This window comes from Pinus tabuliformis, chromosome 3_2 (genome assembly GCF_031772625.1).
Source record: "Pinus tabuliformis cultivar Carrire ecotype Pingquan chromosome 3_2, CPIR1, whole genome shotgun sequence".
Classification (NCBI taxonomy): domain Eukaryota; kingdom Viridiplantae; phylum Streptophyta; class Pinopsida; order Pinales; family Pinaceae; genus Pinus; species Pinus tabuliformis.
Genome location: NC_142302.1, coordinates 526726391 through 526870569, shown reverse-complemented (window position 1 = coordinate 526870569; position 144179 = coordinate 526726391).

Here is a 144179-nt window from a genome sequence, read left to right as displayed (position 1 = left end):
ATGAAAATCTTGGCCAATACGTGTATTGTCTTCAATCACTTGATGGGAAGATTGACTTTCTCCCTGTCAATGACCAAGACTTAAAATAATATTTTCAATGAAAATATGGGACTGTGCCCCACAATATGTACATAGTCTTTTTTTGTTTGATGTTATCTTTTCTTTGGTTTTCTGTTGTTTTTCTAATGTGAATAAGTGTTGTTCCTTACTGTATTGTGGCTTCCAAGTGTGTGTGTGGCTGAAGTTCAAAGAGTCTTGTGATGCTGCAGCCCTTGGCCAGTCCTGCGTTTATCTTCCTTGTATTGGTTGTACTTTTTGGCTGATGAAGTTCTGAAGGAAAATACGATCCGTCCGTAAGGAGAGTTTTGGTCCAACCGTGAACCTGTGTCTAGTTTGGGAACCTCATGCTTATACTCAGTGTTCTGCTTTGGTGTTTTCAAGCTTATGCAACTAGTAGAAATGGAGAAGGGGAAAATCTAAACGATAAAACCTAAATCAGAGGTCTTTATATGATTCTATGAATGAACAACCTCTCCTACTCTCAATAAGTCAGGATTCCTCTTCTGTCCCAAAATAAATAAGTGTTGATGCACAATTCTATTTAAATAAATAAATTAAGGTGAAAGAAGAGAAAGGATTCCTACACAAAGAGGTGAAGCAGGCAACTCCACCAAGGTATTTTCCAGGCTCACTGGCAATGGATAAATGCTTGTGTTCTTGTGTGACTCTGCCGGGGTACTGTCCAGCCCTGCTAGCAGTGGAGCAACACCAGAGATGAAAACTGGACTTTGAAAATCATACGCTCGCGAGCTAAACTACCCTTCCCAATTCGAAACACTATGATCTGGCTGAATCTTGTGTTGTGTTCAACTGAGAAGGTACAAAGGAGACCATGTCTTCCCATGGGGTAAGTGGGGAAGCCAAAGTAATTTGCACGATGAATCAATACTCCCTGAAGGACCAAGGCCTTGCACTAAAAAATGAACCAAGACAAAGAAGCTGGAATTCAACCAGTGTGTCACCAAGTGTTGTAGCGGCTGCAACAACCTCCAAAATTTTGGCTTGCACTCAAATTTCAGAGCCTTCCTTGGTATTTTGATCCAGGTGGCTCTAGAGACACACAAGACAAAGAGGGCTTATGAATGCTCGAAAATCAAAGTGCTCAGAATGATTTCGACCCAGGACTAGAGCGTAGATCTCGTCGTCCTGATCACAGAGGTATGAACGGTTCATCAAACCGAGCTCGTATGCGAAAGATAGAGCTCTTCAAAGTTTGACATGACAAGGGAAAAGAGGGGCCCATAGTGTGCCACATGGCATCCCAATAAGCACGTGGGATCCACATGGCAGCCCATCAAGCATTGACACTTGGCGTTCTTTCATTAACTCCTTATTCCTGCAAAAAGACAAAAGAAACATTTTAAATACCAAATAAAAACAAAAAAAATCATTAAAATATGGTTATTATAACCATATATTAAATCATATAAAAACAAAACTAAAACATTTAATAACGAAATTCATTTATATATTAACCAGAAAAACAAAAGTTAATATATATTAAAAAATGGTTATTGAAGTTTCAACGAATTGTTAAAAAAGAAAGAAATGAGATACGGTCGTGAATTTTAAACATGAATATGGTTATAAATTGATGGTTGTTAATACACCCTGACACATATATGTTAGGCAGTGGCTGTATTAATGGGAGGTCGGTGGGTATCAAGCCTACGCCATCCACGTGGGCTAGCCCGCCACCGTGCGGCGGCCCCATGTATCACACAAAACCTTTATACACGCAACCATCCATGAATACGGCGTACCATACAACAAATCATGCGTTAAGTTTGTTAAGTGTCGGAGGCATGGGGCGGGCCGCCCAATGCGGACATGACCCTCGTTTAAAAATAAAACCCAAAACATATGCGGGTTTGGTTTTGAAATAACAATGTGTTAAAATGAGAGGGGCGGGGTTTGACCACCCTACCCCTCCTCAACTATTTACCAAATTTACCAATGCACCACAACTACCTCATTGTTAAATTCGCCGGAGGTATTTTATATAAACCTCATTTGCACAGTGCATGGGACAGATGGAGGAACCAGGAGCGGGCATGAATTTCGAGACAGAGGAGGCATAATCTTGGCATGCAGTTCAAGGCATCATTTTGTAGGAGGGGTGAAATTTCACTTTGTCAGATTTTGACAAATTTTATATGGTTTCAATACTTATCGACGCCATGAATGCAATGGCGTTGTCTGTTTCTCCATCAGAGTTCTGCATTTTTTGGTCATTTTTCAATATGTAGGTGGAACCATGATTGCTGCAGAAACAAGGAGCAAAACCATTATCCTTGCAATTTCCCCAAGGAGGTCATTTTTCTCCATGTCGGACTATAGTCAAGTTTACAGTTGTTTTTCGTGGTTTTCCGCAGGGATCACAATGGCGAAGGTAGATTCACCTTTTGAATTGAAGATTTCCAGTCCACCCATGGAGTAGAATCTTTGAGGAATCTAGGGAGAATCTAAAAGATTCCTTGAGCCCCAAATTCTCAACTTCTCAGAATTCAAAAATTGGGCAGTCGATTTTGCACTATTCGACGCTGCAAATCTGATGGTGCATTCAGATTTCTCATTCTATTTTTCAACCACTTTTCTAAGTGGAATGCAGGTGTCAACATTCATGTGTGAGCAACCATTTCCATGCGATTGATGCCGTGAGATCGATGGTCCGAGCAGCTTCAGCAGTTTGACATCCGCTTCTTCAGATGGCCCTTGGTTGTGAGGTATATGCTGTGTTCATGTACTTCTTCTTTATGCATTGTGCTGCACAGGTCCTTGCTTGATGTTTGATGTGGGATCCTGTTTCTTACTCGTTTTCATGATTCCTACTTGATGTGACGCGGAATCATCTATGTGATGTACTTGTTGTCATGATTGTCATGTTATGTTTGGAGATCCCTTTGTTTTATGTTGATAGGATACTCAGGTTTTCGTCATGCATGTTTGCATTGAGATCCCTTTTATGCCATGTTGGCGGGATGCTCATCAAGCATGAGTTTTTGTGTCATACCGATAGGAGTCTTTTGACTGAGAGTTCCTGTAGTGGAACATCTTGTGGTGCCACACTTGCGTGAGGGCATTTTCCTAGTATGATAATGACATCAATTCTTATGTACATCATTACTATTGACAACACTTAATGCAGCGACCTACATCATCTTGACACCGGGGCCCGGAGACGTAGTTCCTCATGGACGAACTCTGTTATCAATGCTTATGTTTTCATGTGTTGATGATTGTCTTGTTCCTCTTCTTTACAACATGCAGATGTATTCATTAATGTTCTTTTAAAGATGAAATTTAACACATCATGAAAGTAAAAGGTCTTGGAAGGGTCCTTCGTTACACCTGGACCTAGATCAAGTGGTATCAGAGCGGTCTTTGCGTTGATGTGAATTGCAAGTGTGAACAATGGAACGTGCAACAACAAAGGATGAAAATGCGATATACGAGACCATGCTCGAAATTTCCAAAAGAGTGGAAATCATGTATGAAACTCTACAGAAAGAGACGGAAGAAAAGCAGTGATTGCAGCTTTAGTTGCAAGCCACAGAAGAGGCCCTCGAAGAACTGAAGCAAAACAACCAAAGTCTTCAAACATATAACATTGAATTGAAGATGCGTCTACATGAAGAGAAAGAGGAGAAACATAGTTTGCTATGACAGCTGCAAGCAAAGGATGAGGCCTTGGAAAAACTGCAGCGTGACCCATGTGAGGTAAAAAGTAGTTCTCCAAATTCATGTATGTGTCCTGATGATGATTTCGCTGTTTTCGAAAATCATACCATAGGAATTGGCTCCAAACTGTTGAAGAGAATGGGGTATGAAGGAAAGGGCTTGGGCGTTAATGGCCAAGGCATTGTTAACCCCATCAAAGTAGAGGAATTACTCCGTCAGGCAGGACTTGGGTATGTCAGAAAGGAAGTTGGGAAATGCACTGAGACAACAAGCAAACCACCAACAACAGATGATGAACAACCCTCATTAGTTCTTTCCAAATCGACAGAGGAGCTAAAAGATGTTTATTTCCTTTCGGTTTCATCTTCACATAGTATGCTTTCTGTTGGAGATTTGGAGATCCCAATTACAGGGACAAACATAAGGCTCCTTACAAGGACGAGGCACGAGAAGGAAGAAAAAATTGGTGTTAATAACCAAGGCATAACTCAACCATTAGAGGTTGTGCAGAGACCTCAATTTGCAAGCTCGAGATACACTAAAGGAGAATGCTTGAAGGTGTCAGATTCTTCCGAGACATTGTCAAAATTGTCGAGGAAAGAGAATGATGGGAACACATTCCCATCATCCCATGGCAGTTTCCATTGCAGGGAAAGAGCTGAGGCAAGCTCTCATCGCCATACTTACACCAAGGACATCAAGGGAAGGTATAACCAGTTTTGACATTCGAATGTTCATTTGGATTATAATCATGTTTTTAATGATGAACGCAAAACATGGAATTGAAAAACATGTACCTTTTGTGGATTACATAACCATACATTTTCTAATTGTTGGAAAACAATGGCAGCACACAAAAGGATGAGGCGTGAAAGAGCCTCTCAACAGTAGAAAAAGAAACATGTTAAACAGATCTGGAGGAAGAAGACCTATTGCAGTCATTGCGACAGAAGTGGCCATCAAAGAGCCACTTGTTGGAGGCTGCATCCAAAGCAGTGCCTTAAAGACAAAGCGTCAGTGCATGAACCAGGTGAAGCAGTCGTTCGACAATCAAATGCGCCACAAGGAGGTGACCCATTCACCTTGATAAGTGAAAAATGGTTTCTAGACATGTTGTCATTTCATGGTCGTACTTTTGTAAATCATTTGTTGCGTTTTAAAATGTAAAAGTGATGATGTGTTTTCCATCACTTGTTCAGCAACAATGATGTCTGGTCTTATTTTGAGTTGCATTTTACACTCTGAAAGTGATGTCGTGTTTCCATCACTTGTAAAAACAATAGTGTTTGGCCTTATCTTTGTAAATCATGTGTTGCAGTGATGATGTGTTTTCCATCACTTGTTGAAGCAACAATGATATGTTGGCCTTGTTTTCATAGCAGGGGTATTGTGTCCATCTTGACGTAAACTTGACCACCGAGTATGTGTTATAAACTCGTGGCAAGTGTGGGATGCTTGGGTCATTAGTTGGTCATGTCAATCAAGCATGTAATTTGCAAAACAATGTACTACAGGTTGCAGAGGTGGTAGGTGTCGGCTCGTCGCTTAAGGCTCCAAAGAACAAAAGTGAAGGAGATGGAAGCGAGACCTTTTTAGGACGCTTGTGATGTAGACAAGGTACAAAGAAGTTGCAGATTATTTTTCATGCTTTTGGAGGACCAAAAGCTCCTCAGTGGGGAGGATTGATCCAGATGGCTCCAGAGACACACAGGACAAAGAGGGCTTATGAATGCTCGAAAATCAAAGTGCTCAGAATGATTTCGACCCAGGACGAAAGCGTAGATCTCGTCACCCTGATCGCGGAGGTGCGAACGGTTCGTCAAACTGAGCTCGTATGCGAAAGATAGAGCTCTTCAAAGTTTGACATGACAGGGGAAAAGTGGGGCCCACAGTGTGCTACGTGGCATCCCAATAAGCACGTGGGACCCATATGGTAGCCCATCAAACATTGACACTTGGCGTTCTTTCATTAACTCCTTATTCCTGCAAAAAGACAAAAGAAACATTTTAAATACCAAATAAAAACAAAAAAAAATCATTAAAATATGGTTATTATAACCATATATTAAATCATATAAAAAAAAAACTAAAACATTTAATAACCAAATTCATTTATATATTAACAAAAAAACTAAAAGTTAATATATATTAAAAAAATGGTTATTGAAGTTTCAACGAATTGTTAAAAAGTGATGGTTATTAATACACCCCAACACATATCTATTACACAACTGCCGTATTAATGGGAGGTCGGCGGGTATCGAGCTCGCGCCATCCATGTGGGCTGGCCCGCCACCGTGCGGCAGCCCCATGTATCACACAAAACCTTTATACACGCAACCATCCATGAATACGACGTACCATACAACAAATCATGCGCCAAGTTTGTTAAGTGCGGGAGGCATGGGGCGGCCCGCCCAATGCGGACCCAACCCTCATTTAAAAATAAAACCCAAAACATATGCGGGTTTGGTTTTGAAACAACAATGTGTTAAAATGAGAGGGGCGGGATTTGACCACCCAAACCCTCCTCAACTATTTACCAAATTTACCAATGCACTACAACTACTTCATTGTTAAATCTGCCGGAGGTATTTTATATAAACCTCATTTGCACAGTGCACAGGATAGATGGAAGAACTAGGAGCGGGCACAAATTTCGAGACAGAGGAGGCAGAATCTTGGCATGCAGTTCGAGGCAACATTTTGCAGGAGGGGTGAAATTTCACTTTGTCAGATTTTGACAAATTTTATATGGTTTCAACACTTCTCGATGCCACGAACGCAATGGCGCTATCTGTTTCTCCATCAGAGTTCTGCATTTTTCGGTCATTTTTCAGTATGCAAGTGGAACCATGATTGCTACAGAAACAAGGAGCGGAACCATGATCCTTGCAATTTTCCCGAGGAGATAATTTTTCTCCATGTCAGAATATAGTCAAGTTTATAGTTGTTTTTCATGGTTTTCCACAGGGATCGCAATGGCAAAGGCAGATTCACCTTTTGAATTGTAGATTTCCAGTGCACCCATGGAGTAGAATCTTTGAGGAATCTAAAAGATTCCTTGAGCCCCAGATTCTCAACTTCTCAGAATTCAAAAATTGGGCAGTCGATTTTGCACTATTCGATGCCACAAATCTGATGGTGCATTCATATTTCTCATTTTCTCATTCTATTCTTCAGCCACTTTTCTAAGTGGAATGTAGGTGTCAGCATTCATGTGCGAGCAACCATTTCCATGCGATTGATGCCGTGAGATCGATGGTCCGAGCAGCTTCAGCAGTTTGACATCCGCTTCTTCAGATGGCCCTTGGTTGTGAGGTATATGTTGTGTTCATGTACTTCTTCTTTATGCATTGTGCTACACAGGTCCTTGGTTGATGTTTGATGTGGGATCCTATTTCTTACTCGTTTTCATGATTCTTGCTTGATGTGACGTGGAATCATCTATGTGATGTACTTGTTGTCATGATTGTCATGTTATGTTTGGAGATCCTTTGTTGTATGTTGATGGGATACTTAGGTTGTCATCATGCATGTTTGCATTGAGATCCCTTTTATGCCATGTTGGCGGGATGTTCATCATGCATGAGTTTTTGTGTCATACTGATAGGAGTCTTTTGACTGAGAGTTCCTGTAGCGGAACATCTCGTGGCGCCACTCCTGCGTGAGGGAATTTTCCTAGTATGATAACAACATCACTTCTTATGTACATCATTACTATTGACAACACTTAATGCAGCGGCCTACACCATCTTGACACCGGGGCCCGGGGACGTAGTCCCTCCTGGATGAACTCCGTTATCAATGCTTATGTTTTCATGTGTTGATGATTGTCTTGTTCCTCTTCTTTAAAACATACAGATGTATTCATTAGTGTTCTTTTAAAGATGCAATTTAACACATCACGAAAGTAAAAGGTCTTGGAAGGGTCCTTCGTTACACCAATACCTGGATCATATTTCCTTTTATTGTTGCAAAAACTTGAGCTCATTTCATGAGCTTTCTTACAGTTGTTTCACCCCTTTTGCTTGTTTTATCAACTGTCGTCTGTTGGCATGTTTGATTGTTTTACCATGCTTGTGGACCTTTTCTGGCGGTTTCATACATAAAGTTTTAAGCACTATTGCACAAGTGTCGTCACGGTTGTCCTAAAGTCTATCTCAAGTGTCGCACTTGTCGCTTTCTATTCTAGGACATTCAAACAGAGGGTAATGCTTTGTATTTTTTTTCTAGAGGTCAATGTTGTAGTGCCGTCGAAGTATTCTAAGTGTGTTATCACGATTTCAAGTTCTTCACAAGTTCACTTTCTCCCGCACTTAGCCATTTCTCCGAAAATCCTCCCGACCGGGCAACTTAGTTTCACCGGACCCCGACTGAACTACGCACTACATAGTATCAGCCCTCGGTGATGCAACCTTGCTGCCTGGAACTACGCAATACAAAGTTATTGTCATCTAGGGTAGTTGCACTGCGTAATTCCAGAGTTGAGCAACCTCCCTACATCCCCAGAATTGCGCAGTAACTCCTCCTAGCCTCACCTGGACTGTGCATTTCACAAGATCAGTCCTCAAGCTTCACCCCTTGCCTGTTGGAACCCCATAATTCATAAAGAATCCAACCTGCCTTGCCAGAACTACATAAAAGTTTCCTCCAGTGTCCTTACTCAACGAGAGCTCACCGCCCTTGTTAACTGCGCAGATCTGTCTTCCAGGTCCCTTTGCTGCCCAGTCCTGCCTTGCCCCTGAAAACTGCCTAGACCTGCCTTCCAGGGTCCCATTCTGCATCAACCACTGACTGTCTCAACTGCGCAATTCTGTCTCCCAGTGGCCCCTGCACATTCCCCCCCCTTAGTGAGGATTGTGCTAAGAAGTTCCTCAGCCAAGCCTGAGTTGCTCTCTACACAGTCTTAGTGACCAAACCCTCTCCATGTCACCTAGAACTGCGTAATGCATAGTTACTGGGCCCTCTTTCCCAACCTGTCAATTGTCTCGGGCCCAGTCCATGAATAACAATTTATCATCTTAGAGTAGGGAGTTTTTCGATTGATGTCGTCCCGTCATGAGTGAATTGCAGGAACAGGTACACTGTTAGATCATGGCGAGACGATAAAGAAGGAGAAGGAGGAGAGAACATGCTAGAAGACTCACTTGCAACTGGACGGGCAAAGGAGCTTATCAAGAACAAGCAAAGGGAACACATGCATGCAACCACCTCTCAAGACCAAAGATCATTGAAGACCCCGCATCATCAAACTATGCAGAGGAGAAGAGAAAGCACATCCAAGAACACATCCATCACTCAAAAAAACAACAACTTGACATTTCCACCTCAGCAAGCTAGTCCATGTTAGCAGTGTCATGTCAAGTCGTGTCATGAGTTGTTAAAGGCCACATCACTATTATGAGCCATGTATATTGTAAATCAAATGTAATGTAAAGTGGAAGTCCAATGGACACACATGAATATGAAGAGTCATGTCAGTTGAAAAGTCATAGGAAGTTGAACAGTCATGAGGGAAGTCAAAGAGTCACAAGGGTCAAGCATCACCCCTTGGTTATATATACCCCCTCATTGTATGAGCAAAGGACTTTTCACCTTGGCTCCTCCTGCAAAGCATAGAGAGTTTCAGTCAGTTCTTTGAGGAGCAAGGAGTGGCTCCAATGTCCCACTACTAGGGCTAGTGATGTATGATGTAAATATGTGTCTTGGAACTTTTGCTTAATACAGAAGCCTCTTCAGGCCAACACGTTTCCATGCATGACTTATGGATGTTTGTAAGACTATTCTATGAGAATTTGTATTTCATGTTTGCTTTCACATGTACTAAGATAGTTGAACTATTTCGGTTGTTTTAGTGCTTATCTTGTTGGGAATGTGCTGTAATGGTTGCTAATGCTGCCTCATCCATATGGACTATTCCGTAGGATACTAGAAAAATATTTCCTTACTCATCGATTATAAGGACTGTCACATCCGTTGTGGACTACTCCATTGGATGGTAGTCAGATCTTTCCTTGTTCTTTGGCTGTAACGACTATTGCATCCACTGTGGACTATTCCCTTGGATGTTGGACAAGCCTTCTTGGTTCACGTGTGTCTCTTCCTGGGTGGCACTATTACCTCTCACTTAGAGGCTCACTTTTCTCCCCCCTTTTGCAATAAGAGAACCTAAACATAGTTACGTTTCACACTCACCTTGCTTTTTGAAGATACCATTGCAACACTCTCATGTGCTGATAGCTAGAGCCGAGGAAAATATCTAAGTATTTGGAAATAGGGCCATTATACCAGATGGGACTGCTACACCAAACAGTGTGAGGTCTAATTGGGACCTCATATGAGGGATATCGCCTAGATATTAGCAGATCCATCACCGTCAACAGAAGGATTTTTGAATAATTACACGAAAGAGAAACAATTTGAATCAACAATGGAAAAATGAAAAAGAAAAAAGAAAAAGAATTTCAGGTAGTGATTACAACCCTCATGAGAAAATGTCTCATGCTTGTTCGGTGAGGAGTCAATCTAAACCTAATAAGCAATATCTTATCACTTGTCATCACACACATTTTTTAACTTGTGATTGCCCATGGTCTATTTGTGGAAACATTTGGAAGCATGCCGTAAAGGTGGGTTGGTTGTGTTCCCGTTCAATGGCTTCAAACCAATTAATAAATCATCAAATCACAATTGATTCATACAATGGCCCTCCTAAGATAAATATAGAGGCAATATCAGATCTTAGTGAAGATGCAAACATAATCACAATGTTGATGTAAATGTTGAAGGACTTGAGTTGGAAAAAGAGGAGTTATTTGGCTACATAGACCTTCTTCGAAGCATTCCTCCTGCTACTTCGACCAAGACTGAACAATTGATTGCATGGTTAAAAAAAATGTTGGATGATGCCAACAATCTTCATATTATGGATTATGAATTCACGTGTGGGTTGGGTGCTTTTGAGTCATCTTTGAAGAGGAAGAAGAGTTTTCTGAGCCCCAAAAAGAGAAGAAAAACAAGCAAACAAAATGCATGATTGGAAATTGACTTGAATATCGCTGCAGATGAAGATGAATGGTTTGAGTTTGAACAACTCAACAAAAAAGGTTGCCCTCGCTCCAATAATGCATGGTTTTCTACGTTTGTTGTGATATATTTGTTTTCAATTTGATTTTAATATTTATTAGTGTATTACATGTATTATTATTTTGTTGAATATGTTCATGTATGTTTTATAGGTGGCTAGGCTATGTTTGATGATTTGGGAAATTTGTTCCAATTGTCAATTAAGGTCAGTAAATAACTCCATGCATTTACACTTAGTCTTTCAATACATCGATTATTTTGTATGTTTTGGAAAATAACTTTCATGGGGTTGTTCCATACTTGCATTATTCTTGCATACATTAGTGTCTAATCATGAATTTGATATCTAAATTGGAAGAAAAGCAATGGAAATGTAACAAAATTTGCAGAAAAAATGCAACGAAATTGTAACAAAACATGTAAAACATAATTTTACCAATTTTTTATAATTGTTCAACGCTAATGGTGATATATTATTGGAGAATACTATATATTACAACATCACAGATTATGCATTTGTTGACTATGATTTTCCACACCAGTGGAAATGACTGCCAACAACGGTGAGCCAGTGTGTCAACAAAGGTCAGGGAGTGAATGTTAGCAAGAACTCAACGATCACTTTGAATTTGAGGATGAAGGCAGAAGTTCATGAAGATTGTTGATAATATAATCAATATGTCCTGCTTCACCAGGATGGAGATACCTAGTTGTTTCCATAATTTCATTCCAGCATTTAGTTTTTTTTTTTTTTAGGGTATAGGACTTTTTATATATCCTTGTTGGCAGCCAGATCATTGGATAGTGAAATCTAAGACCGATCCAGTTATTCCCACATTGTTCCATGCAAATAATATAGTTAGAAACCCTTGTTAAGGCTATCTTTAAGTTTAGGTGGTTAAATGGATCTTTATTTCAGGTTTGTTTTCCTGAGGCATCCCACCTTGCTTTACATCTTTCTTGTGCGACAATCTCCAATATTTGAATTTGGTCTGTGTAATATGTAATGGTTTTCTGCCTGTTCCTGGCGATAATCTTTGCTTCCTCTGACAAATTGGACAACTCTTGTTGTTCTTTTATCACTTGTACAAGTATTTCATATTCTCCTCTAACCCACATAGTTCTCTAGGATATATATATAAGAGCTTCCACCCAATTGGCCTTATTTCTCAAATAAGATACAAAGGTTCTCAATTGGACATCCCTTGCATAATGTTTGGGATTCCATATTTTGTTAACAGACAACAAAAATATGTGTTGGTAAAATTCACAAAGCAAGTCTTTATCTAGATTCGTACAGGGCCTGTATGCTTCTATGAAACCATTTGGGTATTCAACTTGGAAAGGATTATTGTTGATAATGGCATTATTTTTAAACATCAGAAATATTTCTGCCAAGTACAAGTTATAATTGGTTGAAGGAGCCCTGCAACTAAGTACACCATCCATTAATTTTCTAAGTTGTTTCTTCTCATTCTCCATCCTAGTCACCTTCCTTTATAGCTCAACCACTGCATTTTTATGTTTTCCTTCAACTTTGTTTATATATTCTTCCCATGTCTTGCAAAGGTCATGAATTAAGTTTTCGTGCAAATGGAAAGGTATTATTTTTCCCTTATAAGAGGGTATACACATGGCTAATTTATCCTTTGGTTCCTCATCCTCTGTTTGCACAACAATGTCTTTGGTCAGTTTGATCTCTAGTTCCTGATCCTCTATTTGAACAACAATGTCTTTGGTCAGTTTGATCTCTGGTCCCTGATCCTCTATTTGCATAGCAGCATCTTTGGTCAATTTCATCTCTGGTTCTTGTTCCTCTGTTTGCACAACTGTGCCTTTGGTAAATTTCATCTCTGGTTCCCGATCCTTTGTTTTTACAACAATGTATCTGGTCAATTTATTCTCTTGTTTTTGTTCCTTTATTTGCACAGTTGTGCCTTTGTTCAATTTCATTTATGGTTCCTGATCCTGTTTTTGCACAATAATGTCATCGATCTGTTTTTTTCGAAGGGGTATATTTTCTTGGACCCCTGGAGAAGGGATATCTCTAACACCAATGGGTAGGGAGTCTACAACTTGGGCCAAGCAATTTAATCTTTCAATTTATTTATTTATTTTCCTGAGCACATATGTTAGGGTTTTAAATGTGTTTTGAAGTTGTCTATTTTTCATTTGGAGAACCCTATTCTTCCTTAACAACGAAATATACAAAGAAAGACATGAAGGGGTACTTACTATTTTAATATGATTCTTTTCCAATTCTGGTATGGTTGCTTGGTCCTTCTCATCATCCCCATACAAAATTGAAATTGAGGAAAGGCCCTTTGATCCGTACCATTCAATTACTCCTTGTATGTACTCATAGTCAGAATCAACAGAGGGAACCTTCTCAACTTGTTCTTTTGTGTCAACAAGGTGGCTGAATCCTTGTTCCATGAATCCTTGCTGCATGCATCCTTGCTCCATGACTCCTTCTTCCATCAATACATCCTATAGATGCTCTTGTGTAGCATAAGGGGAAACCTCTTCTGGTGTTTCTTCTGTAACAACAGGGAGGATTTCAGGAAGTGCAGAAACACGACCTTGCTTTGTCCTATTCTGCTTGGATTTTGGCACCATTGTCGGGCACTTCCTGTATCCTTTCAATCTTCTGGTGGTAGGTTTACTCCCCAATATTTCTAATTCTTCATCATCATCTTATTCATCTCCTTTCTGTGGGGAATTAGCAACAAAATCCTTAGAAACCCTCGTAGTTTGAACACTGGGTAACTCATTCGCCATATGGAAAGGTTCTATGGGAATTTTTTTAGCTGGGAAGTCATGGGGCAGAGTTGCAGCTGCTAGGTCATCCTATGGTGGGGTAGTAGCATTATCATGGAATGGCCTTCCAACTAGTTCATCGCAAGTTCCCCCTTCCCTTTGTAGTGCACTAACCACCAAAATTTTAATGAGGCAATGGTGGGACAAGGTTTCTAATGGCTGCTTTGATTTCTGTACCGATTGTGCCATATGATGTAGGTATTTGCAAGAAAAAAGGGACGTTAACCAATGTGCCATGATGCAAGTGGTCTAACAAACAAAGGTGATGGTGATAAACAATGACATACCTCCCTTCGCACGTGAATTTTTTTTGGACAAGGAATGCAACATCATTCCAGGGTTGTGTTAATTCCTTCCTCTCAAATATTGTGTTTATCTTCTGCAACTGTTCAACTGCCTCAAGGAATTGCCACAAAACATCAAGTTGGGGTTTTTGGGGCACATACCACTATTGTCCCGTCTAGGGTAACCTTGTCGCTTCTACAATTGCTTCTTCTGTCGCATGCACCATTGTCCCTGCTACCTCATATCTTCCCTCCCTGTAATGCATGGGAAATTATAGAGCTATGCCTTTGTCATACCCCTGCAATCTGTGAATATACTCCATCTGGTTGTCTTGTTTAAACAATGGTCTAATGTGTTGAAATTGAAATTCATGTAGCAATTCTTCGACAAGTTCTCTCCGAACTCTTGGGCCTCCCATCTTTAGTCAGAGTTCAGAGTGGCTATGGTTGTGTTTGGAAAGTGTAATAGTTTCAATGTAGGAGAACATCAAGCAATGGAAGAGTTGAGGGTATATTACTCCATATTTAATAATGTAATCATGTGGTGTCGTTTATTGCAGTGGGAATTTGGAATCAATTGTTCCTTATTGTTGTGATCATGGGAGATTCCCCTTTTATCCAGTTAGGAGTTTCCGCCACAACAATCATTGGAATGGGAGGGTGAGTTGCCGTAACCGATGCAATTGATTTCCAGCCCTGATTTGCCATCATAATAATTTAAAGTTTGTTTACGTGCAAATTTGTGGGCCCATGCACCATTACACTCACTCCTTAAATTATTTGCCTTAAAAAGTATTTGTTATAGTTAATTAGTTATCCCTAAATGCATATTATAATTTTGCAAGATTATCAAGTTAACTTCATTGATTTGCAGGTTGTTCATATTATTTTCACTATTTTGTAGGCTTAGTTGTTGTTGTTGTCATGTATGTCAGAACGTGCTTCAATTCAATTCACTTGATCTTATGGCTAAAGATGTTGATAATGGAGAAATTAACAACAATTGAATGGTTTGTTTGGTTATTTATACAATTTTGTCCCTTAAATGAGGTTGGATCTATCAATTGGAAAAATGCAAGATATCACAATTGCATTTTGCATATCACCATATGTAAAGGACAAATTAAATAATAATGATTGATATATAAGCTATCTTGGTTGGCTTGTAACCAAGGGTATCTCACATAATTTGTTATGTTAGGGGCCTCTTTAATAATTCAAGCTCTTTAGACTTGTATTAGAGACTTGTATAGATTTTAAATGTGCTAGTCCTGGATAATGAATGGATGAATGTTCCTAGAAGTTTTTTTGCATATTGCATCATTGAAACTCCATTTATTCTTGCCAGCTAAATATAAATTACTAGACTAGCTATGAAGCTACCCGTGGTGACAGTGGGACTTTGTCTGAAGCTATTGTTGTGCCCTCTAGCTTTAGCCTATTCACTATGCATGCTAGTTTGTGCAACAACTAGTTCAAAAACCCTAAGTTCCAAACCCTAGATGCAGACCCCTTGTGCACGGTGTAGGACAAAACCTTAAGTGAAAAACCCTAGGTGGAAACTCTTGCATTGTTAAAGATGTTAACGATGGGTAATGAAACCCTAACATTGCTTGCTGAAGATGAAAACCCTAGGTGCATTGAAAAGCCATTTTTAAAGCAAGCCCTCATATACACTAATGAAATCCTAAGATGACCTAAGTAATGAATGCATGAATGAAGCCCTAAATAAATATGATAAGTGCATGAAATCCTAAGCATTCATTATGACCTTACCCTAATGGATGAACAACACATGTGGAGAAACCCTAACATGAAAGATGACCTAGCAAGACAATGTCATGAAGCATATATAAGAAGCACTAACATTCTCCAAGGCATGTTAATATGATGGAAAAACCCTAGCTACAAGTTCAAAACCCTAGATTCAAAACCCTAGGTGCATTGTCTATGAGAAAACCTTATGTACAAAACCCTAGGTGCATTGTTTAAGAGAAAACCCTTGCATTGTTAAAGATGATAACCTTGGGTAATGAAACCCTAACATTTCTTGTTGAAGATGAAAACCCTAGGTTCATTAAAAATCCCTTGGTAAAGCAATCCCTAATATGCATTGATGAAACCCTAAAATGACCTAAGCAATGAATGCATGAATGAAGCACTAAATGAATATGATAAGTGCATGAAATACTAAGTATTAAAGATGCCCTTACCATAATGGATGAAGAACACCTGTGATAAAGACAATGTTAATGGATTAAGAACACATAGCATGAAAGTTTCCCTAGCAAGACAATGTGAGAAAGCATGTATAAGAAGCACTAACATTGTCCAAGGCATGTCAATATGATGGAAAAACCCTAGCTACAAGTTCAAAACCCTAGCAACAAGTTCAGAACCCTAAGTGCAAAACCCTAGGTGTAAACCCCTAGGTGCATTGTCTACAAGAAAACCCTAAGTGCAAAACCCTAGGTGCATTGTCAAGTAGAAAACCCTGAGTGAAAAACCCTAGGTGCAAACCCTTGCATTGTTAAAGATGATACCCCTAGAATTCTTCACATCTCATGAACTAGAAAAGTTTGAGAGAGAAAGAGAGTAAAGGTTCTTGGTGGAATATTTCAGTGGTTATACTTCTGTAAGGGCTATTTGCTTTTATGCAATATCCAACCGTATATAAAAATAAAGACATAAGAGCAAGGAGCAAAATTATTCACAACTCGTGAACTAGAAAATTCTAAGAGAGAAAGAGATTACCCTGTTCTATAGGAGACCTGTAGGAGACCTCCATCTGGCTTGAAAACAAGACATCTGAAAAGTCATTGAATTTTGCACTGTAATATTCCTCTGCAATTTCGAACTGTGTCTCTGAATTTTCGAATTGCGATATCTCTCTGCAACCTGGGCCATCTTAGCACACTTAAAACCTATTAAAAAATAAACCTCTTTACCCTTGGATATGCGGAATTCTGGGTGTTGGAAATTTATGATAGAGCTAATATCTGGAGCATTAAATTTTTGGAAACCTTGATTGGAAATATGAATAAGTATTGAAGGCATTCTAAGGTCTCGTTTTGTAACATCTTCTCAAATACTTTTGGAGTCCTCTCTATTTGTTAATAAAAATATTTATTTTGTTGTTCATTTTTGGGTTATGCTTAAAGTGACCTTAACTGGTAAAATAACATTTGTAAAAGAAAATATTGATTCACCCCCCACCCCTCTCAGTATTTCCAATGGTTAGACACAATTGAACTGTAATCAAAATGACACATCTCCATTGTAGTCACAATGTAATTCCATTTACTAAACTGTAATCACAATTTAATTCCATTAATAATATTGACTAGAAAATACATTCCTTACATACACATTGTGTTGAGATATCAAAAAATAAAGTGAGCTCGTATATAAAAAATAGAGCTCATATAAATACATCAAAAAGGATGGACATAATGGTTTTTTATGCTGCTACAATAACATCATAAGAAATAAGAACACCATAATAACCTTGATAACAATCACAAGAACAATGCATTCATTAACATGCCACGTATATCGATGTCTGTGAATGAAAATTGGTGGAGAACAAGTTGACTCTTCCACATATCTTGCACATCCACCTCCATTGGATGCTTCTTCACAAAGTATATCATAAACAACCCTTTGAACATTTTATGGATAAGTTATGTTAAAGCTTTGAAATTGCGAAGCAATGTTTTTTCTTGTTTGTGGAGGGGTTTCAAATTTTGACTTCTGACTTGGTAAATTCCAATCATTTGATTGGTTATCAATTCTGAATTGGTGTAAGTGACAATGTCACTTGCATCATAATTCCTTGTTGTTGTTAGCCCATCAACTAGGGAAAGATAATAAGTTTCATTGTTGGTAATTCTGCCAAGAATTTCTGTATTGTTTTGATAGACTTGACTTAGTGCTTCATCGTGAAGCACAAGTCTAATCCGCACTTGACCTTAGTTTGGATGGCACCAAACCTGAATGATCAAGGTCCACTTTTTCATCATCTGCACCACAAGAAAAAAAATGAAATATTGTTATATTTTGTTCACAGTACGTTGTAGCAAGTCATTATTGTAGTGGCGTCAATTAAGTTTTAGAGTGGCAACAAATCCCTGTTATAGTGGTTGCAACTCACTGTCACAGTGGTAAAAACTCACTGTTACAATGGTGACAACTCCCTGTTACAATGGCAACAACTCCCTGTTACAGTGGCGACAACTCACTGTTACAATGGCGACAACTCAAGAGAGGAATGGACACTTCATTATGAAGATACAAAAAAAAAAATGTTTTCATATTGTCAATCAAATCATATATCAATGGAAAATAATTTTAAAAGGTTGCAAGACATTTTAACTTCCTAAGTTTCCAAATTTGAGGCATGTTAAGAGACAAGCATCGACATTGTTAAACAATAACATCACATTTTAAAATTTGAAATGCATATCGCAAAAAAAACTCATCACCTTAAAACATTTGTTAATTGCTGTGTGCATGCCCTTATGCATCAATCACAATAGTTGTGAGGAAATCATGGTTTATTAAGTTGATCTAAGTTTATTAGTTTTACCAAGCTTACCTAAGTTTACTAGGTTGACTTAGGTTGACCTAGGTTGACATAGGTTTACTAGGTTGACTTTGGTTTTCTAGGTTGACTAGGTTGACATAGGTTGACTACGTTGACATAGGATAACTTAGGTTGATAAGATTTAGTAATTTAACTAGGTTTACTAGATTTACAAGGTTGACCTAGGTTTATTATGTTGACTTAGGTTTACTAGGTAGAACTGCGTTTACTACATTGACCTAGATTTAGTATGTTGGCCAATGTTACTAGGTTGAGCTATGTTTACTAGGTCAACCTAAGTTGACTAGGTTGACCTAGGTTTACTAGGTAGACCTATGTTTACTACTTTGACCTAGATTTATTGTGTTGACCTTGTGTTACTAGGTTGACTTGCATTTACTAAGTCGACCTAAATTTATTAGGTTGACCTAAGTTTACTAGGTAGACCTATGTTTACTACGTTGACCTAGATTTACTATGTTGACCTAGTGTTACTAGGTTGACCTACATTTACTAGGTTGACATAGGTTTATTAGGTTTACAAGTTTAATAGGTTGACTTAGGTTTACAAGGTTGACCTAGGTTTATTAGGTTTACTAGTTTGACTTATGTTTAAGGTTGATATAGGTTTACTAGGTTGATCTATGTTTACTAGATTTTCTAGGTAAGCCATAGTCAACCATGGTCAACTAGTCAACCATAATCAACGATGGTCAACTATAGTCAACCGTTGTCACCATGGTTGGTTGTTGTAAACCTTGGTTGATCACTTTCAACATGATCAAATATGAACAACCATGACAAACCATAGTCAATCATAATCTATCATAGATAACTAAAGTTTAATGTGGAGAACCATGCTCATCCATAGTCAACTAAATATTTTCCATAATAAACCCTCCTCAACCATAATTTGAGCATATTTAGCCATAGTATGGCACATTTAAATTTTAATAATTTGAATGTTGTAAATTTTTAGCCCTTATTAATGAAAAATAATTACCTTATGAAATAATCATCACTATAATAATAACAATCAAATGATAAAAAATGGACAAATTCAATTTATTTGCATTCTAGTAGAAGTTAGAACAATACTAATTTTTGTATTCTACTCGAAGTTATAATAATTTTCATTATTTTATTTTAGTGGAAGTTATAACAATATTTATTTTTGTTTTGTGGAAGGTATAATTAAATAAACATTATTAAACATGAAAAGCTAATGTTATTTTTTTTGAAACAATATATTTGACATGCAAACATTCAAGTTACAATTACTAATTATTCACTGGTTAAATTACAGATTTACAGTCAGAGTAACTATCCTTAAATTAAGAATTTGCATAATCATTCTGAGATTTTATTTTATCTTTTTTTCCTTACTATAAATATCTTTATTTGCTTTTAGAAAATAAATACAAAGAACATGTACCAAAGCAAGTAGTTGTTCATTTCAATTCCATTAATAAGTTCCTTTTTCAGTAGTAGTTTTACACTTTTCTTTTCTTGTGATGTTATTATGTTTGGAATACTCATTTTCAAATATATTAAGAAAGATAATTAATACTTGTTTTTTGGGCAAAAGTTAATAGCAAAAAGTCTAATTTGAACCAGATAAGAGAGAACATTGATGACAATTTTACTAAATGCCAGCGAGCAGGAAAATATTGTTTTATGAAGGACTTGATTATGAATATGATTGTCTATTCCCAATCTCCCCCAACTTCTAAAATTTTATTCAATTGTCACAGTTTTCGAGTATCAATTAACTTAGACCAATGTTAAATTTATTCAATTGTCACAATTTTCGAGTATTACCCTAACTAAGACAAATGTTAAATTTGTTCGGTTGTCACAGTTTTGGAGTACCAATTAATTTTGAAAAATGTTGTTTTGGATACTTACTTTCCAACCCACATCTTAATAAAAAGGTATATAATCAACCTCTTAAATTTTATTAAGTTGTCATGGTTTTTTAGTATCAAGTAATTTATATAAATGTTAACTTTTATTCAATTATCATGTTTCTACAACATCAAGTAACTTAGACAAATGTTGTTTTGGATAGTTACTTTCCATCCTATCTCTCAATTATTAGAAGAAAATTTTATATAATTTCCAAATTTTAAAGTTCACTCACTTAAAAGGATAGGTGCTAAAAACAAGTAATTGTGACCAAAGTTTCAATGTAAATTTGAAATTTCAGGTTTGTATGTCTTCCCCATACTCTTAATAATTAAATCTTTGTAGTACATGTAAGAAAACAAGTTCAAACTATGATTAGGAGATATTTTTTCAACTAATGGCTACCAATCCTTTGTAACTTTGTTCATTTTTTTGGCTAAAAACAACACACATATAGCGACAACATGAGAAAATTTGATTAAAAATATGTAACAACGGTGACAATCGAGTTGCCGCAATGGTGACTAGTGAGTTTCCGCAACGGTTTAACCATTTGGTTAACCCATTGCGACAACTAACTAGTCACCGTTGCGGCAACTCACTGAAATTTTTTTAACATAATAAGTGGCAACATAAAATGGGAGCTTAATGAAATTTGGTAGAAAATTAACTCTGTTCACTAGATACCCAAAATACGTTGCTCTGAAAATTGGCGTGGCATGCTCTAACTAACCCAAATTGTTAGAAACCCTGAAACAACATCCTACAAATTTGTTAGCATGAGCAAAAATAATGCATAAAATTTGTAAAAAAACCTAGTAAATTTACCATTGCTCATTTCTTTCCCCTCTCTGCAAATGGTAACCCTTTCATGCAAACGGGAATAATTTGTCTCTGTCTCTCTTTGAATTTTTAGAATTTTCTCTGTCTCTTACTAAATTTTCAGAAATAATTCCATCGTTGCATCGTCGATTGAACGATATGCAAACGGAAATGGGGGGAGCAAAAGGACTTAGAAGAGGAGTAAAGGACTCTGCAGGACGACGAATTTCTGAGTTGCAACCACTGAGTTGTAGAAAACACATACTGTCATTGAATTTGAAAATGGAAATGGGGCTTTTGCGGAGAGGGATAGGCGACAAAAGCAAGAAGGGGTTTGTGTTTCCATGCACGATAGATTGTGAAAATTGTCGACTCATACAATGAGTTGGTGGACCCATAAATTTCAAATTCAAAATTCAAAATTCAATTCAGCGCCTGTGCAAGTTCAAAACGCAGCCATTGAAGACCCCTGCGCGAGATAGAGGAGTTGTCCCGTCGAGTCTGGCCCTGGAAAGTGGCGAATATAACTCTCTGTGGATGGTGACGGTGATAGTGACAAAGACGAAGATGTCTATGGAGATTTGAGACAGAGCAAAGTTCGTTTTGAAGATGAGGCCCACCCCAGTTGACAGGGTGGAGGACCTCGCTGGAGGAGCCTCATCGACAGCGAGCAGGCGCGAAACACGAATGGTGTTTCGTCGCCCGTTAGCTTACTCCATTGACTTGTGAAGGAGCCTTTTTTTGGCCAATTGTAGGCATAACTTGACTAATGCTCTCTACAAATGGCCACTCCCTAGCTAGACAGTGATACCGTAAGGGGAAACTACCAACACTTAGAGATTTGGGATCGGTGAAGGTAGCTTTCCTTCACAAAAACAAACCTTAGAGAACTCTTCTACCTAATGAGCCCCAAATCTCCCCAAATTTGAGATGTTTCTCAACTAACAAAATTAACAATATGGAATTCCCTTCACTGGCCTACAATCCCTTAGTGATTTATTTGCCTATTTATTGTCATACTGGCCCAACATGCATTAATTAATGACATCCACTGCTCATCTAAGTTCCAAATCTGTCCAATGGGTAATGGGCATGTCAAATTCATTTTTAGAGAACCCAAAACATGTCAACAATGCTCCAATCAATGATTGACACGTTTTTTTCACGTATTTGTGCACCCAAAACTATATATAAGCACTTAGAACAATCATGAAAACTTCCCAATCAAAAGTGGCAGCTCTTTGCTCAAAAAATTACCACTCCATGCACATGTTTGTCTCTATGTTTCTGGGTATGGTTTGAATGAATTCATGGATTTTTGATCCACATGTTTTTTCCCATTTCCCCACACCATTCATGGCTCAACCCTTAAATTTCAAGATGGGTACTTTCCCATCCCACCCCATGAATTATGAGAGTACTACACAACCACCACTCAACCCCCATAAATGTGGAAAGTGGTTGCTTCAACTACCCATTGCTTTGTTTAATGATTTATGGTTCGATGAGAAAACATGGTAATAAAATTTTGAATTCAAATTTTGACGTAGATCATTAAGTGAAGCTTTTTTGGAAATATCATGTATGGTTAATTTATGCTAACCCCCTTACATGTTCCCACTTGTGGTATCATAGTTTGTATTAGTGTTGACATTCCTAGTCGGTTGCTTAACATTTTTTATTAGCAAATAAAATATTTACACATGCATTGTTTTTAAATTGTTCAATTTGATATGTCGCCATAAAGACATTTAAATGCAACTATAAGCAACAATGACAAAATTAGTTACAATAATTTCAGGGTTCAAACTCTCTTTAAGCTATTGGCAAAGTCTTGGAATATATTATTACAAAAGTTTTGAAACAAATAAATGAAGCACCACTACATAAGCTTGGATATATTATGTGGAAACACACTTTAGGAAATAATTTCCAACATGAATAGTTATAAAAGGTGGAAAATACTCCTAGTTGCAAAATCTTGATTATGAACATGTTTCTTTCCATTGCAAACCTTGTTTTGAAAAATGACATTTAACAAAAAATATCCCAAAAGGGCCAAGGAAAATTAATAACCACCAATTGATTAATAACATTACCTAAAAGGGCCATGGCAAGTTAAGAACATAAAGTGATTACCAAGGAAGATCCAATTGAATTGAACTACCCCATGGAAGAGAAAAAAGTGGATACAAAGGAAAATAAGGGCACACTAGGTGATTTGGAACAAACTATAGATACTTCTGCAAAAAGAAGACCCTCTATCTCAACAAGGTTCAATACAACAAGGTTTAGTGGAAGAGGAAGGTACTTTTCACTTAGCTCTGGATTTGCCTGCAAAGCCTCTTAATATGAGTTGTTATAGATTGGGCTAAGGAAGATGACATACAAGAACAATAAAAACCTGGATCAAGACAAATTAAGAGTGATAAGAATAGTGATGATGTCATAAAAAACAAACGAAGGTTGGACAATGGCTGCAAAGAAGATAAAATTTCCTTCAATAACATAGTTAATGGTGACAAAAAAGCAAGATTGTAATCCAACTTAGTCATGCAATATTTATGTCTTTTATTATGTCAACAATTTGTTAGTCTACTCATGTAAGGAATATTAGGATCAAGTTTTGTGGGCACAAGTATATTATGTATTTGAAAAATAAGGAGTTGGAAATTTTGCTTGAAATCCAAACCCATTTTAATGTGAGCCTCAACTACAATTTTCATTAAATACAAATGTTTTCCAGTTACTATTAAAAAAATGACGATTAAATTATTATAACATTTTTATGAAAATGGGTTTTGTGACACAAGATATAAAATTGACCCAAATTGAAACTTGAACATGACAACAATATGAGCAATGATGCTAGTTCTAACACTCGAGTAGATTAATTGCACTAGTTTTAATACTAGAGTAAATTCATAACATAAATATAAGATGCAAACAATGACTCTCACACATAACATAATACAAAATTGGCAAGAACTATGACATCAAAAAGAAAGTTGTAGCTCTAAAAACACATAATTTGGGTCTAAAACACCAAAATCAACTCCTAACTCATAAACTAGTTTTTCATAATCATTGTTTTCTTTTCATTGTCAAAATTGCAACTTGTTTGAAATCACAACTTTAAAAATTAGTTCTATTGCAACATAAAACTTAAAATCAACCCATGAATTCAAACATGGTGCTTCAATAATCACCCTCTTTTTTCAAGGTTGAAATTGCAACTTGTTTGAAATTATAACCTTAATAATTTATATTATTGTAATAAAAACCTTGAAATCAACACTTGAATCTAAAAGTGGTGCTCTCTTAATCACCACTTTTTTGAAATTAAAATTACTACTTTTGTGAAGCCACGGGCTTAACGACCGACAACATTACATCCAAAATATTAATTCGAACTCTTGAACCGAAAGGGGGTCTACCAAAATAAATACTTTTCTTTTTCAAGGTTAAAATTTTGACTTTGGAATAATGACCTTAACAACCTCTACCATTATAACCAAAATCTTAAAATAAAATAAAAAAGGAGTGCTACTAGAATCACCAACTTCATTTACAAGGCTAAATTTATGAGCTTTTGAATTGTTACTTTATTCACCATTGTCTTTGCAACCAAAACCTTAAAATCAACCTTTGAATTGAAAGTGGATGTTTTTTCCACTGGAAAAATCAGTAATTTTCATTAATATTAGAAAATTACATATAGTAGATGCCTTGGCATTACTGTGTTGTTCATACAAAATTCACCTCACAAGGTGTTGTATCAGAAAGTAGTTACAAAATTGTGCTGGGTACCTACATATGTCTGGCTGTTCAAGCCTAATCTCTATCACAAAAAGATCCTTTTTGTATACAAAATAGCCATAGTTCAAGACAGTTCATCATGTCAAAATAGTCTCCATTACTGTCAGTTATCGGGACTGTTGTCCCTCTATTCTCTCTGATCTATGAATGGCCTGTGGTAAAACCGGTGCTCTTCGGTTCCATTCTGCTCCACAATTAGCCATTCGCCTCTGGGAAGTGTCGAGGCTATTAAAAGTGGATGTTACAATTAACACTTTTCTTTTTTCGAAGCTCAAATTACAACATTTTTTAAATCATAACTTAAAAAGAATTAGCGTAACAAAAAATATCATAAAAGGAATATAAAAACATAAATATAATGTAAAGAGATAAAAATATGTTTGGGAGGGGCTATCTTTAGCCCCAGGGGGGACAATCTCAATACATTTGAATGGAGTCTGGGAATAATGTCCAATAATAGAGTAAAAGCATATGCACTGTTGCAAGGGATGCATGAAGCTCAAAGTATCCAAGTCAGAAAATTCATAGTTTTTGGTTATTTCGGCCTTATCATTTGGCACATGACTACCAACACTATTCTAAAAAATATCCATCTTCCTTCCATTCTCACAAGGGTCCAACAATTAAGCACTTAGTTTGAGTATTATAGTGGTACTACATTCTTCACGATCATAATGCACTAGCTGATGTAGAGGCTAATAATGTAGCTAGGAAAATTTGGGGATCCTTAACCATTAATGATAGATGTCATGCAAGGTCAATCCCATAGTCACCACCTTAAGGCATGTGTGTCTTCATTAAGAGAGAAAAATCGAACGCAATCAGTGCATGCTACTAGTATATGACTAATAATACTCGTATGATCTCTCATCTTGCTTAGCTCCCTCCTCACTCATGTTATTGGATGCACTGATATGGCTCCCATGCTTCAAAGTGGGATTATTTCATTTTCTTTAGATATTTTTGGATCTGCCATCCCTTAGCTCTTCGTAATTGCTTTAGATCTCTTTGCATTTGAATTCAAGTCTCTTGATTTTTTTGCCCCTTCCTTTTTGTTTGTAGCACTGACCTTCTCTATCTTGACTTGCGTGACCAGCACCTTTGAGGACCTCTCTTCCTTTGACATCCTTAGTAGTTTGATTTCACAATCATAGTGACATATCTCTTTCCAACAATCAAATTCTACTCCATTTTAAGTGACTCAAATGGACCCTTTAGTGACATGAAGAAATGATTAGTGCCCTTGAGAATGATCTGCAAACACACATGAATGAGAAGAGTAAGCACGAGCCTAGTGCTCAAATTGACACATATATAATATTAAGGATTTTTTGGCAACAAAAGCATACAATGGATATACTAAAAACTATGGTTTGGAAGCTATGTGAGTCATCATATGCAACTATTAGCCCCAAGTCATCACCTCCCTTAGATATGCCATTAAAAGTGCAACCGAGATTATTTGTGCAACTTCCTCTTAAGAAACAAGATAAAAATTAGCCACATTCAGTCTTGGGACTTTTTAACACAACATTCAACAATGGAGACAACTCTTCATCTTCAATAGATAATGATCCCTCTTGAATTCTCTATTTGAAGATATAGAAAATAATTCTTTTTGAACTTTCCTCCAAGTAGCAGAATCTGCTATTGTACCTACATAGACAATCTATGTAACATCCATAACTCTAGAATCATGTTATAATTTTGTAAAAGTTTAAATAAGGGATATAGGGATTTTTTCAAGCTTACATATACTATCACAACATTGTAGGAAACCATTTTTGTACTCATGTTGTAAGCTTTAGCTTCAAATTTCTTAATTAATATATAATTCCCCAATATGTTGTACTTAGAAGGACAATCTCTTTAACATCCATAATTGTATAATCATGCTACAACTTTGCAAAGGTTTAAATCATAGGACATATGGACTTATCCAAAATTATATATACTACCACATCAAGGCATGCAACCATTTTTGTACTCATGTTGTAAAATTCAATTTCAATTTTTTTAATTAATATAAAATATCTCAATAAATGTTGACATATAGATGTGCATGTGTGTGTCAAATGGGCTTATATTGGGAGCTTGAGAGGAATGACTATTATCCTCCCCACCTAGCTTCAATTCTCGCAAGTGACATGTTGGCTTATAGCATTGTTATTGTATGACCTTGAGCCTTATAAGATATCTTATACTTGCCTATATGTTAGAGAGTGAAATGCATTGTTACATGGAATATTAAAAAGAAAAAAGTTAATTATATTATCCTTACTAGCACATTGGAGAGTAAGGAGTTTTGTTACATAAAATATTAAAAAAAAGAGAGATAAAATAAGAGTAAAAGTATTGTCCCATGCCTCCCTCACTTTCTTTTAAAAATGCTTAAAAACCCAATTTCAAAAATATAAAACTTAAAAAAATGATACACGCTTATAAAATATTTCAAATTAAAATAAATTTAAAATATATAATTAAAAAATATGTATTGGATGAATAAGGAATGGCCCCCATACGCCCCTTTTGCTAGTGTGATGTTGAGAAATGGCAACAAGAAATTCTAGTTTAATTTGTCCTTTAATTAAACTGAGAATTAAAATCAAACTTGTAAATAGTTAATTAAGTTTAATTGACTTAATTAGCTTAGGAATTTCGAGTTGGAATTCTATCTGGAGTCACGTAAGTGTTCTCCTTAAAGTTTAGGGGTCTAGATTGAGTTTATTTAAGTTGTCATTAGATAACTCAGTTTGACTGAGTTATAGACAGTTAAACTAGTTCTAACTATTTGTGGAACTAGTAGAAGATTAGTAGTGAGTTGGTACACTGGTGCATCCACAGGTGCTACTCTAGCTAACTAAGGATTCCCTCATGAGAAACCCATGCATGTCAGTTCAGAGAAAGACCCAGTTGAGACTAGAGTGCAGAGACAATGTACTATCGGTTGTAGAGTGATCCGAGTTGTACAAATCATGCATGCAATAATAAGAGGACCTAGATTTGAATTGTGCAATTATGGAAGAAGGAATTCCCAATTAAATATGGGCTATTACTCACAGGGATTACGCAAGGAAATAGGGGCTCAACAGGCAACATAAATTGTCTAAATGTTGGTTAGTGCGGGTTTGTGAGGTAAAGAGTTGATCATACTTCGACGAAATTGTTCTTGTGAGAACAAGCTTTGTATTATCACTCAGATTGCTGATTAATGCAATAGATAGTTGGGGTTTTGAGTAATGGCTTTCCCAAGAGAAACAATTGTGTTATGTGTCTTTGATTATCTTCCTCTTGTCGATTATTGTTTCCATTGATTCTTGGTTTCTGTTGTTTAAAGAGTAGAGTAGATTATTGTCTTGTGTTTTAGTACATTACACAAGTTGTGAATCTACAGTAAAATCTACATGGTATTAGAGCTAGATTTGTATAAATTTTCTACATAGTATCGGAGCTGAAGACAGTATACTAGAGGAGATTTCGAAGTTTTGAGTTTTGGGTTACAAGTGAAATTCGAATTTGCAATACATATTTGTTAATGATGCTAGACCCACCAACATTCAGGGGATCTCCCCGGTATGAGGTCCCAACTAGACCTCACACCGTTTGGTGTAGGAGTCCCATCTGGTATGATGGACCAGTTGCCATTATCTTAGAGATTTGCCTTAGCTCTTGTTGTTCAACACATGAGAGTGTTATGCTTGTATCTTCAAAAAGCGAGGTGAGTATTCCTGGTGAGTGCGTAATGTAACTTTATGTCCGGGTTCTCTTACTGTAAGGGAGAGGGTAAAAGTGAGCCTCTAGATGAGAGGTAGTAGTACCACCCAAGGAGAGACACACACGAAAACAACAAGGGTCTATCCAACATCCAACGAAGTAGTCCACAACGGATGCGATAGTCGTTAAAACCAAAGTGCAAAGGAAAACACGTACACCATCTAGTAGAGTATTCCACACGGGGGTGAAGTCATTATAACCAAGAAAAACAATAATGGTCTGTCTAATGTCCTGTGGAGTAGTCCACACGGATGAGACAACAGTGATAAACAATACAACACATTTTCAATAATGTAAGTATTAAAATAACCAAAGTAGTTCAACTATATTAGTGCAGGTTAAGCGAACATGCATTACAAACGTTTAAAGAATAGTCTTACAAACGGATACAAAACATGTGTGAAAACGTAATGGCCTGAGACAAGCTTCTGAATTAAGAAAAAGTTCCAAGACACATCTGTACACCATACATCACTAGTCCCATTAGTGGGACATTGGAGCCACTCCTCGCTCCTCAAAGAACATGCTACAAATTATCAAGGCTATGTGGGAGGAGCAAAGGTCAAAAGTCCTTTGCTCATACAATGAGGGGGTATGTATAGCCAAGGGTGATGCTTAACCCTTGTGACTCTTGGACTTCCCTCATGACCGTTCAACTTACTATGAATTTTCAATTGACGCGACTCTTCAACTTCATATGTGTGTCTGTTGGACTTTCACTTTACATTACATTTGATTACAAGAAGTATGGCCCATAGTAGTGATGTAGAAAGACAACTCATGACACAACTCGACATGACACTATTGACATGTATTGGCTAACTGTGGTGTCCATGTCAAGATTATATGCTAATGAGTGATGGATGTTCTCTCAGTGTGTTATGTCTTCACTTCCTCATGGCAAAGTGTTGCAGGGTGTTCGATGGTTTTTCTCTTTGCCTGATGGTTCAGTGCATGTATCCATTTTGCTTGCTGCTCGATGTGCTTTGTATGTCTGTTCAGCTGCGAGAAAGTCTCCTAGCATGCGCTCCTTCTTCATCCCATTTGTCATCGCACCATGTTCCATCAATGTACCTGTTCCTACAATTCACTCATGATGGGATGACATCAAATCCAAAAATCTCCTAGTCTAGCATGATGCATTGTTTTTGGTTTCGGGTCCAGGTGACCGGGAGGGAGGACAAGACACTAAAACTGTGCAGAGCACAACTCAGGTCGGGATGAGGGGCTTTGGAGCACTCTCAGGAAAAACTGCGCAGAGGTCATTGGTAGGAAAAATTGCACAATCATGGACAACAATGACAACTACAAGGTGGAACCCAGTGGGGTAGAACTGCGTAGTTCTTGGGAGGAAGACAAGGTAAGGTGTCGGGAGGAACTGCTGGATAGTTCTGTACAATTTTCAGGATGAGGACTGAGCGAGTCAGTCTAGGTCCAGCTGGGAATCTGCACAGTTTCTCGGAGGGAGATAGAGCAGGGTAGCAGAGGGCACTGGCAGGCAATTCTGCGCAGTTTTCCAGAGCAAGGCATGATTGGGCTACGAGGAGTTGCTAGTCACAACTGTGTAGTTTTGAGGGACATTGCGGGACAGGTAGCAGGGGCCTTCCCATAACGACTACACAATTTCCAGAAACAATGCAGAGCGGGGCAACATAAGGTGTACTAGTCAGGACTATGCTATTTTCAGGAGCAAAGCAGAGCAAGCCAGCAGGAGGGCCTGCTAGATAGGCCTACGCAGTTTCTGGGAATAATGCAGAGCAAGGTAGTAGAGGCCTGACTCAACATGATTGCGCAATTTTTGCAGGAAGTGTAGGGAAGGTAGGTGGTTATGTCTGCGCAGTTTTGGAGAGCAATGCAACCCTGGGTCACAGTGCAATTCATATTTTTGGTAGACCAGAGGGAGGCTTGATAACTAATCTTGCGGGAAGCGCATATTGGATTGGGCTTGGAGATAATTTCTGCACAGTTCTAGGAGACAAACAACTCTCATTTCCAGGATTATGCAGTGTAGTTGCCCTGGAGGACAACCTAAAGCACTGCGTAGTTCTGGGCAGCAAATTAGAGTCACTGAGAGCCGAGAGTGCGTAGTGCAGCTTAGTCGAGGTCCGGTTGAAGGGGTTTTTTCGGTCGACATATTTTTAGGAAAAATGGCTAAGTGTGAGAGCAAGTGAACTTGTGTAGACGTGACATTGTGATCAGAAACTTAGCATGACTCAACGATAGGACACCACAAACCAACAAGACAAACATGTGCTCAATGAGACTGTCTTAAGGTTAAGAGCGACACTTGAGATAGACCTTCGAATGAATGTGATGACACTTGCGTGATAGTGCTTACAACTTTGTGTGTGAGTACGACCGATGTTCATAGAGCAAAGACAACTCATGCACACAAAGACCAACCTTCAAAATTTCCAGAACAAGATCGCAAGCATGACAAAGCAATCAACATGCCAAAAGATGACTGCTGGTCAGACAAGAAAAAGGGTGTAAAGACTCTACAAGAGCTCATGGAATGAGCTCAAGTGTTTGCAACCATTAGTGGAAAAACCAAGGAAGGCTCTGAAATTTGGATGTAGGCCAAAATTTTGGAGGGTGTTGCAGTTGCTACAACACTTGGCACACACTGGTTGAATACCAACTTCTCTGTTTTGGTTCATTTTCAGCACAGGGCCTTGGCCTTTCAGGGAGTATTGATTCGTTGTGCAGGTCACTTTGGCTTCCCCACTTACCCCATGGACAAACATGGTTCACCTTGTACCAACTCAGTCGAACATATGAAAAGATTAAGCTAGATCACAACAAAAAATTAAGCTTTTCGTGAACTGTGAAAGGGCCAATCCACAAGGATTGAAACTTCGTATGGGTTTGTCCCACTTCAAGACTAAGTCACCCACACTGAAGTTTTTGTTCCCTGCAGACTTTCTGTCAAACCATCTCTTGATACGGTTCTGGTGGAGTGAATTTTTTTCTTTTGCTTTCATCTGTTCTCCCTGTAACTTGTGCAGTGTGTTCATCCTACTTTGAACTAACAGACACGACTTGCCTTGGGATTCTTGGGACAATTGGAGAGCAGGCAAGTAGATGTTCGACGGGAGCATGGCTTCTTTTCCATATACCAGGAAGTATGGAGATGTGTTCAGAGTTTGGGTGTGACGCGGCCAACCCATAGAGCATTCACCAGAGCGAAATGCCAATTTCGTTGTTCAGAGTAAATGGTCTTTTTTATGATGTAGATAAGATTTTTATTTGTAGACTCGGTAATACCATTTCCCTGCGGGTAGTAGTTAGCTGAATTTTTTAATAGAATACAATTTTGCAATGTAAAATCATAAAGTTTTAACGAGGAAAAGTACATGGCATTGTAAAAAAAAAGTGATACAAGAATGCCAAACCTTGAGATGATGTTCTGCTGAAGGAAGATGATGACTTCTTGGTCATTCACTTATTTGAGTGGCACTGATTTTGTCCACCGTGTGAAGTAATCAGTGGCAGTTAGGATGTAGCGGTGTTGCTTTGATGAATATGGGAAAATATCCCTAATGATTTCCAAGCCCTACTGTTGGAATGGTTCGTCAACTGCAACAAGCTATAGCGGGGCTGCTAACCTTTGATTTATGTTGACGCATCGCTGACAGACCGAGCACTTGCGAGCATAAGCGTGTGCATATTTGAACAATGTGGGCCAGTAGAAACCAACTCTCATGACTTTATGCATTGTGTTACCCGCGAAGTGACCTCCGACTGGTCCGTCACACAGATAATGTAACACTCTCTCTGAATCCTGTGCTTCCAGGCACTTGAGCAAAATGCCATTGTGGTGCTTTCTGTAAAGCACTTCATGCACCAACTGGTAAGATAAGGCTTTCAGTCAGAGTGCCCTCTTTTTCTGCATAGAGAAGTGAGAGGGCATGGTGCTGTGCTCAAGGTACTGGCGCACTTCTTCGTACCAAGAGTTACCGTGTGAAGTGGGGGGTGCTCGCTCTACATTGTACATGTCAATTTCTTTCTCCCAACTGGCGAGCTCTTCTTCTTCCTCTTGCGCGTGCACTGCTTCCGCTGTTAGTCTGCAGAGACCATGACCCTTGATGGTGTGAACTGGCTTGATGTCAAGATCATACTCTTGCAGTCCTGTCATCTAGTTCGCACATCTTTCACCCAACTCTTGCTGAACAAGCAGTGATCTGACTGCTGGGTGTGGCACAAAGACTATGCAATGATTATTCAGGTAGGGTGTGAAGTGTTTCACCGCCTTATATACAGTGTATGCTTATTTTTCCATGGCAGGATAGTTGAGCTCTAGTTTCTGCAAGCTCGCGCTCATGAAGGATATGGGATGTTCATTGTTGAGCTCATTTTTTTGAGTGAGCACTACAACGAGTGAAGTGTCAGAAGAAAATGTGTAGAGCAAGAAATCTTTATTAAAATATGGGCTGTACAATGTAGGTGTTTCTAATATCATCTTCTTAATATAAGTGAACGTGTCATTTTCCTTCTTCCCCTAGCTGTAAAATACATCCTTCTTCATTATCTCTTGTATGGGTTTGACAATTTGTGCATAATCATAGATGAAATTTCTAAGGAAGTTGATCTTTCCCAGGTAGGACTGCATAGCTTTCTTGTTTACTGGATGAGGAATCTGCGTGATAGTTCGGCCTCTATCCAGATCTACCTTGATCCCACTCTTGGCAATGATGTTCCCAAGGAGGTTCCCCTCAGGGACTTCAAAGACGCTCTTCTTGGGATTCAAGGATATCCCATACTTGCGACACTACTAAAAGATCTTCTTGAGATGGCACAGGTGGTCTGACCGTTTTCTGGAAAAACACTGTTACATCATCAAGGTAGACCACCACGCTCTGTCTAATGAGCCCACTAAAAGCGATGTCCATTGCGCACTGAAAAGTTGCACCTGTGTTTACTAGCCCAAATGACATTCTTCGATAAGAGAACGTAGCCCACTTGGTACGGAAAGTTATTTTTAGTCTGTCAGGTTCTGCCACCGTTGTATCCCAAAACACCATCTAGCAGAGAAAACATTTATGCTCTAGATACTGTCTGCAAGATGTGTTCCATGGACGGCACAGGGTAATTGTCTTTTTCTGAGGCACGGTTGAGGTTATAGAAATCTACGCACAAGAAGATCTCCTCGGACTTCTTTCTCACAGGAACTAAGTTTGAAACCCATTTAGAATGACGAACTTTGTAAATGATTCGAGCATCCAACAACTTAGTCAACTCTTTTTGAATGAGGGGCTCCAATGACAAATGTACTTTCCTGAGGTTCTACTGAAACGGTTTGGCCCCTTCCTTGATTGGGATGATGTGTTGGATTATTCGCGTGTCATATGTTTTCAAGTCATTGTACGTCCACGCGAACACATCATGGTACTGTCTGAACAGGTAGACAAAGGCTTGCCACTCTTCCGGTGTGCAACACATACCGAGATTCACGAACTTCAGATCTTTGTCTGTTCCCAAATTAATCTGTTCGTGCATCAGTGTGGAACTGTGGGTTTTAGCATTCTTGGGTCCCTGGAAGCGGTTTTGCAAGTCATATAGCTTCTCAAGTGAAACCACACCCTTGGGGATGAGGTTTCCTTTACTTGCATCAACTGTGTCTTGCAGAGACTACTCGTGCTCATCTTCGTCTATCGTTGCGTCTTTGAAGACGTTAGCATTGGACATGAAATGCAGTATCTGTTCATCATCATAAAAAACACGTAAGTTAGTGATGTTATCAGGGATAGATGGCTTATACAAAATTTCAACAGAAAATCTATCCCTAAGCAGTGTTGTCATAGCAGCTGCATTTGTCAGGGAATCTGCAGCTGCATTATGCAATCTTGGTACAAAAATGATATTGAAACCTTGGAAGTTAGAGATAAGTTGCCATACCTTTTGTTGGTAATGCTTAAGACGAGGTGAAACACAATGTATGGTGTTATGTACTTGACGTACCACGATTTCTGAATCACCTACCTCTTTAAGAACAACAATGTTGAGGCTGATGGTTTTCTGTAAGCACAAAATGAGTGCTTCATATTCGGCACTCGAAATCCAAGTGGCTTGATACTAAGTGTTTCCTTTGCCTTGGGTCTATCAAAACACACACCGGCTCCAGCGACATCCTGTGTCTTGGATCCATCAAAATACAAGGTCCACATGTCATCTGTACAAGGACCACTTGCTGCGCTAGTACTACTACTACTGTTACAATGTACTGTACAGGTTTCATTTCTGTCAGTTGGGCAAGGAAGGAGACCCAACTATGTGTTTGGTGGGGTGGGGCTTGGTTGGGCAAGATAACACCCCAACTGCGTTTCCAGAAAGCAATTGTCGAACATAAGTTCTGCGAAAGCCAACAGTTCATTTTCACCATTCAAGGGAGTAACGTTATGTTTCATGTATCTTTCTGACAACACTCGAATCTAGTTGTTTCTGCCCTTGTACGGAAGCCATAAATGTGACCAGTCCATAGAAAAGTATCCTTGCAACTTGCTGGACCAGTCTCTGCTGAGTAATAATCCATATGCTTCCGGGATGTCCACAATCACAATGTTAATGCACTAGTGAACTCGTCTATTAGACGATATTCAGATGATCAAATCCCGAAGTTCACCAATGGCTACCACACATGTTCTCTCAAGTTGGATGATCTGCGCAGTACTACTACATTTAGCGTTGATCCGTTTAGAAATAAAGATTGGAATGAAATTCATTGGCGTGCAATAATTAACCAAACAGTTGTGGACATTGAAGTTAAATATTTCGAATGATAACAAAAACGGTGGGCAAAGTGAGTTTGCTTCCTCCATATGAAGCGTGTTGAGCATGGATGCAAGTGTGTCAGGAGACTTGCTTGGTCCCTTGCTGGAAGAGGCAACATTGTCTGTGGAGGTTTGCCCCAGTGCACACAAAAGAATATCCCGCTGACCCGTGATCTTGGTTAACTCATAAAGAGAGATGTTCACACGGGTCTTTTTCATGTCTTCAACAATGTTGTAATCCAGAGCAGGAAGACTCACCGAGTTGTCCGGGGGTAGACTTGTGTTCGTGTTGTCCGGTGGGCTGCTTTTGTCTTTGTTGCTCACAGACGTACTTTTAGTTGTAGCTGTCTTCTCAGACTTGCCTTGTGTTTTCTGTGTTGAGATGACCAGTGGATCCACTGTTTTGAGCAGATGTTGTCTTACTTTTTCTCTCGGTATCTCAAAAATAGTGGGGGCCCCTTGACTCCGCAAACTGTATCAATTGTTCTGCTTTGGGGCCAGACGGTCACTCAGAGGCTCCTTCTCGGTGGTTGTCTTTTGGGAAATGTTAACACATTAATACATGTTGATAGCATGCCCAGCACATGCAGCTTCATCAAATGCAACAACTTCCTCTTCATGTTCACCCTCAGGCTCAGCTTGCTCACCAGCCATAAATTGGTCAGTCAATTGTGTAGCTAGGGCGCTCATTCCTTGGTTCCATCCTTCGCAAGTCCTCTCTGAATGTCATTCGCCATGGAACTTGCAATAATGATTTGTCATGATTGCATCCATGTTGAACACAAGGTTAGAGCTCTGCGCAGTTTTGGTTGGGTGACTGCTGCTGCTCGAAGTTGAGTTCTTCTTCTGCGCAAATCTGGGAGGCCTATTGTTCACGGTTGTCTCGATTTTCTGTTGCTTGAGTTCAGAAACTTCGGTTGTCAAGGACTTGACAAGACGAGTAAGGTTTCTGATTTCACTTGCTTCCTTTTCCTTTGCCTTACGTATAATATCCTGAGACCCCCTGCTCGTGTCTTTGGAGTCCTTAGCTGGTTCGTCATCTACAATGACTCCAATAGCGTGCAGGTCTTTGTCCACATTGATTGCCTCTTAACAATTTTCCAAAAGTGTTGGTTTCACAGTTCACTTGACAAACTGCGCAATGCTGGTCGGAAGTGCAGACGTGTAGTAGTCAACTATGATGGAGTCATGAGGTTTGGAGTCTGCAGTGAACTTATTCAAGATATTGTTAAACCTCTGGTTAAAATATTTCACTTTTTCTTTCTGCTCCACCTTGAGACTAACCAACTCTTTTAACAAAATGTCGAGGGTTTTGTCTTTAGCAAACTTCTCAAGGAAAATTCTCTTGAACACCCTCTAGTTCTGAATGGAGTTGACAGGAAGGTTGTGGTACCATACAACCGCTATGCCATCCAAGGTACATGGAAACAGTCTACATGCAACATCGTCATAATGTACCTCAAGTGTCTGTAGGTGTAGGTAGAACGTGTCTAGATGATCTTCTGCATTCATTGTTATGATAGGGTCATACTTTGTTAACAACTTCTCTGTGTGTCTTGTAATCTTGTGCAAGACACCCAAGAGTGCCAATGGATCGTATGTCATCCATTCCAGATTTTGCCTAGCCATGTTGTCCTCTTCTTCGTCCTCCTCCTAGTCTTCTGAATTTGTTGTTTCATCTCCGTCTCTGCCTCGTTCGCTACCTCCGCCGGAACCTGAGCCTAAGAGTAAGATGTTATCTTCTTCTCCTTCTAGGAAAACTGGAGGTTCTTCTTCGTTTTTAACAACTTCTGCCATCTCTTCAAGAGTGGAGAGGATTACTTCTTCAATAGATGAGACTACCACTCTTGTGGGTGTAGTCTTTTGCTTCCTCTGTGAAGAGGGAAGAGTGTGTACTTCTGGAATCAGTCCAACAACTTTAGAAAACTGACGGATTATGGACGGATAACACGGATGTGATGATATGAAATTTCTTGTTCAGGTCAGGGAGGTGAGGAGTAACAAACTTCAGAGTTGCGCGTGGGAGAGAGGGATTTCGTGTTACTGCCTTGACCAAATGATAGATAAGTGGGGTTGGCAGGAAATTCAACCATAAACTACTGGTGACCCTGCTTCTAGTGTTAGAAATGTTGACGGTGCTAGACCCATCAACATCCAGGGGATATCCCTAGTATGAGGTCCTAATTAGACCTCACACCGTTTGGTGTAGGAGTTTCATCCAGTACGATGGTCTGATTGCCATTATCTTAGAGATTTGCCTTAGCTCTTGCTGTTCAACACATGACAATGTTATCCTTGTATCTTCAAAAATTGAGGTGAGTATGCTTGGTGAGTGCGTAATGTAACTTTGTGTCCGGGTTCTCTTACTGTAAGGGAGAGGGTAAAAGTGAGCCTCTAGATGAGAGGTAGTAGTACCACCCAGGGAGAGACACATGCGAAAACAACAAGGGTCTGTCCAGCATCCAGCGGAGTAGTCCACAGCGGATGCCGCAGTCGTTAAAACCAAAGTGCAAGGGAAAACACGTACACCATCCAGCGGAGTAGTCCACACGAGGGTGATGGTCGTTATAACCAAGAAAAACAAGAATGGTCTGTCTAATGTCCCGCAGAGTAGTCCACATAGACGAGACAACAATGATAAACAATACAACATATATTCAACAACGTAAGTACTAAAATAACCAAAGTAGGCCAACTATATTAGTACAGGTTAAGCGAACATGCATTACAAATTTTTAAAGAATAGTCTTACAAATGGATACAAAACATGCGTGAAAATGTGTTGGCCTAAGACAAAATTTTGAATTAAGAAAAGTTCCAAGACACATCTATACACCATACATCACTAGTCCCAGTAGTGGGACATTGGAGCCACTCCTCGCTCCTCAAAGAACAGACTATAGACTCTCAAGGCTATGTGGGAGGAGCCAAGGTGAAAAGTCCTTTGCTCATACAATGAGGGGGTATATATAGCCAATGGTGATGCTTGACCCTTATGACTCTTGGACTTCCCTCATGTCCGTTCAACTTCCTATGAATTTTCAACTGACATGACTCTTCAACTTCATATGTGTGTCCGTTGGACTTTAACTTTACATTACATTTGATTACAAAAAGTATGGCCCATAGTTGTGATGTGGCCGAGATAACTGACGACACAACTTGACATGACACTGCGGACATGTACTGGCTGATTGTGGTGTCCATGTCAAGATGCTATGCTGTTGAGTGATGGATGTGCTCTCGGTGTGTTTTGTCTACACCTCCGCATGGCAAAGTGCTGTGGGGTCTTCGATGGTCTTGGTCTTTGCTTGATGGTTTACTGCATGTATCCCTTTCGCTCACTGCTCGATGTGCTTTGTATGTCCGTTCAGCTGCAAGAAAGTCTCCTAGCATGTGCTCTTTCTTCATCCCATTCGTCATCCTGCCATGTTCCACCAATGCACTTGTTCCTACAATTCACTCATGACGGGACGACATCAAATCCAAAAATATCCTAGTCTAGCATGATGCATTGTTTTTGGTTTCGAGTCCAGGTGACCGAGAGGGAGGACAAGACACTGAAATTGCACAGAGCACAACTCAAGCTGGGATGAGGGGCTCCAGAGTACTATTGGGAAAAACTGTGCAGAGGTCACTGGGAGGAAAAATTACGCAATTAGGGACAACAGTGACAGCTGCAAGGTGGAACCCAGCTGGGCAAAACTGCACAGTTCCTGGGAGGAAGACAAGGCAGGGTGTCACAGGGAACTGCTGGATAGTTCTGCGCAATTTCCAGGATGAGCACTGAATGGGTCACTTGGGGTCCAGCTGGGAATTTGTATAGTTTCTCGGAGGGAGACAGAGCGGGGCAACACAGGGCTTTGGCAGGCAATTCTATGCAGTTTTCCAAGAGTAAGGCATGATCGGGCTGCAGGGAGTTGCTAGTCACAATTGTGCAACTTTGAGGGATAGTGCGGGGCATGCAGAAGGAGCCTTCCCATCACGACTAGGAATTTTCCAGAAATAGTGCAGAGCGGGGCAACAGAAGGTGTACCAGTCAGGACTGCGCAATTTTCAGGAGCAGAGCAGAGCAAGCGAGTAGGAGGTCTTGCCAGATAGGCCTGCACAGTTTCTAGGAATAATGCAAAGAAAGGCAGCAGAGGCCTGACTCAGCATGAATGCACAGTTTTTGCAAGCAATGTAGGGAAGACAACTTGGCATGTCTGCGCATTTTTGGAGAGCAGTGCAACCTCGGGTCACAATGCAATGTGGATTTCTGGTAGACCAAAGGGAGGCTTGATAACTAATCTTCTGGGAAACACAGATTGGATCGGGCTTGGAGACGACTTCTGCATAGTTATGGGAGACAGACAACCTTCTGACTTCCAGGATTGCGCAGTGCAGCTGCCCCAGAGGACAAATTCAAGCACTGCGTAGTTTTGGATAGCAGAGCAGGGTCACTAAGAGCTGAGACTGCGCAGTGCAGCTCAATCGGAGTTTAGTTGAAGGGGTTTGTCTGGTCGACAAATTTTCAGGAAAAATGGCTAAGTGCGAGAGCAAGTGAATTTGTGTAGACGTGACATTGTGATCAAACATTTAGCATGACTCGACGAAAAGGCACCACAAACCAACAAGACAAACATGTGTTCAATGACACTGTCTTAAGGTTAAGAGCGATAAATGCGACACTTGAGTTAGACATTCGAATGACTGTGATGACACTTGCACGACAACGCTTACAACTTTGTGTGTGAGTACGACCGATGTTCACAGAGTGAAGGCAACTCATGCACATAAAATCCAACCTTCAAAATCACCAGAACAATATCGCAAGCATGATAAAGCAATCAACATGCCAAAAGACGACCGTTGGTCGGACAAGCAAAATTGTGTAAAGACCCTACAAGAGCTCATGGAATGAGCTCGAGTGTTTGCAACCATCAGTGGAAAAACCAAGGAAGGCTCCGAAATTTGGATGGAGGCCACAATTTTGGAGGGTGTTGCAACCACTACAACAATATTTCCGGATCGACAGATGGCATTCTACAATTTGCAGCTCGAGTATGTCTTGGAAGGAAAGTTGAATTATATAGCCTGAAAGGACAAAATGGAGGTTGTGTTGGAGGATAATGGCTTGAAGGAATTTGTTGATCAAGACACTCCTAAGCCAGCAACCTCGGATGCATAAAATCTTGTTGAATGGAAAAAGTGTGTGGTGAAGGCGAGACAGATAATCCTTGAGGGAGTTCGAGACCACATTGTTTTGAGTCTCCATGGGAAGGAAACTCCGTATGCTATGTGGAAAGAATTGACGAACCTATTCCAGAACAACAATGACCATAGGAAGTTGGCACTAAAAGACAAACTTCAAAAAATGAAGATAGAGAAAGGCGAGACCATTCAAAAACACTTGACCAAGTTCATTCACTGTTGTGATGAGCTTGGGAGTGTTGGAATAACCATTGCCGAGGATGATATGGTGAGCCTAGCTCTCCTAGGACTTCCTAAGAGTTGGAATAGATATCAGGACTCTGTCAATGGGAGGGAGAAGTTGGCATATTGGGAACGACTGTGGTCGGATTTGATGCAAGAGGAGATCAAAAGGAAAACTAGAGATGGTTCCTCATCAAAGACTAATGCTGAGGAACACTGTGCCATAGCGAGTAAGGCAAGGAAAGGGAAAGGGAAGGCGTTCCTTCCAAATCAGATTCTTGCCATGGAGTTAAGAAGAAGGACATGACGAAAGTTAAGTGCTTTCATTGTCATGAGATGTGCCATTTCGCTGCAAATTGTCCACTCAAGAAGTCAAAGAAGTTGTCCTCAAGAGGAGTAGTGGGTGAGGCTTTGGCATTTTAATTCGAATTGGACTTTACTCTCATTTCATGCATGGTGTTATGAATGATGGGTAGTGTATGGTACCTTGATAGTGGAGCTTCATTCCACATGACTGGTGACAAGGAGTTGTTTAGTGACTTGGAGGAGAAAGATCTCCAGATGCATATTGAGATGGGTGACGACGGGAGGTATAGTGCTATTGGATTGGGAAAAATTACTTTTCAGAGGGAGCAAGGTGCTCTTCTCACCTTGAGGGATGTTATGTATGTACCCATATTGAAGAATAACTTAGTATCAGTCACCGTGCTTGAGGATAGAGGCTATGATGTGATCTTCTCAAAAGGAAAGGCGTTCCTTCGACACATAGCCACGGGGCAAGTAAAAAAGATAGGGATTCGAGTTAAGAATCTCTATAAGTTTGAGGTAAAGGATTGTGCTACCTTGAGCACAAAAGAAGAGAAGGTGCAAAGATGAGACATTGGCGAGTTGTGGCACAGGCGATTGGGCCACTTGCATCATGGGGCTTTGAAAATCATGTAACAGATTTCTACTGGTCTTCCCAAAGGTATGCTTGAGCAAGTTGACACATGCAATGGGTGTACTTTGGGAAAATACACTAAGGCTTCCTTTCACGATAGAGATAGTTGAGAAAAGGCGATCCTAGAGCGAGTCCACTCAGATGTGTGTGGACCATTCTCGAAAACATCCATGGCCAAACACAGGTATTATGTTATATTTGTTGATGACTTTTCTCGTAAATGTTGGATACTTTTCATGCACATGAAGGATCAAAATTTCACAAAGTTTTATGAATTTAAAGCATTGGTTGAGAAAGAGTCTAGAAAGAAGGTTAAAGATTTGAGGAGTGATAATGTTGGTGAGTATGTCTCAAATGAGTTTAAGAACTTCTATGCAACAGAAGGAATTAAACGAGAGTTGACGACACCCCATAACCCACAACAGAATGGGGTGGCCGAGAGGAAGAGCACAAGAATTGTAGGGGAAACACTGGTGATGTTGCATGATTAGGGCCTACCACTACACTTGTGGGCGAAGGCATGCAACACAACAATTTATTTGCCGAACCATAGCCCGCATCAGATTCTTTGGATGAAGACACTAGAGGAGGCTTATTCAGGTAAGAGACCAGATGTTGGTCACTTTAGGGTTTTTGGGTCATCAATATATTTCCATGTGACCAAAGATGCACAGAAGAAGCTTGAGCTAACAACATAGTTGGGGATATTTGTGTTGTACACTGATACACCTTACAATTATCGGGTGTACTTGTTGACTAGCACAATGACATTGGTTTGTAGGGATGTCAGATTCGATGAGGAAAAGGCCATGCGAGTTTCCCTTGGGAGGGAGATTGAGCTACATGCAGTTGAGGAGCCTCAGATTGATGTGGAGCAACCACATGCAGAGGATCCGGGAGTGGAGACATCCACTCAGGCAGAGTCTTCCAGAGATGGGAGAAAGCACACCAGAGAGGCTAACAGGTTATTGCATGATGCACAGGAGAATGTGGGAGCACCCACATCTCAACGTAGGCAGAGGAGGTCACCTAAGAGGTACACTGGATACATGGCTCTTATGAGCGATGTGTTGATACAAAGCCATCTTCCTTTGAGGAATCAGTGCAACAACCGGTTTCGGTTGATGCCATGGTAGAGGAGTATGACTCCATAGTTCGTAATAGTGTTTGGGATGTGGTCTCGAGACCAAAGGACAAGTCATTGGTGAGCTCTCGATGGCTTTACAAGGTAAAGCAAGCTACAGATGGTAGTGTGGAGAAGCATAAGGCCAGGTTTGTGGTCCGTGGATTTTCACAGGTAGAGGGGATTGACTATGATGAGACCTTTGCTCCTGTTGCAAGGTACTCATCGATCAGATCTATATTGGCACTATCAATGCAGATGGGTTGGAAGATACATCAGATGGATGTAAAGACAACCTTCCTTAATGGCACGATTGAGGAAGAGGTGTACATAGAGCAGCCTGAAGGTTTTGAGACCTTCGACCGTGAGTCACATGTGTGCCAACTCAAGAGGGCATTGTATGGGCTGAAGCAAGCACCCTGTGCTTGGTACACCAGGATCGATAGCTACTTCACCAAGTTGGGATTCACCAAGAGTGAAGCAAATGCGAACCTGTACCACATAGTGGTGGAAGGTAAATTGTTGATCATAGTTTTGTATGTCGATGATTTGATTTTGACAAGTGATGATTAGTTGATCAAGTCTTGCAAGGAGGACCTTGCAAGAGAGTTTGAGATGAAGGACATGGGGCTCATGCATTACTTTATGGGCATGGAAGTATGGTAGGGTGATGGGGAATTGTTTGTGTCTCAGGGAAAGTATGCCAACGAGATACTCAAGAGGTTCCGCATGGAGAGCAACAAACCCATGGAGACTCCTTTAGCAGGTAACTGGAGGAAGGAGGATGCTACTTCAAGGGAAGTAGTGGAAGTTACTGTTTACAGACAGCTTGTGGGTTCACTCATGTATTTGGTGAACACACGATCGAATATGTGTTATGCAGTTAACCAACTTAGTCAAGTGATGGTTAGGCCTACCAAGATGTATTGGAAGGCGGCAAAGCATGTGTTGAGATACCTCAAGGGCACTAGTCAGTATGGATTGTGGTACACACGGACAAAGGGAGTGAAGCTTCAAGGCTTCACCAACGTAGATTGGGCAGGGAGTCCATCTGATAGGAAGAGAATATTAGGAGGGATCTTCAGTATTGGGTCAACAACAGTTTCTTGGTACAACAAGAAACAAAGATCGGTTGCATTCAGTTCAACAGCAAGTCGGGCAACATGGCAGGCCATCTAGATGAGGAAGATTCTAGTACATGGCTGCAAGTCGGGCAACATGTGAGACCATCTAGATGAGGAAGATTCTAGTTGGTTTGTTTGGTAAGCAGATGGATCCAGCTTTGATTTAATACGATAATTAGATTTGTATCAAACTCTCTGAAAATCCATTTCTTCATGATCGTTCCAAGCATATTGATATCCAATATCATCATCTCAGAGATTGCGTATTGAGGCAGATTATGTCGTTGGAGTGTGTTCCCACGGAAGAGCAAGATGCAAACATTTTGACAATGGTTTTGTCAAGATGTAAATTCGATTTTCACAGAGACAGGATCAGGGTAGCTGATAATCTCCTTCTTGTTGAGAGGGAGTGTTGAGAAATAGCAACAAGAAATTCCAGTTTAATTTGTCCTTACATTAAACTGAGAATTAAAATCGAATTCTATTCTCATAGCAACATGTAAATAGTTAATTAAGTTTAATTGACTTAATTAGATTAGGAATTTCGAGTTGGAAGTCTATCTAGAGCCATGTAAGTGTTCTCCCTAAATTTTAGGGGTCTAGATTGAGTTTATTTGAGTTGTAATTAAATAACTTAGTTTGACTGAGTTATAGACAATTAAATTAGTTATAACTGTTTGTAGAACTAGTGGAGGATTAACAATGAGTTGGTGCACTGATGCATCCTCAAGTGCTACTCCAGCGAACTGAAGATTCCCTCATGAGAAACTTATGTATGTTAGTTCAGAGAAAGACCCAGTTGAGACTAGAGTGCAGGGACAATGTACTATCAATTGTAGAGTGATCCGAGTTGTACAGATCATGCATGAAATCAGAAGAGGACCTAGATTTGGATTGCGCAATTATGGAAGAAGGAATTCCCAATTAAATATGGGCTATTCCTCACAGGAATTGTGCAAGGAAATAGGGGCTCAACATGCAACATAAATTGGCTAAGTGTTGGTCAATGCGAGCTTGTGAGGTAGAGAGTTGATCATACTTCGACGGAATTGCTCTTGTGAGAACAAGCTTTGTATTATCACTTAGATTTCTGATTAATGCAATAGATAGTCGGGGTTTTAAGTAGTGACTTTCCCCAGAGAAACAATTGTGTTATGTGTCTTTGATTATCTTCCTCTTGTCAATTATTTTTTTATTATCAATTCTTGGTTTCTGTTGTTTAAAGAGTAGAGTAGATTCTTATCTTGTGTTTTAGTACATTACATGAGCTGTGAATCTACTGTAAAATCTACATGCAACAATCCCATAACCTTGTGTCCTTTGTTTAAATGGGTGATGAGTTAAACCCATGGGGTTTTTAATTGCAAACAATTTTATGGGAGGGGCGAGTCCCTTCCATAACATTGCTGCCCATTTAAGGGGGACCACAGGGTACAAGAGGGGTGGGTGGGTGAAGGAGCAGATGTCGATTTTCATAATTAGTTTTTTTTGGATTATATATATATATATATAATTTGTATTTCAAATATTTTTTAAAAATTAATATTATGTACCTAAAAAAAATATTAAAAAATTTATGACTTTTTTTTTAAATATTTAAGTTTGTTATTTTTTGTTTTTTGTTTTTTAAGATATAAATAGGTTTTGTTTTTGTTTGTTTGTTTATTTTTTTAATTTGTATTTTATTTTTATGTTTTTGTTTATATTTCTATTTTTAGAAATAAAAATAGCCAAATTCTATTAGTGTGATTGAATTTTGAGGGTTTCTTTTTGTGAGGTGATCAAGATTGAAATCTTAAGGTTAATTCGGAGGAGACACTCAAAAAAAACCAACTATATGTTAAAGGTTGGTGTGACGTCGGTTGAGTGCGGTTTCCGAGTGATTTTGATGGCTTAGATGCCCCTAGGTTGTGGTTTCTTAGACCACAAGTTAATATCACAAGTCATAGGCATGCTAGCATAAAAAATTAAAACAATAAAAATAATAATAAACTTTGTTTTTCTTTTTTATTGGGTTTTTATTATTATTTATTTTTAAAATTTTCTTTATTTTTTATGATTTTGTTTGCAATGGTATCAATATTTAAGTCACACTTTAAAAAATGTTGCAATTTTTTTTTTTTTAAATGGGTGCTACCTACAACACCTCCTTCGGATTTTGGGGTTGATTTTAAGATTTTAGATGTAATGATATTAGTTGTTAATGGCACAATTTCAAAAACATCTTAATTTTAGCCCAATGAGAAAAAAACGAGGTGATTATGGAAGCACCCCCTTTGATTCAAAGATTAAGTTTAAGGTTTTGGTTACAAAAATTAATAATGTTAACAATAATATATATATATATATATAATGGTAGTGTTGTCATGGGTATAATAACCCCCTATCTATATATATAAATTAATAAATACAAGGGAACCCTATATAAATTTTTATTCTTGTTTAAAAAGTTTAATTTGAGTTCATTTGTTTGATTTTGATATTTTATTCATTTTGTATTGTTTGATAATTGTGATTAATAAAATAGCGTTTGCATGATTCGACTTTTCTGACACTGACAAGGAATCTCCTTTGGATCTCAACATTAATATGCAAATTACTTTGTTTGATCCACCTTCTTAGGTTGGTCCAAGGTTGTGAGAAAGAGAGGAAAGAAGAGTCACTCTAAAGATTGTCCCCAAGTTAGGTGACTCTATTGGATCTGTCAAATCTATGGTAGTCTCCTCTTTCGGGTATGTTAAATCCATGGTCTGTCAACGTCCTTAGATAGATAATCACTAGAACAATGTAATTATGTTTTTTGTGATAACAAAAATTATCAATTTACGAAAAAAAATAATTGTCATTAATAAAATAACTTATAAATATGTTCATCATTAATGTTTTTCAACTATTATATGAAATTAGAAAAAAATTAATTAGTAAAAGCTATTTCAGGTCTATTAGTATCGGGAGTTGTGTATATTTTCTATACATAAAACACTCGATACTTCTTGAACCCAAAAAAACTAACATTTTGTAGTGGGCCTAATGGTTAAGAGCATGTGTTTTCTCCTAAGAGATCATAGGTTCAAAACCAGAGTGGGGTAGAGTATGTATGCCTTTGTAGACTTAACAGTCAAATCGTTGTGCAAAGGTGGGTCCCTTGTCCCACAAACAAGGGGGTCTCATACACTAATTTGGTGTGTGGCTTCGATGTGACCTTAATATTGGATAAAAATAATAATAAGTATTTGATTTTATGGCACATATAGGGATATTCTTCATCTTTAACACCTATTTGGTTTTGTTAGTACTGAGGGATTTTATCCAACTTTTTCAGCGTATGACCGATATCTACACATCCTAAAACCTAACAGTGACTGTGTTATTTGACAAAGTCTTTTCCAATAGTTAATAGTCTTTCCAGATCTATTAGTATCAAGAACAAATATGTTTCATCTACCAAATATTCTCAAACCATGAAACCCAAAAATATCATTAAGTAACGGATGTGAAAACGTTTGTTAGTTAACAGTGTTTCAGGGTATATCAACACCAAGCAAAAATAGATTTTTTTTACCCCATACACCCAAAAACTGAAAGTTGAAAAGATTATCAATTGATAGACATAAAAATGTCAATTAGATGATTTTTTTTGGGATCTATCAACACTAGGAGAAAATGCATTTTGTCTACCCAACACACCCGAAATACAAAAGCTGAATAGATTGTTAACTGAAGGACATAAGAAACATATATTAATTAACATCTTTTTGGGACCTATTAGTCTTGAGTAATACCAACATAGATCCATTTTAAATACATATCTAACATGAGCCGAGAGGGATCCAATTTCTTCACGTGTAAATTTTTTTATGAACCTATATTGTTTAAATATTTTGTATAGTTATATATATATATATATATATATTTTGGGGCCGACATGAGCAAAATTTCAACTTTGATGACAAGCAGACAATGTTACACATCATACTGGGTTGTAGAATGAACCTCTCGACTCAACAACATGAAGATAATATAAGTCATTCTTGACCTTCTCGAAACTTGGAAGCTGGTATAACTATTAGTTAACATACAAAAGAATTTATGTCAAGGTTCTATTGATTTCAAATAATATAAATAGTAAAGTCCGAAATACCTCATAATTAAGCTCTTGATACCTTAAGTCCAAAAATGTAATAATTGACGGATGGAAACTTTTTTTTAATTGGCGGTTTTTTGGATTCTGCCATATTTAGAAAAATGAATTAAATAATTATTTTTGTGCCAACGAGAGCGGGGGCTTGATACTATAGTTAATTTTAATAATACAATATCACTTTTCCATGATTTTTGTTTGAATATTGAGATGAAACACCATAACTGCATTTACTCGTTAAAGATTGAGAATTCTTCGTATTGCTCAACATTCCCATAAAACAACATTTATATTGAATTTGATGTATCTTTTCTCTTTCTCACATCTTTTGCCTTCATTTGGTTGATTTTTGTGCTGTCTCAACTGTTATGTTATTCTTTGCAACGCCTAAACAATAAAAATGCCAATAAAAAGGAAAGGGTGAGTAGGTGTAGTAGCTTTTAGGAGAGAAAGAGGAGAAAAACCCTAACTCGTCATTTTTATTTTAAGACACCTCTTACAACACTAAAGGTTAAATATTGTTGGGAATGGAGCCAAATTCAAAGTTACTTTGAGGAAGGCAACTCTAAAGAAGAATATGATAAAGAAATTACAAACTTCATGGACATCAAGAGGTTAGAATTCTGTAAGATTGTTACTCAGTGAACTATTACTCCTAATTATGACATGCCATGCTAGATCATTTCCCACATTAATATTTAGATGTGAAATGTAGCCAATTCTTCTAATTAAATAGTTGAGTCATTTAGACCAGATAATATTCATAGCACGTACAAATTATCATCTCTTTAACTAAATCTAGAGAGGTAATTTCTGAGATAATTTGAGGAAAAGGAATTAATTGAGGTAGAAGCCTCTATGCCATTGATAATCAAGAACTAGTGGTATAACCCTAATTTCTTTAAAGTCGTCCAAAATAAACTTGATACCATCCATCAATTACAGAGACCTCATATGTTCATGGCCACTATATTATGCCATATGTATGGAGAGGCATTTGCAAACAAATTTAGGTTGGAATGGGTTCCTTTAATTCATCAACTAATCAAAGTTGGAACTAGATTTAATTGGGAAAATATATTAGAATCTATTCTTCAAAGGGAAGTTAAAAAGTCCCATGAAGCTTCACCTCGGTATTACCCAGGGTTTTTCTTGCCTACCTTCCTAGTAGATGTTGTTTGTGTCATAACCCCTTTCCCTCTCATGATGTAACATTGTGCTTTTTCATGTTTTCCTTCCAGTATATGTTGCTTGTGTCATAACCCCTTTCCCTCTCATGACGTGGCATTGGTCTCCTTATGAGGAACCAATACATATTTACTATTCTAAGTTATGGGAGACTCAATGCAAATATCATTTCTATGGTATTTGTGATAACTTTATAATTTATCTACATTTAGTGTTAATAAGCCAAATTCCCCCCAGGATTATGCAAGGTGCTATAAATGATCTTAAATTTATTGGGGACTGGTGTATAGATGAAGAATATTCATGTGTTCATGTATATGGATGTGGGGATGCTCCTCATTTATTGCATAAATATATTCCTAAAACGCTTATTGTAAGAGAAATAACATATCAAGCTGTTAGTACTAGTATTGTTGTAACCTTTTAAAGGAATTAGAAAAAGAATTGATCCAATTACCCTATTCCAGTGGGAATTTATGCACTTTCTAATCCTTACCATGTTTCACTTGAAGCCAAAAAATTTGAAGATAGAATGTTAGTCCCAGGAATTATCAAAAGGCATGATACCAAAGGGATTGTAAATAAAGAGTTGCAATTCACTAAAATTTACTGCATATATCCATGATCATTCTTCGGTTAATATTATTTTTCAAGGAGCTAAATATATTGAAGAAGTATACAAAATATTTTATGGAGATTCAAGACCTTGTAAAAAGAGCTAAATTTAGTGGTTTTAGATTAAGTAGAAAGAGTACATTTTTTAGAGAAGAAACCAAAATATTAGAGATGGCTCCAAATTTTTCTACTAGTAAAATAGAAGTAGAATAAATCAAGGATACCCATTTTCTAATTAAATAAGAACCATTGGAAAAGGACAATAGGAGGAAAGATAAAAATAGATGAGAATAAAATATGACAAATAATTAAGGAAAGTATTGCAGCTTACAACAGAGCAACTCAAAACAAAGAAACTGAAATGAGAGCAATTGCAGAAAGAAGAAGAAGAACTAAAGATAAAGGAGAAAGAACAGAGAGAATAATTGCGAAGAAGAGAAGAAAAAAAGAAGGAAAAAGAACAATTGTAGAAAGAAGAAGAGCAAAAACAAAAGGAATTAGAGCAACAATCCAAAGAAAAAGAGAAAAGCCAAGAAACCAAAATTGGTACAGAAAAGGACATAACTCAACTAACTCCTTTCAAAACATGTAGTGTAGAAGGAGATCTTCAAAATATTGGACATGAAGAGTCTACAACTTTAATTTCAACCACCACCATTGGTATCACCCAATTAGCTTAATTCTAGTAAAATTTTCCCTACACTAATGGATTCAAATACCTTGGCACTTGTGGAAGATAAAGTTGTCCCACTAAGTACTTATGACTTCCACTCACAGAAAAAGAGTATCATTAAATCCAAAGGTAAGAAAAGAAAAATGGAACAATTAGAGCCTAGAGGACTTACACTATGATCCATCTTTTATATGGAGTGCTTCTCACTTGGATGATAATGAATTTACTAAAGAAACAATAAAGATATTAAGGGCATTTGTAATTAAACTGACCACATAGTTGAAAGAAGAAAATGAATGAATGGTTGTTTTACAGAAGTAGTCCAAGAATAAAGAATTGTTATTGAAAGAAGAACACCAAGAACAAATTATTCAATTGGAAACTAAACATGACGTTGATGTCTTCACAGTTCAAGAGGTACATGCTAAATAAATGTAATGCATTAAAGAAGAGCATTTAAAGCACATTTCTGAATGAAATACGCTAAGGAAAAGAAAATCATAGGAATATTTGAATATAAGCAACAAATTTATGTTCTTGAGGTACAATTTGAAGAATTGAGGGCTAAATAGGGAAGTGTATTAAAGAATGAAGTCATACAAATCAATGAAAAATGATTTATTTTGCTAAAACAACTTTATAAAACTTTGAATAAAATTGAGCTTTAACATGATAAGCTTAATGAGTATTCTAACCATACAAAAGCTCAAATTATTGAACATAAGGACACACAAGTTGCTCTTGCTAATATTAAAATGTGGGAAGTGAAAAATAGTGATATACTCCTGAACACCTTCCTAGGTCAAATAAGGAAGTACAACTACATTGTCAAGTCTCTTTGGATGCTTAGTTAGGTAACTATGAGTTTATCTAGAAACCATTACAGAGGCTAACACACAATTCTCATAAATTGGGGACAAAGTAATTGATATTATTGAAGAACCTAAAATGATAATTTTACAATTTTTGGTCGAACAATTCCACTTACATCTTGTCTTAGAGATATAAAAAGACAGAAAATGGATTAATTGAAAAAGATTGAAAAAATAATATTTGTAACAATAACTTAATTAGGGACCTTATTCCCATGCTTGAAGAGTGTTCAAAATCCATTAGTTCCCACATTTCCAAAATTAAGATAATTCATCTTAAAATATGCACTCGTTTATACAATGTGAACTCATCATGGGAGTTCCATGACTTACCCTTATCACTCAAATACTCAACAACATTGCAATGTGGCAATTTTATCTCTAGGGAAAAGAGAAGAAAGTCAAAGGTGAATCTTCTTAAACTTAGGGAGATGATTTAAATTAATGTATTTTTATCAATTTATTTTGTTATTTTTAGATATCAGTAAGAAGGAAATGGGAACTTCCCTTTCTTGCATAATGTAATTATTTTACATTGAGACTTTTTTTATGAAATAGGGATTGGAAGATTTTGTAAATGAGATTACATAATTTTATTAGTTTGAAATATGATTTGGAGATGACCAATTACTTGATGAATCAAAACATGTGTGAATGGATATTTTGTGAACAACATTTCTATGAGGTACATGGAATATTCATTTGTCATTGTTTTAATAGGAATTGTTTTCCATAATTTAGTTATGATTCATTAATTGATATTCAAGTAGAATAAGAACAATTTTTCTATCTCAATAATTCCTTTATATGTTATTAGATGTTATTGTGTCTCTAATAATTTTTGAAGTAGATAAGTTCCTTCTATATACTTTAGTGATTAATCTTCACTCTTATATATGCTTTTCAAAGTAAACGTGTTCTCCTCGCCAGTATAGATAGGTAATGTATTGATTTATTCTATAGTTAGATTTAATATTCATATAGATAAGGAATTAAATTATATTTACTCCTTTGAGGAGGATTTGGAATTGATTTCGATCTCTTTTTAAGTGGGAAATCGTGCCAGCAAATAGTTGGAAATTACTATGCCAAAGGAAAGCAAGTCTAACTGGGACTTACCCTTGAGTAATTTCCCCTTGTTAATATAGGAACCTTTCAACATATCAACATATAACAATCCTTTTTAATTTAAAGTTTGATTTTAAGGTTTTGGTTGCAATGGTACTAGTTGTTAAGACAACGATTTCAAAAAGCTTGTAATTTTAATCCGAAAAGAAGGGGTGATTATGGGAGCACCACTTTTTGATTTAGGAATTTATTTTAAAATTTGTGTTGCAATTATATAAGTTGTTAAAGCAATGGTTGCAAACAAGTTGCTATATTAACCCCCCTAAAGAGGGTGATTCAAGAGAACCACTTTTTGGTTCAAGGGTAAAAATAACCGTATATTCAACCTCCAAAATATGAACACGCTTGAGATTCTTGTCAAGTAGGTAACTACATTATGTTATTTCAATTCACAAAAATTACTAAATTGACATTTGGACATGAAAAAAAAAGAAAAAGAATGTAAAGTATTGTGCCCCAATTGTGTCAGAGCTTATGTTGGACCTTTAGAAAAGTTTAAAAAATAACAAAAGGAAGTGACATAAGAGGGCACCTAACATTGCTTCAAATTCTGATAAAATTCACCTGAGGTTTAAGCTAGGATTCCATAAGGATGTTGCTCCTTAGTTAAACCATTAAAATATTCAAAAGGTAGATCCTCTTCAACTATCACAACTATATTTAAAGATAAAGTATGGTGCAACAAAGATAGAGTTGATGTATTATAAAGAGATCTTTAAGCTTGTAGAAAATCAAATCTATCTTTCTTCTATTACTATCATAAAGAAGGAAATTATGATGAAATTGGGTGCCGAAAAAACCTTAAACACCATGGGAGGAAATAATTTGTAATTTTTTTAATACTAAGCAATGAACGGATGAAAAAGACTCTTATATTTCCCTTCCTATGCACATGTTAGGGCTCAAATATGCAATGTTTGTAACATTAATGATCATTATAATTTGTTCATTCATGAAAATCAAAGAGAGTTTGGAAAGTTTCTTTGTAATCTTTTCAATCATAGAAATAAAATGTTATTAGGATAGATCCAGGGTGGGAAATGGTGTTGACTTCAATCTCACAAAGCAATTATAATATTCCTTCATAGATAAGACATTTATAATATGACATAACTAGTTTCCTTGGAGACCTAATCCATATGGCAGAAAGATTAGAAGAAGGCAATATAGATAGGATTACAAGGGAAGGATAAGACACAATGGGAAGCATGTATTTACAAATTAAGCAAATCTATGTTTGAATTGAAGAAGTAAAAGATGGACTTGTTTGATCCAAAAAATTAATGCTCGAGGTTTACACTCGTTTAAACAAAGCAATGTATTATTATTGAAACCAAAAGAACCTCAATGATGGTGGAAGACAACATGGAAAATCAAATCCCCAATGAAGGCTTAAGTATTCTTGTGGTTTGAAATTAGGAGCAAAACTCTTATATTGCAAGTACTTCATAAAGAAATAGATATGGGCCAAGAAAATGAAAATTATGTCATGTGCAAGAAGAAAACATTGGTTATCCACTAATAATTTGCATCTACAAAAAGGAATTCCGGGCTAAAATGTAACCTTTTATAGGAATAAAGAATAACTAGCAAGGAGATAGCCTTGTCAATTGTCTCAATAATTAGATCCATAAACCATAGATTAAAGATTTTAAATGAATCCCCTTAATTATCTCATGGGGCAGGAGTAGTAGGAGGGGGAGGGATTCTTTTGAATCTTGAAGATAATCGTGAAATCAAGTATTCTTGGGGACTCGGAAAAAGGACAAATAACCCAGCGGAAACATATGGGCTCTTGCTTGGGCTCTAGTTGGCTAAAGAAAGGAACCCCTCCAAGCTAGTTATCCTAGGAGGGTCCCTCCTCACGATTAAACACTTGCACAAAGGATGGATCCCTAAGAAAAACCATCTAAGTCTTCTTTTCAGAAGAATCCTCAATATAACAATTTTTTTCCCTCATAAGTCTTTTTATCACATCTTGAGGAGTCAAAACGAGGAAGCGGATGTGCAAGCCAATCAAGCTTTTCTTCTTGAGGCGGGTCAACTTGTCACCAATGGTTTATTGGGATGGAATACAATTCCATGAGGTATTATCCAACCATTTTATATCATAGTTTCAATAGTGGTAATGGAATTGTATATAAGGGAGCATTATTTCAGCCAAGCATATCAATGTTTCACAAAGCCTTCACCCCAAAAATCATTGGCAATTCAAATGATGAATGTTTTGATTGAGTTGCCTGACATAATGGTCAATGTGGCTAGCATTGAATGTGTTGGCCAAATGCTCACCATGTCCTTTAAAACTTTGCATGTGGCTTTTCCTCCATTCAAACCGTACCACAAGTCAATTGTCCTTGTTCCATTAAATACTCCAAGGTGGTGGCGATTAATGGTATTTAATTGGGATGAGATTATTGTAGCATGTGAACCTACAGGAACAAGGATTAGAATGAAGAACGACAACATGGCGAGATTCATCCAGGGCTTTGGAAGTTTTGATTTGATCAAGCGCTTGGTTATTTTCCCTTGGTGTGGAGGAATTCGCTCGGTTCATGAGCGAACAAGTCAAAGTCTTTATCCAAAGAGAAGCTGGAGTCTCTTGGCTTGCGTTGTATTATAAGTTCTCCCTAGTATTCCATCGTCATCCTAGCTTGAAAGGGAGACAAAATCTTTGAATTGGAGTGGAGAATTCCTTGGATCTAGTTTCGTTGGGAGTTTGTCTTGGGTTGGCCAATTCACAATCTCTTGTATCTATGAGACCCTTAAGGGTTCTATGACCGTATTCCTTGAAGGCTTTAAGGACTCTTTATTGGTCGATGATTCTTCAATTCTACACACTTTGCGTAAAGGTTATGGTATATGGTGGTGGCCATGCAAGATTATTCTGCCAGTTCTTGGCTTGTTGACGTTACATAAACATTCCTCCTCATGTTTTGAAGTATTTCTTAGAAGAGTTGTTGGATTAGATCTACTCTAGTATATCTAGTGTGATTTGTCTCTCCTCTTCCTTTGTCGGTCATGTTTTCAGTGCCCAACGCTTCATAGCCCTCCCCCCACCTTGCCCTCAATTCAAGGCTCTTCTTCACGTCCTTTGAAGTGGCTCCCAATCCTTTTGCTTGCTTGCATTCTACACTTAGTGATGCCACTTATGGAGCACTGATTTCCTTCCTTTGATACTTCTGGATGGGCCAATATCTGCCATAGAAGTTCGCACCCTCCACTTGATAAGCAAGCTTAGATCCTAGATCTTCAATATGAAATCCAACACCATATTACTCCTGGATGAAGGATTACAAAGAATGAAAGCTCAAGTGAGTAGTGAGTATGACAATATTGGATCCATTCGAAGCCAATTGATAGAGTCCCAAACTCAATGGAGTTTTGGTGATGAACAAAACACAACTAGCAACACCTTTGGAAGTTGGTTTGATAACATGTCTATTGATCCTTCACTCGAGCAATGGTCTCTTTTTGTAAAGTTATATTTTTGTCTAGTCAATTCTATAAGACTTATTTGTAGTTTGGTTGGTCATATGCATGTCGGTAGAAGTTTCCTAGATAATAATTTTAGATCTCCTCTCATGTACTTTTCTGAAGAACCAACATTTGGGAGCTCACTTTAATCATTTCCTATGTACTTCACTGTGTTTTGGCGCAAAATTAATACAAATGCAACTGATATATATATATCTCATGAGGTATTTGGCTAGCCAATAACACAAGATTTTTTAGGATAAGCATATCCCACCCCTCTAATGTGCATCCAAAGCAAAATCTATTTTTTGAAGTTTCAATCTAATAAAAATTCAGTGCTTAGAGATAATTGATCCATGCTCCCACTGACAAATCTAGATCTTGGGGTTATTTTGATGGATCTAATCAAGGAAATTCCCCAAATAATGTTATTAAAGGTATTGTTTTTCTAAATGTTTCTCATAACATCAAATTCAAAGATAGAATAGGGTAAAGGGAAAATAATTATGCAAAGCTTCTAGCTTTAAAACTCTTGCTAAAATTGGCAACAAGGAACCTTAATTTGTATGTTTTCGGTGACTCAATGCTCACAATCAATTGGATGAATGGAAAAAGAAGGTAAACCTAGTAACAATATATGAACAAGTAAAGCATCTTTACCTACATTTAATACAATTTGCTTTGAACATATCTACACATAATTTAATGAGGAAGCATACTCTTTGTTCAAGAGGGCTTATAATTGGATCCTGGTACATGGCTATGTAGGGAAATTAAGAATTATGATACCCCATAGGAATACCGCATTTCCACTTACATATGATGACTCCATTGACAACCAAACTTCATATAGTAGTCTTTAGTCATAGTTTTGTCAAGTCACATGACCATTTTGAAGGTTGTAAATTGGTTTAAAATTTCCACAAGTTGAATATAATGTTGTTATAGACCATATTTTGTAACAAAGGAATTTGTTAGCATTTATATATAGATAGTTAACATGGAATACATTCCTAGAGCTGATGAATCCACTAATAGTCAAATTTCAAATGACAATATTTATTGACAATTTTGGTAAGTTATATGACCATTCTTGAGGCTATAGATAGGCATTGAATTACCACATGTAGAAAATGTCATATTTTATGGAACAAAGGGAATTATGAGCTTTTATACATAGATAATTAGGAGGGAATACATTGTTCGAACTTTCCTCTTTTGTACTAATTTCTTATCATGTAGAATATATGTAATGATAAACCTTGTAGCATAGTGGTCTATTCATATTTTTTTCTTTTTATTTAATCTCATGATGAGAAAAACACTTGTTTTCTCTCTTAATGTTGTATCCATCTACAAAATTTATTTTTATTTCAACAAATTCTTAATGTATAATTTTATCAATTGGATGTATCTCAAGTGGTTGGGAGAAATATTGTTACCACTCTCCCCACCCACCCGGGTTCAATTCCTGCATGTGGCTTGTGGAACTCATAATGAGTATATCCTTGTAATGGCTTCAAGCCTTATTGTGTAATAGTCCCTCAAGGACCAAAACATGTATATTTCTCATATGGAATGTAAAATTATTTCTTTGAAGTACATAAATGAAATATATAATTTTATTTATTTATTTGGAGGGAGGATGGGTGGGGAGGCAAAATGTTTTAAAGTAAACCTATTAACTGTAAATTTTATTAAGGTTTGATAAAATAAAGTTGGTCTCAATGAACTATGATCATCATCACTAGTAGCAACAATAAAAGTGGATATTTGACTATCATTACCCCTAGTATCTCCTCATACAACAATCACTCATAATTTCAAACAAAAAATCATATTAAATGTGTGGATTTCTTAAATCCATGATTATTAATTTTCATATGGATTTTTTTTCTTTTTCTTCTTTGTAATAATGCTTTATGAATATTCTTATTTATTTTTTTGGAAATTAATCTTATTAAAATTTCTTCAAAATTTTGGTTGAAAAAAATTTACATTTTTGTCATCATTTCATACAAAATAATAAACAAATATTAAAACAATATTTTTATAAGATGTTTCTTTTTATAATCTATAACAAGCATGCCCTTCCCCATTATGGGAATATTAGGAGTATTATGATGGGATGTAGTTTCCTTGCAACACTAAAAAAATATCTCTTTGGTTGAATCTTTTTTTCTAAGTAAAACAATGAAACAATTTTATTTAGAAAAACAAAATTATAGAAATAGAGGTTGTATAGCATTTCAGATGACCTTGTGAGGCGTATAGTCTAAGATTTGATATAATCCCATGTTTATACATTTATGAGTAAGTAAAAACATATATATTTCTCTTTCTCATCTTCACAAAAAGGTATATTTCTATAAAAAAGATCTTATACAAAATTTTGCAATATTTTAATAAAAGTGGTCTATTTTATACATAAAAGATTCAACCTGTCTTCTCTTATGAGAAGACATGGGTTGAAGGACTTCTGAGTAAGAAAACATATTAAAACCTCTCCTCTTATGAGAAGACATGGGTTGAAGGACTTCTGAATAAGAAAACATATTAAAACCAGGAATCACGAGGATGGGATTAGATACGTGCATAGGAGCTTTCAGCGATCTTCCATGTTCCTCTTTCTGCATCAATTCTTTCTTTGGATAATTAATATACTTCCTTTTTCTTGTCCCTATAAACATTCACAAACTTGATAGACAAATCTAATGTTTAGAATGTCAATAAATAAACATTGCAAGGTGAAATTCATCAAGTTGAAACTTCATGTCACTCATTGTATAACTATAAGAGAATCTCCAGATATTTGAATTTGGGAAACTCCATTTTTGGTGACTAACACTAATACCAATTTTAGTGCCATTAATTCACATTAATGTTTATTTCATTACCTATTCTAGATTTGGAAGGGATATTGTAGTTAGAGGAGAGATTTAGGATTCCCTTAACCCCTTGTCTAAGGGGAATTCTTGGGAGGCCCCTTGAAAGAAAGGTCATGGAATTTACCTATTTATTATTTCTTGGGAAATATGTTTGTATCTTTGAACATCCTTTTGTAGAGGAAAGGAAAAGAGAATATTTATAATTTGTATCTTTTTCCTCAAATAATTTGGAGTTCTTGAATAACTACATTCCATAGGATATAGATAGAGGAAGATATCTACACCTCACAGTTTCTTTGTTCAAACACAAACTTTTGATGGTTCCATCCATTGTATTCCCTTTCCAAACATTTTTTTTTAAAGAAACAAATACATTCCATAGGATATAGATAAAAGAAGATATCTACACCTCATAGTTTCTTTGTTCAAACACGAACTTTTAATGGTTCCATCAATTGTATTCCCTTTCCAAACATTTTTTTTAAAGAAACAAATAGATTATATTGATTTAGCTATAATACCATCCAAAACCCTTACATTCGGAGATAATTCTCCATCAACAGTTAAACAGAATTGTTCACTAAACATTTATTTCTTCCTGGCCTTTTCGATGCAAAGATTCTTACCACATTTATTCTATATATCTGTTAAAAAAAAAAAAAAAACAACAACATAGTATTTAGCAAAAGTACAAAAAATTCAAACCTTACTATATGTCCTGACCATTTGCTTCCACTTTTGCCTTTTCGCCATCAATTTGCTCGTTCTCCGTTGCGCCCATCTGGAGCACCTTCCAGAGTTTGTTCTTCCAGAGTTTGTTCCTGAGGTTCGGTGGGCTGCTTCTCTTTAGAAGCACCTGGGGGGGCGGTCGAAGAGACCATAAAATTCCTTTAAAACACCAAATGTTGTCGTTTCCACTGTAACCTCAATGCTATCTACTTTTAGACGCAAATTGTCCACCTTCTTCCCCAGATACTCCACCATGAGCTGGAGGCACTCCATTTATTTTCTCAGATCTTCCAATTGTCGATTAAGCATGGCAAAATGTGACTGAGCTTCCAGTTTGACCTGCTCACCAAGCCTTGTCATCGTTGCTGAGATTTCTTCCATTATCGACAATAGGTGACCCTTGCTATCGTTTCCGTTGCCTTCTTGGCCTCGGGAGGCCATAATACTATACACAGAGGCTTTACGGAAATCATGGATTGTTTCAGGAATAATAAACTTATTTTTTATTGCAAAATCCCTTTCTCTTATCACGCCAACAACCATCGCTTCACATTTAATGCTCTTGTCTGAGGTCTACATCATCGAGATGCAGTATACCTGCTAAAAGTCCTTCACCCAACTCCCGATCACAGACGTACTGGAGTAAATCAATGTGAAAGGGGTATTGGATCGCAGATCCTCAATCTTCAAATTCATATTTCTGAAGTCTGACCTCCACCTGTCCTATAGCATGGGATTCATATTCCTTCTTACCCATCCAGGAGGCCTTTCCCGATAAATTTTCCTACTCGAAGAGTGAACCACCAATCTAATCATATAAACAGGATTACTGCCACTAATAAGTAGACTGACGATTTGCATAATCCAACTTGTTGATACTTTTAATGAGCCTTAATCTTCCCAAGGACGATAGGATGAAATTCATGGGACATGAATACGGAGTGATCATTTTGACCCAAAATAATGTCCACCTCTTCTAGCTTTAATCCTTTATTGGCTTGTTCATCCGTAGTTAGTTTATTTTCCCTTTTTATAGGGTAATAATCCATAGTTTAATTTTTTGGGACTGTATTCATATTTCTATAATTAATGATGTTTGATTTTTCCTAGTGAGTTTTTACTTTGGTGGAAATTTTAGATTGTTATTGTTGAATCTCCAAATACAATAAGCTAACAAATTCCCTTTGCTAAGATTATCTTCAGCTCTTGCCATAGAGCTAAGGCTTCAACTTGATTGTTTGTTGTTCATCCTAAGCCCCAAGAAAATTTCATCACTATTTCTTCTTTGGGGTTGTATATGACCCCTCCCACTCTTGCCTCCCCCTCACTAAACATTTTTGAATCCTATTAATCTTTTTAATTCCAATGAAACATCCTTTGTAAAATTGCATGACATAATAAGATGAGCATTGGATTTAGAGTCTATCATGCCAAGACAACACCTCCTTGGACCCTCATAACTTCTTCTCTATAGCGTATCCTATGTTAGAGCTTTATTGTTCAACACTAGCCACATATATGTTACATATATGTTTTTGTTTAGCTTAGACATTTCAATTTCCAATGTTATCTCATCACTAGGTCTATGGGATATCATTACCTTCACTTGATATGGATTTATACCCTATCCTTGGTTCATAATTTCCGATGGGGTTTAGAGACAAGATAACTTGATCCTTCTCCTACTTTAGTCCCATGAAACAAATTCTTAGATTTTGAGTGTAATTATCCCAAGTGTGAACATCCTCTTTCCTAAGGCCAATCCATCTCAAAGATAACTATAGTTGTTGCCCACTATAATTTACCTCAAAGAGAGATATCCTCTATTTTCAAATTAGATATTGGACGGGATAAAATATTATATGCTTCCTTGCTCCCTATCTAAGGGTCTAGGCCTATTTGAATTTTATCACCTTTCCTACTCACCATATCAACTAGTCACAAATCAAAGGGAATGTTGAGATGAGTACTTTACAAATGATTAAATCACTTTGAAATTTTCTTGCTTGTTTTCTCACCTAGTCCCCTACAGAGCCCAAAGGAATGCATTTGTCTTTTCTGACCTAAGCCCATATTGTAAAGCCTTGTACAAGTCTCCATTCATTGTTTGCGACTAAAGCCTTTTATAAAAGAAAAATATTCTTAAGTCCTCATTCACCTTGATATTTTGGCATTACAAACCTTTTCCAAGACACAAATACCATCCCTCTCTATACGAAATAAAGTAAATCTTTTTAAAATTTTTCCAATACACCTTTCAAAATATGACCAATTGACATATAATAGATGAAAATGGCTTCAAGGACTCAATTGCACCAAGTATTTAGCTTTTTCACGACCTTAGCTATCAACCACTACTAGTCGCCTTTTTGGTAAAGGTTTTATTTCATATGAAAACCTAGGTATTTTAAGGCAACATCTAAATCCCCTACTTGATATGGAAAAACATGTGAGATTTGTTTTTTTTTTTTTTTTTGAGTCCCTAGAAAATGACCAATGATTTCGTCATGTTTATTTTCATACTAGTTTCCTCATAGAAGAGATCAATGATCTCAAAATGTTTCTCAACCATTTTTGTGGATCCTTCATAGAAAATTAGTATTTGACCAACAAATAACATATGAGAAACATTACAAGAGCCATCCATGCTTTTTTTTTCCCATGGAAAAAGTCGTAATTTCTATTGATATAAAGAAATTACATTTTGCAGATGCCAAGTGCATATTCATATGGAGGCAGAGATGCCTGACGAGTTCATAAGCTTTTGACCAAAAAGAAAAACTATTATGTCTCCACGCAGGGAGTCTGTTGACTGCTATACTATGATTATACTAGTTTGCGGCTGTAGTAAGTATGATCAAAAATCTATCCGGCTCTTCGCAGAGAGCACTAAAACTTTAAGTATCCAAAAATGAGATTGTAACCAGTACCAAGTTGTAGAATATGTACAGTAAATACAAAGAAAGTCTAAAATAGGTGTGGGCCTTATAGCCCATTATCTGTAAGATCATCAAAAGGTCTGTGGTAATGCTGGTAGAAGGTCCCGTCGATCTCTTCCTGAATCAACCAGTCGTTTCCTTGTCTGTGCGCTGCCTCTTTGGATAGTTGATCTGCCCCTGTATTTTGTTCCCTGTAAATGTGTTGACAGACAAAGGAGTCAAAGGATGTAATCAATCTTTTAGCTTCATCTAATATATGCCTCAATGAAAATGCATTGCAATGAGATGCATCATTCAACCAATTGCAAACGATTTTAGAATCGCCGAATAGCTGCAGGTGTCTGCATTGTTTTTGCAGTGCAAAGTGGATAATATGTTTTGCTGTGCATAGTTCAACAAAGTTATTGGTTCCCCTGCCTAATTTAATTTGGATCTTGAAGCAATGATTTTCATTAAGATGAAGGATGGCCCCGCCCCCACATCCCGCCTCCTGTGCAGAGCCATCAAAGTAAGCCCAGGGCTTAGATTTGTCAATGGTTTCAGGTCTGATGGTGCGAGGAGGGGTGCTGGAATCTTCAGCTGGAAGCAGGTCAAAATCAGCGATGGTATGGTGCAAGATGGCAGGCCAATGGGGGGATCTTTGGTTGAATATAGACTGGTTGCGAGCAATCCATAGTGCCCAACATACAAGAAGAGGCATATTTGTGGTTTTTCCTTTGTGATTTTGACACCATGTATTCCAGGCATCCATAAGATTGAGCCCATGCCAGTTTTTTAAGGTAGGATAGTGAGCAATGATGGAGTTCCAAAATTCCTTTGCTGTGGGGCAGTTTAGAAAAAGGTGCTCTGTGCTTTCTTCATCTCTGTGACACAGGTGGCACCAGAAAGGGCCATAAAACGATCTCTTCATCAGATTAGTCCCGGTAGGAATCTTGTCAAAAAGGATGTTCCACATCAGCAAGCGAGAGCGGGGGGCTGCCTTGAGCTTCCAGAGTATTTTCCAAATTGGAAGAATGTTCTGAGGCTTGTGTGGTTCCATTAGCTTAATATAACCCTGTTTCGGGGAGTATACACCGTGTTTAGCAAAGGCCCAGATTATCTCATTCGGTCCATCAGTGAGACAGATGTGTGCCTGGGTAAGGACATCCGCATGCTCCTGCCATTCATTCTGCCACTGAACCGGAATGTCCAATTCACGAGCCGATATCCATGCCTGATGAAGAAAAGAGGAGTTGTTGTTGTCGCCAATGTGCTTGATGTGGGTGATACCCCTGCTATGTAGATACCTTATTAAGTCTACAGATAGTCTATGAGCATTGCCACAGCCTACCCACGGATCCAAACCGATTCGAACAACATTGCCCTCCTTGATACGCCATGTGATGCCTTCTCGCAGGAGAGGTAGTGTACCGATGACCGCTTTCCAGATATTGGATATGTTATTTCTCGTTCCATGCTGCTGTCTGAACCAGTCCATCAGGTTCATAGGCCAGATATACTTCACATGTGCAACTCGGGACCATAGACTGTTGGTGGTAATAAGCTGCCAACCAAGCTTAGCCGCCAAGGCTCTGGAAAAAAGATCAAGCCTCTTGATGCCCCATCCTCCCCATCTCTTGGGTTTTGCAATAGTGTCCCATTTGACCCAGGCAAAAAGCTTGCCCGGTTGATTACCCTTCCATAAAAATCTGCAGCATATACTCTGTAATCTGTTTAGAATACCTTTTGGTATCCAGGACAGGGTCATCCAGTAGACTGGAGTTGCTTCAATCACCGCCTTGATGAGGATCAGTCTGCCTGCCCGAGATAGGTATTTATGGTACCATATCTGAAGTCTCTTTTCCACTTTTGCAACGAGCCATGTCCAGTCTGCTATCCTGTATCCGAGAGGCTTTAATCTAAATCCCAGGTATTTTATACCCTCTACCAGATTCAGAGAGGTAAAAGGAAAGCGGTGAGATGTGTATGTGATCTCATGTTGTGAGCAGCCAACTGTAGTGATTGTGGATTTACTATCATTTATCACCATCCCTGTGGCTTGTTGAAATAGATTGAAGATGTTCTGGAGGGCCGTGGTATCCCCAATACTGCCATTTAAAAAAATGAGAATGTCGTCAACAAACAATAGATGAGTGAGGAAAAAATTCTCAGCTATTTTGATGCCTGACAGGTGATTTCTATCGCGAGCAGATGTAATAGTCCTACTTAATCCTTCCATTATAAGTAAGAATAGTAAGGGCGAGAGTGGACATCCCTGTCTGAGGCCTCTCTCCGAATTGAAGAAAGTTGTAGCTTCCCCATTAAGTAGCACACTGTAAGATACATCTGTTATACAACTCATTATCCATTTGATATATGCAAAAGGAAATCCTAGGTGGGTCAGCAGTAGTCTGATGTAGAGCCAATTTGCTCTATCGAAGGCCTTAGATAGGTCCACCTTAAGTATCATACCTTTCTGCTTTTTAATTTGCATGGTGTGGAGGAGTTCCTGTGCTGTAGCGATAGCTTCATGTATCTGTCTGTGGTGTAGGAAAGCAAACTGTTCAGATGATATATGTCAAGAGAGGATAGGCTTCAGCCGATTAGCGATGATCTTTGCAATAATTTTATACAGACAATTACAGAGGGAAATGGGACGAAAATCGTTGAATGAGGCGGGATTGTCAGATTTCGGTATGAGGGCTATGAATGTGGATTTGATGGCCGGAGATATTCTGCCACTCCTTCTGCAGTTTTCCACGATCTTGAGCAGGTCATTCCCAAGGATTTCAAAGAAAGCTATGTAAAACTCAATGGTCCACCCATCTGGACCAGGGCTCTTATCTTTTTTGAACCATTTTAAGGTTGCCTCCAGCTCTTCCATTGATACTTCCATCAACAGATCCTCCGTGTCTTCCTGTTGTACGAATCTGGGGAAATGTTCAGCCACCCGCATGATCTCCAAGATATTCACATCTCTAGGAGCTTTATATATGCTCCTGAAATGCTCTATAGCTAATCTAGCCAGATCCCTCTGAGATGATACTGAGTGTCCTTGTTCATCGCGCAATTCCCAAATAGTGTTGATGGCTTTGCGGCCGTTGGCAAATTTATGAAAGAACTTTGTGTTATCATCACCTTCGGTGAGCCATATTGCCCTACTCCTGAGCCTCCAGCTTTCTTCTCTTTCCTTCAGAATTTGTGAGCGCTTCATGATGTGGGAGGTGTAGAGTTCTTTGCTTTCAGGTGTAGGGAAGGTACCGTTAGATGTGTCCTCATGCGCAACAATGGCCCTTTCTGCCTCCCTCAGAGAGTTGTCATCATTCATACGCTTCTGATGAGCCCAAATTTTAGAGATCCTCTTTAGTTCAGATAATTTCCTTATAAAGCCTTCAGTATGATCCTCTCCTTCCAGGATGGGGTTGGTCTGCCAAAAGTTGGTTACCAACTGTATATACGAAGGGTCTCTTAGCCAAGAGGCATTAAATTTAAAGGGGCTCCTGATCTTCTGATTTTCATCGGCCATTTCCAAGAATATTGGTCGATGATCTGAGATGCCTCCAGTCCCAACCCATTGACGAATGCGGGGGAGTCTGCTAAGAAGAGCTTCCTTGATGAGAAATCTATCAAGTCTTCTGGCCAGACTGTGATCTCCACTGCGATTATTAGTCCAAGTAAACTGAATCCTGGCCGAAGGAATGTCCACCCACTGATGTTCCTCAAGTAGGTTAGAGATAGTATCAGATAAGCAGTCCACCTGGGCCGAGTGTCCCCAAGATTCACAGTAGCCCAGTGAAAAATTTAAGTCCCCTCCTAGAATGATGTTGTCTGCCTGTAGGAGGTCAGAGTCCAGTAAGGTTCTCCAATAGTTTGCCCTGTCGGTGCAGGGACCATAAACATTCAAAATGCGAATTTCCAACTCCATAGAGTGGGCAAAAATATCCAATCCTATGAAGCCTCTGCCTCCCCAAATATTCCTGATCTCCATAGCTTTGTTGCTTATCCCAATAGCAGAACCCCCAGATCTCCCAGACGCATCCAATGCGTGGAAGGTCCAATTAGGCAACCAGGAATTAAGTGTGTGTATTAGAGGTTCAGCTAAACAGAGAGTTTCTTGTAAAAAAATAATGTCCGACTGAGACGAGGTGAGCAGTCTTCTGAGCGCTAGTTTTTTGGGCATGCTAGCAAACCCTCTGCAGTTGAATGATAGAATCTTCATGTTGGGTGAAACTGCGGGCCATTCCTAGCTCTAAGGGCCCTGAAAATGGTTTGTTGTCGCCCGAGGGCAACTTCTTCACCCGCGGTATGTCTGGCTTTTGTGAGGCGAGAAGGTCGGCCTCTTGAGTTCTTATGGGTAACAGGGGTAGCCTCAGGGTCCAGACCAAATGCATCGAAGCTTCTATCCTTCGATCTAGAGTGGAGTGAGTACCGGGGAGATACAGAGGGGGAGGGGATGGAGTGGGAAGGGAGGGAGGAAGATGACAGGGATGGAACACAGGGGGATGAGGCGGGAGCGGGGAGAGGGAGGGAGCAGATAAGGGAGGATGGAGGGGCAAGGCCCTGCGAACTAAGGGAACCCACAGAGGTCATGAGCGCCGATAGGGGGGAAGATGCGCAATTGATGGGATGAGATGCAATAACTTCAGATATGCAAGACACAGGAGGAATGTGTGAGGAGGATGAAAGTAACATACCCGGCGTCGAGGAGTCCTCCTGATCAGGAGCGGTGCTTGCTGGAGGCGGCGATGGAGGGTGTGTATCTGAGGTGCCCTTTACCGCGTCCGCATTATCAGGAGTACCGTGGGACTCCCCTGCATCCTTGACTCGCTCCTCCTGACTCTTTTCTGAATTTTGCCGAGAGGGATTTCCTTTGGGATGTTCAGTCTCCAAGCCCTGTGCATTATCCCTGATTTTCTGGAGGAGAGGACAATCCCTGTATAGGTGCCCCACTTTGTGGCATCTGCGACAGCGATACGGGATACCTTCATAGTCAATGATCTGTTTGCGTGATGTGTCCCTCCATTGAATAGTAATGAATTCCTGTAATCCGCCCCTGGTGTCCAGATTGATGAGAATCCGAGCATAAGCCATCATGCCTGTGTGCTGGTAGGATTTGTCATAGTCCATGTAGGAGCCTATCGCATTGCCAATCCGCCGGAAGATGTCTTCTGACCAGTATTGCAGGGGGAGTCCCGGGAGTCGAATCCAAACTGGTCCAATGCCAATCTGCTCAGTCTCGGGGTCAAAGAGGGGCATCCATCGCTTGAGGAGCACCGGGGCGTGTTCAAAATGCCAGTAAGAGGACAATACCCAATTGGTGTGGTCGGCACGAGCGAATCTCAAGGCGAACCATCCCCTCACGAAAGTTTGCACGAAGGGGATGTCCACCAGATGGTGACCCCATACCTCCGTTGCCTAGGTCTTCAAGCAAGCGGCTGTATAATTCCGACCTCTGATGCGTCCAACCAGAACCCTGTCAGCGAAGTCCATGGTCTCTCCCCACTGAATGTCCTCCTCTAATCTGAGAAAGATGTCGTCTGCCTTGGATTTGAAACACTTGTACTTCTTCTTTGGTCCCAGAGGGGGAGGCTGGTTATGAGACCGGTTCGGAGGAGGGGTTGATACAACCGGGGGGGGAGGGTTAGGGTTAGACGAGGATGGGTAAGTGATACCCACAGTGACAGGGAGGGAACTGGCGAGCGGAGGAACTGCAGTGAAGCTGCCGGACGGGGGGGCGAAGGAGACTTGAGAGGTAATACCGGCCGAAACAATGGGAATCGAAGGGGGGAGAAACGGTCGGGTAAATGCTCCAGACACCGGGAGGTCCAAACCAGGGTTAGGGTTCAAACAGCCGGAAACGAAACCAAGGGTTGCCGGGGAGTGGGGGGGGGTAGAAAGCGATGGCCAGGTAGGAGGGTCGTCCGGGAGGACCACAGGATGTAACCACGATGGTTCCGCCAAGGTATATGAGGGGTAATGCTCGGTGAGGCCAGAGCTGTACATACCTTCTGATGTGGAGAAAGAGGAGCGCTAGATGGAGACCCCCTCCAGCGGGTCTTCAGAATAATCAACGGCTTCAAGTTCCTCCATGACGCCAGCTGCTTCTTGGAACGGCGGACACCTCGGATAGCAGGAAAAACCGGAGAGAAAACAGTGCCCAGGGAACGGACCGAGTGCAGTAGGTAAAGCGAACCGTCTGCGGGTTGTCAACCGGGAGATAGCGGCACAGCAAAACCCCCTCAATATCCCAGTAGGTCAACCAGCTCGAAGCAAGGGTGAAAGGTGACGAACGGGCATGATAACTAACGGCGGAGGTGCAGGTTAACGGTAGCTCAGCATGGTTACTGTGACCTGCAGAGAAACCTGAAACCCTAACCCAAACCCTTGCGAGCTGCCTCCATTCTCTGGTCTATGTCGATGATTGTCTAGCAACCCGGCCCCATTATGTGCAATTTGAGAGCCATCCATGCTAATACCCTTTAGATTTTCATTCCTCGAGGTTGCTTTTAGAGATATGTTGAGATCTTTAGGAACTGTAATAAAAATGTGGAGCGATGGAGGACATCCCTATCTGATCCCCCTTTTAAGCTTAAAGAAAGGAAAGGTGACACAATTAAGGAGGATTGTAAATGAGATCAAGTTGATACAACTCATTACCTATAAAGCCCATTTTTAACTCCCACTTTTTGTTATATGTAGTTAAGATTAATATGTTGGATAACCAACATGGATAGAATTTATTTTGTGTAAATATGCATTTCAATTTTAATATATTCTAAAGTTGAGGAAGAGGTCAACCTACACAAATCTTTATGCTTGAGGGTAGAGTTGTAAGGCTGATTTGGGAGTTTTAATATCTATCTGACTTAATTATCCATACCTTTGATTTGGCAATTGAATTCTTGAACTACAAAATGTTAGGAGAAGGACGGGGAAAGTGGTACCAAAAACGTAATAGGTGTATGAATTACACAACCACTTCGGAGTTTTGTGGTTGTCCAAGCAACCCAAGGAGGGACCTTGAATTCTCATGCTAGGCGGTGAATGAGTGGAAATAAGAACAACAAAGAAAATAAAATGAACTAGAGAAACTAAGGGCATGAAAACAAAGTAAGTATGAAAAATACGGAACTAAAGAGATATAAAAGCTTTTGAATCACATAAGTGAGTGCGGGAATTGAATTCCAATGGAATTATCTAGAATTGACTGGGAAGTCAATATGGAAGCCTTTAGGCTAAGCTAGGGGCTAGAGGAAATTATTTAGATAGTTGGTCTTGAACTAGCACATAGAAAACAAAAGGGAAGCACCAAAGGGCTATTGACTTATAGAAGGGTTCCCTTTGTGTTATGTAGACCTATAGTGGCCATAACTATGGATGTTAACATACCTAAACTCAAAAGTTGAAAGGTTGAGTGTTGATTTCCTATATATGAAGGATAATGGTCTTCATGTAATCTACTATGAGTTGAATTCTATTACACCCTGAGTGAAACTTTCTCTTAAGATATCGGATCTAGCTCTAGGGTGGCCAATTGTAAGAAATATTGCAGTGTAGCTATGTCTCCATGTTGATGGCCAAAATTGACAACATCAACATTTGGGAAACCACCCAATCAAAGCCCAAATTAGAGTCTTTTCCATTTGGGATGGTGGTTTCTATTGGTTGAATGGGCCAAGTTACCGTTGTGGAAATTTCTCCAACGAATGGAGACTTGTTAATAAGAAGATGAGAGAGATATAAGAAAACTAGGTGATATCACTAAATGGAAAAGCAGGAAAATATAGAACTAATTGTAAACTGCGTATAATAATTTATAACCCGGGTAATCTTAATATGTGAAAGTAAAAGATAACAAAATGATGAGAAATATAGATTTACTCATTATACAGTTGATTTAGGGTGCAATGTAAATGAAATGATTACTTCAATTAAATAGTTAATTGAATTAATTCATAAACAATAATAACATATCAATTTTAACACCTCCTCCCACATTTACCCAAATTCACAAGCTCACCAGGGTAAACATGAGACGAGTGTCACTATGACATGACCCGACCTCCAAGTTCTAGTTAAGGAAGTGGGGCCTACAACTGAACACTTACTGACATCCTACGGGGACCGCAAATCACTCAGGAGTTGAACAACCATCCCAGGTGATCAATCCCTGAGCTGGAACCTTTTTTCTCTGACCTAACACCCCAACTGCACACACAACAAGGAAATAGTGCATTTATGAGTCCCCAACTGCACACACAAGCCTGCTTCCATGCGATTATGACCTGAAATCTCTACTTTAGTGCCAGTGGTTATGAGATTTGAGCAACTTTTTTAGGCTAGCCTCCAGACCACTGCCCAAAACTACCTGTAACTTTCTAGAATCATAATTAACTTGACGACAATGCCAAACATTCAAACTTGAAGCAATAAATTTCCCTAAATTGCCTAGCACACATCAGACATTTCGTCAAACATATGGTAAACATGTAAGTTACAGGTCATGAATGCATATTTGATTTTAAATTTTTGAACTTCATCTAAGAATCACTAAGAAGGCTCTAAGCACTCTTTAGCTAGCTACAATAACACTTGTTAGTCCATGCATTGATCAACCATTCAATAACTCATCAAAACATGTAAAGAGCCTGTTGTGGAGGTAAATCCCCTCTGCGGACAGAGGCGATCCCTACTAGCCCAAATGGGGTCTAGCAACAATCAAACAACGCTAACACGCAGGTTCCTAATTGCAAATTAAAGACCGATGATGAGGGCCTACTTGGATTCCAACGCTAGTACTTGTAGAAGAGTCGTCGCTCCCGTTCCTTTGCTCCGGCTAGTCACAATCCCCACGATCCTCGTGAACGGACACCTGCACATGCAAAGAATGACACAAACACAAGCATAAAATCCAATAGATGCAACTATATATCAGTCAGAAAGGATATAACTCAATCATCATTACAAAGACAATAAGAGTGGAACCATAATGATAGTCGTCTATTATTGATAAACAAAGAAGAATACAACCATAGTTCTGACGTCAAATCCTTCTCAAGAGGGTCCAGCCAGCAAGCTCCTCAAGCATTCACCCTTGAAGATAGATCTCCCAAGACAAAACTCTCTCACTCACAAGCTCACAACACTATCAGCAACACTCCAAACACTAGAATTCCAAAAACTCCCAGCTCATAGCAATGGTGGAGGCTTAAATAGGAGAAGGAGTCCCCATGAATGGTGGGAAGATGAGCTTATCTCCAAGGAAGGTGGCTCAAATGACGAAACAGACATGCCAGAGAAGGGAGGGCGACATATACAAGGCCAACAACCAGGTCTGGAGTCATCTGGAAGGCCGGTTGTTAGAACAAACTCGCCCAGACTGGATCATCGCGGGTACATAACTGTACTGGAGCGCTGACATCGCTACTGCATAACAGAGAAGGTCATGTCATCGCGATCAAATATAAGCAACAGTCGCGCTGTCTCATGAAATCCGACCATCGCGGGAATCACGTGTACTTCCGCGATGGCAGCGCACGGTCTGTTTTGGAGCTCTCATCAGCGCACTTATTTTCTCAAAAGTCGCGATGATGTAGAAACTTTGGCAAAGTGGGTCATTTGGCAACATCAGAGAGCATGAGCATGAATGATTTGGACTCATGACACAGTAGGAAGACTGGGATGAAGGCAGTGACAAATTACTGTGTAACAGATGCCCCCTAAAGTATGAAGCCCGAGAGAGTGGGAGGGGTGAAATGCTTTACAAAACTGACTGAACTGGAACACCACCGGGAAGAACCTGCACGCAAGTACAACTGATATCTCTGATAATGAATTACATGTAGTCTAGGCATGGGCGCAGCCATCCAAAAGACATACGAAATGGGTCTGTGGTATGGACGCAGCCACCCAGCTAATGAGACCATGATGATAATAAAGGTATGGTCGCAACCATCCATGAAGACTCAGGTATGGTCGCAGCCATCCATCAACGAGTCATGTAATGATCATAATAATCCACAAAATCGCAACCTGGATCTCAACAGACAAAATCCAGGGTCTTGCGCTCCATCTCGACCCGAACAAAGTACAAGTTCAAGCATGCGAATATAGGAGTTGAAGTCGAACATGCAAGAACATCATCTGATTACCAGTCAATGATGAAAACTGTTAACAGACGCGAGAGGTACCACCAATAATGACAATGGTCCTCAAGGTACTATAGGTACAATCTACGGCGTGCGAATTAGTGAGCCGGCGTCGAACACCCGTAGAATCATTCGATCGGAGGCCAATGATGAAAACCTCGCGTCGAACACGAAGAACCTGCCATTGAGGTATGCAGGCTCCAAGGCACCTCAAGGGAGTCTCTAGGTCAACTTCCTGGATAATGAGCTGAAGTCGATAGGAAGTGACCTTGATCGAAGGTGGGCCATAATGTTTCCCACATCATCGACATGAGACAGAGAAGGATAAGATATTTTGTGTGAGGTATCAGAGGGAGGTTGAGTATTCTGCAGAGGTCAACTTCTCTTGAACATATCGGCGGCATGACAGTGGACTTGGCAGTATTTGACATTAAATGATCAGAGGTCATGATGACAAGGCAATGAGCAGATGAGAGGTCAAACAAGATAACCCAAACCCACGGAGGCAAGTGTAAAAACAAGATGAGATGTTCCCACCCAGACACGAATGCAGACAAGTGCCATGTTCAAGAGCGACATACTGCCGACACGACAATGATTGTGGTTCCATTTTCCCCACCATTGCTGGCGAGTACCCCGGTTATTTTCTGATGACAAGCTTGATGGGGATAGCATATGCTTGAAAGACATCATTTCGACGAAATCCGATGTCATTAAGTTTTAACGAGTCTGACAAAGGAAGAACTCGGCATCTTTTCATGTTTAGAGAGTTTGAAAAGACAGCAAAAAAGGAAACTCCAGGGGGGTCCTTTTTTGTAAAGTTGTGTCTCTCGAGCTCGAAAAAGTATAAAACAATGCTCGAAAGAACCGCCCGACCAGTATGATCGAGGAGTACTTTTCGTAAGTAGTAACTTTGACCCGAAAAAGTAAAAAAGCGGTCAGAAGCACGTCGTTTCGTAGCCAATAACGAGTTTGAAACAACAAAAACCCGGCGATCTTTTTAAGTTTAAACGGTCGAAAAAAGAGCTTAAAGACGACCGCCTCTCATTTCTTTTAACGAGTTGAGAGGGAAACTCGGCCATCTTTTCATGTTTCACGTCGGAAAAGAGCTTAAAGACAACTTCCATTTTTATTCTCTTTAACGAGTCAAAAAGGGAAAAAATACTCGGCAATCTTTTCATATTTTACGAGTTAGAAAAGAGCTTAAAGGTGACTCGTCCTAGAGGAATGAGTGGTATAAAGGGTAGCAACTGGTTCCGGCAATGGTGGAACTGCTCAAAACATGTAATGGTCAAGAGGCTGGCTAATAAAACCACTCATCGCTGCGGTTCCTCAGGAAAGGATAAACAACCAAGTGAAAGCATATGATCAGCCAAAGAGATGGTGGCGATGGAATGAAACAACCAAGGCTCATCTAGCAAAATTTAGCAGATAAAAATGACAATCACGAGATGTAAATCAAGTATGGGTTCATTTTTACACAAGCTTGAACCATGGAGAACTCTGCTTGGATTCGGTTTCATGTTTACACAAGCTTGAAATGAAAAACTATGCTTGTTATAAGTTCGCATGCCCCCAGCATAATGACGCAAATCGAGGTACATGCCCCCTAAGCTTCATTGCATTCAACAAAGTGGATGGAATGAAGGTTCACTCTCGAGATCTATGAAAGACTCGACTTGTATGTTACGAGATCTTAATCAAAGACTTGAGTTGGAAAGGAGGAGTTGTTTCATTTTTTAATGAGGTTGACACAGTAAAAGAACTATCCTCATAACCCTTGTTTCATTTTTTAAGGAGCTTGACACAAGATCAGGAACTATGCCCCGCCCGAACTTCATCATAATGAACAGGAAGTCGGGGCTTCCAAGAGTGCCTCTCCCGGTGGAAGGCAAACATCTTGGAAGTCAGGGCCCAATGCCCCCAGGACACTATGCACGACGGCGGCATCACTGGATCTAGGCACGGGGGAAGTGGCCACGTAGTTGATTTGTGGTGGGGCAGATGCAACTGGTGGTTGAAAACCAGGAGGGGATGACAACTGCGCAGGAGGCACTCGGGGACGAACGAACGATAATTGATCTATAGTCACTATTCTTCCATTGTGTGGAAAGAAAACCACACGGAAAAGTGAAGAGACCAGGGCCCCCATGGCATAAACCTAGTCACGGCCAAGGAGAAGACTGAAATCTAAAGCACCTTGGGTAACCGATATGTCTATATAGACGGTTTTGCCTCCCAAAGTAATAGGGAACTTTGGAAGGATCCCTAATGGTTGACTAGTTCCTCCGTCAAAAGCCGTCAGATTCGGTGCGACTGACACAAGCTGTGGGGAACCCAAAGCTTGCCAAGTAGTGGCAGGCATAAGACTGACAGATGCACCCTCATCCAAAACAGTGCCAGGTATTTCCTTATTATAGGCGTGTACCGTGACCCAGAAAGGCACATGGGATGGAAGGGGGGAGTTGGTCAAACGACTCCAGTCGAAGGAAACGACTGAACTACTTGGTGGGGGAATCGTATGAATGATTTGGACTCATGACACAGTAGGAAGACTGGGATGAAGGCAGTGACAAATTACTGTGTAACAGAGCCATAGATAGATTGCATCATATAGCCATCATATAACTAGAAAATAACCAACATAAAAACCATGGAAAATCAACCATAATATCAACATCATAACCAGTGTAAGTATCCATAAATCAAAGTAGGAAAATAAATCTTATTCACATATGAAAATGCCAACCAAGTCAGTGACTTCCATGTATCACCCAACCATACATTGGGCTGAACAAATATCTATTTTAGTCAATCACCCCCGCTCCATATTCCAAGCATGAATATGCGATCTCATGGAATAAACCAAGACAAAACCAACCGGGGCTTCCAAAGGCTAAACCACCTCAACCCTCAACCACATTGATTCCACCTCTACAGTCTAGAAATCACTAACATCAACCAGATTGGTCTCTACCCAAGCTGTCCAGGGCTCTAGGAACTAGTGACTCAACCCACAACCTTCCAGGGCTCCAAAGCGTTTGTTGCAACCATGGCTCCAATGACTAGTAAATGAACCCATCAAGGGATCCAAAGCATTTGTCCCAACTTATGGCTCCAGGAACTAGTAACTGAAACCAAATTATTCCAAGGCTTCCAGAGTGTTTGTTCCAAGCCACAACCATCGGGAACCTAAGCACCAATTAGAAAAACAAGTGGAAAAACCCAAAACACCATGGCTATTTAGGAAATGGAAAGGCAAGGCTAAAACCACTATCAATCCAGGAAAATATCCATGCCAATGACAACACATAACCAAGGAATCACATGCATATACCATGCATCCAAAAAATCAACAAGGAAATCACACATGCAACCTGTTACATGAAAAGCAATCCAGTTGTAGCTGTTTATCCAACTGATTCCTTTCACTCCATGGTTTCCTTTGTCTTCTTTATCCAAATCCAATTGAATGCCAAAGTGCTTCAATAATGCTCCAAGAATGCTCTAAGTGTGCAAGAGTATGAGCGAATGAGAATGAAAGGAGAGCTCAACTCAAAACTATCAAAAAGCTAAACCAACCAAAGTTGAATTGACAAAAGATATGAACTGATCCTCTTAAGCTTTTTTATCATTGAAGCTTATATTTTCTTCATTTTCCCTCTAATTTCCCTTACATGCAAATCTGTGTCACTTCACCTTCCTTTTGTCCTATTTTCCTTTATTTTCGTAATTAAATTCCAATTATTGCATCTTTACCTTTGCCAATGCCTTGACAATTTCCGTAGCCATTAATTAATCACAAGTGATGCCCACTAAAGTGTTTTTCCCAACATTCAACTTGGAATATATGTCCCATGACCTTGGTCTTATTTTATTTAAATGGAAAACAAACAAGGGCTTGTTACATCAATTTTATATCTCTATGCTTAAAACAAAAAGAAATAACAAATCAATAGTGATTCATTTAATCCTTCAATCATAATCATAAAAACACTTAAATAATTCCAATTAAAAATCTAAGAAAAATAAATCCAAATAATAGTACTGAGTCTGCTTTGCTATGTTGAAACATGGAATAAAAAATGGTTCAGTGGATATGTTGAGAAAGAAATGAGTACAATACTGTAACTAGGCCTTCCCTTCAAAATTCCAGAACCCTTTGCCTAGTGCTTGAGAGCTTCTTAAATAGTTTTTTACAAACATAGGAGATGGTAGTTTTTTCTCTTGATTTTTCTCAACAAGTTACAAGAAAAATAGTTAAAATGGAAATTTGTTGCAACCTTCGAACTAAAAATAACTTTTCAACTTGATGAAGCAACTATTGAAGAAGAATTATTTGCCAACTTCCATTGGTTGTACACTTCTAGATGATTTTCTAGCTCAAGAGGAATTTGAGGTATAATATTTACTCGACAACTGTATACATGTGCTTCCAATACTGGCAACATTTGGGTAATATGTTCATTAATTACCTTAGTTACCTTATGATATCTATGATGTTTAACAAGGAATTCCAAGATCAACTTGAAATTCACCTCCAACAATTGCTCAATCCTATTCTAGGCCTCTATTCTATCACTTTATGTCCTCATTTTTAATATCCCTGCCTCTAGTGGAACATCCTTTGCATCTGCTAGTAACAATATGTCTCCTTGAGGGATTGAGAAATTGATTGAACCACAGAGTTAGAAATCCTCTATGCTTCCTTACCTAATTCCTTAGTTAAGCGTGTTTGAGCTTTCAATGCGTGTAGGATTGTAGATTTATGCATCTTATTGATTTTTGGACAGTTGGGAAAGTTCCTTTTTCGATCCTTTTTCCACGATAAAATCTTAGCCAACATAAGCTTTGTTTCATCATACCATGTTGCCATATCCACTGTATCATTAATAAATGAATCAAGAAGCTTCTCTTGTACTTTCACTGAGTTTATTTTATTACAAAATAACCCTTGCTCATGTTATAAATACTGATTGATATTAGTGGCTTCATGTTTGAATTTATAAAGATCTATTACACTTGCCTTGGATAGCTTGGTCTGTTCTTGCAACTCTTTCATCTAGGCATATTTTTTTTGGCTTTTGGATTCAAATTGATTTTTTATTAGAGCAATTCAAGCTTGAATTTGAGACCTAGTTTGTGAAGAATCTTGCTCTAATTGATGAATCCTTTCATCTTTTTGTTTGATGAATTCTTTGAGTTTAGAAGTTGTATCAATGTTCAAATTCACATAATCCCCCGTTTATAGAGATAACTTCTCAAATGCTTGATCTGGTGTCATTGAGACTCCTTCCCAAACTACTTCCAGAGGAGTTGCCGCTAGAACTTGTGTCTTAGTAGTTTTTCTTTTCTTTTTGCTTCTCTTTAATATAGCTTGTTGCTTCAAGCTATAGAAGACTTCAATAGGAGGAATATATTATATTGTAAATTGAGACACAACATTGGATGTATCAGGAATTTGATTGGAACCAGGTAAGTCACCGATGAGAATCTTTACAATAATCTCTGGATTTGAGAGACTAAAGTATGAAACATTGGGAAGGGGGTATGACAAATGTTTTTTTTCTGCACTCTTGGCATATGTTCCAGTCATAATTGATTCTTTGAAAACCTATTAAGGAGCCTCAGAAGTAAGTTTCCCAAATTCTTCCCATTCCTTTTTTATATTAACAACTTCTATCATAGCTGGAATTGTTTCATTGAGAGAAACAATGAGGGCCTCATTTTCTCCTTGTACTAGTGCTTTAATCTGCACAATAACACTTTGAGTGGAAGAGATTGTAGCTTTTGTTGTAGTTTCCTCTTCTTTTTTTGCTGTAAAATTATTGGCAATGAATCTCTTCTTGAATATCTTAAGACTAAAAAATCTCGATAACTTTCTACAGATAATTGTTTTGGTTTTTCACATACCTCCTCATAAGAACTATCTCTACAAAAAAGATCATCATAGATGGAATTCTCATGAACATATTTTTTAATTTCTGCTAGTTTTGTTACCTTTCTACAACTTTGTGAGGATGATATAGTCTCAAAGGAATTTTATCTAGCTTCAGAGCATAAAAAGTTTCCAATTCCTTTTCAGAGTGTGAGAAATTTTGCAGGGTGTATATGCCAACCTAAACAGGGAATATGGGCCATGCCTCTTTTGAAGATTTTCTTAATTCAACATTTACTCTTGTTCGTATAGTTTTATAGGCTATCTCTTTAGAAAGAATTCTATTATGGAATGTAAAGAGGCGAAGCATGAGGAGATCCATAACATCTGTAAACCCTGACATATGAAAAATTTTCTTCAGAGAACCAATCTTCAATCCTGGATAAATAGTCCATGGTTGATTAAGAAATTCTTGGGGGTTTAGAACCAAAGATGGTATGATAAATAAGAATCATGACATAGTGATAGATTTTGTAGAAATGGTGAAAATATTTATCTTCCCATAGTTTATTATGATATAAGTAAATGGGTAAGGGCTCATTAGGTGTTCATTTCCAGCCCATTTATCGGAAGGAATTAGAGAGACATATGACATCCATAATGAAAGATAACATATAGAAAGGAGGTTAAAGGTTTCATTTTCTCTTTATGAAATGAACAAACACTAAGAGTAATGTTACTAGACAAAATTTTGAGCCAATTAAAAGAAAATCTGTCAAAATCTCAATGGATGAGGGGGACCCAACCTAAAGGGAATAATGTGACATATTTATTTAAAAAAAATATACATCAAATGATGGAAACATAACTAAAAGGAGGGTTTAAAGAGTAAATTGAATATTTTTGTGAAAATTCCTCTTTATCTTTACTTGGATCTCTCCTCCATTCTTTTATCAAATGGGGCAATGTCTCATTAGCCTTTGTACATTCCTTTTGAATAAATTCTTGAACAAATTTGGTACTCTATATAAGATCTAGGTTGGGTAATTTATACATACCATGGATATGATTTACTCTAAAGGAACCAACTATTGTGCCACGAGGAGTGATAATATGCCTTTTATTGCTGTCTATATTACCAATAGCCCATCATATCATGTTAGTATAAGGAAAGACTCTTGGTCGAGTAACTACCTTGTACAAGCGGGACTTTCTAACATGCAAGAGTGTTTCCTTAGAACTAATTTGGCCTCCTTGATCAAAGGTGGTGACTGTAGGACCTAGAATTTCTTCAACTGCATTAGTTAATTCCTCCTCAAGTATCTTATACATTGCATCCCACGAGGAAATACCTCCATCCATGGTAATTACCATGTCAGAAAAGAGAAATGCGGTTGGATTTTTATCATCGAAATCTTCAAGCGCTGGCCCTAATATCTGTTTCAAAAATGAATTTCTTTAAACTCTTCCCATATTGATGAATTTTGCATAACTTGCTGGAACAGTTCACTAAAACACCAAATAGAGAGTTAAAATGTCACTTTGTAAAGTGATAAATCAAAATCTTAGGCAATCCAGTGCAATAATGTCTATTAACTATCAACTAACAAACATACGTAGGCATAATTCAAATGTGACAAAGGTGAAAATACAGGAAGTTAAACACTTATGACATGCTTATTGATTTTCCAGGTGGGCGTATTGTCTTTGTGAAAGTGACAAGTTTCAATCGCAGATAGGGAGGTGATGATGACCTGTCATTTGACTTGGTTCTTATGTCACCCCGGGAATAAAATCTCAGAAGAAATGAAGTGAGCGCTTAAAGAACTTACCAGGGTAAGGTTGTTCGGGTGATGTGGCATGTATCCCTTGGGCACGTTTTCGTGCACGAATGAAGAGAGACATGTGGTACAGAGGGTGACGTGTTGGAAGATGAGTCAACTTGGTGGTAAAATCCTAGAAGAAACAAATGGAGGCTCTCATTTAAATATCCGGGATAATTCTACTGGGGTTACATGGCAAGTAAAGGAGTGGAAGGTAGAGGAGCAAGTTACATGCATGATAGAGAAAATTACATGTGGTGTAAAGGAGGCTCGCTAGTCCACGCCATCGTAGCCATAATATCTTAGAGGAAATGAAGGGGGGTGGTGCCAACCTAAGTTGACAATACCCACATTATGCAAATCAAATTGCATGTCACTGGTCCCAGGCCTTAATCACCTGATCCATGGTGAAAACCTTCTTAAACCAAGGTTTAATGTTCTTAATTAAGTTTTATGTGGAAACGTTATATTTGACTAACCACAGTTTGACCCTTAATTAATCCTTTCCATCAGGACTTTATACACCCTCATAAACTTTAGTTAATCTTTATGCCCCATGCATATAACCAAACCCCACTCTTTAACTTTGGTTATATTCGAACTTAACCCATAAAACCTTTATCCGCTTTATTTCTATTATAATTCTTATATAATAGAAATACTCCACAAAGCATACGTAAACCTTACCTTTCTGCCAATCCACGGTCTTTGCACATTTTTCGACGCTCTACCTTTATCGCATTCATCCTCCACTGTTGATTTCACTCCATCAGATCAACGGCTGTTGCGTCGTATCACCACTTAAACCCATTCATTCGCCGAACTCAAATCATTTAACTCGCGTCGATAAAATTCTCGGGTCCGCTCAGGCCCAACCCTTATGGGCTTCAATCTCTGCCGTTGATCTCACCCTTCAATCCGATGGTTGATGATACACCCAAGCATCGCACATCGCAAATCACATTTTCTTAAGGCCAAGTTTCATCCACTCATGAAATATTGTGATGTGAAACTAATCGGTGATCCCCCACCGTTGATCAAAGCACAGTTGATCCAATGGTTAAAAACGATATCGGGTGAGGCACTTGCACGATGATTACCCATCTGATAAAGCGGTTTCATCTCTCCTCCGACGTGCTATGTGTCGACTTCTAAATGGAATCGGGTGCCTACCCCGAATTACCACTTACCACTTTTCTCCACCCGATAAATAGCTTCTGCTTATAAACCCATCTTTTTTCCTTGAATATTGTACGAGTTGATTGGCGCGCGATGACTGTTAGATATAAGAGGCCATCAAATCTATGGTTTGCGGGACTCCAACTAGCACACAGTTTAAAACAGCCTTAACCCCCGCAGTTGACTATGATCTAAGAGTTGAATATGAGATAGACGGCTAGGATTGAGTGTGGGACTTTAGCCACGATCAAGGAAATCTGTACTCTCCTACTCCCGCCGTTGCTAATCACCGTTGATCTAACAGATCTGTCAATTTGACAATCTAGATCTATTCCTTCGCCATTCTTATTCTGCCATTAATATCCGTCGATCTAACGGATCTGTTGATCTGACAACCCAGATCTATTTCCGCGATTCACCTTTTGCAAACACTTGGGTTTGATCTCCACCGTTCATTTCTTAACTCCATTCTACGCGACTTAATCCTGACCTCTTATTGTAAACAATCTCATCCGTTGATCTAGCTGATCTGATGGCTCCTATGCATCGACACTTCACTTCTTCGTTCTTCCCTTTACTTCGTTTTTATGCCATTTCTTCAGTGTTCTTCTGTGGGTTTGGATTTCTTCTAGGGTTTTGGTCTTTAGATGTCATGCATCACAACTTCCTCTTGATTTAACTCCGCATACTCTTAACACTGTCACTCCTGAATCTCAACTATGATCCTTCGAATGGATTCAAGCGATCCAATATGATCCTTCATATCACTTCTTCTCTATGTTCTGCTCGAACTCCACCTACAACCTCTGTTACACAGAACTTACTCTAGTTCACACACAGATTATAACTAAATTACTCCACACACACACACACAAACTCAGAATCGAGTTGTTTGTATTAATAAATAGGTATTTACACATGAACTCTCTCCTTGGCCTGATCTTCTGTATCAATGGCCTCTGTTTTCCTACCTACCCGTAGGCTTACAATCAAACCTCTAACTCATAACCTCTAACTATCTAACTTGACTAACTTTTTTCTCTACCTTTTTGGCTTACATTTATACAAAATGATTCTATAACTAATTCCTGGTTTATATCCATAAACTTCTCAACAAAATCCTAAAAATCTCATCTTTATCCCTAAGGATCCTCTTTAATCCACAGATCATGAAACCAACTCCTAATCTAAGATTTACAACTGATTCTCAAATCTTTCAACTATCCTAAATCTCTCATGTTCTCCAACATTTATAAATATGCCTCACTATATTTGATTAAATCCCTATTCTAGCTTCTCTCATTAAAACCACTCAAAACCTTAATAATTACATTAATTCAACACTTAGGAAACCAACTTCCTTAAAACACAAGATCCTCCTATGTCTACTAAAATACAATGATTCTTTTGAGCTGAATGCTCCTGCATCAAGGCGCTTTTAAGGAAATCGTTAGTGAAATACTGGCAGAGTTACATGGCGTGTGGTTCAAGGTTTGAGCACACATAATTCTTTAGTTTGTACATTATTTGTATTATGCCTCAGCTACGGTGGTTCTTGTAGGGTCACATTTATTTATATACACAAGTCATGGTCACGATGATTATTAAAGAAAAGCTAAACTTTATAAAAATATCAAAGCGCTTAAAAAATTAGGGATTTTAAAATTTTTGGGTTTTATTTTCTTTTTTTATTTGTGTTTTGTTTAAAAATGTGACTTTTATTAAAAAATAAAAGGTCCCCCATTCTAATTATGGTTTTAATACTAAAAATGGGGGGTTGTGTTTTTTTTACCACAACGCTACGTTTGGGTGTAGAGTGGCTCTTCGTTCTTTAATTTTAGGAAAAAATTGGAAACAATTCATCTAAGTGTATATCTCTTTCTTGAATGAAATATCAGTATGCGCGCACACACACACACATGTTTCTAGTCATATGAATGATGTTATTAATGAGTTGATGAGTGTGAATATATTATTGAATTAATCCCTCTCTAATGATTCTTTAATTTTAGGAAAAACTTGGAACAGTTCAACTAAGTGTATACCAATTTGTTGAATGAAATATCAATATGTCTGTTATCAACTAAAGTTACCACCCTACCTCCCAAAATAATAACTATAAGTATTACGAATGCACTATTTAATGTTTTGATTTAAAAGGAGAGCATAGTACCAAATGTGCATATCTCATGTCGAATCACGCGCTTTCGAAAATATTAATGACTCATAGTGGCCCATCAGGCCACAACTTATGTAAATTTTAATCGCCCTATCTTCCCAGATGATCGTAAGTTTATATCATATTTTCGATGATCGGGCCGCCTTACACTAAATTGATGCACCAAAACATTCCATCGCATGTGAAGATGCGTGGGAAATAAACTCTTAGTTCTTCCCTAATGTATCATGGTTGTTCATTAAAAACTCAACCAACGGTTGGCGCGTTGTATCGGGTTTGAACATGTAAGAATGATAACCCATTCCAACAACTTGATGTGATCTCGACTACCCATCCCATACAAATCAATGGCCATTGGGATGCGACTTGCTTGATATTTATCCCATTTGTTCTGCTCGATGGATGGAACCCTTACTTGGTCCCAGAGCTTGCCAACTATGACACGACAAATGTCCTACTTTCATTTATTAGCAACCTAACCTAATTGTCTTACTTCTGCCAACTTTTCTTTATTACGCTTGTGCCTTCTTATTTTTCCTTGCATGTCACTTGACTAGTTGAGAATGGTAAAAGCTTCCCTTCACGCACAAGTCTGAAATTCAAACACTTCCATCATTGACCAAGTAAGCTTCCCTCCTCGGCTCTCTCATTTTTCGACTTTTCGTTTGTATAGTCTCCGAGGAGTGGAAAAATGTCCGAAGAACCATCCAGGGAAGCTTACCTTACTAACATCTAACATACATCCTTACTCTGAAAAGGACCCTGAATTCCTCCTCGAGTAGCTCTAATGAAGAACAATGCCTCTTGAAATGTAGGGCTTTAGCTACTACACTTCCCCTATTTCACTTTGACCCAAATTCTATTCTCATGCTTGCTAGACACTTTGAGCCCACACCTCAAGTCGTTATCTCTCCCACAGATCATAAGGTATTTATTGAGGTTAACAAAGATGTTATCACTAAAATGCTCGACATCCCAACTTCAGGAATTGATATAACCGACAAAGTATTAGACCGAGAATTCATCACCTGGGTAGAAGATGATAAAATTGAATTTCTCAGGAGTTTGCTCCAAAACCCCGACCCAGATTAAAGTGCAATTACCTATTCCCACCAATTGGTTAAAGCCCCTTTAACAGACCTCGAAGTTCCTTTTCTCTATCATTTTTGGGCTAGCTGATGAATTGAAGATAAATGTGATTATTTTCCTGACCATTCAGCTTATCACCATGAACCCTGACCAATAAGTAATTAATTTTATAAAATACCTATTTAATGCTATTACAGTCAACATTTCTACTACAATTCAATTCATCTCATGTCGCCACTACACATAGTTAGTCCATTTGATATTGTTTAGTTACCCTATTTACTTCATGTCTACTAATTTCCTCACAATCGTTAAATATGAAAGTGATATAGAAAAAGAACTCTACCAATGGACTGATGTAATTCATCCAAGGCTACTTCCTAATTTTTACACTCAGTATATAGATTACTTTTCTTTATACTTGAAAGTTAAATACACTGGAGAAGGATCAAAAATAATTTCTGAGAACAAAAAGAATCCTTAGACTTACTGAGGAGGAAAGTATAGGAAGCTGGTTCCTTTATCAAGATTTCTCTTTAATTCATCTGTATGGTTTTGAAAGAGAACCTTTCAAATTTCCCAAATATATTTCACCGTTTCTTTTTGTTTATGAAGTTATCAAACTGAAAATCGCCGTAAATGAAATGCATTTTGTATTGAAGAAAAAGGAGCACTCTTCAATTATCCATGCTCAATCCCACCTTTAATCGATAAAAACAAAAATTCTATATATGAAATCGAAGATGAAATGTTGTCATTTAGTTTGGTTCTAGATGAATGTTGGCACTATGACCCAATGGCGATTATTTTGGGACTGAGGAAACATGCAGGTTTAACAACATACACACATGAAAGCAATCTAGAAAAAGAAAAGCTAGAAAATACGCTTTCGTCGTCTTGTGGTCACATATAGGTGGTTATGTAGATACCAACGAGAAATGAAGTAACGCATGATTAAGCCCTAGTGTCAACTGAAATGAAGGTTCTTGAGACATATACCAAACAATCATCACAAGCCATATTTGTTTCAGTGACGAAGAGGGAGTATGAGGTTTTACGTCTAGAAGAAGCAGTGTTTCTTGTGAAAACAAAGGAAGGTGATGTAGACACTGGAGTGTTCAAACAAGAGGTTGAACACTTAAATAAATAAATGCAACAAGAAATTGAGGATAGTAGGCCTAAGGATTATGGGGCGCAATCCTTGGATATCAAACACAATTTTTTCAAAGGAAATTCAATGCAAACATTGGGCACATAATTAATGTTGTTTGCACAACATGCTTAGTTAGTTGTGGAAACGATGCTCAAGGACATGGTCCCCAAAACTGGGCCAAGGTTTATCTCTTCTGCTAATTTTGAGACAAATACTTTTAATATCATGATAATCCAACCAGAACTGGGTGAGAATCAACAATTAGTAGGTTCCCATACATCCTCTATGGCGATTAACTTGGGAAAAGTGTTAGACTTTGACACGATCAACTTACACAAGAAATCTGGGGAAATTTTCGCTAGGCCATTACTTGACTCCATAGATAGAAATAGAAAGATGCAAGCCATGCTAGAAAAGGTATCTGACCAATTTCATATTGCATGAATAACTCTGAGAACCAGAGCTAACTGGATCAAAGAGCTGGAAGACATGGTGATTTGTCAAGCTGACCAACCTAAAGAAATTGGACCTTTTAAAAAATTATTGGAGGAAAAGGAGAAGGAAATTAAAAGGATGAAAAGTATTATGAAGGTCCTTGACCACAATCCTCATATTTTAATACAAGCTTTTGAGAGAAGAGAATATATTGAGAATCAATGACAAGAGATGAAAACTTTCGTTCAACTCAAGGAAGAAGAAGTCAAGATAAAATGCAATCAACTGGAAGTTTTCAAAGAATATTTCCAAGCAAAAGAAAAGAAACATCTCAAAACAATTACAAATACAAATCTATGGTGGATGAAGCCCTTACCCCCCCCACCCACCAGGCATCAGAAAATGAAGGCTCGAAGTTCCTACACATGAAGGTTTCCCAATTAGAATAGAAACTAGTCGAAGTTATACAAGAAAGGGAATGAGTTGAGAGGAGGGAGGAAACACTGTTGCAACAAAATAATGCCATGATAGAAAAAATTAAAAATACACTCAAGGAGAAATAAGGTGAGGTCAAATCCTTGCCATATGTGATCAGGGTGACCATCATAGGAAGGCAAGTCCTCATACAGGAAACACATGAATTTTGAAAGGAAATTAAGCAAAAAATATCAATAGTAAGAGCCTATGTAGAGATCCTCTTTGACTGTGAAAAAGGGATAATCAAGAGTGCCAATATAGAGGCAAAAAGTATAGCTTTGGTGCTTGAAGATAGACTAAAGGACATTGACCCGCTCATTGATTTTATTAACACTCTGTAATATGAAACAGTCTCCAAAATGAATCTACATTCAAGGGACGATTGTGTATTCTCCCTGTGTACGATGAAAGAAAAACACAGTGCAATGCAACTCATGTGAGAAGAATTTGACAAATCCTCTAAAGAGATCCGAGATTTCATCGTCGATTGGAATTATTTAGGAAGATTTAGCATCCCATCATTCTAGGGAAAAGCTAACCAGTTGGTTTCTAATGAAGAGTTCCATGATAAGTTGAAGGCCACAAAGCAAGACCTTGGTTGTTTGGCTATGCAGGGGGAATATTTTGTTTCAACATCTATAGTAATCAATTCCCTCTGCAAATACTTCACCAAATTAGCCAAAATAAATAAGTTGATACAAAATCTTCTTGCAACATGACATTAGATTAGATCTCGATTGATAGTGGCGATAACCAAATACAAAAGTGTGCCTTGGCTAGTACCGTTGATTAGGATATAATTGCTAATGTCAAAAGGCCCATAAATAAGAACATTATCTTGGAGTAGGCATCTTCAGCTACTAATTTTGTTCAACCAATTCAACCGATGCAATCGGTTACAGATCAACCAGAACATTGGAGTGAAATCCCATTGGTCACAACCTAGGTACATGTAGAAAAAATGCGTGGAGCTTAAAGTTCCTCTCCTGTTATTACAAAGAAGAAATCTAAAGTGTCCAAATCATGGAGGCAATCGTGATACTTTAATTAATTTATCTTAAGTTTAAGTTATTTTAATTTTTAATTCCGACATTTGATTAGTTAAAGACAATTACTTTAAAACAATTACTTATGTTAATATTATTTAAAATCATGTTTCTCGTTATGAGGGGGTTGTTGACAAAAGAACCATTTTTTGTTTGATGGATTTGATTGTACCTGATACACTGATCTTCGTTGATTGAATGATATAACTCTGCATTTTTGATAAATTTCTTTTTGTATATGTATTCGTTTGTAGCACTTTAAATCACGCTAAATGCAGGACTTGTTTCACATCTAATAGTTTCCTTTAGTTGGGTTCCTTAATATTCTGATATCTATTATCGAGTTGAGTGACTGAAATATTAAGCATTTGACTGAAAAATAGTTTCCAGTAGCTTTCCTCTAGGGTTAAGAGAATTTTTTTTCTTTACATATTTTCAAATTATTATGTTTTCTTTTATCTGTAGTACGTGTGATATTTTCGTGTTTGGGGTATAAAAGAAACTTAAAATCATTATGCTCTCATGTTGATTTTCATAATTTGATGGTTCTGATATTTATTATGAGTTCATTAGTTATTGTGGAACTAAATCGAGAAAGAAAGAATAGTTGCACATGCTGCATTGTTCTTGCATATTATCATTGATCAACTTTTTGTCTCAAATACTTATATTTCTATTTATGTTTGTGAGTTACTTTTTCCTTACTTTATTTTTATTTTTTATTTTTTATTTTTTGTAATGTTCTTCGAGTTTGTCTTTGATGCATGAGTTAAATCGTTCATCGGGTGTTAGTGATTAAAATTTCTTATATTAAAGCCATATTACTACTACAACGTCTCATTTGATCATTATTTGACCCTATTCTATTTGAATTTTAAAAATTATATAATTATAGGTAGGAATACCACCTGTGGTGTATAAGAGGTCAACCTAAGACACCTAGAGCGGGAGGATTTCAGAATCCTCAGTGAATGCGTTCTTATATTTTCTAACTAAGGAATAATTTGGGAACCAACATTCTTTTGGCGTCGTCGTTGTGGAATTACTTGTTTAAGTTTTCTTAATGACTATTCCTAATCCTACACATCCACAATTCTTTTTGGTCTTGCCAATCAACACAACATTCTAAACATTTTATATGATCTTTCTTTACAAGTTTCTCGCACTCCCGAGGAGCTCCACCAAAATTGGGAGGTGTTGGCTCAGGAATATGAATGTGCACAACCTAACCCCAACGTTCCCAGACAACGAGAATAAACGACACCTTGATCACACGAGAAAGGTGCACATTCGTTGTTTGGCCAGGTACTCATATTATTCACGCCTTTGTATTTGAATATTTTTCACGTTTTAATTTTAAAAAAGAGAAGATTAGACTAAAAAATAAATAATAAAATAATAATAAGAAATTACCTACACCATTGGTGACTCCAATCTAGATACCCTTAGAAGAATAACCCAGTCAACTTCTGCAATAAGCTATACACCTTTGAATGACCCAGAAATTTTAGTGGCTATTGCCAATAGGAGGAGACGAATTGATGAATTTATAAAAACCCAACCCTGTCTCCTAATATAAGAACATAGGAAGGTATTCATCCGTCTCCTTCTACCTGTGAATCCTATCTATTAGCCTCATCATCAACTTCTTACTCTGAAGCTCAGTCGATCGCTATTTTGTTTAATCCACGGAATAGACCAAAACCTTCACCTTACCAGTCCTTCCCCCCTTCTCCTCCTTCTCCTCCAAACATGAATGCTTGGGTAAGCACCTGATATCTCCCCATAAACCTTCCGACACCATTACACGATATTCCCCCTAAATATGAAAAAAACCCTGCCCGGATTTGACAATTAGGGGGAGTGTACTGCTGAGGATCACATGGTTAAATTCTAGGGCTTTTATGAAAATGTCAGCGTGGAATACGATAAAATTTTCATGAGACTTTTCATGCAAAGTATCACAGGTGAAGCCAAAAAGTGGTTTAGGACCCTGCCTCCCAACAACATTAGTACCATGGATAGATTGGTTGAACTATTTCTCAAGCAGTTCAACATTAAGAAAAAGTAATAAGCTATGGCTAATTGAGTTTGTTACTCTGAATCTTAAACCAAATGAATCATTTTCTGAATTTAATAAGAGATTTATGAAATGTTACAATCAACTACAAGCAGATGTTCACCCGTCTAAGACAACAACATTGTCGCCTATTCCACCGCTTTCGACGATGATCTTTCATATGCATTGCGAGAGACAGAACCTTCTACTTTAGCCGATGTGCAAGCTAAAGCTTGCTCATGTGAAGGAAATCTAATGGCTAATGGGAAGTGAGTGACCATAGACAATTGGTATGAATGAAAATAGAAAGCGATTGAAACTTCTCCTCAACTTCCTGCTTCTTTGTCTTCACAAGATCATAAGATTGAAGAAATGACTAAACTCATTAAATCTCTAATGAATAAAATCCAACTCCTGGAAGTCAGAAACAGGGAACCTTCCCCTACCCCTATCAACCCACCAATTCAACCCAAAATTTTCCCCAATGTACCAAATATACCTAATATAAATCCTAACTATCCACTTAGGAATCAACCTCCATATCGCCGTCCTAATGTTCCTCAAATTTTACAGAGAGGACAATGACCGGAGGAGCCTCCCATATAACCTCCTCTTAGAAACAACACCAACTTCATCAAGGAATATGATGAGGAAGTGGCCAGTCAACTTATGAACCTCGAAGAGGAAGATTACCCAAATATTAATTCCATAAACTCTTTTGATGAATGCACCCAGAGCCTGTCTGATTATATAGAGCAGCATTTTTGGGATCCTAAGCTTCAACGCTTCGGTGAATACCTGGAAGCGCAGTTCCAACACAAGTATAACCTTAGACCTAGGAGGGAGTATCTTCCTAAAAAGGAAACATCTCCCAAGCCCCTCCTCATATTAATTATATAAAACTGTACCCAACGAGCCTGTTCCCCATGATCTGGATCCCCTCCCTATACCCAAATTTAATTTACAAAACGAATTGAATAAGATTAAAATTAGTATTCCTTTAGCCAAAGTAGTTAGGCTCCCTATATATAAATGAGAAATTGACACTTTGTTTAGAACTACCCATATTCCCTCATAGGAAATTGAAGTAACAAATGTTAATAACATCCAGGACGATGCCCCTAAAATTACTCTTGGGGCTCAAAACGAGAAAGATGATAATTTAGTACCTCCTTTTTATATCATCTTAAAAATACATGATTGGAATTTACATGACTGTATGTTGGATTCTGGGGCATCTCACAACCTAATTCCTAAGGAAATTATGGAAAATCTTGGGTTGGATATCACTCAAGAATATAAAGACCTATATTCCTTTGATTATCGAAGGGTTAGGTGTATTGGGGTGATTAAAGACTTGGTTGGGGTCATGGCCCATGTCCCCATCAAAAGCATAGTTATGGATGTAGTGGTGGCCGACGTGCCACCAAATTATGGGATGCTCCTTTCAAGGAGCTGGGGTGCTAAGCTAGGTGGTTCCTTGTAGCTAGATCTTTCATATGCCACCATACCTATTTTTGGAGGGGGAACTCATCGATTATATTAGGAGTCTAGATTAAATTACACAATAAAATCTAAACAACACCCTAGAATTTTCCCATTTATGCTTATGATGATAATGTGGGTAAATTCGTTCTTACTATCTCCAGTGAGGAAAAATCCCTTATCCATGATAGGCCATCTTTGAGAAATATGCTAAAAGTCTCGAATGTCATTTGGAAGATGTACTTTGATGGTGCTTCCTCCAAGGTAGGATCAGGTGTGGGGGTTATCTTAATACTACTGAATCAACAGAATGCCACCTTCTCCTTCAAGTTAAGTTCTCAAACTACCAACAATATCGCTGAATATGAAGCCTTATTATTAGGACTAGAAATTGCTAGGGAAGTTAATATTCAAAACTTATCAATCTTTGGTGACTTCGAGTTAGTTATCAAGCAAGTAACCAATAAGTGCCAAACGAAGCATCATTGTTTACGAGTGTATAAAAATCAAGTTTGGGACCTTATTGATAACTTATTATCTATAGTAAATTTCACTACCATGTTTAGGGAAAAGAATCAGTTAACAGAAACCCTTGTGGTTACTGTTGCTATTTTTACACCCCCTAGTGAGTCAAAATTAAAGTTGGAAATCAAAATCCTTCACCGATCCTCGATCCCAGACAATGTCAAACACTGGCAAGTGTTTGAAGATGATCAAGAGATCAAGGGATTTATTGAATTAATGGGTGAATTCTCAAAACAATGTATAGGTGAATATTGTGAAGAAGGCCAAGTAAGTGTTGATACATCACACCTTAAAACTAAAATTGGTAAACATGACATTATTCAACTGAAAAAACAACTACATCCCTAGGGGTCTGATTCCTTTAGAAAAAATCAATGATTGCAACAATGTTGTTGAAAATAAAGCTCTTAAATCCCTTAGTATAGATATATAACCTGTGAACATCGTCCATGGGGGGGAAATTAAATCGATTAATTTATCTTTAGCTCTGTCTTCAGAAGTCAGAGAACAATATATTAACCTTTTATCTAAGTACTTTGACATTTTTGCCTGGTCCTATGACAATTTCAAGACATATGATCAAAGTATAATTTAGCATCACATACTGTTGAAGGAAGGCATTAAATATTTCAAACAGAAGCTTAGACATATCAATCCTCTTCTATTACCCCCCATTGAAAAGGAGATAAAAAAGCTCCTAGATGCTAATTGTTACCCTAAGTTATTCTAACAAGGTGGCCAATTTGGTTCTAGTTAGAAAGAAGAATGGTGAAATGAGGCTGTGTGTAGAAATTAGAGACCTCAACCAAGCTTCCCTGAAAGATAATTACTTGTTTCCTAAGATGGATAGTATCCTCTAGAGAGTGGTAGGTTCAACCCGCATCTCAATGATGGATGTATTCTCTGCGTATAATCAAATTGCTGTCCATAAGGATGATATGTATAAAAAAACCTTCACTACCCCTTGGGAAACCTTTATGTATCAGAAGAAGCCCTTTGGGCCGATGAATGCAGGAGCTACACACCATTGTTGTTGTTCTTCTACAGAAGAACCAACAAGGCTATTAACAACTTGTGGCCTTTTCAACAAAGCTCCGCAGTCCTCAAAACTCAAGTATAACATTATCAAAAAGCAGAGTTATGATTTGGTCAAAACATTGAAGGCATTTAGGGAATATATCTTACCATCCAGGTTTATTCTCTACCTTCAACACCCAACAATAAAGGACATTTTGTTGCAACATGAAACTGAAGGTAGATGAGGGAAGTGGATAGCGAAAATACAAGTGTATGACCTCGAATTAAAACCTATAAAAATTGTAAAGGGCAAAGGATTGGCCTAGAGGATAATTTTTATGCATTGAATATCAACCAATATTCTCTTGTGACACCATCTGAAGCACCTGAGATGAGAAGGATAAGTAGTCATGGTTGCTTCTACCTCGTTCGGACCATACCACATTCAACCCAGACTTTGCCTTGTTCTAGTGGTAGAGGGACATTATTAGCTCTCTCCAAACTCTTTAGTTTCTAGGTCACCTAAATAATTCTACTCATCATTGTTTAAAGTTGGAATCAGTAAAATATTGTATAATAGATGGTAAATTATATTGGAAAGACCCCGTAGATGTCCTTCTGAATTGGACATTACCTAAAAAAGTTGATTATTTAATTACCCATCACCATAGTGGAGCGTGTGGTGGCCATTTCGCATGGAATACCACCACTCATAGGATCTTTAGAAGTGGTTTGTATTGGCCTACTCTGTTAACCTATGTGAATAAAAAGTTGTGAGCTGGTCATCAATGCCAAATTTTTGCTAGTAAGCAAAAGCTAGTTGCCTTACCCCTAAAGCCTATCATAACTAAGGCACATTTTCAATAGTGGGGGTTAGAATTTATCAGAAAAATGCATCCCCCTTCCATTAGCCAACATCGTTGGATTATCACAACCTCAGACTATTTAACTAAATGGGTCGAGGTTATCCCATTGAAGAAAATTAGTGATAGAGTAGTTATGGACTTCCTAACAAAAAACATATTTTCACGTTTCAGTTGCCCACAAAAAGTAATTTGATAATTCTCAGCCTTTCTACTTAGTGGCCTTCTAGAACTTCTACGATAACTATGATGTCAGGCTTGGCTATTCAACTGCTTACTACCCACAGAGAAATGGGCATGCCGAATTGACCAATAAGAACATAATGAAAATCCTAAATCTATTAATTAAAAAAACAGAAACTGGCATGTAGCATTAAAATATGTTGTATGGGTAGACATAATAAGCACAAAGAAGTTTGTTGGTACTTCCCCCTTCCAATTAGTTTATGGTCTCGACGTCGTTATCCCTCTTTATCTCGGTACCAAGGTCATGAAAAATTTGCAGGAGATAAATGAGGAACCTAATGACTTTCAGCGACGAATCAATTAGATGATCCATTTACACCAAGATAGGGAGCAAGCTTATGAAAGAATAAATAGACACCAAGCTAAAGTCAAACAATTATTTGACAAGTGTGCCAAAGATAGGACTTTCCTTCCTAGTGATTGGGTCTTGAAGTGGGACAAAAGGAATGAAGCGCCAGGTAACATGGAAAATTTGATAACTTATGGCTTGGTCCTTTTGTCATAGACCAGGTTGAAGGTGAGAATTCCTTCTCCCTTAGAAATTTTGAAGGCAAAGAGATTGGCCCTGTTGTAAATGGCCAATTTCTTAAACACTACCTTACCTATTAAGTCTTTTTGATAAAAGATAAAAAAAAAAATAATAAAAAAAAAAAAAAAAAAAAAAAATTAAAATTAAATAAAAAAAAAATAAAAAAAATCTACATGTATATATGTCTATATAGAATTAAAAATAAAAATAGAATATAAAAATAATAAGAAAAAAATGAAAATGAAAAAAAATGAAAAATGTACATATCATGTACCAAATAAAGTAAGTTATAAATGATATCTTTATAAACTACTTTGAAATGTTTATGACTGCATGTAGTCACTAGAGATTGGGTCTGCTGATTTTGTAATTTGATGGATGCTGCCTATTCTGGGAGCTATACTAACACCATTACCTAGTCTTCGGAGGTTCCTGATATGACTGCGCACTTGTATATCCTTATTGGATGCCTCATGCTATTGTGATTCTTAAATTTGGGTTGTTGATGAATTTTTTTCTCCTCCTTCACGAATAGTTCCACCACTATTATGTTTCTCCACATCTATAACTAATCCTTCTTGGAGTGGGGTATGCTAATATCTCTGTCGGGGCTATGGACATTCGCTGGTAGCGGAGCAAGGTCAGTGGTATTGGTTTTCCCAATGCATCACCCACCCACTTCCTTGTATAGTGACTTTCACGGGGTATGCTAGCAACTCCGTAGGGGCTATGGATGCTCGCTGGCAGCGGAGTGACGCTAGTGGCATTGGGTTATCCCTCTGAGATATCTTCCCACTGTGCCTGGAAAGAAAGCTAAATCTAAAACAATAAGGAAGTCTATGTTTCAATTGTCTATAATGAGGCACATACGAAGACACGACTACAAGGTCAAACAAGTTGGGTAGAAAATATTTATTGTAAGGTAGTGAATGACTCTATCGAGGCTATGGACGCTCGCTAGTAGTGAAGTGACATTTGGTGTAAGTTATTGTGAAGGAGTGTTCTTTCAAAAAAAAGTTTTATGCTTAAGCTATTTTCAGGCTAAAAAAAAAATATTCTGCCACAAAGCATGATGTTTGTCCTGGAATACTTAAATCACGTGAATCATATTATACTTTCAGTCGACACTAATTCCATTTACCCTACCTAATACGACTAAAATTGTATCAGTTTGATTATTAATTGACTTATATAGGCTTTTCCTGTGGACTCTCATGCAACCATACATTGCAGAGTTGTTTTCTTTTTTACGCATATAAAGGAGAGAGTAAAACAAACAAATCAATAAATGAAAGAAAATACTATATCTTTTATACAAAGAGAAGAAGAAAAAGAATAAACATCTTGCTTGAAAGAATTATACTCTCCACCTTCACTATTAATTCAAAATCATTAAACATGAATCATTAAGTACATAACATGTTTGCTATAAACAAGTAATACTTTCTCTGTAATTTAAATTCTCAACAAACAATATGCTTATAGTGTATTTTAACTCCAAAACATATAATCTACCAAGGTATTTAAACAATAAGCTTATAAAAGTTTATAATATTCACGTGTTTTACAAAATAAATATCGCAAACAGGGTCCCTTGTTTATAGAATGGCTTAATTATTAAGAAATTATCAATCTGACAACTCAATTGCGTCTCCCCTCAATTTGCATGGATCTGCAGAAGGCATGCTCCCCACAATCTCTCCTGTGCACAACTTCTAGAACCATGTTGTAAATACCTGGAAAGAGAGCCAACTTATCTTCGATCCTCGTCATGCGTATCTCCATTGCCTCCATCAAATGCAATAACTTGTCCAATTTTCCCTGGAGAGTTTCATGCCCGACGTCGCGCCCGTCTGGAGCATCTCCCATTCTACCAACTCAAAAATAATTCACCTTGAAACAATTGTGGATAATAACTTCAACTTTGAAATGTGGGAGTCCCATTTATTATAGGACGTAATCATTTTGGGTCTTGTCCATAATTGATTTCCCAATTTTTTCATATCACATCTCCAAAGTTTCGTTCATGCCATAGCCGGTACGAAATTTTTTCCTGTATGGAGCTTTCCCATCCAACATATCGATGCCACCGTTTCTAATGAGACTCCACAACCCAATGAAATGGCACTTGGTCTATGTTCTTGATACTCCACGAGAGAGTATCATCCCCAGATGGAGCTTGCTGTTATCAAATAAACTTACCACCCTACCTCCTTAAATAGTAACTCTAAGTCTTAGGAATGCACTATTTAATGTTTTAATTTAAAAGGAGAGCGTAGTATCGAATGCACAAATCTCATGTCCAATCACTTGCTTTCGAAAATATTAATAGCTCAAAGCGGCCCATCGGGGCACAACCTACTTAAATTTTAACTACCATATCTTCCCCAATGAACATAAGCTTCTATCATCTTTTTGACCATTGGGCCATCCAACACTAAATCGATGCACCAAAACATTCCATCGCACGTGATGATGTGTGGGAAATAAACTCTTAGCTCCTCCCCGATGTATAATGATCGTTTGTTGAAAACTCATCTAACGATTGGCGCATTGTATTAGGTCTAAACATGCAAGAAAGACAACCCATTCCGCCGACCTGATGTGATCTCGATCGCACATCCCATATGAATCAATGACCATTAGTCTACAACTTGCACGAGATTTATTCCATTTGTTCCGCCCGATGGATGGGTCCCTTACTCGGTCCTTGAGCTTGCCAACTATGACATGACAGATGCCCTTCTTTCATTTATTATTGACCTAACCTAATTAAGTCTTGCTTTCACCAACTTTTCATTATTTTGCTGGTGCCTCCTTTTTTCTTGCATGTCGCTCAACAGCTTGAGAATGGTGAAAGATGCCCTCTATGCGCGAGCCTAGAATTCAAATGCTACTGCCATCAACCAGGTAAGCTTCCCTCCTCTACTCTTTCATTTTCAGCTTTCCATTGATATAGTCTCTGAAAAGTGGAAAAATACCTGAAGAACCGTCCAAGGAATCCTTAATAAATGAATTCACAGGTATTAGAGATACTCAAATGCATCTAACATACATCCTTAATCTTAAAAAGGACCTTGAATTCCTCCTCAATTAGCTCTAATGAAGACTGGTGTCTCTTTAAATCTAGGGTTTTAGCTGCTACGCTTCCCCCCTGTTCACTTTGACCCAGATTCTATTCTCATGCTCGCCAGACACTTTGAGCCCACACCTAAAGCCGTTATCTCTCCCACAAACCATAAGGTATTTCTTGAGGTTAGCGAAGACATTATCTCTAGAATTCTTAACATCCCAGCTTCAGGAATTGATATAACCAACAAAAGATTAGACCAGGAATTCATACCTGGGTAGAAGATGATAAAATATAATTTATTATTAGTTTGCTCGAAAACCCTGACCCGAATTTAAAATTGCAATTCCCTATTCCCACCAATCGGTTAAAGCCCCTTTACCAAACCTTGATGTCCAAACAATGTAAACTTTGAAATGGGAACTATAAACTCAAAACGGGAACTCTAGCAAAAAAAACCCAAAAAAAATATGAAAAACAGTGCTAACAATGAAAAATGTGTATACTGGAATGATGTTTTGTTTTTAGGGTTAATTTTCAACATATTTAAAAAATGACAGTAAAACCAAGTTTTTTGGTGCAAAAAACAATTGTTTTTGAGGAAAAGAACACACACTAATGTTTTCGGTAGAATACCATTTTTCTTTTCCAAGTATAATTTCAACACTTTTTAGTAATGACGATAAAAATAAAATAATGGGATCCGAAACACATTAAAATTCCATCAGTTTTCATCCATGTCGTTAAACATATAATAACATGACACTAAAAATCGCTAAAATTCTAATTGTTTTCAACCATAACATTAAAAATACAAAAAAAATTGGAAAATTTTCAACCATAGAATTAAAAAACTCTAAGTTTTCAACACATTTAAACCATGACATTATGAACAAATTACATGACTAAATTAATCAAAATGTCAATACTTGTAGATTGAATGAAACATAAATTATATCTCTAAGTTATTGTTGCATTGTAGATATTCTAAACAATAAAAATAATCATAATTAAAACATATAATCCAACAAACATAAAAATGACTCATAACTTCATTTAACACCATATGGAAATCAAAATTTTTATTTCAAGATACGATGCAAACATCAATTATATAAACTATCTTAGACAATTATTCAAAATCACTCATATTTTCTTGCACACCATCAGAATTCACATCTTCAGATGAATGAATGGATGTAGATGAAGATGTTCCATATTCTTCTCTTTCATCAACTAGTGCCCCATTTGAGTCCACATGCATGCCCATCATTTCAGGTTTCAAAATTCTTCTAGATCTACGACCGGTTTCAGCAGACTCCCATTTGAACATTGTTCCTTCTGGTAACAATCTCTTCAGAATCTCTATCGTCTTGAAGCGAAGAGTTCCTCTATTTGTTAAATTGAAGTCATAAACATGTATGTCAACATCCTCAAATTTTAAGAGGCTTGTGCGCGGCGATTTATATTTGTCCCCTTTCTTTTTCTCTTTCCACCAATTTTTTTTATCAACTACCATCTCTAGCTTGTACACACCATTGAAAGGGTGTGTATTTGTGTCATACCAATGTACTTCAACACCTGCAACATATTCATTTTCTATAATGACCTTTATAACCTTAGCAACCCAGAATGGATAGCCATTGGGATCTCCATTTGCTAGCACTGCGATCATGCAACCCTCCTTAATATCCTGTACTGAACCCCTGTAAAGGTTTTCCATGGCTTCACGTCCTGCACGAGATTTTCTGGAACCAATATACATTTCTCTTTCCTATACCTGTGAAAAATTAATAATACCTTGAGATTGTTGCTGTTCAACAATGTTTCTTTCCTCATGTTCATTTGACACATTTTGTGTCCAAATAAATGGAGTTTTCAAAGGTATATCTTCATTTGTTGTTCTTGAAATGATATGAATTTTATTATTGAAAAAAGACTCCCACCAAACTGAATCAACAATATCAAAGTACTCATATGTATATCTAATACATTTTTTAATTTCTTCCACGAAATCAGAGTAATTTATATCTCTATTCTACCTGCGTGCATAATGAACTTCAACAATTGATTGTAATAACAATATATTTGATGCAAATATTGGATGATCTAGAATGAACTTAAAAAATGCCAAACCTGATGACGACGCCCATTCTATAGTAGTTGAATACGTATTGCCCCATATTAGTGTTTTCCAACCAATTTTTTTGATACGAAATTGATGTTGGAAGCTAATGTCATTAAGTTGTTCAATGCATTTCTGCTCACCATGCGATCCCAGAATAAACCTTGGCATGTTAACAGTTTCTTCCAACACATCAAAAATAGGCTTTGGCATGTATGATTTATTAATACATTAAATTAATGATGACAACCTCCCAACTTCCTTCCTCCTCAATGTGACTGAAAAACGACTGAGTATCTGATCAATATGGTCATGAGTGTGCCCAACAAGAAGGAAACTAACCTTTACCTTCTAAAAAATTCTCAATTCAACAAGCATGTTTAGATATCCAAAAACAATTTGATTTTTGTTTTCACAACAAGTGTTGTCCAATTGTAGATACAAAACTTCAAGAAGATTACCAGACCAATGAGAAAGCACATCATGAATTATGGTTATTGTCATATTTGCATCATTATTAATATTGAGAGCTGTGAAGTATACCCTTGGTAACATTTTCCCATTGAAGACCATAAAACCGACCAAGTGATACTGAATAAAATATTCCTCGTGTAAATTTTTCGGTGTGCGAACAAAATGTGGTAGAAGTGTTTTCTTCTGGTCCATACCATCAATTATCAAACATAAATATTTATTTGGAATATCATATCACTTCTTTCGATGCTTGTACAACTTTTTCCTTTCACTTGTTTGTTGTTCGCGATGCTCTTAAAGCGTTTTGACAATGGAATCTACAGAACATAAAATAAAGTCATTGATAAATACATTTTCATAGTTGACGACTATACAATTTTAAAAATTAATGTTATGAATGCTTAACTCTTTCTGCCCCTTCACATTTATCCGTTTTTGATTTAAGAGAAGCTTATGTACTGCAAATCCCCATCCTTGTCTTCGTAGGAATACAGACATTGTTGAATTCTTTCATCCATATATTCACAAAATATTGATATGTAATAAATCGACCATGTCCTTCAACACCTTCTGCATATTCTTTGTATAAGTTGTAGATTTCTCGTCTTGAGAAATTATCTGGAATATGTATTGTCTCTCTATTTGGCATACACTGGCCATGCTTTGAAAAGAAGACATTCATCCATGACATTGCAATATTTTATAATGGCCCAAACTGTCATTTATGACGTACTTCTGAATAAAATGTGGGATCCTTTTCCAAATTTTCTTGGATTCTTGACAGACGAAAATTACCCATTGAATGAAACATTTTGAAAGCCTTTCTATAGATAAATAAATACCCAATATGATAATCATAACCTGAAAATGTAGATTGCATGCAGCCCACTAAATATGAATTTTGTATGCTTTTATTCATTGACAAATATCTCTTCCTTTTCTCCAATGCAAACTTGAAATCCATATGTTTCAAGCAATCTTTTTGACAACATTCACTTGAAATGAGAGCACTGATAGAACTTCTTCTCATCAGATATTCTGCTCTACCCCTTGTATAACTAGAACATCTTGGATTGATATGAAAAGGTCTGCTCCTACTCCTCGATACAATATTTGCTAGCAACATCTCCATCATTGGATCATCATCTATATAAGAATTTTCATCATCATTATGAGGAATATTATCCTCACTATGATCATTTGTGCTTTTGAAATACTGACTTGGAGGATATTCTTCATCTTGCCCTTCTTCAGTGCTACCCTCATAGTCCTTAGAATTAGGACTAAATGGAAAATTTGACTCGATGTTTATTGGATATTCTTCATCATGTGCATTGTCAGTGCTACTCTCATAGTCCATAGGATTAGGACTACGTGGAAAATGTGACTCTTTACTTACTGGAAATTCTTCATCCTGCCCTTCGTCACTACCTCTCATAGTCCTTAGGATTAGGACTAGGTGGAAAATGCGACTCTTGATTTATTGGAAATTCTTCATCCTAGCCTTCATCACTTTTGATCTTATGGTCCATAGGATTAGGACTAAGTGGAAACTGTGAATCTTTATTCATTTCAAATTCTTCATCATGCTCTTCATTGATGCTGCTCTCATAGTCCATAGGATTAGGACTAAGTGGAAACCGCGACTCTTTATTTATTTGAAATTCTTCATCACTCTTCATCACTGCTGCTCTCATAGTCTATAGGATTAGGACTAAGTGGACAGCATGACTCTCTATTCATTTGAAATTCTTCATTATGGTCTTCATCACTGCTGCTCTCATAGTCCACAAGATTAGGACTAAGTGGACACTGTGACTCTCTATTCATTTGAAATTCTTCATCATGCTTTTCATCACTGCTGCTTTAATAGTCCATAGGATTAGGACTAAGTGGAAACCGTGACTCTTTATTTATTTGAAAATCTTCATCATTCTCTTCATCATTGCTGCTCTCATAGTCCATAGGATTAGGACTAAGTGGAAACCGTGACTCTTTATTTATTTGAAATTCTTCATCCTACCCTTCATCAGTGTTGCTTTCATAGTCCTTAGGATTAGGACTAAGTGGAAGATTTGACTCTCTATTCATAGTGGAAGAATTTCTGTTATATTCATCAATATGAATAGAGTTATTACGCGAAGAAGATGCTGATGCTTCACAAAGCGAAACTTCACTATTAGAAGAATTCATGCCTTTCAAACAGAAGAGGTTGAATGATATAAATGCACTCTCTTATAATGATAATATATAGCTTAAAGAATGGAAATTTCCCTCCAAAGTTCCCCTCTAAATTTTTTTCGCCGAAATTTTTCCCTCCAAAAATTTCGTTTAATTTATTTTCCTCCATAATTTTTTTATACAATTTATTGAAAAATTTTAACTAAAATTTTCTTCTGAAATTAATCTTTTAAACTAAAATTTTAAATTAAAATTGTAAACTAAATCTTTTACCTAAATTATTTTTTTACTTAAACTATATAACATTTACTAGACAATTGAATGTTTTTTTTGTTTTTGTTTTTGTTTTTATCACACAATTAAAATAAATTGCTATATCGCCATAACACGATTTATATGTTAAGTTTTTATAAAAAAAAATTAATACCACATTCACCATGTGCTAAAACAATTCTGTGATGTTCGCTTCATCATAATTTACAATATCGCCATAAAAATATTTATATGTTAAAGTTTTTATAAAAACAAATTAATCCCACATTCACTGTGCGGTAAAACAATTCCGTAATGTTCACTTTATCATAATTTACTGTATCACCATAACAAGATTTATATGTTAAAGTTTTTATAAAAACAAATTAATCCCACATTAACCGTGCGGTAAAACAATTCCGTAAATTTCCGTTATTTCATAAATTTCATTATCACTATTCCTCGCATCACATCAAGGCTTTTCGAAGTTCGTTAAAAGACTTGGAGCAATTTTGTGGAGCAACTACATTGTTATCGACAACATATTCAACGGAAAATTATTGCATTTTAAAGTTTAGTTTTCCTTTTGATGTGTGTAAGTTTTAAAATTCAATAGGTTTACTAGTAGTTATGTGTCAATTGGGTTGTTATTTCTGTGTAAAATACCTGAACAAAAACATATTCTGGTAAAATAATACTTAATTTTTTAGTAATGAAATTTAGATTTTTTTTTACAAATTAAAAATTTAGATGAGCCAGTCTTACCTGACAGACCCATGGAAAACAGAATGCCACTACGTCTACAGTGGGCATGGTGGGCCCGGTCGTGCCCTCTGGCGACACCCACCCTCGAAAACCAACCTGCCAAGGGTGAGGGCTGATTCTTAGAATAGGGCCTCCAACCCAACAGGTCCGTTGGGTCGCGGGGGTGGGGTGAGAGGGGGTTGTGTCCCACCCCCTCCTGTCCCACCCCCGTATCCCAATGGGCCCGTGGGGGTGGAGGCCCGTTGGAAACCATGGGGGTGGTGGCCTGGAAGCCCCCCGTTGGGCTGCGGGGGTGGGGAAGGAGGGGGTTGCATTTTTTTAATTTTTTTTTTTTTTTTTAAAGGTTATGTTTTACAAAATGATTTATGATTTATGATTATTTATCATTTTTATATTTTGTTTGTTTATTTAAGCTATTTTTTTTGTAATTTACTGATTTATATATATGTGTATATCTTTTTGCAGGAAAATAGCATCAAAGAAGATTTTTGTGAATCTTTCTAGACCAAAAATTGCTAAAATTAAAGGTGGATCCTCAAAAAACATTGTTGAACGAACCAAACCTAAGCTAATAACTACAAATCTATTAAGTGCTTCAAACGATAAGAAGACGATTTCATACCGGAAGAAATCAAAAGAAGTGAAGCTTACAGAAAATATATGGTATGTGAAAGATAGAGAAGGCGAACAACAACTGGAGATATATCTATACGTTGACATCCCTAACGATATAAGACTTTATGAGGTGCTGAGAAAAGTCATAGACATCTGTTTGATACCAGACACTGAAGTTGTTTATGTACTTAAAAAATCGCGCAAGTCACATGACAAGATTAAATATCAATTATCATTGTTAATGTATGACACGACAAAGGAATCTACAAATATGTGTAAAAAAATTATAAATTGCATTGCACAAGATATGGTAAGTATTGTTATTTATATTTGTGTTTTGAGTTATGCTAACTATATCATTATATTTTTATAACTTAGTTTTTATTGACATATGATATTTTGTTTGACAAAATTTTATTGAAAATCTTTCAATTATGTTGGAGGCATTCATTTCATAGAGAAAAATATTATGAATGTTGTCAGCAGTTTCTACTTAGGGTCAGAAGAAGATATGACTAAGAAGTAAAAAATAGTATTTCATGATGCTACAAAACTATATCCAAGGGATCAATAAAGAATGTATATAGTGGATAAATCTAGCAAAGGTAGACAAGTTACTTTTGAAGATGAGGAAGTTGAAACTGACACTGAAGAATATGTTGCCATTACTGAGGATGACATTAGAACTGATGTTAGAAAGGAGAAGAGCCATAAAAGACCAAAAGTAATAATGCCCAGGAATGTTTCTGTTCTAGTTAATGATGAGAATGTTAGGAGGAAGAAAATGAAAGTTGAACATTCTCAAATAGTCAATGCCAACAATGAAGATCCTAGTGAAAATTCAAAAGAAAGCAGGGAAATCATTACACCAAGAGTTGATTTAGAGGATGGCATTATTAAAACAAAACAAAATTCCATTCGACATAACTTGACAAAGACAAAATTAATTGAGGGTGGTCGTACATTTCAGCTTAATGTGAGACAAATCTATAATCCAAGTGAAGGAAAATTTAAATATCAAATCAGAAAGCCACACCACCTGCATGTTCACAACTTGAAGACATTGATGAGGTACAATCCATATGCTCATGTGGTTAATTATGTGCTTCTTGTTGATCTAGTTCAAGTTCCCAACAAAGAAGCATTTGATAAGTCAAAATGTTTTGAATACAATTATTATGTGCTTGGGGGGAACCATTCTGTAGAAGCTGAAAGACAATTGATGGAGGAATATCCTAGTAACCCACGTTTTGAAACAATGAAATGTATCATTTATGTTGGTTTATCAGATACAAAAGCAAAGTTGTTGGCATGTGATCATAATACAGATAATGAATATAGGATGTCTATGACTTTAATCAAAGGGGTTAGATTTATTCATAATGAATTTGAAGAAAAATGTGGTGGGGATAAGATAAATGTTACTCTAGAATTTCGAAAAGAATGTTTGTATGGAAATAAGCTATCAAATTGAGGAGAAAATCAATTCAAAAGGTGGCAAATTAAATCATGATATATTCATAAGTATTGATAACATTTTCCAGTTGGCATTTGGAACTGCAGAGATGTGGGAATTGATTCATGATATTTTTAGCATGTGGGAGAACATTGGCATTAAACACCAGAAGGTAAAAAAAGGGCTAAACCATTGATATGTAGCAGTAGTAAACCAGGTCTTGAAATGAAGCAACTTTCAGAAGATATGACTATCACAACTTGGAGAGCATTGCAAGGAGTGAAGGATGAAAAACTTGTCAAAGAAATATTATCTCGTGTGAATTCCGGGGAATTATCATTGGAAGAAATGTCTGAGGAATTTCAAAAGTAAGTTTGTTGAAATATTTTTACTTATTTCTAGATTATATTTTTCTTTTAAATATAACATATTGTTCTTGGTAGTATTTGTTATACATATCATTATATTAAATTTTTTACTTTATCTATCGGTCACAAAGTTTACATGAAAATAAAAAAAAAATGGTTAAATTGTTGAATGAATATAGTTGGGATGATGTTGTACGCAACTACCAAGATTCAAGTTCTACATCAACACTAAAAGATTTTTATCTTGTATTTAAAAAGGTATGTTGATTTATACTTTCATTTTTATTCATCTATATACTATATATATTTTATAACTTATACATATATTTGTTTATTTTATTAAATATGAGGAAGGATGCAAATGAAGCACTAGATAGTTTCAGAAGCTTCATTGAAAAAATTAAGATCGAAAGATTGATAAAGCAACGTCTTAGAAATGTTGAACTTGATCCAACTCTTACTCATTTCATTTGGAATGGGATTGAAACTATTCAGTATCAAGTAATACAAGGTGATTGTGAAGACATTTCTAAACTCATACCTAAAAGGGATTATTCCCTAGTTAGTGCAGATATTCCCCATGGTTTTAATATCCAAACATTGACTATGATAGTGACCCTTATACTTATCAAGCTCTTAGTAAAGTGGTTGTGGGATTTGTAGAAGTCACATCATCACCATTATGGAGATTTGTGATATTTCATTCAGACACACAATTGGAAATGTTATTGACAAGCTTCAAGGGGAAAACAAACTCAAGGATGTAGCTTATATGGTAAGACGTTGAAATTTTATGTTTGATTAATGTTAAAAAATTCATTTATGTACAAGTTAATTGAACTTTTACTATTTCATGCTACATGCAAAAGTCAAATTTTCTTAACCATGAAGATCAACCAACTATAAATGATTGTGAATTCATCCATATTGATAGTTGGAAAAAAGTTGATAGCTACATATCTATGCTTTTTAATCGGGTAGATGGAAAGATTCATAGCCAAGTACTGGTTTATGATGCTGTTGTGAAAAAACTAACATATGAAGATAAAGAAACAAAATGAGAGATATCTAACATTTATAAAAAACCACAGTCATTGATTAACTATCTTATAGACTTATGTTCAAATGAAGGAGATTGGGTTGTAAATTTATTTTCAGGCTTAGGTAAGTTTTAAAATATAGAATTGAATTTCAATATCTTCTTTCTAAATTTATATGTAATTATACTAATTTACTTCCTTATTTATTTTGTGCTTGATAATTAGGTACAACACTAGCATGTTGCCTACAAAAAGGAAGAAATTGCATTGCCATTGAAAAAGATCCAGTACAGTGCAAATTTATTCAGCAAAGAATTAATGCTCTTCAATTTCTTCCAGATGCAATGCAAGAAGTTGGGTTGAAGAAAGGGGATTTTAGTGAATCATTTGTGGAAAAAAAGGCAAAGGAACCTCAACAACCATTATATGGAATGATTGGAAAGGCATACATTGGGAGATTTGCAGACATCAAAGATCCATTAGAAGAGGAAAATGAGTAAAATGAAGCAGAAAATATTGTGGAAGAAGACAATGATGAAACTCGTGAGGATGAAGAGTTTGGATTACGTCATATTGTTGATTAAATTTAAGGTATGCTTGTATATCAAGCTCATTTTTTTGTAACTATTAATTAGTTATACTTGTAATGTTTTGACTTTGACATTTTATGAGAAGAATAAGCATTCAATTAATGTTGTTATATGTTCAATATTTGTATTATGTGATTTTCACTTTAATTTTTATGTGAATCATTATTTTTTGAAAACAAATGTGATTATTATTATTTTTTGACATGAAATTCATTAAAAAACTATTATTTAACCATTTTTGTTAAATTTTCCTATAAAAATTGTGATTTTGACATGTCATTTCTAGCAAAAAATTATCAAAATGTGTAATTTTTTAGTTATATTTATGTTCAAAATGTTTATTTTTATGTCAATTGTTAAAAATTATTGTTTTTTAGAGACAATTATTTGATGTGCATTGAAAAATTAATTAACGATATATAAATATGTAGAATATCGAAACTTTAAAATATCGACCTTCTTCTTTAACTATGCAAAAAAATAAAGACCTCACTACAAAAAAAAAATTAAAAGAAAAACAAGAAAATATGAAGAAGAAGACCACTTCAAAAATTGTTAAATTTAGAAAATAATTATTCACATTTAATACATTAGAAAATTTAAAGTAAAAAAATAAGCCTTTTAAAAAAAGGGCTTGATGCAGAATCAACACTTTTTAAAATCAACATGCAAATCACTAACATTCTAAAAACTAATGTACATAAAAAAATTAAAGTGTAAAAAAATATGCTAAAATACACACACACACACACACATATATATGTATTCTGCATCACCACTTTTCAAAATCGGTTGATTTTTTTGCTCCCTCAACAAAACGGGCAATCGTATCAGTTCCCATTTCAAAGTTTACATAATTTCCATTTTCTTTATTGTTTTTGAGCTAGATGATGACTTGCATATGGATGAGTCTATTTTCCTGGCCATTCGACTTATCACCATGAACCATGACCAACAAATAATAAATTTTACAAAATACCTAGTTAAAGCTATTATAGTCAACCTTTCCACTGCTATTCCATTCAGCTAATGTCTCCACTGCACATACTTAGTACATTTGATCTTGTTTAATTACCCTATTTACTTCATGTCTACCAAACTCCTCACAACCATTAAATATGAAAGTGATATAGAAAACGAAGTCTAACAATGTACCGATGTAATTTATTAGGACACCTTCGTAATTCTTATATTTAATATATAAATTGTTTTCCTTTCTACTTGAAAGTTAAATTCACTGGAGGATCCACATACAAGATTTCTGAGGAACAAAAAATGAATCCTCAGACTTACTAAGGAGGAAATTATAGGTAGCTGGTCCCCTTATCAATATTTCTCTTTAATTCATCTATATGGTTTCGAAAGAGAACCTTTCAAATTGCCAAAATATATTTCACCGTTACTTTCTGCTTACAAAGTGCTTAGACAAAAATTCACTGTAAATGAAATGCATTTTGTATCAAAGAAAAAAAGAGCACAATGCCTGGAAAGCTGGAAGCCCAAAAATTTACTAATAAGTGATCCAGGATAGCATGGAGCCGGTCTAACAGGGTACAACATTGACATACTGTCAATCGATGAAACCCATAACAGAGAATGCCTGGAACATTGGAAGGCCGACAGGTTGGAAGCCCAGAAGCAATTGTAATTAAGCACTGGGAATTGTAGTTGGGCCAACATGTAGAGATCAGAGTGGCATAAAAGAGATTGATAAGTGGAACTATTTAAAGAGCGCCAACTTGTGGAGTGGGCCAAGCCTATAACCTCCATTAAAACCTTAAAGGAAAGGAGCAGACATTGTTAGTGGGGTACACAAATGGGCCTGTTGATGCCTCGAAAATCGCTGCAACAACATTGGGGGATAACCACCCGGTCCGGACCTTAATACAGCTCCTTTTCCGTTTGGAATGGTGGCTCCGACTGGATATGATGGGACCAGTTTCCCAATAATGAATAAAAGGGGTGGATGAATGATTGATTGTCTAATCTAATGATAGGCGAATAACTTAATCTATCAGCAAAATAAAAGAACTATTACTAATCCCGGGAACTATTGTACTTTGAAGTGTAGCGCTTGATGATCTATGTCTATGGACAGGCATATAGATGACTCCATCTAATAGACATGGACATTAATTCATTCAAGGATTACCTTGCTTAAATAGTTAAACAAAGCGATTAAAGCAATATTGCTACACTTATCGTTTATATCATCGACACATATATGATTAAAAGAAAAGCATACCATAAACATCCAATAGTGGAGGAAATACAGAAATGCTGTTAAAGCACATACATATATTCGATAATAGCAAAGGCGATCAAATGACAATTCATATAAAAAGAATGAATTCAGACATAGATAATAGTACCATATGAGCTGCGAGTCACTCCCCAATATCAATCGCTATTTGAGATTCTTCTTCCAACGCAGAAATACTTTCAAACAAAGACAGTAGTGCACATTTGTATAAAAGCTTCCTTGCCAAAATTAGAATAATTGGTCCAGTTTTATAAAAGAATATGCCTGAAGTACAGTAGTGCAACTTCAGTCTTTAAGTCAAGTACAAAACTTTACGACCCTTTCCAAAACAATGAAAGGGTCTATAAATACTAAATTAAGCTAACTATCTATGAAACTGAAATCCTACTTAATTGGTATCAATCGATCTTGAAAATCTCCTTCACAGCGATCTGGCAGTTAGCGGCATGAATCATCATGTAGGTTGTTTGCCTTTAAACCTGAGCTGACATATCTCAAGCATTGGCTCCACTTCGGGCGGTCTGTTGAGACGAGAGTTGAGCTGGGCGGCATAGGTGGCATCCTGAATGTCGGGAATAATATACCCGATTGCATCTGTAAGGCATTTGAGGGTGGCTCTTTGGCTTTGCGGTTTTACTAAGAAGAACCAATAGGCGTCCCATGTTAAACTGTTAATCCCAGCGATTAATCTCCCACTTTTCTCTAGTTCTGGATAACATGACTGCTCTAATGTTTTTGCCGCTGTCAATTTACCTGGAGTGCATTGGGAAATCATGTTAGATAAGTAGAGAGTATTATTAACCAATTCAACCAAATTGCCTGTGGTTGATTTGCATCTTGAGATTGCCCTCTCTGCTTTCATTAACTGGGACTGCCATTCTGTAAATAATATTTCCTTATGTGATTCTAAAATCTTTGGTAAATTAGCCGCCTGTCCTTGATCGGTATCTTGCCACTCAAGAAAATTAGTCATGTTTCTTCAGCTTGATCCAAGTCTGTTCTAGCTTTTTCTGATTTTTCACTTATTGATGTCGTCAAATCGCATAATGGTTATGCTTGGGCGATTTGTTGACATAAAAGCTTGATCTGAGTTATCAATGCCTTATTTATCTGCAATGCCTCTTCTTTGAATTCAGATATCTGCGGAAGATTCTTTGTTCTCTCAAGCTGGGCTGATAGTTGAGCAATCTGCTCATCTTTTGACTTCAGCATTTGTTCATTTGCTGCCCTCAGTTGTGCCAATGCCTCAGACAACTCTTTCTGCTTTTGGACTGCACTGTGATCAATCCTCTGCTTCTCCTCCTGCAATTGTTGAGTTAATTGATTATTTATTTGCTGTTGTGTTAACAATTGTCGTTCTGCCTGCTTTGCCTTCTGCTGTGCTTCTGATAGTTGCGCTTGCAGTGAAAAGATCTCCTGGTCTTTTGTTTTTAATAAAAGACTCACCTCTGATGCCTTATCAATTGTTGCTGCCGAATAGGCTCCAACAAATTGTGATAGTTTTGTTAGGTCGTCAGAGGGGTCAAATTCCTCCTTCCAAACTACATTGCCCATCACTGTTTGTTCTGGGAACAGGGAAGGTTGATCAGTCCTTCTCCTCTTCCTTTGTCGTTTTACCACAGCTTTGTGTTTTGGGCTATAGAAGACATCCAAAGGAGGAATTTCTTCTATTTGCAAAATAATTTGATCGGAGGGATCTTTTGGAATTATCTCTACTTCTTTCGAACTGGGTAGGCCACTGGTTTCACTTGAAACCTGTTTTGAAGTGGTCTCCTGTGTATCTACTGTTTTTGATGTCTCGGCATCTTTTGAGCCCTCAGGATTATTGATAATTGAATCGAATTGTTGCCATTCCTGGAGCAATTTCGGGTCAATTTGCGTATCTTCATTCACTTCTATGCTACTTTTTTCCTGCTCTTTCGCCTGGGTTTCCTCTTGTCTTTTTGTGTGCACTTCCTCCTGTTCTTTTGATGTACCCGAAGGTTCCTTAGTATGTCGCTGTTCAGGCTCGCTTGATGCTGTTGTCGGGGTTGTTGCTAACAGATCTAGAGGCAGAGTTTGCAACCTCTGTTCTCTAAGTCTGTTGAATTCAACTAACCCTTCATCCTGATATTTCATTCTGGCTAGTGATTTAACCTGAAATATTGACTCGGCTGAGGAGAACAGGTCATCGAACATATCTTCTTTATGATAAAACTTTGTCAATTTGGCCTGTTCAAGTGCATTATAGGCGACTTTGTTGGGATCAAATCGCCTATTAGGGAGAGTTGCTAGAGTTAATAATTTTATCTTTGTAGCTTCTTTCTTTGCATGTTTGAAATCATGCAATGTGTAGACACCACATCTCAGAGGAAAAGAAGGCCAGACCTGCTTCTTGTTTTTCTTTAGAGTTTGTGTAACTCCCTCGGAAATAATCTGATAGGCTATTTCCCTTGCCAGCAGTTTATCGGGTATGTACAGAGGAAGGACATGGGGTTCAACTTGGCTGCCAAAAATTCTTATGTAAGTAAACTTTTCCTCCCCGAACCATCTTCCTATTGATGTCAAATCAATCTCTGCTTGGTAGGAAATCTTGGGAGCAGGCTTATCAAAGATAGAGTAATGAATGGGCAACATAAAGCCATTGCAGACTTGGTATAAATGGTGCTTATAGGAAGTTTTCCACAATTTCTGATGGTATATGTGAATAGGCATGGGGTCTTGTGAAGTCCACCTCCAGCCGAGCACGGGAAATTCAGAATTAAAACACAGGGTGTCTAGTATATAAGCGCTGTAGTAGAACGGGGGAACAAGCCTCTCAGTGACGCAGGTCTTGTTTCTAAAATCAAGAACAATTGTTGCTAGCTTATCTGACAATATAGTTGCCCAATCCATTATCTCACTATTACACGCCGCTTCCATCAAGGGAACCATTTCTATAGTGAAATTAGAGGAATCATGCAACCCCCACAATCTACACATCATTATCCCAGCATAACAATAAGGAGAACATAGAGAATCAACAGAGTACTTACCGGAAGATTCATGCTTGTGTTTTGCCGGATTTTGTCTCCAATCCCGGATGGGTGCGGATTCAATTTCGTTCTCTTTTCGGAATTTCTCCGAAAATGCCTTGTTGTACTTCTTCTCTGGCACAGGCAAATGATACATTTGCCTCAAATCATCAGTCTTGAATGAACCGAAGATTCTCCCATCTCTGGTGCAGAAAGTTCTGTCTGTGATTGGGATTTCCTCAATTGCCCACCTCACTACATCCGTATATGGGAGAATTTGTTCCCGAGCTGCTATCCGATGAAGGAAAGAGTCGGCTAAATCCTTTAAAGTACCCTCAGATTTCCGAGTTGCATCTGCCGTAGCTTGTACTGTTGTCACCTCAGGTTCTTCGGCCTCAATCAAATTATAGGTACTTTGCCAAGTAGTTTTGCCGAGACCTGAACATGTAGTATCAGATATCAATCCTTTCTTTTTATTTCCTGGATCAGCGACGGCTTGTCCTGTGGCTGGTGAAGCGGAAGCGATTGCAGTTTTCTTTGACTTCTTCCCCATTCTGCTTGAATCTATTAGCTTGAAAGAATTCTGCACAAGAGTGAAAATAAGCGTAACACAGAGAATTGGTAGAGAAAACCAAATACGAGAGAGATATATTGATCAATGCATGTTGAAGAATTAACTTAAGGTGGCCGCGGATACAATCCATGAAAAGATTTTTAGACTGTTTATTTCATTAAATGGTCGTTATATCGTTTATTGGTCAAATGATGCGTTTAAGCGTGCCTTGGATGTTTTGGCGGTTGAGCGCAGGTGAATCACTGTTTGAAAGATAAGGCCTTTAATACGAATTAATCGTAATATCCCCGCTTTAACGGCTTTTTGAAGTTCATGCTTTTGGCTTTATCGCAATCGGGCGTTGGGGGAAAACTTAAATCTTTATATCGACACCTTTTGGAAACCCCAATCGCCGATAGCGATATCGCGTCGCATGGGGAGTATTAACTGGGGCACTCTAAAAGCATGCATGATATATTGCCGATCGCCGATAGCGATATCGCATCGGAGCAAACCAATGGTTTTTAAAGTTATGCCTCCCTTGCCATTGCGATATGCGATCTTGCGATCGCTTTATCGCAATGATAAAAGATTGATTATTTATATTTATAAGACCAAAATTGGTTTGTCAAAAAGGGTTTTGTAATATTTTCATTTTGTTTTAGAACCTTTTTTGAATAATACAAAGTTGATACCAATTAAAACTAAAAGGGACCCATTTCATATGATAGTTTTGTGAATAAAAATGATATGAAATGGGGGGTTGTTGTAGAGCACAACAGGGCCATACCGGAAGTCTGCAAACTTGTAAGATCTTAAGGAGCATTAGTAAAAAGAGATCAGTGCATCCATGATCCAACTCAGTAAGGGCATTCCTAGTGGGGTCGATAGGTGACAATCTTCATTGCAAGAAGTTGATAGGTGGAAAGTGGGATAACTTGGGTGCAATACTATTGGCTCTCATTAGAGTGGGAGGACCCCACCTTATAGCGCATCCTGCTAAGAGGAGTCAGGGGTTGAAGTAAAGTGTTGGGATATGGTTTTGTTGTGGTAATAAAATCAAGGGCGCAAAAGGTTAACACATGGAATTTAAGCCCTTAGGGCTATAGTTCAAATAGGCACCTAGGAGTTTGTTTGGTAGCATTTTTAAGTGTTAAGAAACCAAGTGCCTACGAGTTATTTTCAATGAAAAATGTTGCGGGCCATGTAATGTAGGCAAAATCATTGAGGACATTTGTTGAATGGCTAAAATGAGTCAACAACTCTTAGGCACTGTGTGCTATATTTGGTATATATGCCAACTTGTCTATTTACCATGGGTTGTATGCAAGTATGGATGAGTTGACAGTTGGTTAAGAGCTTAATGCCTCTGATCATGAAAATGAGTCAGAAACTGAGTAAATGCACACAACAAGGTTTATGTCATTGGATTAATGGAAACTGCAATAAAGTGCTAGTTGAATATAGAAAGGACCATGATTGTGCAAGGTGAATTAATGGTATTTTATTGAGAAAAATAAATCCACCTTGGTTCTTTTGTGCATGCCATGAAAAGTTAAATGAAAGAGATTTCCGATTGTAGAAAGATCTCACCTCAGACCGAGAGAGGCATGCCTGAAGTAAAATATGATCTTTGTGAAATAATTAAGAAGAATGGAGAGCCTTATTGTGGTACATATATGGACTGAGATTTAACTCTTAGTATGGAGAGACACTCAGGGGCCCATTCATTGACTTAATGCAACTGCAATGGTTGAGTGAATGAAGCCCATTCCCAGTGTTAAATGTGGTTGAATAGGCCAAGCAATTTGATGCAACAACAACATGGAAAACCATGCAGAAGTACACTTTCAGGCAATATGGAGGACAACAACGACAACATCGATCACTGTGTTGTAGTAGAACAAAACCATGGATTGTTGTTGTGCTGATTGAAGGGATGGCAGCATAGTTGAGAGAGTTGAGTGGAGAGCTCTGTGGGTGAGCACTACTGAGAAGAGGCCAAGTGTGCCTGTGCTGCTGGGAAAGGCCGAGAGTTCCTATGTGGAAGAGAAAGGTCGAGAGTGTCATCTATGTTGCTGTGAGAGGCCGAGTGAGCCTATGAAAAGAAGGGTATGAGAGTTGAGTATATGATGCTGAGAACAAAGGGCCAAGAATAGTGTACTACTTCAGAGTGAGCAGAGAACAAAGTTCTACGTGGGCTAAATAAAGAGAAGGCTACAGATGAGAACAAAGAGCTGAAATCAGGCAGAGTGGCTGCCAATTGCAAAGTGCTGATATTGCCTTATTTAGTGTGGGTTGGAGCCTACATAGAGGGAATTGGTGCTTCCATATTAGTGGGTATCTGAAGAAATCTTGGAGGTTGGTGCTTGCATAAATCCAAGCAACTGCAAGCTGGTGCTTGCAACAAATCCATGAAGTTGGTGCTTCAGTTGGTTCTTCTGGTAAGATGATCAAGTGTCTACAAAAGAAGGGAGTTGGTGCTTCTTGCTAGTGGGTGCTAGCAAACAATCAAAGGGAGTTGGTGCTTCCTATGAGTGGTGGATCACAAAAAAAATTGATTTAATAGAGTAGGATCTCATATTTACATCAAATAACAAACAAGCTTTGGTGGTTTTTCTCTCGGAAGGGTTTCCATGTTAAACCTCCATGTCTCATGTGTTTGCTACTTAGGATGCGTGTGCTTGTGTTGATTCATATGTCTATTGTTATGATTTGTTAATGGTTTCTCACACAATGAATCCCAAGTTTGAATGTTGAATATAAATTGGCATAAAAGTTTAAAACTAGCCTAAATAATGATTCACCCCCCTCAGTTTTTTACATTGTTTCCAACAATTGGTATCAAAGCCTAGTTCCTTTAGGAACAAATTAACCGCTCGAAGGTAGATCAAAGGCAAACAATGGATAATCAAGCCTGTCTAACACTAGAAGGAGTTCTATACTTGAATGGATCAGACTATGAACTCTCGAGGATTAGAATGGAAGTCTATTTAATGGCTTTAGATGTTGATGTATGGTGCTCCATAGTGAATGGGGAAAAGAACAAGCTTAATGAAGAAGCCACAAGGATCACCATGAAAGGGCTATCAAAGCTAACGATGATAATGCCAATCACTATAAGACAACAGAAAAAATGTTGAACTATTTGTGTTGTATATATGGAGGAGATAATAATGTCGTTCAGGAGAAGGCCGGAGAACCTTGTTGCTAAATTAGCGAACTAGAACATGTAGATGTTGGTGATAAGAAGAAAAGGAATAAGAAGAAGAAGGCATCTCAAAGGAAAGATGCTCAAAAGATTGAAGATCTTTATTCCAGTAAGAAAACTGTTGTTCTTCACTCCAAGGATGGTGACAAACTAGAAGAAAGGCCATGCTGTTCAGAAGGCATGCTATTGATCTGGGATGAATGTAAAAAGATAGGCCATTTATCTTCTAGATGTTCATGTGAAGGTTCTGAAGATATAAATGCATCTAGTAGTGATATAGATAGACCTACTTTAGTAGCAATAGAAAATGAGGGATCCTCTAAAGAAGAAGAGAGTATGTTCCGTGAAGAGAATAGGAGTATCCCTCGTAGTGATGAAGATGGAATAATCCTTAGTGTTAGTTTTTGTAGCATCAAATGTTTTCTAGCCTTGAAATTTTGTGGAGAGACTAGAATACATGAGATATTCAAAACCCATAAATCATTTTTGGAAATTCTGCCTAGAAATGACTTAATTAGATTATTAGTTAGTTTTTAAATATTTCCTAATTCTAAACTTAGGGAATATGACTAATTAATCAAAATTAATTAAGTTAAGGTGTGAATCTTATAGAAAATCACACGGTTCGACTTTAAGTTAATCCTAGCCATCGATTAAGATATATTCTTAGCTGTTGAAGTTTCAACATAGATTATAAGAAGAAGTTGATGGGGGCTTAGAGAAATCACTTGTGTAGTTCGATTTCCTGAGCAGATCAATTTCCTGAGTAACAACAGTTAGTTGCCGGAGAGAGAGACAGTGATATTGAAGCAGTGAGAGAGGGTCAGGGATAGTGAATCCGAAGGAAGGATTCTAGTTTCGGTGAGTGCATTTATAGAGAGGTTGATAAGCCACAATGAGGTTGACATAGAGCAGCGCAATAGCTTCTAGAGGAAATTTCAAAATTGTTGGGGAAAAGTAGAGTTTTAGTGCCAGAAGCTGGGCAGAGGATCCAGAGGCTAGGAGAGAAATTTTCCTAGACAACAGCTGACCATACGGCTTGAGGAGAAGCTATTATGAGCTAAGTGCAGAAGTGACTGCACTAGTGACACAGTGACTGCGCAGAGCGTGTTTGGACGACTCAATTTGAGTTGAGGCCAGGGCCCAGATTTGCTTGTGGAGTGAGGAAATTCCTCACTAGATTTTTCTTGCCAGTTTTTCTCTGTAGGATTTCTAGTTTCGGCATCCAATTGTACTCATATTATTTCACTGTTGCATAAAAATAAAACCCTCAGCTGCTGCACCAGTTTACCCAAGTTGGGTTTTTCCCGGGACATTGGTCCAAAAATAACTGTCATTTTATGTGTGTGTGCTAGTATTTCTTCCAACATTTATTCTTCCACAATTTTATTTGTGTACGCTGCAATGTGATTGATTCAATATTTGATGTAGCAAACAATAAATAAATTGTTAAAAATTAATTTAACAATTAGGATAATTATTTCCAGTTGCTGCAATAGGAATCGAGTTTCCAATTTTTCACATGTTATCAAAGCACAGATGATCAACAGAGAGCTCAAAAGTGAAGAAAGAAGGAGTTTCGCTATTCAGTGTGGGAAATAGATGAAAACAATAGAGGCCAACGTAGTCACCTTGCCAAGAGGCAAAATTTCTTGAGGATATTTGACTTTTTTGAGAGAGGGACAAAAAAATTCGATCTCTCCAAATCGAGGGATTCCAGAGGCAGAGGGAGAAACCCAATATTTTCTCAGAGAATATGTCTAGTTGGAAGCAGTAGTTTTGCAACAATTTGCTAGAGTAGAGCTAGCATCGAGTGGAAGAAGAGCACATATTGAGGGAAAATTTCCCCCAGGGAACTTCTACTCTCAAGAAGTTCGATTTGCCTTGCATATCAGTAGTTGTTGTGAGAAGATTTTTTCACTCCAGAAGGGAGTGCGATAACCTAGCAGCATCTGAGCAGAAGAGAAGAGGATATTTTCGAAATTTTTTGAGGTGGACACTGCTGGAATTTGAGATCAAGACAGGTTGGATGGTGCTTCCAACTATGTCATCTAGAAGGCAAGGATGTCCTTCCTTATGGATTAATATGGTCTAAAGCCTTTCATATATGCAGTGGTAGCTATCCCCATAGATGTAAATAAATTGAAGGAGTACAAAAAGGAGATGGTGTGGGCGAAGAGGTTGGTCCTTGATGGTGTTCGAGATCACATTGTTTCACACATAGTTGGTAAAGGGATTTCCAGAGAAATGGGATTTCCAGAGAAGTGTGGGAGAATCTCACCATGTTGTACTAGGGCACTTCTGAGAAGTGAAAGATGTACTTAGAGGAGAAGCTGAGATGCAAAAGGGGGAACACATAGATCCCTTCCTCACCAGGATTTAGGAGATCCAGGATAAGTTGTCAGTTGTTGGGGTAGTGCCTCAACCCACAGAGGTAGTGAGATTGGCACTAAATAGTGTCTCTGAGGAGTGGCAAGTATTTTTCCAAAGTATCTTGGGTAGAGACACCTTACCACGGTGAGACAAAATGTGGGCCAATTTGCAGTAGGAGGAGTTGAGACAAGACCTAGTGAAAAGCTCCATTAGTGGTAGAAGCAGTGGATGAAAGTAGGTGGAGGAGGAGAATGTGGTCCTCGCATCGAAGGGTCCCAGTCATGGACTGAGGGAGTAGTGAAAGAAGAAGAAGGACCCATCAAAGGTCAAGTGCTTCAGGTGTGGTGAGCTTGGTCACTATAGTACCCAGTGTCCTCTTAGAAAGAAGGACAAGGAGGAGAAATAGGACCAACATGCAACATCAATAGATATTGATAGGTTGTCCTCTAGAATGGAGGAAGACTTCACCATGTTTATTGATATACGCCCAAGAGTCAAGTGGAGTGACTTGGTGATGTATGCCCAGAGTGCTACATATGGGAAATTTTCTTGTGGAGGTCCACCTCTTGAATCAGTACCTTGCTATGAGATTCCACATTATTTTAGTAGCAGGATGGATAAGTGAATGTAGATGCAGTAGGATGCCAGAGTGACAGATGAAAAGTCTAGTTGCAGTTAGATGCTGGGGAGTGCAGTGCAAAGTTGGCAGTAGTGTAGGTGGCATAGTGTAGATTCAACAACAATGCAAATGCCTCAGTGACAACGTAGATACTAGCAAAAACCAGAGACTCAAGAGACATATGCATCATACTGATCACAGTTGATTTAGTATTTAGTATGATTTTTAGATGCAGATGTTGCAGTTGCAGCAAAACAAATGAAGAGGGAATTGCAATGTAGATGCAGTGTTGGCAGCAGTTCAACAGGGTCAGCAATAGCACAAATGCAACACATATTAGAGTTACACAGTGGTTGGTGGGCAGCAATAGCTAGACATCAACAACGTGATAGGAGATGATGCAGAGATAGGGTGTTGCTACAGGGGGCAACAACTCTAGAACACATTCCTCGCTAAGAGGGAGTGTTAGTTTTTGTAGCATCAGATGTGTTCTAGCCTTGAAATTTTGTGGAGAGGTTAGAATACATGAGATCTCCAAAACCCATAAATCGTTTATGGAAATTCCGCCTAGAAATGACTTAATTAGATTATTAGTCAGTTTTTAAATATTTCCTAAGTCTAAACTTAGGAAATATGACTAATTAATCATAATTAATTAAGTTAAGGTGTGAATGTTCTAGAAACTCACACAGATCGACTTCAAGTTAATCCTAGCCATCAATTAAGATCTAATCTTGGTCGTTGAAGTCTCAATAGAGGATTATAAGAAGAAGTCGATGGGGGCTTGGAGAAATCACTTATGCTATTCAATTTCATGAGAAGATCGATATCCTGAGTAACAACAGCCAGTTGCCGAAGAGAGAGCCAGTGAGATCGAAGTAGTGAGAGAGGGGTAGGGATAGTGAAGTCGAAGGAAGGATTCAAGTTCAAGTGAGTGCATTTGCGGAGAGGCAGAGGAGCCACAGTGAGGCTGACACAGAGCAAAGCAGTAGCCTCTAGAGGTAATTTCGAAATTGCTGGGGAGAAGCAGAGTTTCATTGCCAGAAGCTGGGCAGAGGTTCAAGAGGCCAGGAGAGACATTTTCCCAGATAGCAACTGACCAGATGGCTTGAGGAGAAGTTGTTTCGAGTTGAGTGCAGAAGTGACTATGCTAGGGTGATGTAGTGACTACGCATATCCAGTTTGGATGACTCAATTTGAGTTGAGGTCAGAGCCCAGATTTGCCTGTGGATTGAGGAAATTCCTCACTATATTTTTCTTGCTAATTTTTCTCTGTAGGATTTCTAGTTTCAGCATCCAATTGTACTCATATTATTTCACTGCTGCATAATAATAAAACCCTCCACTGCTGCATCAGTTTTCCCAAGTTGGGTTTTTCCAGGTACATTGGTCCAAAAATAACTGTGTCATTTTATGTGTGTGTGCTAGTATTTATTCCAACGTTATTCTTCCACAATTTTATTTGTGTAGGCTATAGTGTGGTTGATTCAGTATTTTCTATAGAAAACAATAAATAAATTGTTAAAAATTAATTTAAAAATTAGGAGAATTATTTCTAGTTGCTGCAATAAGAATCAGATTTATGATTTTTCACACTCAGGCCCGTGGAGGATCCCACAAACACAAAGAGGAATGTAGATCTTTGTGATTGCTCAACTAGCACCACTAATAACAAAGAAAAGGATCTAAACGAAAGGATCTATTTTAAGAAAAATTTGATCTTTTCTTTAAAACAGATCAAAGAGCTATCATTATCAAATCTCGAGTAGGAGCAGTTGTACGAGTATGAGCTTGAGAATGAGAAGTTGAGAAAAACAATAGTTGATCTTAATGCCCAACAAGAAGAGGCTAGCATATTGAATGGGATGTTGACCAATTAAAAAAATGATAGAGAAGCCCTCTGTGAAATACTACAAGCTGAAGTAGTCTCTTTGATACACGACCTGGAAAAGAAAAATAAAGAGTTGTCTCAAAGTTAGAAGCTTGAGGCGAGCAGAAAGGCCTTGGATGAGATGCTTGAAAAGCAGAGATCCCCTCTCATCAAGGCTGGTTTTGATCCCAACAACAATAAAGGAAAATAATTTTTTGGATTAAAGTAATAGTGAGGAAAGCAACAACAATAAAAGAAGAAAAGGCAACAACAGAATGTTAAGAAGCAATAGCGAGGAAAGAATCAAAAGAGAGCCAAGTAACAGAAATAAAAAATGCAATGCAGTAATGCAAAATACCATGGAAGGCACTTGAAGAACTAGTAGAGGTATTTCCCCCCTTAAGGACAAAGACGCCAAAGAAAAGGTATCTTTAGTCCTCAAAATCGATTTTATGGATATTGTTTTTCTTGCAATAATTTTGGACATAAAATCATAGAATGTAGATGGGATACAAGAAAAAAAAATGTGCTGGGTAGCAATTGTAGAAATTATCACTGTAGATTAACCTGATTATGCAATATAACTAAAGCAAAATACTTAATCTACTTCTACAATCAAACTTGCGGAAGCTGAATCAATTTGAGCAAGATCAAGCAGAACACATATAACAAAGAAGAAGAATCAATACACATGAAACACAGAAAATACTCAGGGGAAAACCTCAGCTAAAAACCTCGCTATTTGTATTATCATACAAGGTGGAAATACATCAATATTACATAAAGCTTTAGCTCCCACAGCTAACCAGCTCTGAGAACAATCCTCCTGGATGCTCACAGGTAATCAAAGCTTCTCATAAACCTTCTCCTCTGCCCTCCAAGCCTCCTATTTCCTTGCACTATTTCTCCTGGGTGATCCTACTATTACCAAGTGTAACACTGATCACTAACACTGATCTCACACCCTGTAAAACTGCACAATCCTCAAGGAACCTTGTTCCTTCTGCATGGATGAGTTTCCTTTCAAGGAAAATTCCTCCAACTGATAGTACAATGTCCCTGTCTTTAATCTCAACTGGGTCTTTGTTTGAACTGACATGCATGAGTTATTTATGAGAGAATCCTCAGTTATATGGAGTACACTAGTTTGATGCATGCATGCTTTAACTGACTTAACTCACAATTAGTTCCTCAAACTGTTTGGAACTAATTTAACTGGACTTAACTCAGCTAACTGAGCTAACTGATTACAATTCAAATACAACTCATCCTTATCTCCTTAATTAAGGGATAATCTCCTTAATTTAAGGGATAACTGTTGCATGAATTCACAAAGACTTCTAGCTTGAATTTCTCCAACTAATTAACTCAAGATGAATTAATTAATTATTTTTCAAGCAACTAGTGAGACTAAATTCGAATTTTAATTCATAATTCTAATTCAAGGACAAATCAAAATTGAAATATTCTGAATGCTTTTTTCTAGCATTTCTTGTTGCTATTCTTAACACTCCCTCTCAACAAGAAAGGAATTCAACTCGATCCTGATCCTGAACCTTTGGTATGTTCTGCATGCAACACTTCTCTCTAGTGTTGTTGCTCCAGCAACTCCAGAAACAAAAAAAATATCCAACCTGAATCAGTATGATGCATCTGTCATCAAAGTCTCTGACTTCTATTGCCTCTGTCGACTGAAACTCTGTGCTTTTGATGACTCTACCTTTCTGCACTGTTGTCAATCCTTCTCTAAGCTCTTCCATATCTGATTGCTCTAGCCTTTGTCACTTTGATCTCTATTTGCATCAATCCCACTGATTCCTCCTGCTACTATGTACTTTGGGCTCCTGTAGCAAGGTACGATCCATGAGATAAAAACTCTCAATGAACCCTTCCCAATTTCAGCCTTCTTGGGACTATCACTTCACATCGCCCCACCTCACACCTAGAGGTATGGCTGCATGTGATCCCTCTGCTAACTTGGCTTGAAATTTCCCCCTATTGGAGGTCTCTGCATGAGTGGATGCCTCCACTCAGTCTCCTCTCAGCATCTCCAATTTTGGCTCCTCCACAATTGTTTGAGACTTCTTCTGGGGCTGCATGTTGAGAGGTAATTTGCTCTCCCTCTCAACCACCAAGTCTCTAACATTGGCCTTGCTCCTCAAGGCTTTTCATGCATCTTGAACCTCAAGAGCATACAGGTTCTGCACCCATGAACCGATCTGTTTCACCTGTCCCGTGGTGATGTGTCTAAGGAAAACCTCTTCCTTACTAAAGACAACATCGTACCAATAACCTGTCCAATTTTCCTTGGAGAGTTTCATGCCCGACGTTGCACCCGTTTGGAGCATCTCCCATTCTACTGACTCAAAAATAATTCACCCTGAAACAATTGTGGATAACTTCAACTTTGAAAGGTGGGAGTCCCATTTATTATAGGACGTAATCATTTTGGGTCTTGTCCATAATTGATTTCCCAATTTTTTCATATCACATCTCCAAAGCTTTGTTCATGCCATAACCGGTACGAAATATTTTCCTGTATGGAGCTTTCCCATCCAACATCTCGATGCCACCGTTTCTAATGAGACTCCACAACCCAATGAAATGGCACTTGGTCTATGTTCTTGATACTCCATGAGAGAGCATCATCCCCAGATGGAGCTTGTCGTTATCAACGAAACTTACCACCCTACCTCCTTAAATAGTAACTCTAAGTCTTAGGAATGAACTATTTAATGTTTTAATTTAAAAGGAGAGCGTAGCATCAAATGCACAGATCTCATGTCCAATCACTTGCTTTCGAAAATATTAATAGCTCAAAGCGGCCCATCGGGCCACAACCTACGTAAATTTTAACTACCATATCTTCTCCGATGAACATAAGTTTCTATCATCTTTTTGACGATTGGGCCATCCAACACTAAATCGATGCACCAAAACATTCCATTGCATGTGAAGATGTGTGGGAAATAAACTCTTAGTTCTTCCCCGATGTATAATGACCGTTCGTTGAAAACTCATCTAACGATTGGCGCATTGTATTAGGTCTAAACATGCAAGAATGATAACCCATTTTGCCGACCTGATGTGATCTCGATCGCACATCCCATACGAATCAATGACCATTAGTCTACGACTTGCACGTGATTTATCCCATTTGTTTCGCCCAATGGATGGGTCTGTTACTCGATCCCCAAGCCTGCCAACTATGACACGATAGATGCCCTGCTTTCATTTATTATCGACCTAACCTAATTAAGTCTTGCTTTCACCAACTTTTCATTATTTTGCTGGTGCCTCCTTTTTCCTTGCATGTTGCTTGACAGCTTGATAATGGTGAAAGATGCCCTCTGTGCGCGGGCCTGGAATTCAAATGCTACTGCCATCGACCAGGTAAGCTTCCCTCCTCTACTCTTTCATTTTTCGGATTTCCATTGATATAGTCTCTGAAAAGTGGAAAAATACTTGAAGAACCGTCCAAGGAATCCTTAATAAATGAATTCATAGGTATTAGAGATAATCAGATGCATCTAACATACATCCTTAATCTTAAAAAGGACCCTAAATTCCTCCTCAAGTAGCTCTAATGAAGATCAATGTCTCTTTAAATCTAGGGTTTTAGATGCTACGCTTCCCCCTGTTCACTTTGACCCAGATTCTATTCTCATGCTCGCCAGACACTTTGAGCTTGCACCTAAAGCCGTTATCTCTCCCACAAACCATAAGGTATTTCTTGAGGTTAGCGAAGACGTTATCTCTAGAATTCTCAGCATCCCAGCTTCAGGAATTGAGATAACCAACAAAAGATTAGACCAGGAATTCATACCTGGGTAGAAGATGATAAAATATAATTTATTAGTAGTTTGCTCAAAAACCCTGACCCAAATTTAAAATTACAATTCCCTATTCCCACCAATCGGTTAAAGCCCCTTTACCAAACCTTGATGTCCAAACAATGCAAACTTTGAAATGGGAACTATAAACTCAAACGGGAACTCTAGCCAAAAAAACCAAAAAAAACATGAAAAACAATGCTAAAAATGAAAAGTCTGTATACTGGAACGATGTTTTGTTTTTAGGGTTAATTTTCAACAGATTTAAAAAATGACAGTAAAACCAATTTTTTTTGTGCAAAAAGCAATTGTTTTTGAGGAAAAGAACACACTAATGTTTTTGGTAGAATACCATTTTTCTTTTCCAGGTATAATTTCAACACTTTTTAGTAATGACGATAAAAATAAAATAATGGGATCCGAAACACATTAAAATTCATCAGTTTTCATCCATGTTGTTAAACATATAATAACATGACACTGAAGATCACTAAAATTCTAATTGTTTTTAACCATAACATTAAAAATACAAAAAAAATTTGGAAAATTTTCAACCATAGAATTAAAAAACTCTAAGTTTTCAACACATTTAAACCATGACATTATGAACAAATTACATGACTAAATTAATCAAAATGTCAATACTTGTAGATTGAATGAAACATAAATTATATCTCTAAGTTATTGTTGCATTGTAGATATTCTAAACAATAAAAATAATCATAATTAAAACATATACTCCAACAAACATAAAAATGACTCACAACTTCATTTAACACCATATGGAAATCAAATTTTTTATTTCAAGATACGATGCAAACATCAATTATATAAACTGTCTTAGACAATTATTCAAAATCACTCATATTTTCTTGCACACCATCAGAATTCACATCTTCAGATGAATGAATGGATGCAGATGAAGATGTTCCATATTCTTCTCTTTCATCAACTAGTGCCCCATCTGAGTCCACATGCATGCCCACCATTTCAGGTTTCAAAATTATTTTGGATCTACGACTGGTTTCAACAGACTCCATCTGAACATTGTTCCTTTTGGTAACAATCTCTTCAGAATCTCTATCGTCTTGAAGTGAAGAGTTCCTATCTTTGTTAAATTTAGGTCATAAACAATTATGTCAACATCCTCAAATTTTAAGAGGTTTGTGCGGCGACGATTTATATTTGTACCCTTTTTTTTTCTCTTTCCGCCAATTTTTTATCAACTACCTTCTTTGGCTTGTACACACCATTGAATGGGTGTGTATTTGTGGCATACCAATGTACTTCAACACTTGCAACTTATTCATTTTCTGTAATGACCTTTATAACCTTAACAACTCAGAATGGATAGCCATTGGGATCTCCATTTGCTAGCACTGCGATCATGCAACCCTCCTTAATATCCTGTACTAAACCCCTGTAAAGGTCTTCCATGGCTTCACACCCTGCATGAGATTTTCTGGAACCAATATACATTTCTCTTTCCTATACTTGTGAAGAATTAATAATACCTTGAGATTGTTGCTGTTCAACAATGTTTCTTTCCTCATGTTCATTTGACACATTTTGTGTCCAAATAAATGGAGTTTTCAAAGGTATATCTTTATTTGTTGTTCTTGAAATGATATGACTTTGATTATTGAAAAAATACTCCCACCAAACTGAATCACCAATATCAAAGTACTCATATGTATATCTAATACATTTTTTAATTTCTTCCAGGAAATCAGAATAATTTATATCTCTATTCTGCCTGCGTGCATTATGAACTTCAGCGATTGATTGCAATAACAATATATTTGATGCAAATATTGGATGATCTGGAATGAACTTAAAAAATGCCAAACCTGATGACGACGCCCATTATGTAGTAGTTGAATACATATTGCCCCATATTAGTGTTTTCCAACCAATTTTTTTGATACAAAATTGATGTTGGAAGCTAATGTCATTAAGTTGTTCAATGCATTTCTCTTCACCATGCGATCCTAGAATAAACCTTCGCATGTCAGCAGTTTCTTCCAACACATCAAAAATAGGCTTTGGCACGTATGATTTCTTAATACATTAAATTAATGATGGCAAGCTCCCAACTTCCTTCCTCCTCAATGTGACTGAAAAACGACTAAACATCTGATCAATATGGTCATGAGTGTGCCCAACAAGAAGGAAACCAACCTTTACCTTCTAAAAAATTCTCCATTCAACAAGCATGTTTAGATATCCAAAAATAATTTGATTTTTGTTTTCACGACAAGTGTTGTCCAATTGTAGATACAAAACTTCAGGAAGATTACTAGTCCAATGAGAAAGCACATCATGAATTATGGTTATTTTCAGATTTGCATCATTATGAATATTGAAAGCTGTGAAGTATACCCTTGGTAACATTTTCCCATTGAAGACCATACAACCGACCAAGTGATACTGAATAAAATATTCCTCGTGTAAATTGTTCGGTGTGCGAACAAAATGTGGTAGAAGTGTTTTCTTTTGGTCCATACCATTAATTATCAAACCTAAATATTTATTTGGAATATCATAACACTTCTTTCGATGCTTGTACAACTTTTTCCTTTCACTTGTTTATTGTTCGCGATGCTCTTAAAGTGCTTTGACAATGGAATCTACACAACATAAAATAAAGTCATTAATAAATATGTTTTCATAGTTGAAGACTATACAATTTTAAAAATTAATGTTATGAATGCTTAACTCTTTCTGCCCCTTCACATTTATCCATTTTTGATTTAAGAGAAGCACATGTACCGGAAATCCCCATCCTTGTCTTCTTAGGAATACGAACATTGTTGAATTCTTCCATCCATATCTTCACAAAATATTGATATGTAATAAATCGACCATGTCCTTCAACACCTTTTGCATATTCTTTTTATAAGTTGTATATTTCTCGTCTTGAGAAATTATCTGGAATATGTATTGTCTCTCTATTTGGCATACACTGTCCATGCTTTGAAAAGAAGACATTCATCCATGACATTGCAATTTTTGATAATGGCCCAAACTGTCATTTATGAGGTACTTCTGAATAAAATGTGGGATCCTTTTCCAAATTTTCTTGGATTCTTGACAGACAAAAATTACCCATTGAATGAAACATTTTGAAAGAGTTTTTATAGATAAATAAATATCCAATATGATAATCATAACCTGAAAATGTAGATTGCATGCAACCCACTGAATATGAATTTTGTATGCTTTTATTCATTGACAAATATCTCTTCCTTTTCTCCAATGCAAACTTGAAATCCATATGTTTCAAGCAATCTTTTTGACAACATTCACTTGAAATGAGAGCACTAATAGAACTTCTTCTTGTCAGATATTCTGCTCTACCCCTTGTATAACTAGAACATCTTGGATTGATACGAAAAGGTTTGCTCCTACTCCTCGATACAATATTTGCTGGCAACATCTCCATCATTGGATCATCATCTATATAAGAATTTTCATCATCATTATGAGGAATATTATCCTCACTATGATCATTTGTGCTTTTGAAATACTGACTTGGAGGATATTCTTCATCTTGCCCTTCTTTATTGTTGCCCTCATAGTCCTTAGAATTAGGACTAAATGGAAATTTTGACTCGATGTTTATTGGATATTCTTCATCATGTGCATTGTCAATGCTACTCTCATAGTCCATAGGATTAGGACTATGTGGAAAATGTGACTCTTTACTTACTAGAAATTCTTCATCCTACCCTTCATCACTACTGCTCTCATAGTCCTTAGGATTAGGACTAAGTGCTTCATCCTGCCCTTCGTCACTATTGCTCTCATAGTCCTTAGTATTAGGACTAGGTGGAAAATGCGACTCTTGATTTATTTTAAATACTTCATCTTGGCCTTCATCACTGCTGATCTTATAGTCCATAGGATTAGGACTAAGTGGAAATCGTGAATCTCTATTCATTTCAAATTCTTCATCATGCTCTTCATTGCTGTTGCTCTCATAGTCCATAAGATTAGGACTAAGTGGAAACCGTGACTCTTTATTTATTTGAAATTCTTCATCATTCTCTTCATCACTGCTGCTCTCATATTCCATAGGATTAGGACTAAGTGGACAACATGACTCTCTATTCATTTGAAATTCTTCATCATGGTCTTCATCACTGCTGCTCTCATAGTCCATAGGATTAGGACTAAGTGGACACCGTGACTCTCTATTCATTTGAAATTCTTCATCATGCTCTTCATCACTGCTACTCTCATAGTCCATAGGATTAGGACTAAGTGGAAACCGTGACTCTTTATTTATTTGAAAATCTTCATCATGCTCTTCATCACTGCTGCTCTCATAGTCCATAGGATTAGGACTAAGTGGAAACCGTGACTCTTTATTTATTTGAAATTATTCATCCTACCCTTCATCAGTGCTGCTCTCATAGTCCTTAGGATTAGGACTAAGTGGAAGATTTGACTCTCTATTCATAGTGGAATAATTTTTGTTATATTCATCAATATGAATAGAGTTGTTACACGAAGAAATGCTGATGCTTCACAAAGAGAAACTTCACTATCAGAAGAATTCATGCCTTTCAAATAGAAGAGGTTGAATGATACAAATGCACTTTCTCATAATGATAATATATAGCTTAAAGAATGAAAATTTCCCTCCAAAGTTCCCCTCTAAAATTTTTCGCCGAAATTTTTCCCTCCAAAAATTTCGTTTGATTTATTTTCCTCCATAATTTTCTTCTACAATTTATTGAAAAATTTTAACTAAAATTTTCCTATGAAATTAATCTTTTAAACTAATTCTTTAAATTAAAATTGTAAATTAAATCTTTTACCTAAATTATTTTTTTACTTAAACTATATAACATTTACTAGACAATTGAATTTTTTTATTTTTATTTTTTATCACACAATTAAAATAAATTGCTATATCGCCATAACACGATTTATATGTTAAGTTTTTATAAAAAAAAATAATTAATACCACATTCACCATGTGGTAAAACAATTTTGTAATGTTTGCTTCATCATAATTTACTATATCGCCATAAAAATATTTATATGTTAAAGTTTTTATAAAAACAAATTAATCCCACATTCACCGTGCGGTAAAACAATTCCGTAATGTTCGCTTTATCATAATTTACTATATCGCCATAACAAGATTTATATGTTAAAGTTTTTATAAAAACAAATTAATCCCACATTAACCGTGCGGTAAAACAATTCCGTAATTTCCGCTATATCATAAATTTCATTATCACTATTCCTCACATCACATCAAGGCTTTTCGAGGTTCATTAAAAGACTTGGAGCAATTTTGTGGAGCAACTACATTGTTATCGACAACATATTCAACGGAAAATTATTGCATTTGAAAGGTTAGTTTCCCTTTTGTTGTGTGTAAGTTTTAAAATTCAGTAGGTTTACTAATAATTATTTGTCAATTGGGTTGTTATTTCTGTGTAAAATACCTGAACAAAAACATATTTCGGTAAAATAATACTTAATTTTTTATTAATGAAATTTAGATTTTTTTTTTACAAATTAAAATTTTAGATGAGCCAGTCTTACCTGACAGACCCATGGAAGATAGAATGCCACTATGTCTGCAGTGGGCGTGGTAGGCCCGATCATGCCCTCTGGTGACACCCACCATCGCAAACCAACTTGCCAAGGGTGAGCGCTGATTCTTAGAATAGGGCCTCCACCCCAACAGGTTCGTTGGGCCATGGGGGGTGGGGCGAGAGGGGGTTGTGTGCAACCCCCTCCTATCCCACCCCCGCATCCCAACGGGCCTGTGGGGGTGGAGGCTCGGAAACCCCTCGTTGGGCCGCGGGGGTGGGGTAGGAGGGGGCTACATTTTTTTAATTTTTAATTTTTGTTTTTAATTTTTTTTAAAGGTTATGTTTTACAAAATGATTTATGATTTATGATTATTTATCATTTTTATGTTTTGTTCATTTTGTTTGTTTATTTAAGCTATTTTTTTTGTAATTTACTGATTTATATATATGTGTATATTTTTTTGTAGGAAAATGGCATCAAAGAAGATTTCTGTGAATCTTTCTGGACCAAAAATTGCTAAAATTAAAGGTGGATCCTCAAAAAACACTGTTGAACGAACCAAACCTGAGCTAATAACTACAAATCTATCAAGTTCCTCAAACGATAAGAAGATGATTTCATACTGGAAGAAATCAAAAGAAGTGAAGCTTACAGAAAATATATGGTATGTGAAAGATAGAGAAGGCGAACAACAACTGGAGATATATCTATATGTTGACATCCCTAACGATATAGGACATTATGAGGTGCTGAAAAAAGTCATAGACATCTGTTTGATACCAGACACTGAAATTGTTTATGTACTTACAAAATCGTGCAAGTCACATGACAAGATTAAATATCAGTTATCATTGTCAATGTATGACACGACAAAGGAATCTACAAATATGTGTAAACAAATTATAAATTGCATTGCACAAGATATGGTAAGTATTGTTATTGATATTTGTGTTTTGAGTTATGCTAACTGTATCATTATATTTTTATAACTTAGTTTTTATTGACATATGATATTTTGTTTGACAAAATTTTATTGAAAATCTTTCAATTATGTTGGGAGGCATTCATTTCATAGAGAAATATATTATGAATGTTGTCAGCAGTTTCTACTCAGGGTTAGAAGAAGATATGACAAAAAAGCAAAAAATAGTAATTCATGATGCTACAAAACTACATCCAAGGGATCAACAAAGAATGTCTATAGTGGATAAATCTAGCAAAGGTAGACAGGTTACTTTTGAAGATGAGGAAGTTGAAACTGACGCTGAAGAATATGTTGCCATTACTGAGGATGACATTAGAACTGATGTTAGAAAGGAGAAGAGCCATAAAAGACCAAAAGTAACAATGCCCAGGAATGTCTTTGTTCTAGTTAATGATGAGAATGTTAGGAGGAAGAAAATGAAAGTTGAACATTCTCAAATAGTCAATGCCAACAGTGAAGATCCTAGTGAAAATTCAAAAGAAAGCAGGGAAATCATTACACCAAGAGTTGATTTAGAGGATGGCATTATTAAAACAAAACAAATTTCCATTCGACATAGCTTGACAAAGACAAGATTAATTGAGGGTGGTCGTACATTTCAGCTTAATGTGAGACAAATCTATAATCCAAGTGAAGGACAATTTAAGCAACAGTCCTTATTTGAAGTATGATCTCAAGGGGAGAAGAGGTGGTTGATTGGGATGCTCAAGTGAAGTGAGCACAATCTCAACAATGACAACAATAGTGAAGAGTAATCTCAATGCATCACTAGTGGTTGGTATTTGCATGCAACAACAATACCATGAATAATTTTAATTGGTATCCGTTTCTTTTAATTGATACAAAAGATGCATTGGCAGAAATAATACTCAACCAACAACCATAAGGCGACGATAATTGGATGGGAATTTAGAGGAGGAAAAATATGTTCAGGGGGAGCATATCATATATGTCCAATTTATAGAGCAACAATAATTACAAGAATACATAAGGACATGTTTTACTAATGTTTGATTCTTACATATTTCCTTGTCTATGATGTTCATAGTTGAGTTTGGATGGTATACTTTTATTTCCCCATCAAGAAGATATCAACCCTTGAAGAGAAGTTTGTAGAGTAGAATGGACATCGACAACTTGATCCTCGATCAATGATTGAAAGGGGAAGAAGCAACATCTTGTAGCCCTTTTCCATTGATGTCAAAGGGGGAGAGTAAGTTGCAATCTTGTAGCCCTTTTCCATTGATGTCAAAGGGGGAGAGTAAGTTGCAATGGCCTAGGCAGAGGAGGGAAAGCCTAGGTGGGTCATGAAAGGAGAAGTGTGGAAGCAACATGAGGTTTGGACATCAATGTGGAGAAGTGCTGAGGTGTTACCATCAATGCCAAAGGGGGATATTATTGGATAGTTGGAATTCCCTGGATGGCTAGTGGCTATGAGTGTGTTGGCATTCATGTCAACAACCATGGGGGAGATGTGTTGGAAAATTGGAATTTCCTAATGGCTAGTGAAAACAAGTGTGTTTTCTTTGGTGTCAATTAGAATAACATGGATGTTGGTGGCAGTACATGTGCTGACATATATGTTAACCAGGTTAGAATTTATGCACATTAGGATATATGTGATGGAAAATGGGCTAGAACCAATGTGCTTGGTGTGTCAATCTCATGGGGGAGTCCCAAGGTTGCTGCAGTCTCTTGTAGAGAATCATCATAGTAGCAAATTTGTTGGAAAAGCCATAATATGATGACTGTGATGGTTTGGAGTCCCATGATTTGAAGGTATTTTTGCCTCAAGAGATCAACTCAGATGATAATGTGGTGGGCTGGTTGTAGGTGTTAAGGATAATTGTTCAAAACCAGAAATGATCTCTTCTAGTTCAGGCGGGACTTCTTCTTGGGTTTCCTTTGGAATATCAGTCATCAACCTCTAATTTTAGATATTCTGCTAAAACAACAGAACTGTTGAATTTACCCGAAATAAGGCAAACCTTCACTTTTCCCACAGAATAAAAAAGAATTAAAACTTTGGTTTATAACCTTGTCGCGTCCGTCATTCCACAAACCTTTATCGCGTTAATTCTCCATTGTCGATCTCAACACTCAATCCAACGGTTATCGCTTTCCCTGCTCGCAAACTAGCTGGATGATCTCCACCGTTGATCAATCCTACTTGATCCAACGGTTGACATGTAATCTTGCGTGGATTCTTGCGCGATGTTTAACGAGCCGAGAGCACACGAGAAAAGCAGTTTTCCCGTGCTACGTGTTGGCTGCTAAGTGTAATCGCGTGAAATTTCCAAATACAACTTACCACCTTGAGACCGTGCGAGAAACAAATTTCTCCTACGAAGACTGCCTTTCTATTCTATTTAACTTCTACGCTTGTTAGCACGTGATAACCATTAGATCTATTGGATCTGTTGATTGAACGGTTCAGACCTTTTCTTGGGTTTCTTGCGAATTTATCAGGTTTTCCTCATTCCGCCAAGGTTTTAGTGCTTCCGCCAAGTTTAATCTATGTCTAAGTTATATTCAGGATATCGCTAACTAAATTCTATGGTTTCGAAATACATTCGAATTAACTTAACACACTGTGAATGGAGATTTCAGCGCAATTACACAAGATTATATAAAATCTAGTTTTAAAGGGATAAATTGGAAATCAACAACATTCAGAAATATTTCGAAGGAACTTCAAACCTCCGGGATTGACCATTCATGCGTAGAATACACAGAAATATAGAGAGACTTCAAATTTTACAGTCTAATCCTCCACAGCCAAATCCCTTTACATTAATTCAAAACTTACATAAATACTTATACATACAACAACCAGATCCTAAATCAATGGATCAAAACTGACTAATCCTATCTAATCTGCATGATATTCTGCTCGAGAATCTAAATTAAGCCTAAATACTTGAATTAATTACAAGATAATCCAAATCCTTGAATTCTAGCTCAAATCCTATCTAGAAAGCTTTGTAAAGTGACAGCTAAAGGATCCCACTCCTTTGCTTGTAAACTTTTTTTGTATTTTTGGAATAAAATTCGAAGCCTTTTGTCTTCAAGCCTCATGCTCCTGCATTAGACTCCTGAGGACAAAATTCTTCATGGGCTCCTGTCCATGAGCTCTTCTACAGAACTGCCCAACTTTTGTAGCATGGTATCTGTCATCCAGGTAGCATCAACAATTGGTTGATCTTTCCACTTGACCAAATACTAAAAATACTCCTGTCCCCTTGTCCTTTTAAACACTCTCTTGTCTAAAATTTGTTCTGGCTGCAATGCCTTTGCTGTAGGTAACTGTTTTACCCAATCAACCTCTTGTTCTTCCTTATCTTCTGCTGTATCCTCTGCATTTCCACTTTCATACCTGTACAAATCAGCAACATTGAAAATTGGAGATATTCCAATGTCAAGGGGTAATTCAATTTCATAAGCATTTGCAGAAAATTTCCTCAAAACTCTGCATGGTCCAATTTTCTTAAATTTTAACTTGTTATACTCCATTTTTGGAAACCTTTCCCTCCTTAGGTGTGCTAGAGCCAAATCTCTAACCTCAAAATTAACTTCTCTCTTCTTCAAATCTGCTCTGCTCTTGTACTTTATGTTGCTCTCCTGTAACTAATGTTTCACCTGTTCATGTATTGCTTGAATCACTGAAGCAAAATATTCTCCTTTAGCCCTTCTCATTTCAACTTTTTCCAAGTCTCTTAATTTAGACACTCCTCTTGGGTGCATTCCATAAACTATATGGAATGGACTCTGCCCTATACTCCTGTTAGGAGAATCATTATAAGCATATTTAGCTTGTGCCAAAATTTTATCCCACTATTTTGGATGTTATCCTGCAAGACTTCTTAGAAGATTACCCAAGCTTCTGTTTACAACTTCAGTGTGTCCATCTGTCTGAGGATGATAAGCTGAACTGAAACTCATTTTAGTACCAAGTTTCTTCCACAAGGTCCTCCAGAAATGACCAACAAATCTGGTGTCCTTGTCTGAAACAATGCTCTTAGGTAACCCATGCAATCTTACAATCTCCTTAAAAAACATATTAGCAATGTGAGTAGCATCACTGGTTTTATAACATGGAATAAAATGTGCCATTTTAGAAAATCTGTCAACCACAACATAAATTGAATCATTTCCTCTTTGAGTTTTTGGTAAACCCAAAACAAAGTCCATACTTACCATATCCCAAGGTCTATCTGGAATAGGTAATGGAACATACAAACCTATGTTTTGGCTCCTTCCCTTTGCATACTGACAAAATTTACAACTTTTCACATACTTCTCCACTTCAGATCTCATCTTCGGCCAGAAATAAAACCTGTTCAACTGCTCATAAGTCTTGTCTGCACCAAAATGTCCTCCAAGTCCACCACTATGTTTCTCCTTGATTAAATTTTCCCTCATAGAACAATTTGGTATGCACAACTGATTTATTTTAAACAACAATCCTTCTTGCAAGAAAAAATCTAGCCACTTACTTCTGTCTAACAAAACAAGATTTTTACAAGCTTCAAATGCCTCTTTAAAATCTAAATCTTTCTCATATAATTCCTTAAGAAAATCAAAACCCAACACTTGAATTTGACTTTCCTGAACTAAAATACTTTTTCTGCTTAAGGCATCTGCTACCTTGTTTGATTGGCCAGTTATATGCTTCAATACAAAATTAAAACTTTGAAGATATTCTACCCATTTTGCATGCTTTTGACTAAGCTTTGGCTGTTGCATAATATACTGCAATGCATGATTGTCTGAATAAAGTATAAAATCCTTAGACATCAAGTAATGTCTCCACTTCTTCAATGACTGTACAACTGCATAAAATTCCTTATCATAAGAAGAATATTTCTTCTTTGATTCATTTAGTTTTTCACTGAAATAAGCTACAGGTCTGTCCTCCTGACTTAAAACACTGCCAATAGCTTCTCCACTAGCATCACATTTTAAGTAATCTTTCTTTTCAACAGCTGAAAGTTCTTCTCTGCTTCAGCAGTTCATTTAAATGGCTGTTTATCCTTCTTTATAGTGTCAATAATAGAAGCATTGATCTTACTAAAATTCCTTATGAATTTTCTATAAAAACTAGCAAGACCATGAAAACTTCTTACCTCAAAAACACTTTTCGGTGAAGGCCACTCTATGATTGCCTTTATCTTCTCTAGATCCATCTTTAATCCATCAGCAGAAACAACAAAGCCCAAATATACCAACTCTTCCTTCATGAATGAACATTTCTTTAAATTTAGCAGTAACTTTTCTTGTTGTAGCTTCTGTAAGACATAACTCAGATGTCTCATATGTTCCTCTTTAGATCTGCTGTAAACTAATATATCATCCAGATATACTATTACAAATTTACTAATAAATTCTTTCAGAACTTCATTCATAAGCCTCATAAATGTACTAGGAGCATTTGATAACCCAAAAGGCATTACCATCCATTCATACAGTCCTTCATTTGTTTTAAAAGCAGTTTTCCATTCATCACCTTCTCTAATCCTTATTTGATGATAACCACTTTTTAAATCTAGCTTTGTAAAATATCTTGCTCCACTTAAACAATCCATCAAATCTTCAATTCTAGGTAAAGGAAATCTGTACCTGATTGTTATTTTGTTGATTGCTCTTGAATCAATGCACATTCTCCAGCCTCCATATTTCTTTGGACTTAACACTGTTGGCACTGCACAAGGACTCAAACTCTCTCTAACCAATCCTTTATCTAACAGTTCCTGAACCTGTTTCCTGATTTCTTCATTTTTTGTGGGAGTCATCTTGTAAGCTTCTTTATTTGGTAGATTTGCCCTTGGAATCAAATCTATATGATGACTGATTTTTCTAATGGGTGGTAACTCATTAGGAAAATCATCTACAATGATATCACAATAGTTTTCCAGCATCTCTTGAATTTCAATTGGAAAATCAGAAATCTTAGTGGAAGTAATTATTACCTTGGGTTTGCAAATCAATGCAAAATTTAACTCATCCTCTTCAATCTGCTGCAAGTATTCTTTTCCACTTAGAAATAAGGTCTTTGGATAAGATTTTCTTGATGCATCCTCTTCTTTCATAGGCAACAATGTATGATTAACACCATCTTTACCAAATTTGTATGTGTTCTTTTTCCCATCATGCATAGCTCCTCTGTCGTACTTTGAAGGTCTTCCCATCAATATGTGACACACATCCATAAGCATCACATCACACATAATTTTGTCTTTATATTTTCCCAACTGCAACTCCACATCACACTGTTCCTTCACTAACAACTGATGTCCTTTTTGAAGCCTTGACACCTTGTAAGGTGTTGGATGTTTCTTTGTCTTTAATTTCAACTTCTCCACCACTTCTGTAGAGACCAAATTATCAGTACTACCACTATCAATTATCATTTGACAACATTTTCCTTGAACCTTGCACACAGTCCTGAACAAAGTCTTTCTTTGCGCTGGTTCAACAACTTCCTTTGCTGGCTTTAACAAAACTTTGTTAACTGTCAAAGATTCCCCTTTCTCTCGTACATTTTCTTCTTTTGACACCTTTACTACTTCTTCTTCAGTTTGAGCAAAAATTACATTCCTCTGATTTTTTCCTGCATTTTCTGGGCACTCATAGGCTCTGTGTCCCAGCTTGTTACATCTGTAACATCTGATTTTTATTCCTCTTAACTAACTCCTTCTGCCAGTTGCATCACCTTCTGTGGGTGTATGCTGACTCGAGCTACTGCTAGCTCTATCTCTAGGTGTTGTAGATCTTCCTCTACCACCTTGACTTCCCCTTCCTCGGAAAGTACCTCTACTTCTGGCAGATTGCTTCCTCATGAGTTTTTCTTCAGCCTTTAATACCATCTGATAAGCCTCTTCTATTGTTTTAGGAGACAACACACTTATCTCATCTTGGATCTCCATTCTGAGACCATTTATATATCTTGCAACCTTCTCATCTGTATCTTGAATTTGTCTAGCTCTTATGCTCACTTTGTAAAATTCCTCTGTGTATTCTTTCACTGTCAAAGACCTCTGTCTAAGATTCTGCATCTGTCTAAATAATGTCTGTTGATAATCACTTGGCAAAAACTTACCTCTCAACTTTGCCACCATCCTGTTCCAATTTCTAATTGGCTGCTTACCAAGTCTTTTTCTTTCTGCCTGCACTCCATCCCACCAAAGTGCTGCATGTCCTTTCAATTTTGTGACAACAAATTTCACTCTCTTTCCTTCTTCCATTTCTTCATAATCAAAGAATTTTTCCATGCTATTAATCCAGTCTATCAACTCCTCAGGGTTTAAACCTCTTGTGTAAACTGTACCCTCAAGTCTGGGTTTAGATGTGGATCCTAACACTGATTTAAAGAATCTCATTTCAGGAGTAATTTTTGCAGGTTCCTCTGCTTTTGCAGCTTCAACTTCAGGCTCACTGACATCTCCAGCATCTGCATCTCCTTGATTTCCCATTTCCACTGCTTCCAATCTAGCTTGCATCTGTTGCATAGCTTCCAACACTTCAGCATTTGCAACTGGTCTTCCTCTTCTTTGACCACGTCTTCCTCCAACTCTGAAAGCCATGTTGGACTTCTTTCTTTGATCTTTGAGATCCTGATCAGTGTCAATAAGCTACTCTAATACCACTAATGGTGGGCTGGTTGCAGGTGTTAAGGATAATCGTTCAAAACCAGAAACGATCTCTTCTAGTTCAAGTGGGACTTCTTCTCGAGTTTCCTTTGGAATATCAGTCATCAACCTCTAATTTTAGATATTCTGCTAAAATAGCAGAACTGTTGAATTTACCCGAAATAAGGCAAACCTTCACTTTTCCCACGGAATAAAAAAGAATTAAAACTTTGGTTTATAACCTTGTTGCATCCGTCATTCCACAAACCTTTATCGCATTAATTCTCCGCCATTGATCTCAACACTCAATCCGACGATTATTGCTTTCCCCGCTCGCAAACTAGCTGGATGATCTCCACCGTTGATCAATCTTGCTTGATCCAACGGTTGACGCATAATCTCGCGTGGATTCTTGCGTGATGTTTAACAAGCCGAGAGCACGTGAGAAAAGCAATTTTCTCGTGCTACGTGTCGGCTGCTAAGTGTCATCATGTGAAATTTCCAAATACTTACCACCTTGAGCTCACGCGAGAAACAACTTTCTCCTACGAAGACCACCTTTCTATTCTATTTAACTTCTGTGCTTGTTAGCACGCGATAACCATTAGATCTATTGGATCTGTCGATCGAACGGTTCAAACCTTTTCTTGGGTTTCTTGCGAATTTATCAGGTTTTCCTCATTCTGCCAAGGTTTTAGTGCTTTCGCCAAGTTTAATCTATGTATAAGTTATATTGAGGATATCGCTAAGTAAACTCTATGGTTTCGAAATACATTTGGATTAACTCAAAACACAATGAACGAAGATTTAAGTGCGATTACACAAGATTATATAAAATCTAGTTTTAAAGGGCTAAACTGGAAATCAACAACATTCAAAAATATTTCGAAGGAACTTCAAACCTCCAGGATTGACCATTCATGCACAGAATACACAGAAATACAAAGAGACTTCAAATTTTATAGTCTAATCCTCCACAACCAAATCCCTTTACATTAATTCAAAAGTTACATAAATACTTGTACATACAACAACAAGATCCTAAATCAATGGACCGAAACTGCCTAATCCTATCTAATCTGCATGATATTCTCCTCAAGAATCTCAATTAAGCCTAACTACTTGAATTAATTACATGATAATCCAAATCCCTGAATTCTAGCTCAAATACTATCTAGAAAGCTATGTAAAGTGACAACTAAAGGATCCCACTCCTTTGCTTGTAATTTTTTTTTGTATTTTTGAAATAAGATTCGAAGCCTTTTGTATTCAAGCCTCATGCTCCTGCATCATAATGGAAGTGGCATAGTTGGATAGTGCTTTGAAATATCTTTCCAATAATATGTTGAAGTCTGCAAATGGCCTCATGGATCAAAAGTTATTGACAATCAAAGTCAAGATCTCCAAAGACATATTTGTGGTGCCCAGAAGCCCGAAACTCTATTAATAAGTGACATGGGATAGTCTCGAGTTGGGATCACAGGAACAATGCCTGGAAGGTCAGAATTTCGGAAGCCCAGATTGGACGAAAGGTTGGAAGCCCGTAACTTTATTACTAAGTGACCCAAATAGTCTGGAGCTGGGCTAGGAGGAACAATACCTGAAAAGTCAGAAGCCTAGAAGCCCATAAATTTATTAATAAGTGATCTGGGATAACACGGATCTGGGCTAGCAGGGAACAACAATTGAAAGACATCAATCAACGAAACCCATAACAGAGAATTCCTGGAAGGTTGGAATCCTGAGAGCAATTGTAATTAAGCATTGAGCATTGTAGTGGGGATGACAGGTAGAGATCAAAGTGGCATAGAAAAGACAGACAAGTGAAACTATTTAAAGAGCACTAGCTCATTTAGGCTAAATTCGGAACCTCCATTAACGCCTTAAAGGAAGAGGAGTAGACCATTTTAGTGGGGCACACAAGTGGGCTAGGCCATAAGCTCGCAAGCCCATAAGATCTTAAGGAGCATTATTAAAAATAGATCAAGGCATCTAGGATCCAACTTGGTAAGGGCATTCCTAGTAGGGCCGACAGGCGAAGATATTTATTACAAGAAGTTGATAGGTGGAAAGTGGGCTAGCCCGGGTGCAATGCTATTGGCTCTCATTACAACGGGAAGGCCCCACCATACAACACAACCTGATAAAAGGAGTTGGGTGCTGAAGTAAAGTGCTAGGACATAATTCTATTTTGATAATAAAATCATGGGCGTAGAAGGTTAACGCATGACATTTAAGCCCTTGGGGCTATAGTTCAAAGAGGCGCCCAAGAGTTTGTTTGGTAGTGTGTTTAAGTGTTAAGCAACCGAATGCCTATAGGCTATTTTCATTGAAAAATGTTGCAGGCCTTGGATTGTAGGAAAAAGTGTTGAGGACATATGTTAAATGACTATAATGAGTCGACAACTCTTCGTCACTATGTGCTATATTTGGCAAATATGCTGATCCAGGCGGATATTGGTGGCCACCCGCCAAGTCCACTTGGACCCCCACCATTGTTTCTTTCAACTTTTTAGTTTCCTTAATTGTAGCATAGTTTACTATTTTTAGCAGTTTTTCAGGTCCTGAACTTCTGGAGCCGTTTTGAGGCCCTAAACGACATTTTTTTTGGAAAACTGGGAGCAGCATGGGTCCATGAGCTAATGTTGCTCTTCCCAAATTTGTAGTTCTCGGAAAGATCTTTCTAATGAGATATTGTGCACGTCAAATGGAGATCGTATGCCAAAGTTACGACCCCGGGAAGTTGATGTACCAATTTACCCAAACGGGGCTCACAGTTTGGCGTTTCATCTTCTAGGGTTAGGTTTTTGGATGTTTAGGGTTTTCCATTGTTTCTCAATAATAAATAGGCCTTCGAGCCTCATTGTAACTCAGTTCAGAGGCATGTAGCCGCCACATCTCTTCTCAGAGATAAGCTACCATCGCCCTAACTAGTTTATTTCCATTTCTGTTTATAAGCATATTTCAGTATTTTACAGTAATGAAATGAAGTATTATTTCTTTTGCATCTCTATATGTATGGTTATATCTGTAATTTGTTGCATTCATGTTTAAATCCAAATTAGTGGTATAAGAGCGGTCTTCTCTTTCTCTATCTTTCTTTGCATGTCCCCAACAAGGTTGGGATATAAGGAGTTAGGGCTTGAACTAGTCGAACCTTTGCAAGAGCAACCTCGGAAATCCTGACGGCCTCCCATGGCAGATGAAAAGAAAGACGAGGGGGTAGGATATCCTATCAAAATCTGCTTGAAGAGGCCCTCGAGCAACAAAGGAACATGATTATGGACAATTTTGCCCATATCCTTCAACGGCTACCCAGGGGCAACACATCTACTTCCAACAACTACTCTGGAAGCGCCAAACTCTTTAAGGTACAAGTTAACTTTGACATTCCCATATTTGAGGGTCAGATAGATGCAAACGCCATAGATAAATGGTTAAATCTACTAGAAGGGTATTTTTCTGTTCATGATTTTCAGGCCGGGAAAAGATTACTTTCACTCTTCTCAAAGCTACCCCCCACGTCAAGGACTGGTGGGAAACCTATTGCGAGCAGAAGGATGAAAGTACGACCTCATTGTTTTCAACTGCACCCACTTGGAATTCATTTCGGACTGCCATCAAGGAGCAATACTACCCTGTCGGAAGCTATGAGGATCAATACATAAAGTGGACCACGCTGTGGCAGGGAAGGGACCAAGATGTGCTGGGGTTTACCAACATTTTCCTTACCCTTTGCACAAAGTTGGGTATCAAGGATTCAGAGCAACATTTGGTACTCAAATACTGGCTACATGCATAGGTACATCCAGGAAGAAATAGAATTCCTGAACATCTCCTCGCTCGGCAAGGCATACTGATATGCTGTCAAGATCGAGCAAAAGTTTAAACAGAAGAATCGAGACTTTGGATTTGAGAATCCGAAGAAAGGGAAAGGTGCCCCCAAATTCTAGAACAAAGGACAAAGCCAAGGCGAGGTGGACTTAGACAACCCACCAAAGCTGCAAGCAAAGAACAGTGCCGCGAAGCCGAAAAGGGACACGGGAAAGTGGTGTGAGTTCCATAAGAGCTCCACTCACAACACAAGTGAGTGTCAGGCCAAGCAGTCATTGGTGGATGAGCTAAAGGTTTCAGAATAAAATGCATGTTCCGACTTTGAGTCAGAACCAAACAAGGGGAATGACAAAGGGAAGCAGATTATCGATGCGGATCCCAACACCATTGTTTCCACCACAAAGATCCAGAAGGAGGAACCTGAAGATCCAGAGGAGGAGAAGCATCTCTTCCACTCCTAGATGTGGGTAAAGGGCTCCCTGCTACAGTTCATTGTCGATAGTGGGAGCTAAAATAACATCATTTTGGCAGAGGTTGTGAAGCGACTA